The sequence below is a fragment of the Strongylocentrotus purpuratus genome, unplaced genomic scaffold (assembly GCF_000002235.5).
Source record: "Strongylocentrotus purpuratus isolate Spur 01 unplaced genomic scaffold, Spur_5.0 spur5_contig_816, whole genome shotgun sequence".
NCBI classification, from domain to species: Eukaryota; Metazoa; Echinodermata; class Echinoidea; order Camarodonta; family Strongylocentrotidae; genus Strongylocentrotus; species Strongylocentrotus purpuratus.
The window spans coordinates 2,413,229-2,535,000 of record NW_022145520.1 but is presented as its reverse complement, the minus strand read 5'-3'; the positions used below and the strand labels follow the sequence as shown (position 1 = coordinate 2,535,000).

General features: G+C 36.9%; 5 protein-coding genes and 1 long non-coding RNA gene across 10 annotated transcripts; 5 read left to right on the top strand and 1 right to left on the bottom strand.

Annotated features, from left to right (window-relative positions):
- The first annotated feature begins 5,767 nt into the window (after window positions 1-5,767).
- LOC115921561 lies at window positions 5,768-13,369 on the top strand. The gene is made up of 6 exons (XM_030979115.1): window positions 5,768-6,548; window positions 8,628-8,881; window positions 9,922-10,059; window positions 11,625-11,784; window positions 12,388-12,442; window positions 13,084-13,369. Exons 1-6 carry the CDS (start codon window positions 5,801-5,803, stop codon window positions 13,367-13,369), a joined length of 1,641 nt encoding a protein of 546 aa, XP_030834975.1. The 5' UTR covers window positions 5,768-5,800.
- Window positions 13,370-28,182: 14,813 nt separating this feature from the next.
- LOC115921560 (caspase-2-like) lies at window positions 28,183-29,452 on the top strand. Its single transcript, XM_030979105.1, has 2 exons — window positions 28,183-28,340; window positions 29,201-29,452. The coding sequence occupies exons 1-2, from the start codon at window positions 28,209-28,211 to the stop codon at window positions 29,450-29,452; spliced, it is 384 nt and encodes a 127-aa protein (XP_030834965.1). The 5' UTR covers window positions 28,183-28,208.
- A 3,013-nt stretch (window positions 29,453-32,465) lies between these two features.
- On the top strand, window positions 32,466-38,096 carry LOC115921557 (caspase-7-like). The gene is made up of 5 exons (XM_030979101.1): window positions 32,466-32,489; window positions 32,684-32,900; window positions 33,496-33,732; window positions 37,358-37,467; window positions 37,850-38,096. The coding sequence occupies exons 1-5, from the start codon at window positions 32,466-32,468 to the stop codon at window positions 37,967-37,969; spliced, it is 708 nt and encodes a 235-aa protein (XP_030834961.1). The 3' UTR covers window positions 37,970-38,096.
- Window positions 38,097-47,763: 9,667 nt separating this feature from the next.
- LOC586121 (caspase-7-like) lies at window positions 47,764-57,433 on the top strand. The gene is made up of 8 exons (XM_030979089.1): window positions 47,764-48,128; window positions 49,382-49,622; window positions 50,054-50,142; window positions 53,096-53,272; window positions 53,863-54,082; window positions 54,984-55,181; window positions 56,196-56,305; window positions 57,320-57,433. Exons 1-8 carry the CDS (start codon window positions 47,910-47,912, stop codon window positions 57,431-57,433), a joined length of 1,368 nt encoding a protein of 455 aa, XP_030834949.1. The 5' UTR covers window positions 47,764-47,909.
- Window positions 57,434-62,826: 5,393 nt separating this feature from the next.
- Window positions 62,827-109,189, bottom strand: LOC115917973 (guanine nucleotide-binding protein subunit beta). 5 transcript variants are annotated; one of them, XM_030979736.1, is made up of 11 exons: window positions 109,040-109,189; window positions 100,033-100,087; window positions 88,283-88,365; window positions 82,574-82,719; window positions 80,477-80,482; window positions 77,106-77,172; window positions 74,923-75,085; window positions 74,082-74,148; window positions 73,142-73,343; window positions 69,165-69,381; window positions 62,827-68,374 (listed from the first exon to the last, which is right to left on the bottom strand). In XM_030979736.1, the coding sequence occupies exons 3-11, from the start codon at window positions 88,340-88,342 to the stop codon at window positions 68,268-68,270; spliced, it is 1,035 nt and encodes a 344-aa protein (XP_030835596.1). In that variant the 5' UTR covers window positions 88,343-88,365; window positions 100,033-100,087; window positions 109,040-109,189; the 3' UTR covers window positions 62,827-68,267. The 5 variants fall into 5 exon arrangements, with proteins under 5 accessions (XP_030835596.1, XP_030835610.1, XP_030835605.1 ...); XM_030979750.1 differs by having other exon boundaries at window positions 77,106-77,169; window positions 109,040-109,188; XM_030979745.1 differs by lacking the exon at window positions 109,040-109,189 and adding an exon at window positions 108,742-108,844.
- An 8,604-nt stretch (window positions 109,190-117,793) lies between these two features.
- On the top strand, window positions 117,794-120,013 carry LOC115921502. Its single transcript, XR_004062915.1, has 2 exons — window positions 117,794-117,844; window positions 119,511-120,013. It is a non-coding gene; the product is annotated as an uncharacterized LOC115921502 (long non-coding RNA).
- The last annotated feature ends 1,759 nt before the right edge of the window (window positions 120,014-121,772 follow it).

Here is a 121,772-nt window from a genome sequence, read left to right as displayed (position 1 = left end):
ACTACTACTACTACTTCTATTACTACTACTACTACTACTACTACTATTACTACTTCTTCTATTACTACTACTTCTATTACTACTACTAATACTACTGATACTACTTCTCCTACTAATACAATTACTTCTTTTAATACTACTACTGCTACTACTACTACTGCTACTACTACTTCTACTACTAATACAACCATCAGTACTACCACTACTGCTACTACTATTCCAACTACTACTACTACTTCTACTACTAATGCAACATCTTATACTACTACTACAACCATCAACACTACCACTACTGCTACTACTACTACTACTACTACTACTACTACAACTACTACTACTACTTCTTCTACTACTAATGCAACTTCTTATACTTCTACTACTACTACATCTACAATTATTATAGTAATAGTACTACTACTACTACTACTACTACTACTCATACTACTTATACTAATAGTTCTACTACTACTACTTCTACTACTATGGAAGTAGTAGTAGTAGTAGTAGTAGTAGTAATTGTATTATTATAAGTAATATAATTAGTAGTAGTAGTAGTAGTAGTAGTAGTAGTAGTAGAAGTAGTAGTATCAATAATAGTAATAGTAGATGTAGGAGCATCAGTAGTAGTAGAAGTGGTTGTATTAGTAGTAGAAGTAGTAGTAAAGCTATTAGTAGAAGTAGTAGTATAAGTAGTAGTAGAAGTAGTAGTAGCAGTGAGGAGTTCTAGTAGTAGTATCAATTATAGTAATTAAAGTAGTAGTAGTAGAAGTATAAGTAGTTGCATTAGTAGTAGAGTTAGTAGTAGTATCAGTAGTAGTAGTTGTAGTAGTAGAAGTAGCAGTAGTGGTAGTACTGATGGTTGTAGTAGTAGTAGTAGTAGAAGTAGTAGTAGTAGTAGTAGTAGTAGTAGTAGTAGTAATAGTATTAAAAGAAGTATTTGTATTAGTAGGAGTAGTAGTATCAGTAGTATTAATAGTAGTAATAGAAGTAGTAGTAGTAGTAGTAGTAGTAGTAGTAGAAATAGTAGTAACTGTAGTATTATAAGTAATATAATTAGTAGTAGTAGTAGTAGTAGTAGTATCAATAATAGTAATAGTAGATGTAGGAGCATTAGTAGTAATATTAGAAGTTGTTGTTGAAAGAGGAGTAGGTGGAGTAGTAGTAGTAGTAGTAGAAGTTGTAGCAGTAGTAGAAGAAGTAGTAGTAGAAGTAGTAGTAGTAGTAGTAGCAGTGGAAGTAATTGTAGCAGTATAAGTAGTAGTAGTAGTAGTAGTAGTACTATTAGTAGTAGTTCTTTTAATACTACTACTACTACTACTACTACTACTACTTCTACTACTACTACCACAACCATCAGTACTACCACTACTGCTACTACTACTACTACAACTACTACTACTACTACTACTTCTTCTACTACTAATACCACAACCATCAGTACTACCACTACTGCTACTACTACTACTACCACTACTACTACTGATACTACTACTAACTCTACTACTAATGCAACTACTTATAATTGAAAACCCCATGGAATGATATTAAGGACGGCATTTGTTCCCTCTCGAAACGCCGAACATACCGCGGTGTGTGCAGCTGAAAATACACTGGCGTCTTATTTTGTTTACAAGCGACTGATTCCTTTATTTTTGTATCGCTGCATTTGTCATCAAAATAAAACCATGTGCGGGGTTTACAGTGAGGCAATAGATTATACATTTAGCCTGACGGTAGTGAAGTAAGAGAAAGAACTCAAGAGAAGATGAAAACACAGGCACTGAAAATGTGTGAGATGTCATGGGACATCGTCTGCTTGTACAAATTATGTCCATACTGTGATCTCACACATCTCAGCAGCGTTCGGAGAGCTCTTCAGGTGCTATGCCGGGGCTATATTTAAGCATTTGGTAATTTATAATAATCAGTACTGGCAGCCCCCACTGCGTACAGTCATGGTTCAGTGGCAAAGCAATGGCCTCTTAACTGTGAGGCCCCAGGATTAAAACCACGTGTCGATGTATGTGTAATATTAGTGTCCATTTGCGGGGCATTAATCCTCATTAATGTCATTTATGACGTTAGGGCGTAGGTCCCCTAGTTGATAAGCATAGTAGCATACACATTCTTTAGCAGTCACGCAAAACAAACACTGGCAAATTATTATTTAATAAAATCTGAGAATGTATACTACTATCTAGATCTATTAGGAATACATCATTGTCAAAATAATTCCATAAATTGGGGTAAACAAAAAATTCCAACTTTAAACTTCCAAAATTCCAACAGTGTACTACTACTGATACTAGTGATTCTACTACTGATACAACTACTTCTACTCCTACTACGAATGCAACTACTTATACTTCTACTACTGCATCTACAATTATTAATATTGATACTACTTCTACAATTACTACAACTACTACTACTACTTATACTACTACAATTACTCCTACTTCTACTACGACTACTACTACTATACTTCTACTACTATTATCACTACTGCTACTTCTACAAAAACTCCTACAAACACTCCTACTACTATTACTTCTGGTACGACTACTACTACTACTACTACTACTACTACTTATACTACTACAATTACTCCTACTTCTACTACGACTACTAGTAGTACTACTGCTACTACTACTGATACCACTACTACTACTACTACTTCTACTACCATAACTACTACAAACACTCCTACTAATACTACTTCTGCTAATGATACTACTACTAATACTACTACTGATACTACTACTACTACTGATAATACTACCACTTCTAGTACTGATACTTCTGCTTCTACTTATACTAGTTCTATTACTAATGCAACTACTTCTACTATATACTACAACTCCTACTACTACTTTAACTGATACAACTACTACTGATACTACTAGTACTACTTCTACTACTACCAACCGTCTTCTATTATTGATGATAGTAATAATGATAAAACTACTACAAGTATATTACTATAATAGTAGTAGTAGAGGTAGGAGAACTAGAAGTAATATATCGTAGTATTAGTAGTAGTAGTAGTAGTGGTAGTAGTATTAATCATGATGATAATAATAACATTCAATTTATGTAGCGTAATATGATCATGTTTACCATGTTTACCGTGCATTTTTAAAAAAATTTAATTCTCTGAGCTGACCGCGATAATACAATGTCCGAGGGGGGATGCAATGGGCTATCGAAATTGATTTCTCAAAAGTCTTTTAGATCTTGTTTAAAGACTAGTTATATTCAATTGATTATCTTTCATTTTTCTTAATTATTTGTGTTTAATGTGTGTTTGATTGTTGTCGTTTTTCTTTCTTTTTATGCTAGGTAAATGGCTTCGGTTTTACGGAAGAGTTAAGTGCTAATTTACTTGATGCAAAAGTATTGACTATCAACGTGAAAGCACCTGAATCACATGAAGGTAATACTGACAATACTAATTCACAATAATAATTTTGTTTATTTGGGAAGCCATATCAGCATTAAAGCTGTTCTCCTGAAGGCCCCGCAATCATTATTACGCCAGTAATTGCCATGTGCCTATTTACACCGAGAGTGGCAAATGTGGATTAATCTGTAATTGCTGAAGGACTTAAGAGCCGAGCTGGGATTCAAACCCTCCATCCTTGGACTAAGAGTCTAGTGAATGCAGTATACATAAACACTTTCACTTCGATGATCAGTTCATGGACTCTGCATAACATATAATGGATATCCACATTATCCAGTCATATTTGGATACGGGGGCGGGGAATTTCATGAACTCTCGCTCGCAAAAACAACTTTTCAGAAAAGTATAATTAATAAAAAAGAGCGAGTATTTTAATTTTGAATATATACTTTGCTTTGTGTGTGCGCGCGTGTATATGTTATACACACAAAGAGTAACACACATACACACACACACACGCCATTACAGAGCAGATCCTCGTATTTTAATCCGCGGGACCCGAGGTCCTTCCTGGAACCAGGAAGCTGTAATGAATGGAGACTCCGTCTCGAAAGAATTTCCCGAGGAAAAGATATTCAAGATTAACTTGGCTTAACAAAAAGAAATGTAACCCTCTCCAGCCATCAAATCCATCTACAGCTGTCCTTATCAATGCACAGTTCCCCTCTAGTTTATTCCAAATATTACGCAATGTTACGCAACGCCGTCTGTTTCCCGAAGTTCTCTATTCACTCGGTCGTAAAAATATGCAGGCATCGAGCTTTGAAGACATGCGTGGCTCCGAAAAATTAGGTCATGTTCAGCGAAGATGTATTTAGCTATAACATATAAAATACAGAATTACCGACATATGACCAATGAAACTTTATTTTGGTTATCAAATGCTGTTTTGGTGCTCGGTAGCTCTACTGAAGACGAAACCATTTCGAGCAGCAAAATCGACCAAGGAAATCGTGAGTTGGAGCGAATGTAAGGTTTTCATCATCATGATTTTCTCATCTAATTATTGACATTTTCCGAAAATTTCCGAAATTTGTATATAGCTAGGAGGTTAATCCAAAGGTTAATCTCCCTAAAGAACTAAATGAAATTGTGTTATATGTTTGCGCATTTGATGGACGATGGTTAGAAGTTGTCAATTCATCACCACTTTTCACCCCAAGTACCGGCCGGCAACGCATAAGCCGCCGTGTTCGCTGGCCTGGGCTGTGGGTGGAACGGGAGCTGTATGGTTTCGGAGAGGGATTAAGGGGATTACGGTAGAGGAAACAAAAGACGCGCGGTGCCACGGATGGCTTCAAAGGGGCCTCTTGGACTTCCTGCTGGAACATAACATCAGGATGAAGATAAAAACATTCATTACTTTTTTTTGACCGATACTGGTGTTGATGCATCACTGCCATCATATATATAAACGTTTTGTTTGAGAAACCAAAACTCTCATTTCCTCATTAGATATCTGATAATTGGTATGGTATGGTATTTATTTTTCTAAATCATGATATAAAAACAATATATTGGAAGTTAAAAAGTACATTTAAATCAAGAATATTGTGAAAAGCTGGATAGCCCACTCAGCTTCTTTAACAAGACAAAACTGTTCTTCCTTGGGGTCCAAATAAATAAAGGAAAAGTGAATATCGTAGTCGTAAAATTAAGAACATCTAGAAAACACATTAAAGGCAAATAAATTAAGAAACCATTGTCACAATTTATTTAGATCTTACAGCATTTCTCAAGGAACAGGAACTCCAGTACCATCCTGAACTAGCAGAGGAACCACGATACCAACCGCCAATAACATCATGGGCTTGGGATGCAGACCAAAATAGAACCATTCTTGATCTCCAACAATCGAACTTGCCCTTGGCAGAAGTTATGTATTTTGTAGCTCGATCCTGTCCAAAATTACGTACTCTAAGACTACATGCAAACGTACCAGTGTTCATTTCAGAGGAATCAGTCCTTGAGAGCGACTCCACAATGTCCGTCGATGAGAGTGATGAGGAGGATTCACCCGAAATAGAAATATACATTCGATGTCGTCAGACGACTGACCTCCCATTTAGAGCTCTGCTAACGATTGTTTCCTCCATCTTTCCCAAAATATCTGATCTGACGTTGAATGGAGATGACCAAACCAGGCTTAATATTTTGGGGTACATGCAACCGCTTCCCAATAGCTTCCTCCCAAAACTTCGTAGGTTGTGTTTAGAACAGTTTATGGGATCTCTTTGCCTGCTAACCTTTTTTAAATTTGTCGTCGAACAACTGCCCAATCTCCTGTTTCTTCGAATATCGCAGTGCAACGTAAATGTTGAAACGGAAAGTAAGATGGAATTCTCTAAATCTGCTCTGTCTCACCTGGAAATCATTCCAGTCAATGTAATACCTTTCGCATGTCTAAACGAACTGGTATTCAAAGCTTTCAAAAGCATAACAAATTTCATTGTCCAGAATATAGCAGCTGAACACCAAATCTACCAACTCCTAAACTGGACCAAGACAGGGCAAATGCCGACTGAAAAGCTTTATTTGAAGCAGTCAACACCCTTGAAAGCTTTCAAAGACCTCCTGACTATTGTGAATAAGTTCCCTAGGATAAGTAAACTTGAGACAGATGAGTGCGGTTCTTTAGAAAGAACAGAAATACTTGAAATAGTAAGGACATGTACACAACTTCAATACTTCTCTTCTGTTGCAAGTGGCGTAAGCTGTATTCTTGCCATTTCTGATCAGTTCATGCGGAAACCTACCTCTAAACCTATCAGCAAATCATTTGGCAAGCTAGGAGGGGAGCTAAGACTTGAGACACACGACATTACGCTTTGTGTGCCAGAAGGGGCCATACAGGGAGAAGGGGAAATCAAAATTGGTCTCCAGGCGTTAACCAATCCTCCATCCACACACTTCCAAGAGGATGAGATGGTTTGCAGCTTCGGATTCCAGTGCACTATTCCGAATTCACCAGGTTTCAGATTCGCAGTACCCGTCAGAGTGACCCTTCCACATTGTGCCATTCTTGATGACCCTTCGAAAGTCGCGACAGGGATCTACCATGGTGAGCTGTGGCATGATACAGGTAAGAAGATCTTCTTTCCATGTCATGTGCTTCCATTGTTATTATTATTATTATTATTATTATTACTTATACCGCGCTTTTCCCATAAGGCCCAAAACGCTTACAGTGAATGAAAATAAAAATTACATAAATACATATAATTAGAAAAAACAGTCTTACAACTACAAACTGCAAAAAAGATGTGTTTTTAAGGCCTTTCTGAAGGTAATAACTGATGGAGACTGCCTGATTCTAAGTGGCAGATCATTCCAACATTTTGAAGCAGATACAGTAAATGTCCTAGCACCGGCTAATGTGCGGGTAATTGAATATGTGAGACGGAGAGGATCACTGGCTGACCTCGATGCCCTGGCAGGTGTATATAAATTCAAACAGGTATCTAAATATTGTGGAGCTTGATTATTGAATATTTTGAATACAAACAAGAGTAATTTAAAAATTATTCTTTGTTTCAAAGGAAGCCAGTGATATCAAGAGTGGCTGAGATGGATGGTCCCTAGAAACCTGAAATATCAATTTGGCTGCCCATGGTTGTAGCCGTTGCACAAAAATCAATTTAGTCGAGGGAATGGTAGAGAGAAGCCCATTACAATAATCAATACGGGATAGAACTAAAGAACGCACAGCATTATGACAGGCAGACTGGTCAATAAACCTTCTGATTCTAGCAATATTCCTTAAATAAAACGTAGCCATACTACAGATGTGAGAAATATGGTGAGACATCTACATGCAAGAATCAAATACAACGCCAAGGTTTCTTATTGTTTTTTGAAGGGCTAATGAGTGTGCCACCAACATCCAACTGAACATCTGGAAGACAAACAAAATCAGGGCTTTGAATCATTTAATTTTAACTTATTTACTACCATCCATTGCCTAATATCTGAAATACAAGTTTGATAAGTGCGCTATCAAGAGCTCCTGGAGTCTTAGGATCAAAGAAAACATATAACTATATGTCATCAGCATAAATATGATAATTAATGCTATGATGCCGGACGATATCTCCAATAGGAAGAGTATAAATTGAGTATCCTATGGGTCCTACTATTGAACCCTGGGGGAGTCCAAATTCTATGGTTGTGAGGTTTGACAATTTGTCGGCTATGTCAACTTGGGAAGACCATCCGGAGAGGTATGACTGAAACCAGGACAAAACTGTTGACCTAACACCTGTTCTTTTGAATAAACGGGATATAAATATTTGATGATCGATCTATCCAATGCGGCTGATAGATCTAACAGTGCCATTTGAACTACCTGGTTTGTATCAAGAGCAAACATTATATCGTTTTTTACTTTAATTAGAGCTGACCCGGTACTCTGACATGACTAAGCAGATTGAAAATAATCAGAAAGATAGTTAAATTCAATGTGATGAACTAATTGTGTACATGCTGCTTTCTCAATGATTTTACCTAAATATGTTAAGTTTGACACTGGTCTATAATTTCTAAGGTCATCTTGGTTCAATCCTGGTTTCTTAAAAAGTGGTCTAATTATTGCTGAGTGTGCTCCGTTGGGGAAAGTACCTGTGGAAAGGGATTGATTGACTATGTTTGTAAGCATGCATGTAATACCCCTGTCACACCAACGAGACTGACAATGAACCAAAAATAGACCCAAAACAAAACAAAAACAAACAAAATTAACTTCTTTGAATGGTCAAGAATATTTGGTCAAGTTGAAGTCAGGTTGAAGTCAGTTTGAGGTAAGGTTATCGCCGCCTACTTATCATTATTCAGTATGCATATAAAACGACATTTCAGTTGCATATATAGATTTTGTCTTTTGTTTAACACAAAATGCAGGAGCCGTTTTTATAAGATTTTGTTTTCTACTACTACTACTACTACTACACTACTACTACTAATACAACTACTACTAGTACTACTTCTACTTCTAGTACAACTACTCCTTCCCACGTCTAGTAGGGGGAACTGAGCCCCCGAACCCCATAGAAATGCTCCTGCCAACATGAATGTTTGCCTTTCTGCCAATGATCAAGGATTTCATTTGGTTTATATCTTGATGATGATGTTTAAATGCTTGGCACTTCCATGTACTTATTCTTAGGAGATGTGGAGATCAGTACTATCACTTACATCCCGCCGTCAGAAAATAGACTTCCAAGGTGCGAAGTGGATGAAAAGGAGATAACCGTCTTCATTGACCACTTTTCATTTCTATGGCCAGTCCTGAAGATTCGCAATCCCTTTGTGAAAGGCAAGCGGTTGGGATGCTTGCCCTTCGTACCCAAACAGATGCCCCCTACGAAGAAACCAATCTTAAGGGTGTATCTCTTCGACATCGTTAAAGGCAATCCCGAGGTAGCTTGAATCATTTATTCCTTCAAATCATTGTTATCCCTTTCAAGACTAGAATCCTTTAAGGGCCAAATATTGATCACATCGTGTTCTTCAAATTGGCAACATTGGATATTTGCCTTTTATTGCTACATAATGTCCCTGAAATCAATAAACATGGGTAATTTTCAACAAAAAGTTGAAAAATGGCTAATATTGATCAAAACAATGATTTTAAACCTCTTGACGTTTTGACATTTTATGTATTTTAAAGCTTCGGCCTTTTTTCATTTTTAAAGTATTTGTTTCATTTCTTTTTTTCATTTGTTAACTTTGCCATCAAAATTAACTACCATGGCAACATTACTCAGCAGCCAATCAAATCAAGTTTTCCATTTCATTGTAATATTATCACTAATGGTGCTACCTTCTTAGCCCTCTTCGGTGCAATGATTATTATTGTCTAGCCAAATAGTTGAAGGGGAAGTCCACCCTGGTATGGATTTAAATTCTATAGAAGCAGAATAAAGAAAGAAACAGATAAGTGAAAGTTTTAGGAAAATCCGATCAATAAACAAAGAAATTATGGATTTAAGAGTTTTAATCAAACAAAACTTTGTAACGTATCAGGATGTATCATGCGAGGTGACTCTCCTTTGGTTTGTACTAAAATATATTTTTATTGATATATTTTTATTTTCTCTAAGCACCATTTTATAATTATTGTTATTATTATTATTATGATTCTACACAACCTATCTTTGGAAATAAAACAAATTCCTTCATCAACAACTAAGAAAATAGAAATTTCCTCTATGGCTACCGAGAGGACCTCGCAAGATTTATCACAAAGTTGCCAATTAGTATTTAATTGATAACAACTTCAACAAAAGCTTTCCTATTTTTATCGGATTTTGCTCAAACTTTCAGTGATATGTTTTTTTATTTGTTCTCCTGCTTTAAAACCAAACTAAATATAATTACTATATGCCCCCTAGAAACGTGTTATTGAGCACGATAATTCATGTTATCTTAGATGTTGATAATGTTCATGTATTTTAAAGGAGATTGAAAAGGATGAATCTAAATGTGACTTCCGCATGGCTCGTCCTAAGATTGAACTCAAGGCGAGAAACGACCTAGATGTCACTTACGGTATGGATGGAAGCAACGACCATGACAACACGCCCAAGCAGAGTCTGGTAGATGCCTACTTATAGCTCTTTACCCATATAATCATTTCAACCCATTGCAGTTCAAAGTTTTCATGAAGTCTATATAAATAAATAAAATCAATAAATTAGCTTCCCTGGTCAAATTTTCAACAAGTATCCCTATTTACATATTCATGATTTAAAAAAAAATGTATATCAAAAGTATCAATATTAAAGGGATCGTTTAACAATGTTAAATCTGAGATACACGGCCCTAAGTGTTACCAGTGTCTGTGATATGGTGTAATATTGAAGCCCTAAAAAAATTGCGCTTCAAAATGATCAAGAAGTGCCTCAAAAAAGTAAAAATCTTTGAGTGACCGGTTTTACCATACTCATTTTCCCCAATAGACTGTAGTGTTATGAAAACCGTCAGGCGAACGGTTTTCAAAATTTGTAATTCCAATCATAAATATCTTGATAATCAGACAGGCGATCGGCTTGTTAAATTCATGGGGCTCCTGACTGACCTAAAGGTTTATAATTATCATTGCATCATGAGCTAAATCCAGAATTTTGTTTCAGAATCAGAGACAAAGTTACCGGATCCCTTTAATACTTAAAAAGAAATCAACAGGAAATTACCAAATTGTACACAAACAGATATGGTCATTATAAATTTCACACCATGTTGCCAGTTTAGAGACTTGATCATTATTTACTATTAAATAGTTCTCATTCATGGACAGCGAAATATACTGCATTAAAATCAAATAAGGATCTTCTCTGATATTTGGTCTTTCTTCTCTATTATAATTTGTGATTCTGTATCAAAAGATACTACAAAAAATGTCTCTACTAATTGAAAAGGAGATAATGCTTACCAATTGTCTAAAATAATAGGCCCATACATTCTCATATAAAAACACGAAACTAAACAAAACAAAACGTTCCTCAGAGTTTTTTGTTTGTTTGATTGCCTGTTTGCTTGTCTGTTTATTTAGTTTTATTTACCGGTATTCATTTTCTTTGCTGATAAGGGTAAAACACAATTAAATTAGTTCTCCACCTTGAGCTACCATCAACAACAAGGCATTCCATATGTTTTAGACTTGTCTACATTTTATTTTGCAAGAAGAAGATATGAGTAGGCAATAACCCTTAGAATACATCAATCCTTTGATAATGTCCCTGCATCACACAAAAAAGGAAATATCCACAGTGAAGTGTAATGCAGTTAATGGTAATACATTGATAGCTTTGCTATGAACTTTTTAAGAATATGATTTTAGAGGTGTAGTAGTATACAGGTTCATTCACTTGACTCTTTACTCTTAATCCCAGTCTGGTGCTAACGTCGTTTGGCAAAACACTAATCCACATCTGCCACTCTCCACCCAGGTGTAAATGGGTAGCTAGCAATTGCTGGGGTAGTAATTGCAGGGCCCTCAATTTTAAAGAACGGCTTCCATGTGTAAACTATATTATGAATATTATGAACATATAATTATCACTATCATTATTATTATTATCATTAAAATTATTATTATTACCATTATCATTATAATCATCATTTCTTTTACAATAATGAAATAATTTTTACTTTTGAACAGCGGACAATTCTGTTCAGTGACATCAGGCAATTGATCCAAAATACTGTCGACTTCAGGCTGAACTTCTCTGAACACGTGGAACAGTTCGCTTCGGTTAACCTCTCTGTAACTGAGGGGACTAAAAAGAGGGGCAATCTTCTTTTCGACGTTGTCTTCTCAGGTGATTGATATTATAGAAGGAATATATAATAATAATAGATATTTGATTAGTTCTGGTAAATATGAAAAATATTTTGTGCATTTTCTCATTCTATTTATGTCACTTTGGCACATACATTGATGAAGAGGGTTGGTCTCCAAATGCCCTCATCATACTAATATTTAAAATATGAATAGAAATAGCAGAAAATTAAGAGTTTGGACGAAGCTTTCCTGCCTCAGTAGTCCTCAGCTCTTACCCATTTTTGTATTCAGCGATTTTGATTTCCAACGAATCTGCAGTGCTTAGTATGTTGAATAATAATTCAATGTGTTTAGAATTTCGACATTTTTCTACTCTTCAAAAAAGGAAATGATATCTCGATTAATCCCTATTTTATTACTCATGTTACAAGTATATATTTGTTAATTATATGTATCATGTTGTTGTCAATTGAATGTGTGTTGTCATTTCAGCTGGGTAGCCCCCCCCCCCCCCCCCCCCCCCCCCCCCCCCCCCCCCCACTGCCCCAAGGAAGAAGGTGGTATCACAGTTACCAATAGGGCCACCCTGATAAATTCAAACTTAATCAAATACAATCGAATCAAATCATTTCTACAATAGGTGGTGACACATCGGGTTCTTCTCCGGATGCCAGGGCAGATGAAGGATCGGCAAGGTTAGTGATGATGAATACAGGTTGGATGTTTTAACTCTTAACCCACGGCAGTTTAAAGTTGTTTAAACGTCTTAAAAGAAAATCATCTTTTCTTCCCCAAATTGGCACCAATGATTCCCCTTTTCTACTTCTATATGGCTAACAAAATAAGAATGCATATTAAATGAATCGATGGAATAAGAATTCTATGATCAAATCTAGTAAAAGTTGACCAATTTGTGGTATATATATTTTAATCCTTGTTCCCATTTTAGAGACTTGAACGACTATAATTTACAACTATACTGTTTTTATTCACAAACTCACACATTAGAAATGGGCTCAAAACTTTCTGTGATATTTGCTCTTTCTGCTCACATATAAAAAGTGTAATTTCTAGCATTCTGAACTATTATTAATATTACAAAATTCTGTAAACGAAAGTGGTAGATAAAGGTATACGACTCTTTTTTTTTTAATTCAAGATTGAAAAAAATCCCTAAATTTACAAATAAGACGACAACAATTTTATCTATGATCCTGTATAAGTTATGAATGGAAATGGTTGTAGTCAATGCATGAGGCTTTTTTAGATGACTTCTTGAATATTCTGAATGATTTCTGTTTTTCAATTTTCATTATGTATTTCTTTATATTTGCAGTGGAGTAAATGATGAATTTGACAAGATCTTGCAGAGAGTGGCCAGGTCTATGAGTAAGGATGAAGAAATCGACAGCCTTGCTTCGGAACTGAAACTCAGCGTGTCAGATGCTGAACGCTTCATCCGGAAAAACAATGGCGTCACTTGGAGAGGTACCCTCGACATGCTGAGAACATGGCGCAAAGGGGTTCATAAATTGCAGGAACGTGCTCTACTTAGTGCTGCTCTAGTTAGGGCTAATCAGATTAACCTTGTGAGCACCCTACTACCAGAAGAGGGGAATTAATAATTGAAGAGAAACATGAGTTCTGAGATAGGTGGGAAATATTTTTTGAGCCCTTTTTCCCCATTCCGACTTTTAACGTTAGTGTTAAAAAAATATCATAGTAAAAAAGTCCCCTGCAAAAAAGATGTATATCTGCAAAATGTAGGCAATTGTATGGTGGCCCAGAAGGGAGATCGCGAATCGTGAACTCTGTTGTGAAATTTGCGAACAAAATCGCAATGAAATATGCGAAAAGTCACATATTTTATCGCAAATTTTGTTGCGAATTTGTTCGTGAATTTCATTTTTGGTTGCTCGAGGGGTACCCGGAAACGCGCCTGAAGAAACGAGTTGCCGGTAGTTGTTACGGAGTAGCGGCGAGTGCTACATAAATTTATATATTGTGCGTTTTTTATGACATACAAATTATGAAGGGGGTTTAATACTGAATATCATATTGAAATGAGATTTTTGGAAAATATACTATTATTAATAAAAGAATACAGATGCGACAAATTTGTCAACAGAGCGAGGTTCCCCACGTGCGTCATATGAAAGTTAAAACATTGCTGTAAAATTTGAACAGTTGGATTGTGATCGAAGAAGGGTAGAAATCTAAAATAGCTGTATATACTAGGTTCTTATTAATATCATGAGAATTATATAGATGTATTTTTGGTCTGTACTATAGATAAACTTTACTTTTATACATCCCACACATAGTACAGCAGGAAGCATTATGTTTATCTATCTGTCTATACGTAATTAATCTTAGTACCATACTGACTAAGAAATGAATTTGGTATCTTGACGACACTTAGCATTCATATGTGTGATCATGTAAAGATTACTGGATTAAATATGGCCATTGATGTCAAAGATCAAGGTTGATTGTTCAATTTGTGAAAGAGTGACATTTTCCCCTTTAAAAAAATACACAATGGAATTCAATCAAATTTGGCAGGGATCACTCATAGGAGATGTTTCAATCCCCCAAATTGTCCTATATAGTGATTTATTTACTTTGACTGTACAATTTAAATTTTTTTTTTTCCCTTCCACAGGGATCCTTTATTAAATAATATCGTTCACATTATTATGTATACAAGAATTGGTTTTTACATGCAGAAATTCAAAATAATATTCCTGGCCATTCAAAATATGATAAGAAAATACATTTATAGATACCGGTATCAGTTACAAATTGAAGTTCACTATTTAAAATAAATATCACAGATTTAGTTGGCAAAATGATTTTAGACAGAAATAAACAATCAGAAACACTTTGCAAAAAGTAACCACTTTTTCACAAATTTCTGTTCTTTCAGATTTGTTTTACATATATACTTTTCCATGTTATAATAACACTTTATCGCTGATATTATGTTTTCAAAAACTGGCAAACACTGTTTACATTTGGCTGCAAAAATTTCTTTCCTGACTATAATCATAATACAGTTGAGGGCACTGTTATTATTACCGTGAAACCCAAACAACTTATTTTGATTTCTAAACTTAATAAGTACATTATTACGGGACAACCAATACTCGAGTTTAGACCATATTTCGGTTGTATGAATACAGTAACAAAATATATGTATAATCGTTTCTACACTGTTATTACAGAATGTACATAAGTTATCTGTAACTAATTTAAATCTTAAAGCATCTTTCATATAAAGAATTCTATTCAGTAACTTGAACTGAAACCACCTCATGTTAACATCGACAGTTGAATTAAAGGGAAGAAAATAATACGAACTCCATACAATATTGTCAAGGCCAAACTCCTGTTTCCACTTAGTAAGACTTTTACATTCCTTTATATTATGTTTCAATAAAGAACGGTATATATGTGCACAACCTTTTTCCACTTTTATTATTAATAACAATGCTTCCGGGATGATACATGTAGGTTCAATGACCTTTGGTATGACATTTTTATTAAAACCAAATCGAATAGCATTACAAAAGCCATAATATTGAAGAAAGTTTTCATGTACATTGTATTTATGTTGAAAATCAAAGTATGAGAGAAATGATCCATCTGTTTTTAAAACATCGTTAACAAAACGTACCCCCTTAGCGCACCAAGACTTATAATGAATTACGTTATCATTAACTTTTATTTTAGGGTTATTCCAAAGGGGTTGACATGCAATATCATTTACAGTGAATTGAGTAAGGTCTGAAAAGGCTGATAATACTTCTTCCCAAAATGGGTTTCGTATTGTAGTGGCTAATTCTTTGTAATATTCAGCCCCCATGAATAACTGAAGAGATGTATACGGTGGAGGTAAGAATGATTGGAACATATGAAGAGAGAAACTTTCAGAACAAATAAATCTTCTTATCCATGATATCTTAAGTGATTTACAATGCATACAAAGGTCAGTCACTTTAACTCCGCCTTCATTGTACAATTGACCCATTTGTTTCCTACTTATTTTATCACGTTTGCCATGCCATATAAATTCAAAAAAACGTCGATCGTTATCCTTCATAATTTCTAATTTTGGTTCAGGAAGAGATAAAAATAGGTAGTTCAATTTGGGTATAAATAAAGATTTTACAATGGTAACTCTTCCTAAGGGAGTCGATGTTCTTTTCAACCATATCGTCATCTGACGGTTTATCTCTTGAACCTTTTCTTGTACAATTTAATGCCAGCACCCAATAATATTTGACATTTGAGAGAGAGGGGATCTGATTTTTGTTGTATTGATTACATTGCCCCTCATGAGGGCTCAGGGGCAGTGCTCCCCTAAGGATCTTAATTGTGGAAAAGTATTACTTTAAAGTGACTTGGTAACATTGTTGAAGGTTGATGAAAAAATTGCTTAATTTTTGTATAAAATGTTACTTACTATATTCCTTCTTCTGTACTAACCCTCTGACACGCAAACAATCCTGAAAAAATTCTCAAACCACAAAGATATCTATGGTTTTCTTTGAAGGCGTCGATGTATGACACCCTCTAACATTGATTAACAGTAAATTCTCGCAACCATTTTTGAATTTTCCCAACCGTTTTTCCATGAAAAAAGACACAAAACAGGCTATAAAAAATCTGTCAACACTTAAATGTCTGGAATAGAATGTAGAGCCATTTTATTGCTTTGTTACGATTTCCATTCACCTAAAATGTAATTAAATTGTAATAATATAGTTGGGAGAATTAAGGAATCGATCAGATCAGTTTTCCTCAATTTTTACCATGAATAATGGTTCGTTTTCACTCAAATTTTCAGATTATCTTTAATTGTACATCTAGCATTGAATTCTCTACCTTAGCACTACTATATCTCATCTGGACGATGTTACCAAGTCCCTTTAAGGTCTCTTGTAGGCCTACGTAGTGGTGCCAGATGTTTATGTATCGGGATATTAACAAAATATTTATCTGGTACATTTCCCCTGTAGTCACCCAAGGGCACAAGTGATAACTGTACCCTATAATAATTACCGGGGCCACTAATTTCACAGGCTCTGTTAAACGCAAGATCCATTGGCCTCTTGTTATACAAGTATGTTGTAATGAAGGTATTGAAATGATATTGATACACAATTATGGATCAAAGGAAACGAATCGTATTTCAAAGTGTTTAAATATAGTGTTTGTACATGTACATTGTTTAGCATTTTTTAGCTCTCACATTGCTGAAGCAAATGTCTTACCAACTGTCATTTGATGCCATATAAGATATTCTTATGTTTTCAATTTTCAATAACCAAATAAGCATTACTGCCAATTATGTTATTAATATGTACTGTTTTGTCTTTTACATTGAATGCATGGGTGTCTTCAATGTTCTTGAAAGTCTATGACAACAGATGTATGTGTATCAACTGTTGTATTATTGTAAGTTTTATTATCAGGGAAACGGTGCGTTTACACAGAGTAATTTTACCATGTTCATACTTGTTTATACAGTTTATATTAAAATAACTTAACAAATGTTACCATAATTATGTTCGGTGTTGGTTATTACTTAATGTGTCAACAAACGCTACACGTGTTAAGTCAAATTAGTGTTTTGAGAGGTTACGAGAAATAACAAATTGATTTAACAATATGATTAGGCACAACAAATTGAAAGACCGTAATTCTTTATTATAAATGAGCAAAATTATCAGGTAATAAAATATAATGGAGCATGTTATAGTCAAGTTCGGTTGTAGGTATTCCAAACGTATAATGCGAAATAAATCGTTTCCTTAAAGCCCCTCTAAAGTGTTGGGTGCCCAAAATTTTATGGCGAAATTTCACTTAAATTGTACAGTGTATAATGATGTGAAAGAGGATGCCATTTCACACACATTTCTGGAAGGAGAGGCTTTAAAATTATAGAGGGGTCCAGATTTGGTTCAAAAGTCCCCTCTATATTGTTGGGAAACCGAAAAAAAAAAGAATTCATAGTTTGATTTCCTGCATAAAACAATAAAATTTGAGTAAATGTTTCCGACATCCTAAAGTTCCTCATTGATAATCAATGACAATTTAATCATGAAATATGTCAAGATCAGAGAAAGTACGGTTTCAGTACAGTTTAGTTTTCATCATGATTTACCGGGGTATTAACGTTCACATTGCCAAGTTAAAGCAAATATATAAAAAATAATACTAGTCTTAGGGTACGTTTACCCAAAATTATAAGAATAAAGTCAAACCATTGGGCAACACATTTTGTTTTAATTATGATGCAAGAATCAAGACTTGTCATAATTTTCTTTTTAACTACTTTAATATTTCGGGCTAAACTGAATTTCAAAATGACCAAGAACAAGATATATTATGTGTATTGCGAAATGGAATTTAAATATGAAAAGGAAAGTAAGAGAGTATTTTAGGATTCATTTACAATTGTTCATACTACATTTTTACCTGTTTTGATTATTCAGTTTTGAATTCCAAGAATTATCAAAATCAATCCAAATTGCCACAGAATTATGTTAAAAACACATCTAGTAATAGCCCCCCCCCCCCCCCACACTTTGAAAAACATTCCGCAGGGCATGTATGTTACATATAAGAGTGGTGGTGATGCGGATTTTTTTTTTCTTCTGCCCCCCCCCCCCCCAAAAAAAAAAAAAAAAAAAAACGATTGTGCTCATTACGCCACTGGTTCCTCGCATTTCGTCCTTCCGGTAATGAAAAGAAATCGCCGCCCCTGCGGAGAGTCTAGGATTCTGCTCCGTATGTGTCAATAAGGGCTTTGTAGATCCTGACTTTTAGTCTCCTATAAATATCTTGGTTTGACCAGATGGCACTTTTCAGCCTTACGAATGCCCAAGAAGCCAGTCTTGTTCGTCTAGCTTCACGTCATTTTCTATGGAAGGAACTGTGCTGCCGAGAAGAAAACAAATTATCCACTTTTTTCTCAATGCTGTTGTTGTTAAGTGAAATATCTTGTCGATCCTCTGTCATGACTTTGCATTTTGTACCATTGATTTTCATTCCCCATCCTCTACATGCTTTCTCCAGTTCATTTGTTGAGATTTGGAGGTTTTTAAATACGATTTCCATGAGGGTGGTGTCATCTGCATATCTGATGTTGCTAATACGCATGTCACCCATCTGTATTCCACTATTTAGTTGTTGGATGTTCTTCATCACAATTTCCAGGAATATAGGTTGAAGAGACTTGGAGTGAGGCGGCAACCTTGTCTTACCCCAGTTACGACATCAAACCATTCAGTTATCTTGACATATTGTTCTCTCTTATATGTGTGTCATGAGATGCAGCATTGTGAAGCGAATTGCGTTTTCCCATCTTATCTTAAACTACCGTGGAGGTTTCTTTAAATCGGCCTACAAGGAAAACCACAGTGTGGAGACGGCACTATTGAAAGTACAAAATGACATTTTAATAAATATGGATAAGGGGAAAGTTACTGCATTAGTTCTGTTAGATCTCAGCTGCGCCTTCGATACTGTTGACCACAATATCTTAATCGACAGACTAAAAAAGATTGGCATTGGTGGAACATGTCTTCATTGGTTTCGTTCCTACCTTTCAAATCGATCTCAAGCGGTTAACCTTCATGATACAACTTCATCGGTTGTTAATCTTCTGTTTTCTGTGCCCCAAGGATCTGTTTTAGGTCCCCATCTGTTTAATGTATATACCTTACCACTTCATGAGATAATCAGTAAACACAATATAAGCTATCATATGTATGCAGACGATCTACAATTATATTTTTCGTGTCTTCCTATTCAGGAACAGGTAGAAAAACGTGTTGAAGATCTTGAAAGTTGTATTCATGATGTACGAAAATGGATGAATGATTGCTATCTCAAACTAAATGACGATAAAACAGAATTTCTCTTGTTAGGCTCCAGACAACAACTTTCCAAGATTGTTATAACTCATATATGTGTTGGTTCTGTGCACATTGCTCCTTCAGATAAGGCAAGAAATCTTGGTGTCATTTTTGATACAAGCATGTCTCTTGATGCACATATTTCAAAATGTGTGAAAGCTGCCAATTATCATCTTCGTAATCTTCGCGCTATAAGGAAATTTTTAACCCCCCAAACCACTCAACAATTGATTCATGCTTTTGTAACATCTCATCTCGATAACTGTAACTCTCTCCTTTATGGACTTCCTAAATACCAAATTCACAGACTACAAAAGGTTCAAAACGCAGCTGCCCGCCTTGTCACTAAATCTAAACGTTCGACCCATACTACTCAAATACTCAAGAACCTTCACTGGCTTCCAATAGAACAGCGTATCAAATATAAAATTCTACTACTCACCTACCGTTCACTAAATGGATCAGTTCCTGAATATATTTCCTCTCTTCTTAATATTTCTTTAAGTTCTCGTGCAGGTCTTCGTTCCTCTAATTCAACAAATTTAACACAATTAAGAACAAAGAGGAGTTGGGGAGACAGAGCTTTTACAGCTGCTGCACCCCGGTTATGGAACTCCCTACCCCATTCAATCAAAATGTCAGCGAATCAAAATGTGTTCCAAAAACAATTGAAAACCTATTTAATGTCTGAATTCCTTATTTAAGACGTAGTGTATTTCACAATCTGATGTAATTAACGTTGTTGAATTATATTTAATTATGTCATATTATTTTCGTTCAATGTACTTACCTTGTTAGGCGCCTTGAGCATCTCTTGGGGTGGATATGTGCGCATTATAAATGTTGTTATTATTATTATTTATTATTATTAACAGCCTTGCGTCCGAATGAGCCCCTGAGAGGATGGCGTTCCGGCTTTGAAAGCCACATGGATCCTTTAGGTCTCTGGGCCCCGTTGCACAAATCTAACTATTAATGGTAACTTTGCCATCAATGGTTACTACCATGGAAACCTTGATTATGATTGGCTGTTGAGCCCTGTTACCATGGTAGTTGCCATTGATGGCAAAGTTACCATCAATGGTAAGTTTTACGCAACGAGCCCCAGGTCTTTGTTGAGAGGTTTGAAGGTAACGCCTTTTTGGCTCTAAACAGACTAAATGCTATCTTGTTCTAGAAGGTTATACAGGTATTTAGAAACATTAGGTCCCTATATACATGTACATGTAATGCTACATTTGTGATTCAGCTCATGAGCCCGATCACTGGGCAGAGACATTGCAAAAAAGGGTCCTGTTTCGTGAAACTTGTAATTAGATAACAAGTTACAATAACGGTTATAAGCTACTGAAATCGCTGCATTTGATTGGCTAAGAGCAAACTTGTCATAGAAATCAAGTATTTGTTATTGATTTGAAGTTTTATGAAACAGGGCCCAGATTTTATGAAGAAGTGTTGATAATAGGCATTTGATTAACAGAAATTATATGTTTTGCCTAATTAGATTTGACTTAGACTTGTGCCATGGTTGACTGTATATGTTGATTTTTTTACTTTTATGATATCAGAGAGAAAATGATAAAGTTTATAGAGGAATGTAATGCAGACTGCTAGAGAGATAGCACATGTACAGGTGAAACCAAATACCAAGGATCTTTTAAACATGGAGAAGTCCCACCTTGTGCACTTTAGAATAATCAGTGCCAAAGTGGTGAACGTGCTTCATGAATACCTTTTCTTTGCCCTCTTGAAAAGAATATCTCCACCTGTGTGTCAGAATCTACCGTCAGCGCTTAAATGAATAGCGATTACATTACCTTCATGAACACCCATCCAGCATTCCTCTCTTCCGGTTTTTACAGTTTGTACAAGTGACCTTTATCTGCCCAAGGGGGTGTTTCACAAAGATATTAAGTCGAACTTAACTCTAAGTTGGACTTCAAAAATTATGGAGAGCCATATGTAGCCTTAAAATAAAATATATTCAAAAGCAAAAACTCAAGTATTTTAGACTTTTCATAAATTCCACATCAAAAACATGAAATCTCCCATGATAATAGAAAATATGAATGATTTGAATTAACATTTTATGCCTTTTAAAATGACACTTTAAAAAAATATTTTCAAAGGTGCTAACGGCTTTCCATAATTGTTAGTCCAACTTAGAGATAAGTTCAACTTAGGATCTTTGTGAACACCCCCCATGTGCAGACTGTATCTCTGGAGTGGCTTATTAAAAGGGAAATTCACAATCCAGCATTAATTTGGCATGATATAGGACGAATGGATTCAATGACTTAGATATCTATTTAGAGCTAGAATGTTGTTGTATGATATAATTTTACACCGAGTTAACACCCTTCTGTCTCCAAACAGACAATTTGTTTTGCCCATCTTTCGCATCGTTCAGTTGGCTTCAAACAATATATAGCCTACCGGTATACATGTATAGCCAACCCCGTCTATTGAAGGCTACCCAACAAAGCACAAAATATGGCCACTGTAGACAGGTGACCTTTCTAGACAGGTTATTCAACACGCATTTCCCTTGAGAGGGAGCCAAAACGGGTGACCACTATAAACAGGTGGCCTTTGTAGCAAGGTGGCCACTAAACAGGTTTCGCTGCATTTATAATAGCATTTTGTGATTTGGTAATTTGTTTTCTCTGTACAATGAGTGTTCCTGAATACATCAGCTTCCCGCAAATTGTTGTATATTTAGAATGTTATTATGGAAATGAATTCTGCATATTGTTGTGTATTTCTCTTCTTTATTCTGGCAATACTTAATTTTGAAGCCTATTTTGTTTTGAAGATGAAATTCAATACCCTGTGACTATAAAGAAACATATAATGGCATGCCTTGTATTAAATACATGTAACTTTTCCCCCTTTATTTCTGCTGGTGTAGAAGACAAGCTATTTACTTGGGTTTCATGCTTAAGGAAGTTTAGTTAGGTGCATATTTGTTTGCTTGAGGCTTTGAGCTTTTTTAATGAACATGTTCCCGAATGTGAATCGGGTTATAGTGATGAAGGAATATCTAAGTGGCCATATATTTAATGAATACTAATCATATTTATATCTTTGTGCATTTTGTTTCTCACTCTGTAATTTGGAGCAGACTTATATGCTGCCTTGTATGAATATGAATCTTGTAATTACTTTTTTACATGAAGATAAAAATGGTATATAATGTGACAGTGATTAGACTTGTGGCATAAACAGAAAAGCCCCTACTATTGTACTTGCATATTGTGAAGACAATTTCCTGGTATCGATAGGTCTTGCTAAAAGTGCCAAGAGGCCGCCACGTTCAGGCGCGGATCCAGGATTTCTTAGGGGAGGGGGCCCAACTTTTTTTTTTTTTTGCTCCCCCGGGCCCCCCCCCCCCCCCCTGGATCCGCCACTGGCCACGTTACTCATCAATCCACTAAAAGCTGAAAAGAGGCCCATAGATTATCCCAACTTGGTTCTTGTCTTCCTTTTAAGGAAACTGAAGGGGAATACAAAGTGGCAGATGGGTGGCCTTTAGACAGGTTCTTCAATGCAGTAATGGATCCAGTGGGGGATCCCGGGGGCTCAGGCCCCCTCCCTTTGCAAAAAAAAAAATGGGTAAAAAAAATGCAACATTAATTTTACCTTAAAGAAAGAAGATACCCCCCTGAGAAAAAAAAAGTATTTTTGTTTTGTTTTTTGCTCGAAGGGGGGGGGGGTGTTGCATTAACAAAAAATAGAGCTCCATACCCCCCCCCCCCCCCAGTTGAACCAACAACAACAAATGGTACTCTTTACAAAGTTATCCTTATAAAGGCTGCTTTTTTGTATACCAACACATTTTCTCATTTTTAAATCCATTTATGGCTAGAAGATTAGATGCATGAAATGCTTTAAATCTTGTATTGTGTGATGAATTGTTGGAATATCTGTAAAATGTTAAAAAATTGCAAAATGATCTATGAAAAAAGTACTTCTGTTATTGAAAGTTTTTATTGTTGTGTGTGGTAAAGGCTTATAAAAAGCTATTTTTGTACGGTTGTTAGATTACATACATATCGTAGTACCAGTAGTTTAAATGTTTGAGATTCCAATTTTGTTCTTTAAAAAAGAGACATTTTCTTGTTTAAAAAAATGACAAGGTAATTTTTCAGTTGTATTTTAAATTGATTATAGCTAGTGAAGGTATAACTTATGCCTTTGACCATAGATATATATACATGTATATTGTGCACCGCCGAAGGTCATACCTGACATATTTTCTTTCAGAATTTGCCCTTCTGTAGGGCATACAACAATATGTTACATCATGTATTACACGTCATGTAATCGGCATCCACACTGTTTTTTTAAAGCTTAGTTTTGAACTGTAATATTTTACATTAAAAAGAATTATGAGAAGGAACTGTTGTTTTCCTGTGCATTATTATTTTTCTTTGCCCATATTCCTGTACTGTAGGCAGACTAGTTTAAGATACCAGTAAACAGTCCAATCTTTTCTGGAGCAGCTAGTGGCATCCTCCCTTGTGCCATCCAGTTTAAATCACCAATATTCTGTAACAAAATTATCTTAAAAATTAAAGGGGAAGTCTGCCCTGATATTAAGTTTGTTAAGCTAGAAGCAGAAAAATGAGAGAAACAAGTCAGTGAAATTTTGTTAAGGTGCCATTAATCAAACACAAATTGGCAACTCTGTGACGTATCTTTCGAGCTCCCCTCCCATTTGCCTTGTACTAAAAAAATCTATATCTTCCCTTCAGAAATGTTTTAATCGTACATATTCACCCTAAATATAGTTATTGCAAATATGTGTTTATACAACCCCTGTATGAAACAAATCTATTTTGTCATTAATAACTAAGAAATTGACAGTTCATAACAAATTCTGTACGGATCAAGTTGAAGACAAGCTCACAGGATACGTCACAATGTTGCCAATTTGCATTTCACTGATGACAAATTAAAAAATTCATAACTTTCCTATTTATAATCAGATTTTTCTCCACTTGTCACTGATTTGTTTCTCTCATGTTCTGCTTTTATTAAAAGCGACATGATATCAGGGTGGACTTCCCCTGTACGTAATCGACTCATGATCTTACTTAATCAAACGTAATCGTAACATGATTTCGTTAAATGTTCTCTGTAGGTTTAGAAGCTTTATAAAACTCTTTTCCTTGTGACCGAGTAGACAAAGCACTATGTAATCTAAGGAGGGTAATTTTCACAACTCATTTCCTGTTTGACATATATATTCATTGACCTAGCTCTTTCACAAAGTGCACACTACACCGTGTGGGTCAAAAAAAAAGTTTACACCTAGAAAACTGCTAACTGTTTTAAAAATCATCTATGAAAAGTAAATTTTTATACACCTTATATGAAAGAGTGTTATATCCCAAATCATTTGGTATCATTTTTGTGTGGTTTGTGTTCAAGCTGTACAAGCTTAAGTCTTGAGCTTGATAGTCAGTAAGGATCTTGGCAGGCAACCCATAATGGACAATGAAATTATCCCAGAGTGCCTTGGTCACTGTGATACTACGCTGGTCGTTAGTAGGTACAGCAATAGCGTACTTAAAGAGATCAGTCATTACCAACATATTATTCTCAATACCTTCATCCTTTTTTTTCGGAAATAAGTCAGTTTTATAAAAGTTTGAGGCGATTTAGTGCCAACGCCCTTCTGCTTAACGCTTCATTTTTCAGTGACCTGAAATTCGAGCTAACGCCCTTCTGCCAGCCAGGCGATTACAGTTTGTTTTTTTTGTCCAAAAATTATATTTTATCTTTCCTTCTTCTTTTGACCCCCTTCTTTTTTTAAATCTCTCTCAAACAGCCGCTTGATTCTTTGATCTCCTCACTTTTATTCTCAATCGTTTCATGCTATCACTGGACATCTTTAAATCAGTTCTATAAGAAGAAAAGAAAAAACACATTTTTTGTCATTTGTTGCTTTTTAATCTTTATAAATAATGAGACTAAAACATGTAAAAACATTTTTAAATCTTTTCAAAATACTATACACATATAGTAAGGAATAACAAGGATTTTCATATAATGAGGTATGCATTTGAGGATACGGCTTGAATGACACCTTAATGACACCTTAAGTAAAGAAAACGTATTGGTGTTTGGAAGAGGAAAACATGTGTACAAAGGTTGCAATAAAAGTATATGAATAAATGATATGAATGTTTATACAACGTCCTAATTAAGCGAAATATGCATGATCGACCTTCGGCAGCTGCAGATGACATGTAACTGCCGACCCGATTATATTCCACCCACGAAGGCGGTATTATTACTAAGAAGATAACTGTGACATCAATTTTGTAAGTAAAATCTACGTTATCCGTATCCTTTTGTTTATTATTTGTTTCATGGCAAGATTAATTTTACGAGGATCATCGTTGAACGTTTTTCTTTCCTCGTGTCTATACAAGATTCGAATAGGTTTCGGAGAATAGCCGAGCTACCTAATCCTATTGTATTTGGTAAATCACAGGCTGCCGTGTAAAAAAATAAATACGCGTACCGGCTGTACGTGTCCCGGGCATTTTTTTTTTAATTTACAAGCAAGCGAATGGAACTTCACCTTTAATTCTAATATAATGAAACCGCTTGCAAAGAGTCTTACGAGATATACATTTGGGACGTGTGCATGATGTGCATGTGGTAAATTAACATTGAGCAATTATAAGAGGTGATCGAGGTCTACTAATTGTAATATGCAATTGCCTTATACTCTCTCAGAAAATTGTATTTAAAAAAAAAACATAATTACAACTCATAGAGATGGCAAAATTGATATCAATAGCACATAATTTCTGCAATATTCAATGTTAATGTTACTAGACGTGTATAATGTATAAATACTCAGGGGCGTCGCTCGACCTTTTTCAGTTGGGGGGGGGGGTGTATAGAGGCCACCGATTACCGACAAAACTAGCCATCAATTACCGACAAACGTCCCAATGTCTACAAATGTTACCCAATAAACCTGGGGCCGAAGGCCAAATTATTTTTCCTATGAACTATCTATAGTAGTTGCGTATATATACACATGGTCATTTTCCTCGACGACATAATATATAAGATTTATTTCGTCAACTTTTAGGGGGCGGTAGTGAGCACGCAAAGCGTGCGAATTCATTAAAGTAGATATTCATTGATTTTAAAAACTAACTTTATTTTCATTATTGCAAAGTTGAAACTTTGATTCGACAAGGTTATCAAAATTCAATACTTGATAACATTCGAAGTAATGATTATTATAAATTACAAAATGCTTAAATACAGCCCCGGCATATATAGCACCTGAAGAGCTCTCCGAACGCTGCTTAGATGCTTGAGGTCAAAGGATGGACATGATTTTGCACATGCACAAGCAGACGATGTCCCATGACATCTTACACATTTTCAGTGCCTGTTTTTTCATCTTTTCTTGAGTTCTTTCTCTTACTTCACTACCGCCAGGCTATAAAATGTATAATCTTTTGCCTCACTCTAAACCCCGCGCATGGTTTTATTTTGATGACAAATGCAGCGATACAAAAATAAAGGAATCTGTCGCTTGTAAACAAAATAAGACGCCATGGTATATGGGGGTATATTCAGCTGCACACACCGCGATATGTTCGACGAGCTAAAGATAAATAAAAAAAACACCTCTGTTATATTGTGTATTATGATGAAATATTTCGAATAGACAAGATGTGCTTAGTTTGTAGTAGTGTGTGGTATTATAGGCAGACAACTCATAAACTAAGCATAATATTTAACTTTGACCCTCCACTTTTTCGCTCGTGTGTAAATAAAAAAAATCGCGTACGTTAGGCAAATGGAAATCATACTGCATGGGAGTATATAGTGACAGGCGACCAGCACCAGGCTTGTCCTCCACATCATAAAGCATGCTTTTTAAAATTATTATTTCATAAGTGATGAGTTTAAGGTGATTAGTTTAGCTAAGTAGAGTAGTCTATTATGCTGTAAGAGACCATTCAAAGACCGATTGATTGATTGTACAGTCACGATTATAATTCTGGACTTTTCGTTTTCCTGATTACATTTTTTTACAAAAAGGAGAAGAATAGAAGGAGGAGAGGAAGAAAATGTAGTAAAATACGAAGAGGAAGAGAATAAGGAGAAAAAGATGAGGAAGAGGGGATGGAGTGAGGGAAGGGGGAGGAGGATGGAGAAGAAGAGTACACATGACAGCATACAATACAATATACAAATAAATCTCATTATCAAAATAATTTTTTTTTTTGCCCCAATTTCCTGATGAAATAGATCTACTTTTCATTTTATTTAGAATACAGGAGCTCTTTTGGGAATAAACTAGTAGATCTACAGAGCAACAATTCATGTTGTTTTTTTAATCTTGTTAATTTTCACCAGAGCTATCTTTAAAAAGTCCACAGTATTTAATTAAACTTTCGCCAGGCATAATCACTCACCCTTCCCATATACCATTTTCATTGCTCCGATTTTCATAGAATTCAGACAAAGTACGAGGAATCGGCTGATAATGGAGCAGGCCGACAGAAAAACCATAAAGAGGAACATGGTAATCCTCTCAAAGGACATGGACTTTGTAGGCGTGACCCCGGCCCTTCTTGCCCGAGGCATCTTTGAAAATCATCACATAGATAAGTTTGACGTAAGTTGAATGGCATATGTCCACAACATTCATTTTACCAATCAAACATAAATTGGCAACGCCTGTATAAAACGTTCGTGAATCTTCATTCTCTGTCTAGAATATTTTCTATTTTGCCTCAAAGAAATAGTAACAGGAATGAATAGAAGCTAATTCCTCACCGATAGCCAAGAAAATGGAAATTTATGAAAATTCAATTCAGAGCAATATTGGTAGAGATGCTCAAAAGGTACAGCCAGCTCAGAGTTGCAAAATTGCCTTTGATCGATTAATACTTTAAAAATTCATATCTTGCAAAATCTTGTAACAGATTTTTCTCAAACCTTTACTTTTTTTAGACTCTCATTTTTCTGCTTTTATTCAAGCAAACGAAATATCGGTCTGTGGACTTCCCCTTTAATGGTTTTAAATTTTCAATGTTTTCTTCACACAAGACACGTTTCTATGGGTTTGCATAATAGCGGTGTTGATATTGCTATAGAGTTTAAGGTATTTGTTGTGCTTTTCATAATTCAATTTATACTTTAGAATAACGTTGAAAAATCACAGTTATTTGTTGTATGCCAACTCCACGTTTGATGATAATGAGATAATAAGTTCACTCAAAGATGTTTTAAAGTGGGTATATACCGATCAATTGTGCTTTTCGTTGTTGAATTTGTACCAACAAAACAACTTTAATAGTCCCAATTAATTTGGATGCTAACTTTCCGTTTGATGTTGAGATAAAGGTGAAAGGTAAAATTGAAGACATTCTGTTATTTTTTTGTGGACATAATTCATGTATAAATGTTTTTCCACTTTTTTGTAATAAAGAAATAATTTCAACAATTCTCTTTAACTAATATTGAATATCACAGTCAAAGCCCAGCAAGAAAGAGAAGAATATGGCGCTCTTAATGGACATAGAGACGAGGGGTCCCAGGGCCTTCACTAGCCTAATAGAGTCACTGATCGAGGCCAACCAAAAACATTTAGCACAGAAGCTAGGATACTCAGCGTCTGGACCTTCACAGGGCCGGATGGGCCAGGCACAGGCTAAGACAGCTCATGTGAACAGACCGGCTCCATTTGGTCAACCAACCCAGCAAGTGCCCGAGGGTAATTCATAGATTAAAACTTTAAAGTTCTGGATTGATTTATACATAAATTTGACAACAAGAATAAATGATTAGATAAGAACACTGTTAACAAGATTATTCAACCATTTTTCTTGTATTAGGCATATCAAAATCTCTTCTTTTTCTTCCTCTTCTTCTTCTACTACTATTTCTTCTACTTCTTTTTCTTCTCCTTCTTTTTCTCATACTTCATCTCCTTCTTCTTCTTCTCCCACATAATATTTGATATAGTGCGCTTTGGTCGGTTTTTAACTAGTAAACTGCATAATAAAAGAAAGTTTTTACTTATTTTTTCCTTGCGGTTCAAACAGGCTTCACATTTTTCTGTACCATGTAGGACATGGAACGCTTTAAACAACAATAAACACACCCATATGGGAGGACGAATAACCATACACAATGAACTTTGCCTATTATTGATCATGTTATTATTTTGATCTTTATTTAGTTTGGCCTGCCAGAGGTAGCAGTGGTGACTACAGCTCAACTCAAATGGATGCCTCAGGCTCGTATCCACAAACTATGGTGGATAGTGATCTTGTAAGTGGATGGAATTCTCCCTAATCATTGTCCTTACATATGTATCACAGAAACGTAAAGATATTTTACAACTAAGACAGTACAAAAAAAGAATATCTTACAAGTTATATAAGAAATGTTCTTCTCAGCAAACGACACACACAAAAGACAAAAGTCAAAAGTCACGGTAAACTTGAAGGCAAGATTCCAACAACGACAAAAGCCTAAGTAAAACTGTGAACTGTAAGATATTGCCAGTGCTAACAGCACGTTTACTTCGCTACAAAAATACCCCCAAAATACATAACATATTATATATATATTAAATCATATTATGCATCATTTATTATATATTCACAAAGACGTTTCATTAAATTATTAGAGAAAGAAGACGATTCGTTGTACCGTTCTTTACTCTTAAAGGGAAAGTCCACCCCCAAAATAAGTTTGTTTCGATAGAGGCAGAATAATAAGAAAATCAGGTGAGTGAAAGTTTGAGCAAATTCTGAATGAAAATAAGAAAGTTATGAATTATTGAAGTTGTACAAATTGGCAACTCTGTGACTTATTATACGAGCTCTCCTTCATTTGCTTTGTGCATAATATTCCATAAAATCATGTTTTCTTCGTTATTGATGACGGAATATATATTTGTTCCTTGCAGGGGGAGTATAGAAACATATTTGCAATTATTATATTTAGGGTGCATGTATGGTTGAAATTTTTCTTGAGGGAAAATGAAAATTTTAGATTTTTTTAGTACTGAGCAAATGGAAGTTGAGCTCGCATGATACGTCATAGAGTTGCCAATTTGTGTTTGATTGATCACAACTTCAAAAATCCTAACTTCCTTATTTTTAATCGGAATTTGCTCAAACTTTCACTGACTTGTTTCTCTCATTTTTCTACTCCTATTAAAACTAACTTAATTTCAGGGTGGACTTCCCCTTTAATCCTCGTCTGAATTTAGTTTCCTTCTCCCGCGGCGCAGAAGCTTTGACGTTTCATTTAATTATTACACAAAGAAGACGATTCGTTGTACTGTTTACGACTCTTAATCCTTGTCTGAATTCAGTTCCCCCCCCCCCTCCCGCGCGAAACTCTGAAGCTTTGACGTTTCATTAGATTACTAGAGAAAGAAGACGATTCGTTGTACCGTTCTCGACTCTTAACCCTTGTCTGAAAGAAGTTTCCCCCAACCGCGCGAAGCGCGGAAGCTTTGGCGTTTCATTAAAATATTAGAGAAAGAGAATGATTCATTGTACCGTTCTTGATTCTTAATCATTGTTTGAATTTAGTTTTACCCGAAAATGTTAAACCTCTGATTTCTTTAACTGATATTATAGGAAAGTGAAACTTCCAGAAAAAACAAGTATTATACTTGAAGTCTGTCTCGAAGTCGTCACAGCGGATAAAAAGTCACATTTCGTATGGAAAAAAAACTTGTCGGCCGACCGACATTATACATCTAATCGACTTCAAGCTTCTGTATTGATATAGTACACGAGGATCGAGCAAGAATACCGACACAGCTGACCCGACACAGCAACATATTTATGTATGTCTTCCTTGCTACCTGGACGAGACGACTCCACCCAACAAACCTCCTCTCTCTCTCTTACTCCCACCCTCCTCTCTCAGGCTCTTACCTCCCCTCTCTCTCCTCTCTTTCACCCACCATTGCTTTTGTTTCTTTCTATTTTTCCTTTTCTCCTTTTCTTTCTTTCTTTCTTTCTTTCTTTTCCTTTCCTCTCCTCCCTCTTTTTTTCTCTTTCTTCTCTTCTCTTCTCTTTCTTTTCTTCCTTTTCTTTTTTTCTTTTCTTTCCCTTTCCCTCTTTTTTCCCCTCCACCTTTTCTACCTGTTGTTGTAGTTCCACGTGCACATTAACATGTACAGTGCAAGTGACTTTAAGCAAGGATGAGTCAATTTCTTATCATTATGTTGATTCCAAAACCTCATGTACACATATTCTTTTTACACTATGCATCATCAACTTTTTTCATATCACTTCCAGGCAGTTTCTTTCATAATGCTATTGCATGACCAGAACTCTAATTATCTCTAAATAATAACATGCCAAATTGTCAACAAGATCTCAAATGTAATCAGTTCATTACATTTACCAGTGTATTGAACGTATTGAATGTTTTCTCCCATAGGTCTACAAAATGAAATCTAGACCTAGAGGTATAGCTCTCATTATCAACAACAAAAACTTCAACACCATGAAGGAGAGGACAGGAACGGACGTAGACTGTCGCAACTTAGAGAATGTCTTCAACCAGCTTGGCTTCAATGTAGTTGTACACAATGATCTCACAGGAAGGGTGAGCACGTGTGCGATTCTTAAGAGCATCATCAACATGGCCTTCTGTTGAAATCTATGTTGATACTATATTTTTCATAAGAACTTGTCAAAATATTTGATAATTCCACTGTGTCTTTTGACCTTGAGTGTTTGGTTAATGTAGAATGATATTGAACATGGATCACTTGTCAGCAGAGCATGTATGGTACAACCAGTAGGTCCTTGGTACAACAGTAGTTTGTAATGCAGATGTAAGGAATACCTCCCCTCCTACAGACCCCCCCCCCCCCCCCCCCCCTACCCTTGTTTTAGCATGTCAAAATTCATGTGTAGTTCCATTGTGGTTCAGGGACAAAAGGTGTAATTATTCTTAATATTTCATCAAAATTTGTAGAATATCCAGCAGAAGATTGACCAAGTAAGGAGACACAACCACTCCCAGTTCGACTGCTTCATTTTCGCCATACTCACCCATGGGGAAGAGGGCTCCATTTATGGCACGGACGAGCGTCTGGTGAAGATAGAGGACATAGTTGGTCCCTTTGGTTCTGATCGATGCCCGACTTTGAATGGAAAGCCCAAGCTCTTCTTCTTACAAGCATGTCGAGGGGGTAAGTCACACTTACATCACCATTGTCATCTTTTAGTGTCCGTTTGTTCCTATGTTGTTGGGTTGGACGTTTCATTTCCCATGTGGCCCTTCTCCACGCCTTCTGGTCTTCAGCATCTGCCTTTGCTAGGCTAGGTGCTGTCATATCTTCTTTTTTTTGGTCCCACCCAAAAATTTCGCAACGACTCAGCCAGCCGCTGAGGGGCTAAATTATAAAAATTAAAAAAATAAAATAAAAGGCAAAAAGGGGGGGGGGGGTTCCTGAAAATTATACACATAAAAAAACTCAAGGGGGGGGGGTAACCCCCCCCCCCCCCCCCCCCCCCCCCCTGCGTACGCGCCTGAATGTAATGCTTCCTGGGAGAAATTTCAATAGTTTAAACATATTTGTGGCTTACACCCAGTAAATAAGATCGATTGATCGATCTGTAAATTGCAAAACAAGTCAGAAAAAAATCTTGTATATTGTATGGCATATTTGGGACTCAATAAAGTCTCTTTTCAGGCTCATTGGGCGAAATCAACTTGTATCCCTAGCAGGTCGAGGCCACTTACGTAAGATACATTTTTGAACTCTTATTTTGTGCCAATGTCAGAGAGATTCGACGGTGGAGTAGAAGCAACAGACGGTACTGCTGTACCCCCAACTGATAAAGCCGCAGGTGAAGCTCGGGCCAAGGATCAGGAAAAGCCTCAGGTCGATGAACAGGATGACGATCAGCTGGTCAACAAGATGCTTAAAATGGATTTAGATTTCACCGATAGCTTTGCATCCTGTCGTAGTAAGGTGCCCAGTCAAAGCGACATGCTCCTTGCATATGCAACTGTGCCAGGTGAGATTTGGGGGATATTATAAAATTAATAATGAGTTCTATGAAAGCAGGATCTAAAATGAATGTAGGCAATGTAATTGGGCAAAATGACAACACATGACCGTACATAGTTCTTTCCTGTATACCACTGCATGCCTACCGTGCAAAAGAAATCCCCATAGAAAGCTGAAGCTGCTGAAGTTTAAGCGCGGAGTTAAAATTCGGGCATGTGCCTGCTCACTTTCACTCGCCGCCCAAAGTACGCTCGGTGCCCGGGCGGTCGCTATCCGGGCAATCTAGCGTTTGCCGTCGAGCGATTTAGGTCATAAATCGAAGCCGCTAGCCCAGGATCAAAATCCAATTGAAACCAGTTGAAATCTCCAACTGGTTTCAATTGGTTTCAACTGGTTTCAATTGGTTTCAATTGGTTTCAATTGGTTTCAATTGGAATAGAAAATTTCCAGTTGAAACCAATTGCCGAACTGGAAAATATTGTTATGGGTACTCATTTCCAGTTCAAACCAATAAGAAGTGCAACTGGAACCAGTAAGGTAATTTTTCCAGTTACTCAATTGGTTCCAGTTAGAAGTCATTTCCAGTTACCCAACTGGTTCCAGTTAGCATTCATGTCCAGTTAGAAGTCATTTCCAGTTACCCAACTGGTTCCAGTTAGAATTCATTTCCAATTACCCAATTGGTTCCAGTTAGAAGTCATTTCCAATTACCCAACTGGTTCCAGTTAGAAGTCATTTCCAGTTACCCAACTGGTTCCAGTTAGAAGTCATTTCCAGTTACCCAACTGGTCCCAGTTAGAATTTATTTCCAGTTACCCAACTGGTTCCAGTTAGAATTCATTTTCAGTTACCCAACTGGTTCCAGTTAGCATTCATTTCCAGTTAGAAGTCATTTCCAGTTACCCAACTGGTTCCAGTTAGAATTCATTTCCAGTTACCCAATTGGTTCCAGTTAGCATTCATTTCCAGTTGGAAGTAATTTCCAGTTACCCAACTGGTTCCAGTTAGAATTCATTTCCAGTTACCCAATTGGTTCCAATTGGAAATATTTCCAGTTACCCAACTGGATCCAATTGAAACCAGTTAATTTGCATATTATATGCTTGTGTGCAGATCAATGTTTTATGTAATTTATTTTGATTTACAATGTACTTATTAATTAATTTTCATTTGCAAGTAATGCATTTGTTTTAGATAAATATAAAGATTAATTAGCAATGATAAGCATGTTCATTAGTAACATATTTTTGTAATTACACAGATTAAAAGTTGATTAGTAAAACACAAACCATGTACAAAATACATCAAATACAAACATATATAATGGCAATGCCTTCCTAGGCGTTGTGGCGTGTGTGTGTGTGTATTTGGTTTTTACAGACGTGTATCAATCAGATATGATTATTTACGTCTGGGGACCGACCTTTAACGTCACCATCCGAAAGACGTGACTCAGTTTCGAACCTGCGTCCTCGGCTGAATCAGTTTGTAACTTCCACTGTTAGCTGGATTACAGGCGCACGCCACAACGCCTACAGCGTGCGCCTGTAATCCAGCTATAAAGTGGAAGTTACAAACTGATTCAGCCGAGGACGCAGGTTCGAAACTGAGTCACGTCTTTCGGATGGTGACGTTTAAAGGTCGGTCCCAGACGTAAATAATCATATCTGATTGATACACGTCTGTAAAAACCCAATACACACACACACTTGTTAAGTATATTATATGGTCTGCATATTATTATGCCCTTTACATTGTACTTAATGTAGACACATATAACAATGTTTCTGTGTTGACATGAGCGATAATTAGTGCAAGAGCTAATTAACTTATAACTAATTAAGTTTATGCCAACTGTAAGTTTCAATTGGATCCAATTGAAACCAATTGAAACCAGTTGAAACCAGTTGAAGCCAACTGGTTTCAATAGGGAAATTGGAACAACTGGTTCCAGTTGAAACCAATTAGGCAACTGGTTCCAGTTGGCAATTGGGCAACTGGTTCCAGTTGGCAATTGGTTTCAACTGGTTTCAACTGGTTTCAATTGGAACCAGTTGGCAATTGGTTTCAACTGGTTTCAATTGGAACCAGTTGTTCCAATTTCCCTATTGAAACCAGTTGGCAACTGGTTTTGCTCCGATTGGTTTCAACTGGGGGACCCCTCGCCGTTTTGAAAAAATATGTTGAAGAGAAATAGAAAGAAAGAAAGAAGGAATAGTGACCTGCCAGTGTAACAAATGAGGTACCAAAATATGCTCGTCTGACCGTAATTAAATACCTAAAACCCCTGAGCTTGCGGGGACCCCGACCCCTGGACCCCACCAGGGGCCCTAAGGCGGGCCCTTGGATGCTTGTCTGGCCGTAATTTAATGCCTAAAACCTCTGAGCTTTAGGGGGCTACGCTCTACCTGATTATTAATACTTTAGCCCCCCCCCCACACTTTGAAAAACATTCCGCAGGGCATGCATGTTACATAATTTATAAGAGTGGTGGTGATGCGGATTTTTTTCTTCTGCCCCCCCCCCCCCCAAAAAAAAAAAAACGATTTTGCTCATTACGCCACTGGTTCCTCACATTTCGTCCCCCCGGTAATGAAAAGAAATCGCCGCCCCTGCGGAGAGTCCAGGATTCTGCTCCGTATGTGGCAATAATATAAGGGCTATGCAGATCCTGAATTTTAGTCTCCTATAAATATCTTGATTGGACCAGATGGCACTTTTCAGCCTTCCGAATGCCCAAGAAGCCAGTCTTGTTCGTCTCTTCACGTCATCTTCTATGGAAGGAACTGTGCTGCCGAGAAAAAGAACAAATTTATCCACTTCTCAATGTTGGTGTTGTTAAGTAAAATATAGTGTTGATCCTCTGTCATGACTTTGCATTTTGTAGCATTAATTTTCATTCCCCACCCTCTACATGCCTTCTCCAGTTCATTTGTTGAGATTTGGAGGTGTTTAAAAACGATTTTCATAAGGGTGCGTGTCATCTGCATATTATATCTGATGTTGTTAATACGCATGTCACGCATCTGTATTCCACTATTTTTGTTAGATGTTCTTCATCACATATTGCAGGAATATAGGTTGAAGCAGGCGCGTACGCAGGATTTTTTCAAGGGGGGGGGGGTTAACATGTTTAAATCGGGCCGAAAATATCGCATCGACTCAGCCAGCCGCTGAATAAGCGGGGGGGGGGGGGGGGGGGGGGGGGGGGGGGGGGGGGGGGGGGGGGGGGGGGGGGGGGGTAAGAGGACACTTTTTTTTTTTTTTGGTCTCGAAATTTGAAAATTTGACATTTTGCGCCGTTGGGGGGGGGGGTAAGGTCACCTTTTTTAGGTCAGCCATGGGAATAATTTTTTTTTTTTTTTTTATTTATTTTTTTATATTTTTTATTATTATTAAAAAAAATTAAAAAAAGAGGAAAAAAAACCCAAAGGGGGGGGGGGGGGGGTTTGGTTTTTTAAGGGGAGTTTATACACATAAAAATATCAAAGGGGGGGTTAACCCCCCAAACACCCCCCTGCGTACGCGCCTGGGTTGAAGAGACTTGGAGAGAGACGGCAGCCTTGTCTCACCCCAGTTATGACATCAAACCATTCAGTTATATTGACATATTGACATGCTTTTTTAAACAGGATTCGTGTCGTGGAGGAACTCAGAGAGAGGGAGCTGGTTTATCCAAGCTTTGACAGAAACTATCATACAGCATGCGAGAGATGAAGATCTTCTTTCGATGATCACCATGGTAATTATTTGTTTTCCAATTTCAGTGTTAAGAGCAATAATCTTGATGAAAATGGATGCTCTTTGTCCCATTTCACAGACTTACTAATACCGCAAAGAAAACTTCTTTAACGAGTACAATATGAATTAGCACTACACTGTGTAAGCCCATCCCATACAAAAAATATAACTGAGAATCAATGGCCTATGTGATAAATGCCGACGCTTTCCTTCACGCCTTGGTGAGTGAGTGGATAAAGAAAATTTATGATTATTAGCTTTCCTTCTAGGGCGGTTCTCCTGGAAGATGGTGGAGTTATGTATCTTTTAGATTTACTTCCATGATACTTCGTATCAGATAGGTACATAGTAATTGTGCTTCAATTCTTCTTTCATCCATGCAGGTCAATGGCAAAGTAGCAAGAGCTTTCGAGTCTTCCTCGGCCGGCAGGCATAAGCAGATGCCAGCCCCCGTCACCATGCTTACAAAGAAGCTCTACTTCTTCCCAGGACATTATGATTAAATCCCTTTTCAAACGAGGCACGATAGGCCGCCTCAAAAACTGTCGTGGCGAAACATCCTGTTTATTAAATGAATGACAATTAAAGGGATAATTGAGTTCTGTTTTCAGACCACATGCCTTCAAAGTGCATGGTCATAGGCGCCGGAAGTGGGAGGTAGGCGGCACTTGCCCCCTCCCCCCCCCCCCCCCCCCCCAATCAAAAAAGTGGCGGGGGGGGGGCAAAGCAGTAAAGGAGTGAAGATGGTTTGTATTTTCAACCAAAATGAACATAACAATAATAAAAACCTGAATTTAATCACATATAAATTCCATTCAAAGAAAAGGAAAGTTAACAGGAATTAAATTTCCTAAACATCCCGCATGCCACCTATATTTATCAATGGAGGTTTTTAAAATAGCGATACGCGCATATCGTGGAAATATTTTGAGAGGATGGGAAAGCGTGTGTGTTTTTGTTATATAGGGGTGAGAAGACATCAGCCCCTGAACGCTGGCGTACTGATGGGGGGGGGGGGGTATTTCTCATTTGATACCAGTTATTTAAAGTTGCTGAAATGACATGATTTTCCGGTATTTTTTTCTCAAGTTTTTGGTAAGTCGTACCTTTTTATGCGTTTTGTTGGAAAATTATAAATTCCCAAATTTACAGTCGGGCGAAAAATATGCTTATTAAGAACCCTTCATGTCAGGGCCTGAAGAAACGGCTGGGGCTCTAGCCCCCCTCACTTTTGGAAAAACAGAGGAAAAGAAGGAAAGAGAAAGAGAAAAAATAGGTGACCTGCCAATGTCACAAATAAGGTATCAAAATATGCTCATCTGACCGTAGTTAAATACCTAAAACCCCCGTGCTTCCGGTGGCTCTGCCCCCCTAGACCCCACCAAGGGCTCCAATGCGGGCCACTGGATGCTCGTCTGACCGTAATCAAATACCTAAAACCCCTGAGCTTCCATGGGCTCTGCCCCCTGGACCCCCACCAAGGGCCCAAAGGCGGGCCCCTGGGTGCTCATCTGACCGTATATACCTAAAACCCCTGAGCTTCCGGGGGCTCTGTTCCGTGGACCACATCAATGGCCTTAAAGAGGACGTTTAACCGTAATTATATACATAAAACCCATGAGCTTCCGGGGGCTCTGCCCCCTGGACTCTCTGCCAATTAGTGACCTAACAGTGTTACAAATAAGATATCTAAATATGCTTATCTGACCGTAATTGAATTCCTAAAAACCCTGAGTTTCCGGGGGCTCAGCCCCTTGACTCCCCTGCCGGGGCTTCCGTACGTTTTTGCTCGTTACGCCACTGCCCCTGGAAGGTGAGCCCCCTGGAACGTTTGCCCCCCCCCCAAATCCCAAACTGCATGGTTATTGTTCTTATTCTTATCTATGACATTTCTAGTGCTCTTTTAGAACCCCGAATTGCTATGAAGGTAATTTTAGACCCCAAAATGTGTGAAATTTTGCTAATACGATCATACCAATTCAGCTCCACTTTCCAAAAAATACGGCCGGTGACCGTTTATTAATTATTTAATTAAAAATAACAATACATGGGCCGGCTAGTTGTGCGTAATAAAACCAACACGAAAATGCCAACAAAAAGCCAACATCGGCATTGGCTGAAATACGACGTAAAAGGCGCTATTTCGTTTTTTCAACGGCTTTTTCAAATTATCTAATATTTGTGGTGGTAGAAATCGTTATATTTATGGATATTTCAGTCGTCTCTGAACCCATTTTGATCAAACAAAGATGATTTTGTCATTGAAATCGAATGTTCTTTCAAATTTGACACTCAGTTTTGTATTATCTCACAAACAATTATTTTGTGTAGCGCCGCCTCTGCAACAGAACTCAACTATCCCTTTAAGAGGCAGTTCTGTGGGCGTAAACATTGCACAAGTCATGTACTCTCTTATCTGTGTGTCGATCATGAATGCAGCATTGTGAAGCGAATTACGTCTACCCATCTTATTTTATACTGTCGTGGAGGTTTCTTTCAAGCGGTTAACAACCTTGCGTCTTGAGTGAGCCCCTGATGAGAGGAACGGTGTTCTCTTTAATAGCCACATGGACTCAGGCCTCGGGTCTTTGTCAAGAGGTTTGACGTTAACGCCTTTCTGGCTCTAAACAGACTATATGTTATCTTGGTAAAGAAACTAATATTTAGAAATATTAGGACCCTATATACAGTCATGTAGGCCTACATGTACTGCTACATTTGTAATTCAGCTCATTTACAAGATGGCAGAGCCATCGTAGAAAAGGCCCCGTTTCGTGAAACTTGTAATTAAATAATTATAATCAGTTATAACAGTTATAATCGACTGAAATCGTTGCATTTGATTGGCTGAGAGCAAACTTGTCATGGAATTAAAGCATTTGTAATTGAGAACAAGTTTTATGATACAGGGCCCATATCTTTTGCAATGTTCAGTTGGCTTCAATCAATGTATACATGTTCAGTCAACCCCCTCTGTTAAGGCTACCAAACAAAGCACAAAATGTGGCCACTGTAGACAGGTGGCCTTTTTAGGTTCTTCAACATGCAATAAAGGCTTATAAAGAGTTATTTTGTGTTGCTTTGTAAGATTTCGTAAACATTGACGTACCAGTGGTTTAATGTTTGAGATTCCAATTTTGTTCTTTAAAAAAGAGACATTTTCTTGTAAAAAAGGTAATTTTTTCAGTTGCATTTTAGATTAATTACATTGAATGTATTAATTATGCCTTTGACTATAGATATATATTGTGCACCATCGAAGGTCATTCTTGATTTATTTCTTTCAGAATTTGCCTTTCAGTAGGGCATACAACAATATCATTTATTTTACATCATGTAATCTGCATCCACACTGTTTTTAAGCTTAATTTTGAACTGTAATATTTTACATCAAAAAGAATTATGAGGAAGAACTTGTTTTCCTGTGCTTTTTTTTCTTTCTTTCTCTTTGCCCGTATTCCTGAAAATTTCGCAACAACTCAGCCAGCCGCTGAATAATGGGGGGGGGGGGGGGGGGTAAGAGCACTTTTTTTTTTTTTTTTTTTGTGTGTCCCAAAATTTGGCTGAACAATATCAATATCAATGTCAGCTTTTTGGGGTCACCCATTACCACAATTTAAAAAAAAAAAATCATGTTTAAAAAAAAAAAAAAAAAAATTGAATGGTACCAGTACAAGGTCCACTCTTTTCTGGAGCAGCTAGTGGCATTCTCCTTGTTCCAAATAACTGTAATTATTTAAAAAAAATTATCCAAAGAAATTAAATCAAGTCATTGTCTTCAAAAATTTAAAATTAGATAACATGATTTTGAATAGATGTTCTCTGTTGGTTTCCATGAGGAGTATGAATCCACAAATTAAGGCTTTCAGTAACACCTTGTGTTTGATTGACTGAAAAGGTTGTTGATATATTCTTTCATCAAAAGAATCCACTTATGGGGCGCTTTAATTAGAGGAATTTAGGAAGAAGTATAAAGGAAAGGGAAAGAAAGGAAGAGATGACAATGGAATAAAGTTTGTTTTTTCCATTGAGCTAAAGAATCGTGATTATAACGGCAATGAGATGTTGACAATCATCAACTAGTTGACTAACTCAACGTCCTTGAGCGAGGCATTTTATCTTTTCATGTTGTATATACTTATGTTTTCGTACGTTATAGAAATTCTACAAATTCATCATTATTTTCCTCTTCTTCCTTCTCCTCTTTTTCTTCTTCTCCTTCTTCTTTTTCTTCTTGTACTTAATATCATTTCTATCATCAGTTTAATGTTGTTATTATTATCTTTAATAAGTAGTTCTTTTAATTTTCTTATCTGTCTGTAAATATTACTATTTTAATTTATTAATTGTATACATGTCTGTAAGGGACCCCACTGGAAATAAGCTCTCGAGCTTTCGTGGGTTATCCTGTTCAAGCTGACTTATTTTTGATCTGTTATTATTGTATATTGTTGTATATTGGAAGCTTGTCGAATAAAAATCAATCAATCAATCAATCAATCTACATTGCTCCTCTCCTCCAAGTAATTAGGAGCCTGGCAGGGGCGATCCCGGGGGAGGGGGGGGGGGGGAGGACACGTCCCCTCTCAATTTGTTTAGGGGGGGGTCGTCCCTACTGGTTTTTCAACTGGTTAGCATTGTTTCCAATATGGAAATTGGTATACTGGTATTCCAACTGGTACCATTACCAGTTGATTCCACTATATCAATTTCCATATTGAAACCAGTTCACTTAATTAACTGGAATCAACCGGTATACAGGGCCAGTACCATTTGTTTTCAACTAGTCCCTAACTAACTGGGCACTCATGATGAACTGCTAACGTTTAAATTTCACAGATAGGCGGGACATACATGTACGTGACATGTTCATAATTCCTGCAAAGTTCTACAGAATTTGATGTTGGCTGCAAAAGGGACAATATCTTTAATCTAAACGCAACTTTCTAAATTAGTGAAAAACTAATATAAACGCTGTTGTGTTTTTCATGTACATGTAGTGATTAACTTGAGAAGGGGGTACATTTATTTGTGTAGGTATTACCCCCGGGGTCTCAGTCAAATATAAATGATGTAAGCATGCGTGACCAAAAAAATGCGTATACCGGTAAAGGGGTGTTTTTGAGATTGGACGCGGTCCGCGCGGTGCATCATTAAGGGGTTCAAAAACGTCCATTGTGGGCCATTTTCAAGAAAAAGGGTACCTTTTTAAATGGTTCAAAATCCTGCTGTACGCGCCGGTATACGCGTTTACTGGGGTATTTTTTCTAGCCCTAATTAAGGTCCAGACCGGGTAAAAAGGGCTAATAATTGCCAGGGGCGGGCATCCCGGGAGGGACGGATTGTCCCCCCGGAAAATTTGAAAAAGTGCAAACAGAAAGTGTAGAGCAAAGACTGCAATAAACTTTTAGGCTCTGGAGGGTCCAAGAGTGCAGCGTTTGGACAAATAGAAATGGAATCATCTTCTTGCTCGGTAGCTACGTTCCCTCCCATAATATATCTTTCAAAGTGTTCAAGTAAATATTGTAGAAAAGTGAATTGTGACAAAATTATATTCCTTGTGTTTATACTATGGTTTTGCTAAGGAATGTAATTTTGTAATACAAGAACTTCAAAAACCAGTAAGGGGGTAGTCACTTCCATCGCTCCACTTGCTTCGGTCGCTTTGCTGTACCAGATCGAAAATACTTTAGCCCCCCGGCCGTGGCTCCCCCCCCCCCCCCAAAAAAAAAAATAATAAATAAATAAATAAAATTGAAAAACGTTTTGCGGGCCTGCATGTAACATATAAGAGGGCAGGGGGTGATGCGGATTGTTTTCTGCCCCCAAACGTTTTTTGCTCATTACGCCACTTCTCCCACGACCCTCGCATTTCGTTCCCCGGCCCGCCCCCCCCCCCCCCTCCCCCCCCCCCCCCCCCTCCCCCCCCCCCCCCCCCCCCCCCCCCCGAGTCATGAACAAGCGCGTAGCCAGGATTTCATTTTAGGGGGGCGGTAGTGCAGCACGCGAAGCGTGCGAATCACTTACAGAGCGCGCTCCCTAGGGGGGAGGGTGCAGGGAGGGGGGAGTTTCCCCCCTCCCGCGCGAAGCGCGAAAGCTTTGAGGTTTCATCAAATTATTAAAGAAAGAAGACGATTCGTTGTACCATATTCTCGACTCTTAATCCTTCAGTTTCTTTTGACGTTTCATTAGAGAAAGAAGACGATTCGCTGTACCGTCCGACTCGACTCTTAATCCTTTTTTTGTATCAAGTTCCCCTATTCCTCCGCGGAAGCTGTAGCGCGGAAGCTCTGAAGTTTTATTAGATTATTAAAGAAAGAAGAAGATGCGTTGTACCATTCTCGATCGACTCTTAATCCTTGTCTGAATTCAGTTCCCCCCCCCCCCTCCCCTCCCGCGGCCAGCTTGACGTTTCATAAATTATTAGAGAAAGAAGACGATTTGTTGTACCGTTCTCAACTCTTAATCCTTATCTGAATTCAGTTCCCCCCCCCCCCCCCCCTCCCCTTCGATCAGCGCGGAAGATTCGACGTTTCATTAAATTATTAGAGAAAGAAGACGATTCGTTGTACCGTTCTCGACTCTTAATCCTTTTTCTTCCTACGTCCTCTTCCTTTCTTCTTTTTTTCTCTCTTTTTTTTTTTGGACGGCGTTTAGGGGGGGGGCGACCGCCCCCACCGCCCCCCCCCCCCCCCCTGGCTACGCGCCTGGTCATGAAAAGAAATCGCCGCCCCTGGTAATTGTCCATTGGCGAGACTACTGGCCGCCGCGTGCCGCCTGGCTTAGATGACAGACGTGGAAGTGCATCTACAGGTAGACAGAAATACCGCCTGTATCATCATTTCTTTAATAATTGACATTTGTTGACTAATCGGAGGTCTAGTGGAGCCAGACGTAGTCTCAGTGGAACAACCGACGATTAGAGAGACTGAAGCTTTTGGTCTAATCTACAGGTTGAAGTAATTGTTTCTCTACTTGAACAAAAAAAAAATTCATCAGATTTATTTTACGAGATCGTGCATATTTTCCTATCCCATTTCAAAATGCTCGAGGGTTAGAATTTCGCAAATAATTCGGGAAAAAACCTCCAAAACCACCCACACTATGAACATGACGGACAAAGAAAGAGGACAAAATATACAGTTCCTCAGGTAAACAAGGGAACATCCCTTCACTGCTATTATGTAAAAATGTGTAGAACAGGTGTCACATGCATATTCACCTGTTTGACTCATTTTTACATAATAGCAGTGAAGGGATGTTCCTTTGTCCACCTGAGGAACTGTATATTTTGTCCTCTTTCTTTGTCCATCATGTTCATAGTGCCAATTTTAGCTTCAGCTGTGGTCACGCATGACTGCACGGGACCCCGGGGTATTCCCAATGGTTTGAGTTCGATGGGTATTCCCCTTTGAAAGAGTACCGGTATGATGGGATCGAGGCCGAGGCACCGCAAAAATGACGTTATACTAAGTAAAAATGTATGTAGCTATAACATATAAAATACAGAATCCACAACATATGGCAATATGGCGCAATGCAACTGTCCTGCTAGCTGTACTTTGCATGCTAATGTTAACCAGCGAAATTGAACAAGGAAATCGTGAGTTGGAGCGAACGTAAGTAGCTCGATCATCATCATGATTTTCTCATCTAATTATTGACATTTTCCGAAAATGTCAGAATTTTTACAGGAAGGCAGTCCAAGGCCAAGGTTTATTGAACTAAATGAAATTGTATTATATGTTTGTGCTTCTGTTGGATGAGGGTTAGAAATAGATCTAAAAGTACCGGTAGTCAATTAATTCATCACCACTTTTCACTCCGACTCGTACTGACGGGCGACGCAAAAGCTGCCTGGCGCTGGCTGGCTCATGGGCTTGCGTGCTGTAGTGTGGGTGTCCGTGGAAATTAGGACTAGTATGAAAGTTCGCGGATATTTTGACGATATTATGAAATGTGTTATTCGACCTATGATTTCTCATATTCTACACTAATTTATTTATTTTAATTATTACCGAATGGACGGCACAGTTTTTTTTATTACAAATTGGTTCAACTAGAAATGTTATCGTCGAAGGATTCCAATTCCAAGAGATAGATCTATTGCGATCTAAAAATTTGGCGCTAATTCAGAATCATATCCATACTTTGACATTCAGAATCATATCCATACTTTGACCCGTAACTCTACTTAACTAAAACATACCAAAAATCAACTAAATCTTCATCAGTTGTTCAGATAATGGTCATGATTTAAAAGTTGTTATATGTTTCTTACCTATTTTGTGTCAATTTTTTTTCAAGTATTTTCCCCCAAAACGAAGACATAATATTCACTTTCTCATACTAGGTTTTCAATGGTAAACCGCCGCACAATACACTCCAGCAAAGCATAGAGACGGTGGGGTGCGGGTGCAACTGAAGTTAGTGACTGTAATTTCAGATCCTCATTAAATTCATGTGAGTAATTCATCATTACGGTCGCTAATTTCATTCACATGCGCCGATCGGTTGTTAATACAGGTCAGCGACAGGAGACACGAACAAACCAAACAAACGAACAATTAAGCGGCAGGCTATCTGCGCATGTGAGATAGACAGCCACCCGTCAGGTATTGCGCAACTGCTTTAAAGTAGATGTCATCGCTATCAGGAGGAGGGAACCATGCAGTCATCTCTGGAAAAGGAGAAGAAAAAAGGGCTTTAAAATCATGTACCAAAATGGTATATGATTAAAGACATACCTGTATATTGTTTTACATGTATACAATGCTATATAGGTCAATATGCATTAGCGTTAATACTATACTATGCTTTGCTTGAGTGAATGTTGATGTGCAGGGCTGCAACTCATATTTTGTTATTCAAATAATATAATATTATAAAGATATTCATTGATTTTTTAATATTTGTTAAAAAAAAAATTCTCAGACCTGGTATTGCTATAAGCTATAAGTTCCACCCTAAAAAAATGCTCCAGATCTCATTTATCTTGTGACATCATCTGTCGATCCTTAATGAGCTAACAAGAGACAGTGCAGTACCGGTATGTAACTTCCCCCAGCTCAGCACATGTTCACAAAAGAATTTCATTCTTGCATACAATACCTCCACATTAGGCCTACCTTTCTTTTCCACTCCTATGTTGTATGGTCTGTTGTAAACAGGTGGTCAGCTCTGGTGAATAACAAAATATGAGTTGTTTGCAGCCCTGCGCATCAATAGGAATCGACTTATATTTACATGTTACACGACCTTTAACTGTAAGCTAGGGGGGAAGAGACATGCGGTGTTACCAGGGGCGTAAATCCCGGGGGGATGGGGGGGGGGCTGCATCCCCCCCCCCCCCTACTTCAAGTCAGGGGGGGGATGGCCTGTACAATCATCCCCCCCCCCCTGATATTACCCCCAAAAGAAGAGAGGAAAAAAAGGAAGAAGAAGAAGAAGAAAAAAATGTGATTGTTTCAATTGCAGCATAATGCATGAGAAATGAGTTATTTTGTTTATGTATAGCCTACACGTATACAGGAAGTCACGATCAGGAAACGTCAAGGCTTCCGCGCTTCGCGCGAGATGGGGAAACTGAATTCAGATAAATAGGGCTTATTAAGAGTCGAAAACGGTGCAACGAATCGTCTTCTTTCTATAATAATTAAATCAAACTTCTAAGCTTTTCGCGCGGGAAGGGGAAACTGAATTCAGACGAGAATTAAGAGTTTAGAACAGTACACCCAATCGTCTGATTTCTCTAATAATTTAAGGGAACGTCAAGGCTTCGCGCGAGAGGGGGAAACTGAATTCAGACAAAGATTTAGAGTCGAGCACGGTTTAACAAATCGTCTACTTTCTCTTATAATTTAATGAAACGCCAAAATTTCCGCGAGGGAGGGGGGGGGGCCGGGGGGGAAACTGAATTCAAACAAGGATTTACAGTTGAGAACGGTACGCTACAATAAATCGTCTTCTTTTACTAATAATTTAAGGAAACGTCTAAGCTTCCGCGCTTCGCGCGGTAGGCTTATCACCCACACACCCCTAATGAGCGAGCGTGTGTGTGTGTGTGTGTGTTTGTGTGTTGTGTCTTGGTGCGTGCGCGCTTGCGTATATTAGTGTGGGCGTGTGCTCCTGCTAGTATGTGATGGCTATCGCCGATCATCCCCCCCACTCCTCGGTACGGATTTACGCTCCTGGGTGTTACGGACAACTTCAAAGGGTCCTCTTGGACGGTATGTCCATTCTTTCCAACTCCCTGGTTGTATATATTCAACTACGGTATATGGTATTTCTCCATTGAGGGCATTATAATTATTCAAGGTTTGTACAATGTCATGTCGTCGTGCTTACTCCTAGAATAACTTTCTGGTGTCATTTTGTTTATTTGATTTCTCTCCAACTGGTCAAACACAACATTTTCCAGAGTTTTTTTATGGAGCTTTCCCCATGAATAATCACTCACTTACTCACTACCATGTCATTTTCATTTCTCAGATTTTCTTAGAAAGTAGCGGTACGAGAAAACAGCTGAGAATGAAGAAGGCGGACAGAAAAACCATAAAGAGGAACATCGTGACCCTCTCAAGGGACATTGACTTTTTGAGCGTGACCCAGGAACTTCTTGCCCAAGGCATCTTTGAAAATCATCACATAGAGAAGTTTAATGTAAGTTGAATGTCATGTCCATAAGATTCATTTGTACCAATCAAACACAAATTTAAGAATACCCTACCAATAGGGTTTATTTACATAAACGTCGAAGACCTAGGGGTTAGGGTTACGGTAGGTTTAGTGTTACTTAAAGTAGATATTCATTGATTTTAAAAACTAACTTTATTTTCATTATTAAAGTTGAAACTTTGATTTGGCAAGGTTATCAAAATTCAATGCTTGGAAACTTTTGAAGTACTGATTATTATAAATTACAAAACTCTTAAATACAGCTCCGGCATAGCACCTAAAGAGCTCTACGAATGCTGCTGAGATGTGTGAGATCACAGGATGGACATGATTTGCACAAGCAGACGATGTCCCATGACATCTCACACATTTTAAATGCCTGTTTTTTCATCTTCTCTTGAGTTCTTTCTCTTACTTTTACTCTTACGCCATTTTATATTCAGCTGCACACACCGCGGTATGTTTTGCGTTTCAAGAGGGAACAAATGCCGTCCTTAATATCATTCCGGGGGTTTTTCAATTTGAAAGTTTGGTTTCTTTGATTGTTACTTAAAGGTAATAAAAAGTTTTGGTATGGGGTTATGAATTTGGTTCAAATGAATATATTGGAAGCATATGCAATCCTACAATATTCAGTGATCGTTGTCGCGGTTGAAATCGAGTCTAAAGTGATGAAATTGCAAATGATAAACTCTTTATGTTGTATAGCTCCCTCTCAAGGTCAAGATCTTAATTGAGCTTTTAAACAATGTTTCTTGACTAAAATCAACCAATTGGCTATTCCCCTTTGAAAGTTATATATATCACAACTACATATTCTAAGATTTTCATGGTCGCAGCTACCATTGTATGGCCTAGACGCAATTCGAAATTTATCAAAATTTACCGGGAGCACCGATAAATTGTATGTTTAACTTTTCTCGAAAACAGAAGTTTTTTAGGGGCTAAATTTTCTAGTGCTGAAGAATATATGATTTATGGGTAAAAATGTGAATTTCAGTACCTTATTTGCATAAATTACCATAAATATGCAAATGAGTGGATTTTTCTAAAAAAAATTAAAATATAGTAATCTTTAAACTGCACTTGACATGCATGCAAATTTTCACGACGATCATGGGGGGGGGGGGGCCTTAAAGACATTCTGTTAATATAATTTTTGGACATATATGATATTCCATTTTTTTGTAATAAAGAAATAAATTCAGCGATTCTTCTCCTTATATTAATTATCAAAGTCGAAGCCCAGCAAGAGGGAGAAGAACATGGCGCTCTTAATGGACATAGAGACGAGGGGTCCCAGGGCCTTCACTAGCCTAGTAGATGCCCTGATGAAGGCCAACCAAAAACATTTAGCAAAGTTGCTAGGATACTCGGCGTCTGGACCTTCACAGGGCCAGATGGGCCAGGCCCAGGCTACGACACCTCATGACAATAGACCGGGTCCGTTTGGTCAACCTACCAAGCCAGTGCCACCGGGTTAGTAATTGGTAGATTGAAATATAAAAGTTCTGGTTACATAAATTAGAAAACGAGAATAAATGTTTTTCACCCAATTTTTGGGGTATTTGGCATATCAAAGTCTCTTTTTCTTTTTCTTCCTCTTCTTCTTCTTCTACTAATTCTCCTTCTACTTCCTGTTTTTCTTCTTCTTCTTCTTCTTCTCCCACATAATATTTGATATAGTGCCTTTTTAAAGCGCTTTGGTCGGTTTCAACTGGTAAAATGCTTAACAAAAGACAGTTTTATTAATTTTGTCCTTGCATTAAAAAAATGCTCCACATTTGTATCTACCATGTAGGACATGGACCACTTAAAACATCAATAAGCACACCCATATGGGAGGATGAACCATACACCATGAACTTTGCCTATCATTGATCATGTTGCTGTTTTCATCTTTATTCTAGTGCCTGCCAGTGATGGCTATGGTGACTGCAGCTCAACTCTGGTGGATGCCTTAGGCTCGTATCCACAAGCTATGATGGAAAGTGATCTTGTAAGTGGATGGAATCCTCCCAAATCATTGTCCTTATATACTGTAAATCTATGTGTATAAGACCATGGACCTATTACGGATGGAAATTCAACATGATTCTTTCTTTGATCCAATGATAGTCACCAACTTCTGATTATGTGCATCTTAACAAGAACATTCAGCTGTTTTAACAATAACGACTGCTCAAGCATTTTCGGTCATTAACAAAGGAGCAGTTTTGTTTGAATGGTGTGCTCTGTACGAGTGTGTCTTAAATAAAAACATCCCCAAGGGGGGGCAGCAAAGTTGAAAAGCACACGACTTTGGTGATATGAAATGTATTATTACTGATTTGCACACTTTCGCACACATGACCTTATAAAACGAGTAGAAGGCCATGATCTTTATAAGTCCTGTGCATTGTAACTCTGGAATATTATGAGGAAATAGGGGAAAACAGGATTTTAAATCACAACCAATCCAAATATAACCTCTATCTAGTATATCAACATGTTTTTCAAAATAAAATACAGTACACGGAACAACAATTTCCGATTATAAGCCAGAACTGCACATCGATTTTCCATGATTTAGGCGAGTAATTATCTTCTGCGCATGTAGATTAACATGTGTAAAATTACTATCTTGAACTGTCCCAGCTTTTGGTGGTGACCATGATGAGATCAAAGTGAAGAAACATGTACGCGATGTTATTGAAATGTCATTGACGGAGACAATCACAATGAATTCGTTAATAAAACGATGAATGTCCATCCCTAATAGGTCCATGATAAGACGCACCCCTATTTTTAAGACCAAATTATTCCAAAAAAAATATTTTAAACAAAAGTGCTCTTTAGGGGAAACCGTAGTACGTTAGAAAACCCAAGCAAATTTCATTTTGATTCGAGGTGAAGTTAATGGCATCGATTTGTGCTTGTGAGCTTGTCACAAATAATATTGACAATGTCGTTTTTAAAACTAAAGATGACAGACAAAGGAACAACTGCAGAATTAAGCCCAGACAAATTTTCCTCCGAATCCAAACAGGCTAGTTATTGAGTGGTGAGTCAATATCCCCCGTGTGAGTGAGCTGCAAGATATGGGTGTGTGAGCTGAAGACATGGGTAAGCTTCTGCCGGCAGAGTGCTATGTGAAGGGTCATAATTTATCGAGACTGAAAGAAAGAAACAAGAAAAAAAAACTCTCCCCTTCAAATTAGGAATGTAGGTTAACTTCAAATAGTAGATCCTATTCTTTATTAGCATTAAGTTATTTATTGTGAGACACAGAGATTTTCGAAAACCACTGAAAAGTAGCATTTTGAGGACTCAAAATATCCTGTACCTGTGTATAACTATAAGACGCACCCCCGACTTTTGAATTTTTCTGGTGAAAAAAAAAAGGTGCGTCTTATACACAGAGATTTACGGTATGTATCACATATATATGTCGCTCTCCTAATCCCAGCGCTTGTGGAAATTTATTGTGAGGACATGATACCACCGGGAAGGTAATTCTGATGTAATTTCCTATGCACACATCTAATATTGTTGTCGACAATATTTTAACAGATGCGTTCATCAAAGCAAAACATTTCTGTCTTTCGAATGTTGCACAGTTTTTCTTTGAATCTGGTCATGAGAATGACCCATGTTCAAACTCTGCTGAAGAATTACAAAAAACACCAGCAGGGCCCCATTGCATATACAGGGAGGTGATGTTTTGACCAGGTAAAACATGTATACTCCAAAGAAAATCAATGAAAAGAAGTTGAATTGATATTTGTGAAATTTATTTGTATACTAGTACTAGGAAGCTTTATTTCATCCTTTACATAGGATATTCAATATAAAACACTAGCTGTATGGCTTATTACTCTCCCCTCTCCTCTGGCACATGTAGAGGTAGGCGGGCACATCTACAGAGAGGTACATGTACGTGATGTTTTGACCACGTAAAAGATATATAATCCAAAGAAAATCAATGAAAAGAAGTTGGATTGATATTTGAGAAACCCAGTTGTATCTTAGAAAGCTATATTTCATCCTTTACATCTAGGATATTCCATATGTATACATACAATACTAGCTGTATGGCTTACACTGCCTCCATCCCGTCTTAATTCTGCCACTGATATCGCATTGCACCATTGATCTAAACTATTTTTAAGAGAACCAATTTTTATGGTTGCGAGAATCAGTAAAGTGTGACCACTTTATTGTTTAATTGTATTTGTTTTTTTGTAAACGGTGAGGTCTGACCAGGCCTTATTGCATTCAAGTTCATTGTAAATGCCTAGTGTAGCATTCTTCATTCACACATTCAAGCATCATATCTAAATCAGAAGAATGACCAAGTCAGAGAGCAATATTTAGGTGCAGGTTACTTTATTAAGGCCAGGCATCCATCTGACTATTCAGCCTGCACTTAGTTTATATCAGTATCAAACAATGGAATGATTGATATTCATGACTTACATCTACTAGCTAACAAGGTGGTCCTCTTATTCCTGGCCTGGCATACCTTATTTTAATCTTATGTGTGCCATTAGCTAACTTAATTGCTTTGGTTGGCAACCTAGTCTGGTTTGCTTGTCAAATTTGAATAGATTAAGACTAACCTAATATAATGGTATAATAATCATCAAAAGCAAGTTAGGCAAAATTGAGGGTGGATAGAAGTTTCATGGTCTAGATTGGAAAGACATTTCTGTGTACAGACATGAAAATGGGCCAGAATGAAATTGGCATTTCTCTTTACCAAAGTTACCTACCGTATTGAAGAAATAAATATTATGTCAAGTCATCATATGAAAAAGATAGACTGTTTTCTTCTTTGACTGCATGTAGGTTTAATTCCCCCTCCTACCCCCCCCCTTAAAAACAACAGCGCAACAACAACAACAACATCACAAGTGTAAACGTTGGTCAAAATCATTCTACATCAACATGTACTTTTTTGCTCTGATTAGGTCTACAAAATGACATCGGATCCCAGAGGAATAGCAGTTATCATAAACATCAAAAACTTCTACAATAACCCGGATTTGGAGGAGAGGACGGGAACAGACATAGACTGTCTCAACTTAAAATATATGTTTGAGGAGCTCAAGTTTGAGGTTTCCGTACATAAGAATTGTACAGCCGCAGTGAGTACATGTAGCCATAATACAATGGACTTTTATCATGTGTTATTTTCATGCATACTGTTGTAAACCGATCTCTCATATTTATATTTATTTTTTTATTGAAAAAGAAGACTACCCTTTCCTGTGTGGAGTTTGGGATTCTTTCTCTTCCAATTAAAGCCAAACTAGCAAATTATTCAACCACTTTCGATACACAATCCGATGCTGAGGGGTTTCAATTTGCAATAAATTCAGATGGATCAGAAGTGTTTATGTGAAGGGAAATGATGACCTATAAATCTTTATTCGCTTATGACCTAGCTAATTGTCTGTATTTTGTTTGTGGTAAATACCATTAACTTGCAGTTGTAATATTGAGTGTAAACTGCATTTGATTTGGTGACATTTTTTCTTTTGTTATACCTAGTACTCAAAGAAAAATGAAGTAATGTTTCATCCATTCATTGATATTTCTGTTATAGAATTTGTTCTTGATAAAAGTAAATTGGGTGAGCCTTTGTGATTTAATGATTTAAGTGACACTTTTTCTCATAATTTATATAAATTTCATATAACATGACACTTTCATTAATGTTGTAAATGTTTTGCAGGAAATTGAGGAAATCATTGAACAGCAGAGGAAAGACAACCACTCCAGGTATGACTGCTTCATTATAGCCATCCTTAGCCATGGGGAGAAGGGGGACGCTATTTATGGCACGGACAGCAATCTAGTGACCTTACAGTACATTATGGATCAGTTTGGTTCTGATCGATGCCCGACTTTGAGTGGAAAGCCCAAGCTCTTCTTCGTACAAGCATGTCGAGGAGGTAAGTTTAAATTGTAAGTCTTTAGGCACAAACCCATCTAGTTATTTATTATCTTGCATTATAAATATCTATAAATCTCTAACAAACTATTTCTAACAACATATCTCATCCATCAAAAATGTGTTTGTTTTAATGACTTGATACCTCGATTCATCTCTATATTATATTTTTAGTATCAAATATCAAATCCAATATATTTTTTGCTTTTTCTTGTACGAATGCCAAAGATCTAATTATCAACTAAACAAACTATTCATTGAAGCTACTGAAATTTTTGGATTTTGTTTTGCCTCCGCCTATTAAAGGTGGTGCCAGAGGCATACATTTTCGTGTTGTCCTTTGTTGCGTCTGTCCATCTCGCTTTCTCGTTATCGAGATTTCTCAAGAGCTCCTTAACCCTATTTTAACTGGGCTATTTCAGACTAGGTTTTTACTGAGGGTCAATTTGACCCCCCCCCCCCCCCAAGATCTCAGCCATTTCATAGCCGATTGCCGCAAAAATTTGCATGCATGTCAAGTGAAGTGTATAGAGTACTATGGTGATTTCAATTTTTTGAAAAATTGACTCATTTGCATATTTATGGTAATTTATGCAAATAAGGTCCTAACATTCACATTTTTATCCATAAATCATATATTATTCATATTTAAGCATTCTTTTTCACTAAATATATTTGTTAGACCATATGGAATCATAATACGATATAAAAATTGGAAGAGCCAGGTTATTCCTTATGTTATCTCTTGTTTTGATAATTTCTTATGTATTTCAATGTTTTGGATTTGGATAGCATGCTGTTAATGATCCTTGCAAACAAAATTTTTACCAGTTAAATTTGTGATAAATGATATTGCCTTGGGTTGATCTTTTAAAGGTGTTTTTTTCTTGTATTCATGCTAGAGAAACAAGATAAAGGAGTACCGGTCCTTGCAGCAAATGGGGCTGAAACATTCCAAGAAGCTGCTGGTGATAATTGTCCTCTGATGGATGATGAAAATCTAGCCCAGATGGAGGAAGATTCCGCTGATAATCCTGCATCCAACCGTAAAAAGATGCCCTGTCAGAGCGACATGCTTCTTTCATATTCAACTGTGCCAGGTGAGATCTTGTAAGCTCCATATGGTGAACCGCTCTTTTGTGTACAGGTCCACTAAAAATGAAAAGTTTGATTCGTTTAATTGAACTTTGAAGTTTGGAATACCTGTAAGAAAAAAAGATTCAGATTTGAATAGGGGTCCTTATCATAGGAGAAAAGGAGCACTTTTCCAAAGTAGCTGTATAGAGAAAGTCTTTGGAAACATGGTGTTTCATCCATTTTTCACGTTTTGCACAACCTTTCATCATATATCATCTGTTTAAAGATGAAGTTGAGTTCTGGCCATGTGATTGCATTGTGAAAGAAACGGTGTGGAATCGCCCAGAAAAGGTTGATCATCTAGCATATAAGAATTTGTGTGTATTGCAAGGTTCTGGAAACATCAAAATTATAAGAAATTTGGCCAAGTCTTGGTAAAGTTACAAACACTGTACACAGAAAGATGTATATGGGACTACACGAACACGTGGCATAAAAATCCTACCCCCGAGTTTTACGATGTTACATGAAATATTTAGAATATGAAGGCATTTGAAGAGCCATGCTTTTCGGGGAACATGTCTTATCTGATGTTCTTCCACATTTGCATAATAAGAATGATAACGCTCACAAATTATTTTTCACCTCTTCCCAGAACTCATCCTTCTCTTTAAAGAAAAGTGAGAGATAAATGAATGGTAGGCTATATGGGTGCCACTAAAAATCAATAATTTGAGACGCAACAAAAATTATATTTGCAACGTGGATCTCTATATAGTATTCTTTGTCTAGCCTTGTGTGTTTGAAGGCATCTCAAATGTTTACGCAAATTTACCTACCTTTTTTTCTTCTGTTTATCCCTTCTAGTGTTAATCTGGGGGTTAAAAGCTTTCTATTGATGTAATTATCTCAATATTTGGGATCGTATATATCTCGAAATATTTACACTTGTATTTCTGCTCTAAAATCTTCTGCGGGAATAATACTACAAGATGTTGTGTTATACAATTGATTTTGGTGGTGTTTATTTCTTATAGGATACAAATCATGGAGAAATAGAAAAAGAGGAAGCTGGTACATTCAAGCTTTGACAGAAATCATCAACCAAAACGGCAGAGAAGAGAATCTTCTCTCTATGCTGACTAAGGTATTACAATACCCAAAGCTCGTAATCTGACATTTACTCTGGCTTCAAGTGCTCTGGGCTTTATTTCATGGTCATATTGTGGTTGAGTGGTTTAATCACTTGACTGAAACTGAAAAGGCCAAGGGTTTGAGCCACATCACAGCACTTATGTCCTTGAGCAAGACATTTTATCTACATTTTACACCCAGATGTTAATTGGGTACCTGATATTGTGTATGGATTAGCATGTGGGCACCTAGTCGAAATGCTCCCCATGGAGTGGATAATGTGCTCTATATTTGCAGAATAGTAATTGGAATCCAGTCTAGTAAAAAGTCACTAAAGGCTCTTGCCATATTTCATATTAAGTTTTGAAATGGACTTAGCAGTCTCTATATACATTACCAATAGCATGATTTCTATTATGTTATTATACAGATATACACTGTCTTGAGAGGTTCTGGTTAAAACTATGCCCAAGAGGTGACTCCAATAGTACTATGTTACTTTTGGAGTCACCAAGGCCCATAGTTTTAACCAGTACCTCGAATAGAAGGCATGTTATATTTGTTTTATAACCTGCATCAAAATTTATATAAATTACCATTTTTGGGAAAAAATAACAAAAGAAAAAGTCAATTTTTATCTAAAAAGATATTAAATATTTTGTTTTCATTAAATTAAGATTTGTTTTAAATAATCACCTTTTTTTTCAACTCCCAAATAGTACTTTTTCAGAGCAACCTTAAAATAGTTGAAATATTTCTGGTCATGAGCTCTCAACCAAACAAAAACCAAGACATTTTTGATGCATGATATAATGATTTATATTGATCATGACATATAACTATGTAATCTAGGTGTGTACTTGATTTTACTGTGTTTCAATGGAAAATGAAGTAAATCAACAAACTGAGCTGGAAAAAAGTGGCCACCTGAACATGCTTCAATAATTTGTGTTTGCAAAGCAAAATTTCTTTAAGTTTTAACCTCATTGGTGTTGTGTGTTCCTTCTCTTTTCAATATCCCCTTCAGATCAACGACAGAGTAGCACAGGATTTTACGACTCGTTGCGTGAATCATTATAAGCAGATTCCAGCCTTCACCTCAGCACTTAGAAAGGAGTTCAAGTTCTTCCCAGAGCAATAAGAGTTATAGGGTGCCCCGATCAGACCTCACTGATAACGATAATGATATAGCATACCTGCCAACCATCCCGACTTAATCAGAATATTCAGATTTTCTCGATTTTTAGGACCTGAAAATAGGAATATTTTTTCACAATTCTAAATGACCAAATATACACTGTATATTTTTATAAAATACATTATATATTTTTTTCTTTTTCTCAAGCCAAATTTTGCTTGTTTTACTATGTGCCGCGATTTGAGACTTCGCATTTTGCGTGCGTTCAATGGCTGCATGATCGAGCAGCGAACTTGTATTCACTTTTTTGTACAGATTTATAACGCATTTTCAGTTACACTGCCGCTGCATACATGGCCATGATAAGGCTGTGCGATCGCCTGTTCAATACACACGTACATGTATGCCTGTACCCCTGCAGGGGCTCTGCCCCCTTGACCCGCTGGGGTCTACGCCCTGACCCTCTCTAAGGGTACACATTTCTTATTTTCACATGTTGGCTGGTATGATATAGTTGTTGTCTGTAGTTTTGCGAGTGAGTGTTTGAAATACAACCATATGACATAATGCCAATTATAATGTCTGGAATATGTATTACTCAAATATACATGTAACTAAATCTTGGCAAGTTTTATTTCTGAAATATAGTACTGAAAATGTTCAATTTTAAACAATAATACAAAGATAGAGGAATAGTGAAATTTAACTGATATAAGTAGATGATATATTTTGTGAAGGAGGCACTTTAGAAAGAAGTTCAGTTTGTTCAAGTTTAAATGACCTTTATATGCCCATGCCCACATCGTTTTTTTATGAGGTAGTTGATTCTCTTGCATGGACAATTTCAACTAGAGACCAAATATTTTTTATGAACTACAGTACCTGTATTTATTTTATTAGTATGTTATTGCCACATTCCTGAAAATTGATGTATTTGTTCATTTTAATCAAGTGATGGTTATGCCAAAAGAGTTTAATGTAATTGTACATTAGGTCTTTCTGTTTCTTATGTTTAAATTTTGTATCATGAATTTAAGATAAATATAAATTTGTATATTTATATGCCATTGAAACAAACATTTTATGAAATAGAACACAATACTCACTGAAAAATCAGTACTAGACCTACATGTTATTGAAAGACTTCATGTATGTATAATCTGCATATTGATGCATAATTATTTTCACTATTTATTGCATATTATATATGCAAATACTTTTTAAAAGGCAATAACTACTGGCATACAGCTGAACAAGGCTTGTGGTTTCTGAAAACATCTGAATACAGTACTAACAATTCTCTTCATCTAAATGCATATTTGTATTTGATATGCTATTGGAACTACGAGTAACAGGGTTTCATTTTTTATATGTATTGTATGTTTTCAACAAGAATAAATAACTATGCATTGTATTCATCTTAAATTCAATTTTGTATTGTATTTGTCTTGTTTTATATTTTATGGCTACCCCATCAAAGATCACAAGCCGTGCGCTTTCAGGAAATTTCATGTCCTTCCTCCTTAGATACATTTTATTTTTCGTTTGTTTGTTTGATTGTATAAATCTTTATAAATATTGAATTGTGATTTTGAGATCTTTGATATTAATGTTGTACGACATATACTGACATTTTCTGGCCTGTTGCCTTTATACATTGTACAAGCAAAACTTGTCTGTCAACGTTATAGTGACACTACTCGGAGGCTGTATTTTGTAAGTCCTGTGTCATATAGGACACAGAAAATGATATGTAGCTTATTTTTCATGTATTTCATCCAAAATAAAGAATTACTCCTCTTGAAGCGGGACTACACTACATGTACTTGTAGCTACTTGCGCCCTCTATACAGCCAACAATGTCTCGGCAGTACCCATTTATCCCCATGGTCCCCTTTTCTTATGTTAATTGAGAGATGATTTGATGAGATAACCACCTGTCAGTGACCACACAGAGAGGTCTAATCCCCCCTGGCCAAACTAGTACAGATAGGCTTTAATTAAGGCTCGTTCGGATATGACGTGGCAAAACCGCAATTAAAAAAAAAAATGTAGTATGATGTATAATGTAATACACTTCAGATTTCTGTAAGGCCTAAAATGAAAAACTTGTTGTATTGCCCTTTAGGTGCCAAAACATGGTTCGGTCGGTTGGAAAAGTTTTGTTTTTTTTTAACTTTTTTTTTTGTCACCCTCCTTAGGCCGATATTTTTCAGATTTGAATGTTTAAATTTGTTTCTTCTTTTTTTCCGCCCTCTTTTCGCTGATATTTCTCAGTTTTTAATGCTTTAATACATGTGTTACGTCTTCATTCCATTGATATCTTTTTCACCTCATACACATCCATAGTTTGCACGAGTGAGAATTTTGGAATAATTTGATTTTATGCATTTATATCCTATTTAAACAAACAAAATACAAATTTTTTTTATTCATAAATAAAAAAAAATCTAAAAAACGGTTCAATTTTTTTTTTTTTTTAAATGCCGACCGTAGATTTTCATATTTTTGGGTCGGTCACAAAGGGTAATACAACAAGTTTTTATTTTGGCCTAATTATAACACAGAGCTCAATGATTACGCCCAAGTCCTTTGTTGTGCGCAGTTGCCAATCATTTATGCTATTAAGAAAAAAATGCTGCAGCTTTTTTGCGGCGGTTTACTGTGCCATATCTAAACAAGACTTGATAGTACTCTACCATTACCCCTGGAACATACACTATGAATATGACAGACAATGAAAGCGGACAAAATATACAGTTCCTTAGGTAGACAAAGGAACATCCCTTCACTGCTATTATGTAAAAATGTGTAGAACAGGTGTCACATGCATATTCACCTGTTCTACACATTTTACATAATAGCAGTCAAGGGATGTTCCTTTGTCTACCTGAGGAACTGTATATTTTGTCCGCTTTCATTGTCTGTCATGTTCATAGTGATACATCCATGATCCATTAACCATTAAAGATGAAGTTGAGTTCTGGTCACGCGATTGCATTGTGAAAGAAACGGTGTGGAACCGACCAGAAAAGGTTGATCATCTAGCATATAAGAATTTGTGTGTATTGCAAGGTTCTGCAATCATCAAAATGATAAGAAATTTGGCCAAGTCTTGGTAAAGTTACAAACACTTGCACAGAAAAATGTATATGGGACTACACGAACACGTGGCGTAAAAAGCCGGCCCCCGATTTTTACGATGTTACATGCATATTTAGAATATGAAAGCATTTGAAGAGCCATGCTTTTCAGGGAACATGTCTTAACTGATGTTCTTCCACACTTGCATAATAAGAATAAGTAATGCTCACAAATTATTTTTCACCTCTTCCCAGAACTCAACCTTCTCTTTAACCTTTTGACTACTAAATTCTCCTATTGAGGACTACCGGTAGTTTATTTTTAGGCCGAAAACTATTCTCTAGATTCTCTAAATTCTTTGAATTTCCTATTTTTTTTAAAGCCCCACTGTCCTACTTGTAGCTACTTGCTCCCTCTAGATAGAAAACTTCCCCAATCGGTGCCTGTTGTTCCCCCATGATCCTCTTTTTGTTATGTTAGTCGAGAGCCGAGTTGATGAGATGGCCACCTGTCAGTGACCTGGCTGGATGGTCTAATCCCTTCTGGCCCAGTAGTATATCGACGGTCTTTAATATCTCCTCATAATTCTGTTAAGAATTCTTCCAAAATCATATTGCAGTCAGCTAGCTAGATTGTACAGACTGGCTTAGTTTTGATTTGGAGAATATGTGATTAACCCTGCTAGAAGCTGTATAAAACTCTTTTCTTTGTGACCGAGATGAGATCACTACAAAGCACTACCGGTATATAAACTGAGCAGGGTAATTTACACATTTCATTTCCTGTTTCACGTACACATACATTGACCTAGCTTTTCCACAAAGTGCACACTATATAAGGAAGTAGGATATGGCTTAAAAGTCGATACTAATGTATGCAACACAGCATACATGTATACAGTAAACACATGTTAGATACAAAGGTAGGCAGAAGTGCACTATTAAAGGCTTGTTCAGATATGGACGAGTAAACAGCCGCCACCACAAAAGCTACTACACTATGATTATTATGTATGAACTAAATATACAAACTAAATATCCAAAATTGTGACACATTATGTAAATGTTCATTGTAAAGGGCAATTTTCCCCAAAAATAAGTATCTGCTTTTCCTGTCGAGTGAGGGGTTTCCCTACAACTCATTTTCAGTAAAATGCACCCTCATCTCATTCGACTACATGTATTTATTCCAATTTATTTAATCGATTGGCATTTTATATGAAAGTATATGCTCCCAATATTTACATGGGTCACCAAAGTCAACACAAGGTCGATTGGGTATTGGAATAAATTGAGTTTGGTTTTTTTCAAGCCTACCAAGAATGAAATTTGTATTTTAGACAATCAAAAAGCACTCTCAAAATTTAATGTAAATCAACTGTAGTTAAAAATTACTTTTCTTTCTTATTAATTTAAATATTATGGAGAAAATGTCCCCACTGTAAAATATGCTGTAGTACATGTATGTTCAATTATAATTATAGCCTTGTTAACAGAGACTGTATTGAACCGCCTTTTAAAAAATAGGGCATTGGCCCATGGCCAATTATAACTTCATAACCACTGTGTACTTCCGAATGTTACCATAAATAGAAGTGAATATACACAAAGGGGCCTTTGTTGGGAGAATTTTTTCTTTTTCTTTCATTCCAACCCCGTGCCATTTATGTACATGTAATATTGTCACTTTTTTTCTTCTTTTAACGAGGCGATTTACAATGTCAAGGGGGAACAAGGATTATAGACTTGAACTCATATACTGTAGCTCAGTGGAGGAAAAGTTTGGACTTTGAAAAAGGACTATAAAAACTGAACTTGAAATAGTATTAGTGAAATATAATGCAAATAGCTATTTATGTCCCATTGTCTGTTTGGAGCCGAAAGGGTGTTAAGTTGTGAAAGGCACCAACGTATGAAGTTTAATTCACATCAGCTCAGTGGAGGAGAAGTTGTGGTTTAGCTCATGCACTAAATAATGTGAATGTGAAATAGCTATATGCATTATACATGTATTTCACTAATACTATTTACGACCTATTGTCTGTTATGAGCAAGAAGGGCATTATCTCAGGAAAGGCGTTAATTAGTATACTTTCAATATCTGAATTTTTGTATCAAGTTTTACAATGCACAGTTTATTGTTACCATTGCAATTCAGTCTTCAGACCACAAGAATGTAATATATTCAATAAAATTCTTCAATCGATCAATTTAATACAGAGTTGAGGCCAATCTGCCTCCAAACAGACAATATGTATATGATGAGTAACTGCACAACTTCACATAAAAAAAGAGACTTGTAAAGACATCTTGTATGATAAAGACAACAGGTTTATTCAATATGCTCAACCCACAATCTTACAGTTACAGAAATGAGGGGGTACAATATACAAGTATGACCAACAAACAGTTTTTTTTTAATACACAAAACACATTCACTACTTTCACACATCAGGCTGCAAACAAATAAGACGCTTGAATAGTAATCGTTATTCTACCTACTCAAATCATGTCCCCTCTCATCCTTAATCTCAATCAAGATTTTTTAGTTTACAGAGCTCAAATGCTGGTTTTATTTCGCTCACGTCACTACAAAAATGAGCAGGTTTCCTCCTTCCCTCTTTGCCGTCATGATTTCTTTTTTTTTTAAGGATAAGTTTCGACTCGACTTGAAAAACTTCTCTGATTGGCATCATTCCAACACATACACCAATGAATTTTTTTTTTCTGTGTAAAGAGAGCATTGTGAGCCACACCTTTTGACCGTTGCTTTGCAAGAGCAACAAGCGTCACTTATTTGACATAATTCAATAACTTTACAATAGGCTAATTATACAATAATAATATTAAAAAATGTCCCACGTTTCTCTACATATACGACTAGAAAGATCAAAATCTTGCCATGTATTTACGCTGTCATGGCGATTCCTACGTGCGGAGCCGGAGCTCCAGTGATTTATATTAAAAAGTGCCGCTTAAGAATCCACGTCGGAACCCGGGAAGCGTGCATTTTCGCAACCCCGCTCCTGCGTACAGATCAGTAAAGGCCTGATGTTTTTTACACCATACATTGTAAATTGCTACCAATACAAGAAAAAAAAATTGAAATTACATTTTCTCTTTTTTTGTTTGTCAAAATTCATCTTCTCCAGCTTATCTGTGCTCAAATATAACAACAAATCTAGCAAACTACAATGATTAGCTAAGTAGCCAACATTCTCTCTCATATTTTTTTTGTATTTTTTTTCTATAGTTTTTGTTGGCAAAAATGGTATACATTAGCAAGAAAAAACTGTACATTCCTAGCCGAGTATACAATGAAAAAGGAATGGAAAACCCCCAAGGTCGTATAGTACCTATATAGCAAACAACTGTACAAATATATTATACTTTTTTAATTCTCTTTTCTTCTTTTTGACAATTATCAATACACAAGGGTTAACTTCAAAGTAAAAACAAACAGAATCTTTATGAGGACGAAGGCAAATACAAAATAATAGTAATAATAAAGATAATAACAATAAATTTGTTTAAAATGGAACGAGTGCCATCAATATTAATTTTGTTAATGAAATGCCGACAGTGTTGGGTCAACAGCTACGATATCTTCATCCTGATAAGTAAAATATGCAAAGTAACAATCTGCAGTATTTTCAAATGTGTGCAGCTAATTGAGCTAATGTAAGCGGATAGTGAGTACATTATAAGCTCAGACAAACATTCATACAGGTGAAAGAAAAACTTCACATGATATTTGCAGTGTCTGCCACATCCGATCTTTCTCAAATTTGATCTATAAAAGGCATATTGGAATTCAATTGCGACTATCACGAGAACAGTCGGTCAGAATTCAAATTGAGTTATTTAAAGATTTTGTTTTTAAATCTCCCATGATCTGATCTGCATCATTTTCCAAATTGCGTTCTCTTTGCATGTAACACTAAAAACACATCAAAAGTACACCTACAAACAAAAATAAATAAATTAAGAATAATCAATCCTACTTTTGTACATAAAAAGATACCATTTCTTCTTTTGAACACAATAAATACAAATTTTGGTCAACTGGATTTCAACACTCATGAGATGGACATTACTTTACCATGTAAAAGGAGAGGGGCAGATATTCCCTTTTTTCAATTTTCAATAAATCAAACAAGATACAGTTTACTTTCTTATTCATCTTTTTAAAAAACCAGAATATATTCAATTCCTAAATTTTAAGGTGCAGAGGAGAAATTCAAGTAAAATATAATATTGACAGAAGCCATATTACATCTATTTCATTTATTTACCATTTACTCATACAAAATCTTGAATTCTACATAATATCAGAACACACTTCATTTATTCTGCCGAGTCAAACGTCCATATTTATACAAACAAGATGAAGAACATGATTCTCAGTTCTCAGTTTTAACAGACACGATTTCTATCTATCCCCGGTGAGAGCATCTGAATACTTCACACAAGAAAAAAATTCAACAATTTGCAAAAAAGATTGCTCTTCGGAAATTTGAGATCGACTTCATCAAACAAGTTGTAAAAAGTAATTCAAATGCAATGATCACATCAAATGTTTTTGTTTTCTTCTTCTGAATTAGTTACATAGTTTTACAGCCCAGCTAAAATGCATTGTAATGCCATCGGGAGGCAAGGGGGCACGGGACACATAAGAAAGGGAAAAAGAAGAATCTGAATGTATTCAATAAATTACTAAGCACGTCCAGAAAACCGTTTCGATATGACTTATGCTAATTCTATCTTTATTTTTTTTTTTAAATCAAGTAAACACACTTTTCTTCCACAGAATGTTAGATAAACACCACCCTCAAGAGAAGCAACAATCAATTATACATCCATTATTTAGCCAGCGGCAATTTCTTATTCCTTAAACCGAAAAAAGGTCATATTTGTGCATCAGCAAATCTACAAATTACAACAACACACAAAGAGATGCTTATACATGTATTTAAAAAATAAAAATAAAAATAAATGTTGAAAAAAAAGAAATTTTTGTTGTGTAATTGCTTGTGTAAATGAAAACATAAAAAAGAGAACATTACAAGTAGTGGATGACAAGAGAGACATGCAGCTGCCAATAGGAGTTAGTAGTACATCTCCAATACATTGTTACCATATGAAGACGCTTTTATAGGGTGGAGCACAACACGCTGGATCTGATTCAGTGCAACGTTCCTCGGCCCAGTTCACACTGCCCAACCTATCAGAGCAAATGACCTGCACATGCGTGACCACACACAGAAAGCTAGAAACGTCAAAGAACGTTAACACTGTTCATAGATTTCTAACTTGTGGCATCACAGTCATGTGCAGTTGACCGAAGCAGTATGAATAGATAAGATGCCTGCATGTTCATCATCAACACAATCTGTATTGTTTGGGTAGTTGGGCATTGTGAACAGGCTCGTATTGCATAAACGCCCCCAACACTTGCACACTCGCACATACCTTGTTAATGACTCCCAGATTCACTTGGGCATGTTAATCTCCACACTGTTCAACCGTACTTAACATGCTGGATCTGAGCATAGCTTTCGACTACAGTTTTTTACAAAAAACAAATATGGCAGAACAACTCCTCTGCCGATTTTTCAAATATCCTAATTTTAGGTACGCACAGGAATAACCTTCAGTACCTCCTGATAAACAAAGACATGTAATTCGGCATGAATTAACTTATCTCAGCCCTAGATCTTTAATGCTTTGGATCTTAGCATGTACAGGTAAAGAGAATCAAGAAAACCTCCCAACGCCTTACTCCCAAGCACCCAATGCCTATTACATCCATCATGCCATTGTGGTAGCCAATTCTTCCATTTCTAATACAAGTCTGCATATGTGCAAAGGACATGTGCTTTTGTTTTTAAAAAAAAACTAGTCAAGCAAAAGACACACGAGCTAATATATATATATACACAAGGAAAAAAATGGGTTGTAGTTTGTTTGCGAGGAAGAAGGTGCCAATTTGAGCACTTCCTCTTTCGACTTGTACATGTGTAACAACTTATTGAGTTCCAACTTAGTTTGGCATTTTTTTTCCCTTCGTACACTTCTGTTGTCGACGTTGGACCCCAAATCATTGCACTATTCCATACACAAATATAAAACTGAAACCAAAGAGAGAGAAAAAAAATATATATATGAGCACGAAACTTCTGTAGACAACGCCACCTAGAAGGTTGTATGAATTTGCATTTCAATTTAAACACGTTCCAAAAATGGAAAAGAAAGTTCACCGTTTCACATACAAAGACTATATCTAGGTGGTATTAGGTGGTCTATACAAACATGTTCACATAGCACTTTGGCTATGCAGTACAATTCATTGAAAAATGGTTGGTGTGCATGCTACATATGCTAGAGAAATTGAAAAAAAAAAAAAAGGAAAATTAAAACAAAACGAAAACGTGCTGAAACGATCTACGACGTTTTGTTTTTATAACGTTTGGAGGCAATATCAATAGCAAGAGACAAACATAGAAATGACTGCTACTCGGCTGAATGTATAACCAGCAGCTGACAAACATTCGATATTTTTTTTTTAACATTCAATTTATGAACTACTCTACTTTGCAGTACTGACATGTGCACGAATTAGGCACATACAGTTTTTTTTCTCCTCTTAATCATTGTAAGAATTTAAATATTCACTTGTAACAGGTCAGAATATACACTGTCTATACACAGGATGGACGAGGACTAGGCATCTCTTTAAAAAGATGTTACACGTTTAAGACAAAAGTCCATGCCTCAAAGAGTTTTTTTTTTGTATTTTTTTTGTATTTTTTTTTTCTTCAATAATTTTTTTAGATACAGCTGATAAGCTAACCAACAGTACATCATAAAGTTAGTGGGTTTTTCTTTATACAAAAAAAGAGGGTGAATGAAGACAACAGAACCGAGAGAAATTCAGTGGCAGGATGGGAAATGATAATATGAACAAGAGGCTTTTTTCCATCATTTATAACTCGCACTCATACTCACAATTGATATTACGCACGCGCACACACGCACACAAATAAGAAAGAGATATATTATCCACATCTACGTTTTTGCCATACAACACACCCACTTGTTTTTCATGTTTTTTAACGTTTTTATCCTTCCAGAGCATAATAAAACCCACCCCGTTCGTTCACATCTAATTAATCACAAAGAGAATTATAATCGGTTGGGGCCCCTGTTCGTAGCAAAAAGCTAGTCCACAGAAGAATCACACACCGCGTCAAAATCGACACGTGCTACCAACTAGCTGCCATGGTGAGAACACAGACATCCGTCACCGGTATAGTTTTTTTTCGTAAGCTGACGTCACATGTAACATGTCTCTACACTACTACATTATTTTGAAAACAAACTAACAAAAAGAAAGGAAAAAAAATGGTTTAAAATCTTGAAAAAACATGATGCAACTTTTGCAGAGAATGTCTAGTTTTTAAACCTCTCTCTCACATAAACACTCATCAAGAATATGAATAATTATTAAATCAAGATTACATGGTGAATTCTTTTCCATTTTCAGAGTCTCGTTTAACGCTACGTGTATAAGTAAGTGATTCAAACTTTTCTTAAAGATGCCTGCTGGAGATTAATTTTTTTGTTTTGTTGAAGGTGGTGGTGATACATAGCATTCCACATGTCTTTTAAAAAGTGTTTCTTTGTTTAATATTCTCACAAACTCTGCTAGGGTTTTCTAAAGTGATGGTGGCTCGCCCACCACTGATCCATCCTCAGTTCCAGACCTTGAGGAAACTGTCCCAAGATCCTGTCGCTACTGCCATACCGTCTTCTGTCACTCCCAAGCAACTCACTCTGTTGTCGTGGCCAGCCAGTACACCTGCACCATGGAAAATGAGAAAGAAATACCTTGTGAAGTGAAGGCTCTTGGTGGGAATATATTACATTTATGAATATGCATGAATATGTAAATGTTGTGGAGGCGGAGTCAGATTTGGTGAAGAGGAAATGGAATAAACTAGCCAAGTAGGGTACATGTGCAGCAAGGCAGGTATTATTTTTAATTTTGTATTACGTGAGATTTTGTGATTTTCATACAACAGATCCTGGGTTCAATCCATGCTCCATGCTTACAACCTTTAACAGTGTGTTTTTTATCAACTTTTAAAGTATTCAATGGGGACCTAGCAAAAGGGAAATCTGACCTTAATAGCAATCACAAAAAACAAAATCAGAGAAGCATTGTTATCACTAAAAGTAATTGGTAATGTCACTGTTATGGAGTGCCAGACAACTTTCTATTCGTTCCAACATACAAAATGACAAAAATTTCTTTTTTTTTCCTTCTCAAAATGTATGACTTGGGAGGACCTATAATAATATACTATCCATTATATATATTTTGAGTAGTGCCCCAAGGGAGCTTGAAGAAAAACTGTATCCACTGACAATATTGCCGATCTGAGATATGGATACCTATAGTGGTGTCACATTTCAAACATTCATAAATCTCTCATTATTGGAATAAAATATTTTAAACTTTCGCCATTCTGTTTTTCTGATTTTATACAAATGAACATATTACAAGGGTTGCATTGCCCTTTAACTGTCAGCCTGCATGCAAGATATCACCCCCAAAACAAAACAAAAATGGTGGAAAGAACACTTACCAGCTCGTTCGCCCTTCATGGAGTCCCACACATTGCAATTAAAGTCATCATATCCAGCTAGCAGCAGCCTGCCGCTCTTTGAGAATGCCACCGACGTAATTCCGCAGATGATGTTGTCATGTGAGTAGAGTATGAGTTCTTGGTCAGCGCGGATGTCAAATAGGCGGCAGGTCGCATCGTCTGACCCAGTGGCAAATGCATATCCATTAGGGAAAAACTGGACAAGGAAGGAAGGCAAGGTAGAAGCAAGGATTAGTAACATTCGTATGAATAAATACTAAATTCATCATCATCATCATCAAAACTAATATTAGATACCGTTAAACGAAGATAAGTTGATGTTATTCGCTCTTTTGCAATTGATTGCAATTTCGCAGTTGACCAGTATGTACAATCAACTGGTCATACGATTGATTGCAAAGCTCTGTGTTACAGGGGCCCAGAGTATAATGCATCACCCATTGTACAGCTCATAAGAAATTTCCTTCTTTCATACGATAGCTTAGTTAGAATTAAAGTTACAAGTGGATTACTGTTATTTTATAAGTGACTAGCACCCCTTCCACCCCCCCCCCCCCCCCTTATTACAACAGTTCTTCTTTGTATCACTATTGTTCCTTTCCACCCAGGTTCTAACTGGGTACTCTGTAGGAGCAAATGTCAGTATAATTGGAAAAGTATGTGCGTGCCTGGAAAAGCATGTGCGTGCATGTAAAAGGTGACTACACTGTAGCTGGAAGGCTCCCCAGGGAAAGAAGAATGTGCATGCACTGTAATGTGTGCATTAGTACTTGACTCCAGTGACTGGGATAATAATAATACTGTAAACCCTTTGATCTGCTGTAATTGATTAAGTCCTTACTAAGAAAAAGTTATTATCATAATTATTAATTAAACATTTGTTTATCCACTGATAGGTTTTGGTTTTGGTTTCATTGTGCAAAAACAGGAAAGGATACTCTCCCCTCTTGACTTTATCTTGAGAGAGAAAATGACCCATTAATTTTTTTATTTTTTTTTCCCCTTTCTTTTTGACAAATCAGGTTTAGCGTAAGTGGGGGAGGGGTTCTTACATGTATACTCCTTGAAGCACTGTACTTTTGATATTTAGTTGGTTATCATGAGTACAAGGAATTCTCAATTCAATTCCTTCTGAATAAATTTGCATACAAGAGGGTGAGTATAAATAAACTTTATATCTATAAGGGCAACTACTTAAGTCAAAGTAGTTATAGATCCATTTCCCTGATTTTATCTACTATGACATAATGACAAAATGAGTTTCATGTACAATTTCAGGGGAAATTTCTCTTGAGCCGTTTCTATCGTATCCACTGATTAACAAGAAGAATACATGTAACTCTCTAAAATGCATGTTCCAAGATACAAAATGATGTTCCTTCTCCCCCAATGGCCCCCCCCCCCCCTTCACCTGTGACTTTGCCAGGTCCCCAATGAGAAGGCAAACACATCTACCCCCTCCCCCAACGGCAGTGCATGTTCCAAGATAGAAAATGATGTTCCTTCACCCCCAATAGCCCCCCTTCACCTGTGACTCTGCCAGGTCCCCAAATGAGCAGGCAAACACATCTATTCCCCCCCCCCCCCCCCCCCATAAAGAGGACCCTCCGTGGTCTATCATGGCTTGAAATGGCTCACCATAGAGACATTGCACATTCACCCTATCTTTTCTCACAAAAACCTACACACTACTGCAGTTGATTGTGCAACTGTCGTTTTCCTAGGGTAACGTACTCCCATGAATTCAACAAAGGGAATACAGTGGGACAGTTTAGATTTGTAAGGTGGATCATAAATGCTCCTCACCATTTATGAAAATCAATTTCATTCTTCCTAAAAACAGGGTTTCACTCTCTTTATCATATGAAAAGTTATTTGTAAGCAAAAATCAATAAATTAATCTTTTCAATGTTAAAACAACATCTTCGAACCGCCTTTCAATATTCTTCTAACGAATTTTCCTAGTCTCGTGCATGTTCATCATACTAGCGTGTATAAAGCAGGTCAATGGGTTCTACTCTCATATATATGGCTCCATCATTTTGTGGGATAGAAAATCACTTTTCTTGTAGAGAAAACCTGAACGGCTGATAGGGTCAGAATAGGTGACAAATAAGTCCTTCCTCTCATCATGTCATAAAGACATTAAATGTTACTGAAGGCCTATGCAATCGGACCCTAAAATTGTATATCTGGACCACATTAAGAAAAAATAAATTTTGGAGCTATAAATTATTATTATTCATTCTTACAATGAATGAAGCTATTCTGCAATAATTTTGGCTTTAAAGTGTGTAGTTTATTTCCTACATTAATAAATACCTCTTAAACCTCAACCCTAGATCAAACGCAATACCTCATTTAAAGTTTTCTTTCTAAAAATAACATGAAAACTGACTTGTAATGCAATCCCTAAATGACAACATTAGGGAAGTGCAAGTTGCATGCTTCATACATGAGTTCATGTCAACAAACATAGGAGTTTTTCTGTTAGACAATGCTTTCAATAGAGTCAGATAGTTCTGCCTGTATGAATTGCATGTGAAAACCACACAATTCATAAAGAGTTCAACTTCCTTTTTCTTTTATTTGCTTCCTCATCGGATGAAACTGCAGAGTATTTTGAACCGTGTACTTCCTGTTAAGCCCTGCAACTACATGATCATCAATTCTTTCAATGACTAGTCAACGTGACTTTGAAACCGACTTTGACCAACATGAAAAATTACTATGCGGCTAAAACTTTCTATAAAGGTATGTAGTACAGGGTTTAGTGCTCACTGCCATGTTAGGAAGAGTGACATTTTATTTTTGAACACTTAGAGGTAATACTCTATCCCAATTTTGACTTAGACCACCATGGAAAATTGTTTATGGCTAAAACTTTCTAGTTCATGCTCCCGTTGATTTTCCAACCTTTCTAGAAATATATATAGTACAGGGTTTGGTGCACACTGCCATGTTAGGAAGAGTGACATTTTATTTTTGAAAACTAGAGGTAACACTATCCTAATTTTCAGTTGAAGAATGATTCTTTGGAATAGTAGATGCATTTCCCATGGCCTTCACGTTCAATGGGGTGAAATGTGGAGTCATTTTGCATGTGGAATTTTTTCCCTGGACTCTTGTAAAGGTTGAGCCGTGCGTAATAAACCATGGTCACTGTAAGAACCTTGTAGAGGTACATATTTTTAAGGGGGTGTTAATTCCTCTTTTTTTCTCACTCACAACTTGTAGGATTTCCACTCTTACAAAACACCTTAGATAAAACTTAATACTATGCCTAACCATGAATTTGGGGCAAAAAATATGACGGTGTCCATGTAACGTTGGTTTGAGATCTTCAACTATACAGGGAAGATGAAATTATATGTTGAAGATTTGTATGCAACGAATATATATATTGCTCTGCCAGAATCGTTCCTGTTTAAGTAGCTTATCTTTAAAATCTTTGCTTCATAGACATTTATCTTTTTACCACGGTTACATGGACACCATACTCAATCACCATGAAGCTTGAGTAATTCTGAAGATAGTTGGCTATGCTTTTTATGCAAAACTCAATTTGAGTAAAAATTGTTACAGTTGATATAAGACATAGTATCTCACTTCTTGTAAAAATGTCACAAAAATTGTCCCTACTTCGTGGCATGACCCATATCGTATGACTGGTCAACAGCAAGAGCTACATGTCGAGCTGGAGGTTAGGTACGAAACTTACTGTTACAGCGTCGATATCTGACTCGTGGCCTGTGAATGTTTGTTTGCACATGCCTTCTTAAATTCGTGATTCAGCCAGTTCAAAACATGCATGCTTATATTTGCCCCCGAGTTCTAAAATTTGTGCTACCCGATCTTAGCGCTTATCCGTAAAAAATTGATGTATCGCGAATATTTCCCCGTTTAAATTATTGTATGACTGGTCATAGTTACAGAGTTGGAGGTATGAAACTTACTGTTACAGCGTTGATATCTGACTCGTGGCCTGTGAATGTTTGTTTGCACATGCCTTCCCGGATGTCCCAGAGTTTGGCTGAGGCGTCGCAGGCTCCGGAGACGAAGGTCCGGTTGTCTGGCGAGAGGGAGAGGCTCATTACATCACCTGTGTGGCCCGTGAAGCCTGTGGTCTGTTGTCCGGTTTCTATGTCCCAAAGGCCACTGTGATAATAAGGATAATTGGATTTATATACAGTCAAACCTGCTTTAGCGACCCCCTGTCTACAAAGACCACATTCTTTGTTTCCCTTGAAAATGGTTTCTCATTGAAACATATACTACAGGAACCTGTCTACAAAGACCACTGATGGGGTTTCCCTTGGGTGGTCGCTACAGACAGGTTTGACTGTAGCACCTTCTTCAGACGATAAGTATTTGTAATGTTTATCGAATTAGGACTCATTCTTATTCATGCCTCAATTGATAGAAAAATATTTTTTCAGTTACATGGTTCCCTAAAATCTTTGCTTCCCGCTCCTCAAGATTTTCCACAAGAACCCATTCTGCTTTTGTTGAAGTTTCACATTCTTGTTTTTGATGGTTTGTTTCTTACCCCACTGCAAAGAAAGCATGTACATGCTTGGAAGAACTAGAGAACTGATGGCTTTAAGTCATCTCCGACAGACTGGGTAATAAGGATTAATGCCTTACAAAGGTTACAGGCGTCTTTGGTTTTGAACCCGAGACCTCCCTGAGCCATCGTGCCTGCTTGTTATGCAAATTCAAGAGCATTTCTAACAATCAAGACATTTTTTACAAATTTCAAAATAAACCCACCTTTTTTAATAACAAAAATATTACAAAGCTCACTCACCACCCCCTTCCCCCTTTCTCTCTCTAATGTCTCTCGCTTTCTTTTGTTAAAGTAGAAAGAGCTAAATGCTTGCAAACATTGCTTACCATGACATATCTCCTGAACTAGTTACTATTTGATTGTCATCGATAAATCGGCAGCATGATAGGTAACCTGCAAACAGAAAGATGAAGGCAAAAATTAAACATTTCCATGAAGTAACAATATCACATTATGCTTTGCGTGTATTTGGGTGTAATGTAATGTATAACAAATTACAGTCAACTCTACCTGCATTACTCAAAGTTGCACAAGTCAAGTTTTCTTAATACACTTCCTAAGTCATACAATGTTTTGCAGTTTTTGTACTTTGTTAGGGGGTCTTTTTTTAAACAGATATTTAAAACAAATCGTGTCTCCTCTTTTTCTTAGAGGGCAAATTTGGGGGCCATTTCTAATTTTTGACAGCTGTTTAACCTGAAACATGTTAGTTATCTTCAATCATGACACACATTCATGTTTATTCACATGCAGTTTTAAAAATAAACTTGAAACGGTCACATCTTTTCTCATTGCTATCCATGAAATAAAATATATCAAACTTGGGAATTTTCCGAACGAATGCTCTTTATTATATCATTCACTGATGACTAGAGCTGATTGATACAATTAACAGGATAAAAAGGAAACAACACAGCAATACAGCCTTCACAATAGTTTTCTGAGCCCTGCTTTAATGGCAAAATTGTGATCGATTCCAGCTGACACCAACTTGATATCAATCGCAATCTCAATATCTGTACTTTAGGGAGTTTGCGAGTTTGTGAGTTGCGATTGACTGGAGGACCTGTCGCAACTCCCCATAAAACTGGGCCCTGAAGTGACACTGGTCCAAATGACCACCAACTGGGGGCCCATCTTTGTTCCGGGGAGGGACCCTGGACTTACCGGTATGTCCTGGGAGTTCTCTGCTTACACGAACATTGCCTTCTCTGGTCTTGAGGCTATAGATTGAACATATGTTGTCGAGACCTCCACAGGCCACAAAACTACCGGTAGGAGCATAGGCACAGGTCATCACCCAGCTGGACCGCAATGGAATTGCATGCACCTAGAAGAGAGAGGAGCATTATAGAATAAAGCATAGGGTTACTAAGGAAATGGAAAACATTATTTCAGAGCTTAAGAATTTAAACTATTTTCTTGAAGCCCCACTGCACTTGCTTGTAGCTACTTGCTCCTTATATATATATATATATATATATATATGGGAAACAATGACTAGCGGCCCATGATCATCTTTTTCTTATGTTAATTGAGAGCTGAGTTGATGAGATAGCCACCTGTCAGTGACCTTGCTGGGTGATCTAATCCCTCATGGCAAAACTAGTGCAGACAGGCTTTAAAATAGAATTATATGAAATAAAACCCATACCAAAACACATGGAACCTTATGGAGGTCAAATTTTGTTTTTCAAAACAAAATTTAGGAAAAAATACTTCCGAGAGCCAATCCACATTCCACACTACATACGTTTAGATCTATCCTCCTGGCCTGATAACCTATTTCAACTATATTTCAATCCTTTATGTTCTACATTCTTCTAATAACAACCCCTCCATAAAAATAATGGCATTTGGCTTTGGTACATGTAGCTGATATCCTTGCAATTTAGCAAGGGACTGTCCCCTTCCCTTTTCAAATATACATTTTGCAGTGATAAACAGGCAAGATGCGATTAGATTGCTATAAATATACCATCAGAACTTTGTAACTGTCTTCATGACGGGACTCAATTTCATGCCATAACAATGTGCCTATGTGTGCATTTACAGTATGAGAAGTACATGTACTTTTCACTTGTGTAGAGGCACATATAGTAGTAAATACTTTTCTCTGTATCTGTATTCTGTGAATATGGAGCCATTTCAACAACTATGCTGGTAGTTGTGTTTTTTAATAAGGATAATACGGTTTATGCAGCTGAAACAAACAGCAATGGTGTCAACCGTCTTTCCAATTAACATGTCAATGTGGTTACACCATAGAAAAACTAGACGAGCCACCGATTATTTTTTGTTTGCCATTTATTGTTCCTCATTTGAAAGTACAGTCGTGTGAAACCAAAATTCCAGGAAGAGTATCAAGAATTATATTGTTCTGAATTCTGATACATATCAATGCAGCACGGTCACATTGATTTTCAGTGTAAATTGAGCTGAAACCTCTATTCTCTATAATTTTGTTATATGTTCCCCCTTAAGTGCTATACACAAATACACTTTGGGCGACCTTCCACGCAAGCCGCCGTAAGTGGCGCTACAGTTGGGGGGCAGCTGGGGGGCTTCTGGATAGCACCTGAATGGGAAAGTTGAATGAGCGAGAGCTCGTTCATACTTAGGCCCGCATCTACTGGCGGTGTGGTGAGAGTGCCTCCGTACCGTAAGATCGAACTCACAACTCTGCTCCAGCTAGCTAAAATTCCTTGAATTATTTATATTCTAACTCTAAATCATTCCGTCTCTCACTCTCTTCAATTCAATAAAATCATCTGCATGTTAACATACACGATAATGAATATGTGGGGCACCGTTACAACGGCGTCTCCCAAACTTCGATTGCCGAAAACGCACGCAAAACTCGCCAATGACGGACATCATCTACCCATTCATCCATCGTAAATGAAATAAATTTAGACAAAATGAAGTTGAAATGTCCGAGAGCGGCAAGGAATAATAAGTGGTTTGTCTGTGAGAAAGCAATGATCGTTGCATGCAAGATGAAAGCGCAAGCTGATAGAAGCCCCCCAGCGTGTAATGATAAACGTAGAGGGCTCACATCCATGAAAATTCGCCCGTATCGGTGTATAGGGGAGCTTGGCTAAAGCCAGGGTAAAAGTAGTACTATGTGGGCATCTTGAAAATCCCTTGGATGGATATGAGTGTAATATAAGTGTTTTTTTATTTGTACACAATTGTCAATATATGTTTCACTCAGATACTTCAGTATATAAAACATTTTCCTACATGACTTTCACACAAGAATCATCGTATGAAATATTGTGGTTTTCCTTGTATAAATTTTGGAGGGGAGGAGGAGGAGGGGCAAGATGTACTCAAATTTTACTCACCTTATTAGTTGTGTATGAATCCCAGACTATCAATTTGCCATCCTGTGACGCACTCACTAGGTTTCTGCTTAGAAAATAGAATAAAAACCAGATACGTTCTCATTAACTACATGTACATTCAATACAGTAATATATGTAATTGATCACATTGTGAAACTTCTACATCCTGTTTTGGCCCATGGCCCCATTATATGCTTACTGTAAAAATGATAGCTTAACCAAGCTTTCTATTTTCTAATGCCTCTTAATAACGTAATCACAACTGCCCTACCATTGTGCTTTCCATTTCCTCTCTCTAAACGATGAAAGCGTGAGGCGGAGCTTTTCAAAAGCAGACTAGATGTTAAACCTTGCCTTACTTAATCCATAGAATAGCTGGTTCATGTGCCAACATTGCCAAGAAGTTCCACAACATAGGGCGGCAGAAACTCAAGTCCACAGATTAGTGTTTAGCGTCCTTTTGAGAATATGAGACAATATTTCTAAAAACTATAGACAATGATAAATGAATTAAAATGTAGTGACCCATGAAAGGTTGATGAATGATTGAGGGATGAATGAGGGGTGCTACCAAAATGATATAATTTTTGTGATTGTCCAACTGTGCATTTGAGCTGACTGAAATAATAAAATAACTGCATGACTTTCAAAGCCCCCTATACTGTTTCCTTTCCTTTTCTGTGTGGGGGGGGGGGGGGGCTCAAAGTCAAATCGATTTCAGTTCTCTGTTGAATAAATATATTTCCAGAATTTCAAACATGGAAATCAACTCCCATTTTCTTTTTCTGTATTTAATTAAGTGATAGATGTGCAAAGATATCCTATTTAGATCATCTATCTTCTATATAATTAACAAATAAACATGGATAAAAACCCAGAGGTGGAAAGTACAAGGGATTTTTATATTCACAATTTGATATGTGGTTAAGTGTAGTTATAATAATTATACTAAACCCACATCATGCATACCAAATCAACATATTAAAAACACCAAACTTTAAAAAAGTTAAGCCCCAAAAGCCAATCAGTTGAACAAAATGTTAGTCATTACAAAGATAGATAATCCTATACAGGTAACTACCAGCAATATACAAAACTGCCATGTCTCCACAACCATTAGCCAAATAACAACATTTAAAATGTACATCAAGATTACAGGAATACAGTCTAGAAAAAGTGACTAAAAGGGACCCATCATAAAAAAAATATAAATATAAATAAATAAATAATGTTTGGTTGTGGTTCTTTGCTCACACCCTGCAGTGTGTACGTTCAAAATATCAGCTCTACACTTCTGCAAAGAAAAAGTGCAATTGTAATGAGAATACTACACTCGAAGGAATGGTAAAATAAACTTGGTAAAAGTAACCAAAGTAAAATAGTTGATGTATTCAACATATTCAATAGCATAAATTGTAGAATGCCCTACATGGGAGTTTACTTCCATGCATAGCCTTGATGTGATATCACTTGTTCATATAATACTCTTTATTTGTCAATAATTGGAATGACTCACTTTGGTTGGAGAAAGATTTTTGTTTAAGTAGCCCGAAAGGATTTTTTATGTTTCATTCATTCATTTAATCTTATTTCAACTAATCATTTGGTTTCATAATGATTTCTATTGGAGCTTTTGAGAATGGGGAGAGCTTTTCCTTCAAAATGTAGAAAGTTCAAAATATTGACTACACACATGACCACAGACATACCACTAATACTACAATGTACATGTACATCACTAAAAATATGGGGCACAATTTATCTGGATTAAAGGATTCAAAGGCAAGAATAATTAATAAAACCTCTTTGATAATCATTCCCTTTTTATTACCCCCCCCCCCCCCCCCCCCCCCTCCTTGTCACTTGTTTTGATTTGCTTTTACCTCAAGCATACATCTACACATTTGGTTAAAAGTATGGAAAATAGAAGGGGGGAAAAATCTGTTTGAAACAAAAAGCGATCAATTTTTGCAATATTTAGGATTATATACATTTGATATTATCAATGTATCATTTTATTAGGTAATTTCTCAAGATAAATAAAAATCTGTTTTTCATTACGCTGTAATATTTGTATCACAGTCAGGATGTATCATGTAACACCCAAAACACCATTCTATTTTGATCAGTATTTCAACGTCTCCTTTGCTAAATTCCTGTACACTATCTTGATTAAAAATGTTAATAAAATCATCCTAAAATACTGGTACATACAGTACGCATACGGTGCTACTTGATCCTGAAATAATAATAGATGAATACAAATTCACTAATTAGCATTGCTCTTTTGAACCGATCTAATTAATGTACGAAGAATCTTTTATAACTGAGTGCACACTAATGCCAAGAGCGCAAATATACAGGTACTCTAATCTATATAGTCAAAGTGGATCTCGTCTTTGTAGAAATTTTGTGAGCGAAGTATTACACTGCACACCTACACAAGAGTATGACCATAATTTCTTACATGTACATTTAGTAAAAAAAAATAAAGTCATAGGAAATATCTTATAATTTACATACATGTAAATTCAACATTTGAAAAGCTTGGTTAAGATTAATATAGCCTCCACACAAATTAGAAATGTTTCAGTAGAAAAAAATTCACATGATTTGCTAACCCCACATGCAAAACCTGCCACCTCATTCATACACTTTACATGTATCTCCACCATTTCATGACAATACAGCTACATGTACAGAGGTTTTAGTTGCTACATCTCTATGGAAAGGTTTGGTAAAGGTAAAGGTAAAGTTACAGGTAAGAAATACTCAAATTATAAAAGCAAGAAAATGTAGGGGGAAAATAAATGCGCTCTACTCTACAAGTAAATATATAATCAAATGGAAAATAATACAACATTTACACAGATTTTTACTACCAGAAAAGAAAGTATAACCACGGCCAAGCAAGAAAGATAGGATAAAGGTTTCTAAAAGTTAGGTGCTATACACAACAGTATCGCTTTCCCATAATTAGATTCCATTATCAAGTTTTAATTAATAGCACCTACATAGCAACTAGATAGAAAAATAGGCAATAATACATGTAAGCCACACTTGGGCATAGTAAACTGGAGGGCGTTTCACAGAACTTGTCATCAGTGACAAATGACAGTTTTTGTTATAAGCTACTGAAATCCTTGCTTCTGATTGGTCATCAGCAGATTTGTCACTGATTTTTGTCATTTGTCATTGAAAGAAGGCTTTGTGAAACGGGCCCCTGGACAGTTCAACAATCAGATTACATAGAATACATGTTAAAGAGGCCACTCAAAGCTACAGTAAGAACGAAAAACAAAGGAAACGAAAGCCACACTAAGATAGAAGTATGTAAAGTTGCGTTTTGTATCACGCTTTGCCCTCCTTACCTTGCACTATTATTTAGAAGATAATAATCCAATAGTTCCAGATACATACAAAGGGTGGAAGAGAAAGACAACAATCATGAATAACTTAGGCTTGGATTGTGCGACAGCCTTAGTGGGGGGCATGTGTTATATAAATGTCTTTTGGAAGTATCTTTAAAATGTTGCTGCATCTACTACACATTTGTACCTGTTCTTTTATTTCTAATTATGCAAAAACATATTTGGAATGATGTACGTAAAAGACAGTTTATGATTTAGTGGAAAAACAAGAAAAACGGGGAGAGAAAACAGAGTGAAAATTTAGAATTAAGATGCATCTCACACCTACTTAATGTAAATGTGTACAATCATGTACAAGCACAACTTTACTTGATTTTAAAATGCTGTAAAAGGTAATGTTTTTCTTCCAAATGACAATAGCAAAGTTTGAATTTTCCCCTAAAGGTTGATGTTTAAAAAAGAGAGGTATACATAATAATGACACCATCTGTGAAGTCCAGGGAATCTGCTGCATGTGGGCAATGTCAATTATTATCATATACATGTATATCAAATTTTATTAAAAGTGGAATTGGAAAACAATTACTGTACATGAACACTGTAGATCTCTTTATTTCCAAGTGGTCACACCATATCAAACAAATGTTATACTGGTAATTAAATTATTTTTTTCCTTCCATCTCTTTTTTTTGTTGGTATCTATATTCCTTTCTTACAGAAACTGTAGGATTCACACAATGCCAATGAATAGGGACATGTTATGATATGGATGATAAAATGGACTGAAGCTAGCAGGCATATTTGCATTGATATTTCCTGTACCAATCAAGTACATGACACAGAAAGTAAAGGCTACCTTTAGCAAATACGCACTGTACCTGCTTACAATGTGTTTAATTATCCAAATTCAAAGATATGAATGTACAGGGACATGAAACTCGGAATAACTCCTTTATAGCATGCATACATCTAACTGACATGTAAGTCTGCATTCCAAACTGTAGCTGCCCCCCCCCCCCCTCCAATTAAAAAAAAGAAGCTATTTATAGAACTGCAATTAGCATATTGAGCATAATATGCTTCTACATTGCATGAGAGAGAAGAAAAAAAATTGAAAAAAAATTAAAAATCATTTGGCTTAGTGTTGGCAATGGTTTAGCATGAGCCACGTGTACACATATGTACCAATGTAGTGGTAAAAATAGACATTTATAAAAACATTCTCTTTGCACGCAAAGAAATTTTTCTGTAGTAAGTGCAATTTGGAATTTGATTTGACTAGAACTTCCTTCTTGCTATTAATGTTCAACAGTGAATATACACCAGTTTCACAGATTTTGTTTCAAAGCAATTAAGCTGACATTATGGTTTCCCATAGATATTTGCCTGTCATTCACATTGACAACCTGAAAACAGAATGGGAGCAATGAATTTTAGCACATTTTAGTTAATACTTTTGCATTAATTTTTTTTTGTATGGATGTAAAGATTTCCTCTTTTTAAAGTATGATAAGGAGTAGCTTCTATTGCACAGGCAAAATTTATATTTTCTTCATACCATTCTCCTTTATAACAGTAACTAATTTGGGGGGGATAAAAATCCAGTGGTTTCATACAAAAGCATGCTTTAAGGTTGTTTCCTATTTTTAGATTAGAGTAAAATACTGTATCTTTCCTCGATAGAAACTCTCCCAAATATATCAACTTAATAACTTGTTCGTGGCAGAATTATGGAAATCCCTCGGAAAATGAATTTTGTTCATCTCCCTTTCTCTTTTCTCACCCTGAAAAACTAATTTCTCCAAACTTTATGGGGGGATCCACATTTTCTCATTTCAAAGAATATCTGGGCAAAAGACTTGAGCTTGCAGTAAATATGGCCAAATACCTCCACCTCATTTTGCATAAAAGCTTCCTTGTCTATAAATGTACTGGTACATATGCAATTTAGCATATTTTATCCGAGGTTGAATGGTTAGTAAATAAAAAATGGCTTTTGCAGCTTTGAAAGAATGCCATGCATGGCGATTCTTGTTGACTAAAACTGAAATAAGTTTGGTTAGATATCATGGGGCTGGCGCCTTGTATATATCATACCTTGAATCTGTACCCCAATGCATGGCGTATATTTTTGCCAAATGACCCCGAAGTGTGCGACGAGTTCTCATTTGAATTCTTCCAACTGGATCCATATTCTGTGTGACTTGCATCAATGTGGTATCTTGTACAGCCTTCCTGGCATCCTGTACAGAGAGAGAAAACAATTTGCGAAAGAAAGGAAGAAAAAATTCATGAGTTTTGTTTACATATATTTCAAAACCAGAAATACATACAAAAGTCATTTGAAAACACTTGATCGGGAAGGGAAATATTCCGAGAAAATATAGATACAACAACAACAAGAAAAATCTGAAAAATCTTTAGTACACAGCTGGGGGGGGGGGGGGATTCAAAATAAAAGTTGTATTTCAAACAAGGTAGCACACCGACCTTTAGATGTACCTACATTTCGTACAGGTTCGTTGGTAGGTACATGTATGCACTTGTATACCATGACATTTTTCATTAAATATAAATGAAATATTTAAAGAACACACATCCAAAATAAGTGGTCAGTGAGAATATAATAATCGTGATCGTTTCTTGACATTTTTTTCTATTGGCAAGTTAAGAGTGATTGAGCTTATAAATAGCGATAAACAAATTGATATTTTCAAAAAAGGGAGGACATCCCATTGTGTATGTTTGTTTATTTGTTTGTTCTGAAGCACATGTGGGTTTGAAACGTGTGCATGATAATTAAAGGCAAAACAGCTGGCCGTAACTACAGCATCACTTTCATAAAATAACATGTGAGAGTGATCTAAATTTATGTATGAGCCTTGTCCCATGTTGATTTCCAGCAGTGTATTGCTATATTCAACACACATGTTCATGTACATGTACATCCCTTTTCTTCTCAAGTGTTTATTTCATCCCATGCCAGTCGCTATATTCAAGTCATTCTTATAGATTATTAAAGACTTGTTATAACCAAGGCAGCATTATTTACAAAATATGTTGTGACAGTGACAAATTATATTGAAAGAAATACTAATTAATAGCTTTCTCCTTTCAGCAAGCAAGTCGGCCAACAATTGGCATTCATCTTGCAAGGCTGTTGCTTGCTGTACACCGTTACACCAAGTCTAACTGATATTGCCTTTGTCTACAAAGGGAAGGTTGGATGATGATGGGAGGAGGTATACTACTTAGCTACCATGGTGACGCACATCATCCAAGTCCGTTTCTATGTGGTACTGAAATGATGGCAACCAAACAACGCAAATCCACATTGTAATCAGGCATTGTATCGGAAATGTGAAGCATTATGAAATGAAATAGAAGCAGAAGAATAATTGTATTACATCCACATTTAGGAATGCGAATCTAATAATGGATGTTTTGTAAGAGCATTTATTTGACTAATATGCTTTACAGGAGGGATGTATAACTGTATGCCTTTTTTGTTGTTTATATAATCAAATGGAAATTGGACGCAACTTGCTAAGGTTGTATAATATAAGAGGACTGCATATATAACATCTTCATGCCTATGAAAAGCAATATATTTCCTTCCCATCAGCCAGCATCACCATGGCTCAACGCATGTGAGAATGGTGTTACTAGGCAACAAAGGCAAAAGAGGATACTCTACGCATGCCGAGATGACTAACCGCACTGTGCACGGTATAATGCAGCTAATTATGTATGCAGAGAACACCTCCCTGTTAAGCTCACACAGCAGCAGCCCTGCTGTAGCTTATGCGGCGGCCGCTGTGCATTGCTCAGCGCACACTACCACCACATCACTACTATACCCTGCACTTTGCTTGCCAGTGTAATGTACATGTAGATGTTCACATGGGCGTAATACACACACGTGAAAAAGCCTTGGCTACTGTACAGGCAGCTAGCTATGGGCTGGCTTTTGCCTACATTGACATCATGTACAGTACGAACTACGTGAATGTATGCCCTTCATGAGATTATTCCAAGGCATTTTTATGTTATCTCCCATTAAAATCTGAGAAAAAGCAAATTGCGGTATAATTGGCATCTAATGAAAGCACAACAATATCCCATTCAAGGCCTTAATAATGACTTGCATAATTGGTATTTTGGTCACCTCCCATGCCATAGCATACTGTGTTAGCTCCATATATTTTGGAGGGTCTTGAAAAAAATGAGCAAATCATTCTATTTTTATTTCTGTATAGATGCTCAGCAAGTGCATTTCTGGATCAAATTTACGTGATATTTTTTTTCTTTGGACATTTTCACACAGGATGAACATGGTCTCTAATATGGCTAATAGAAAAAAGTAGCTCCATTTTTTAAATAGTAAATCTCGACTTCCATCAAGTTGTTAACCCTATATCATTTTTTCTACTTGCTTCAAAGCAACATGCAGTCTGCTCAATCTCCTTTTATCAGTGTGTAAATGTCATTAAAATGTGTAGCATCATTTTGCTTTTCAAGGTAATATAGAATCTATTGAGTTGGTCCCATAATTCCTTGTTTAAGTGTCTTGATTCATTGATATCAGTAAAATTATATGGTAGTTGGTTCATAAGTCCATGTTCTTGGAGACCCTTTGAATGCCAATCAATACTTGTTTTGATCTACTGATTTAAACATAGGAAAACTAGTTTAAAGGTAATGCAAAGTTTTGGGAAATTTTGAAAATTGGATGGATAGTAATTCTTTAATTTTTTTGAATAACTAGGAAATTTAGCCCCTAAAACATTTCTGCTTTCGAGAAATTGAAAGTTAGAAAATTTACCGGTGCTCCCGGTAAATTTCAAATAGTGCCTAAGGTTATTCCATGGTAGGTGCGACCATGAAAATCTCAGAATATGTAGTTCCGATATATAATTTCCAAATGGGGGAATAGCAAATCGGTCAATTGTAGTCAAGAAACATCAGTGTTTTAAAGCTAAAGTAATATCAGTCTTGAGAGGGAGCTATGCAACAAAGAGTTTATTATGTACAATTTCATCACTTTAGACTCGATTTCAACCGCGAGAACGATCATCGAGTATTGTAAAGTTGCATGCTTCCACTATGTTCATTTGAACCAAATTCATGACCCCATACCAAACCTTTGTATTACCTTGAAGGATATTAATTTCATATAGTATAATTATGGCAGGCATTTGCATTGGGACTTGCATGTCGTCGTCATAACCCTACTGTAATGTAAATAAATTACTCAAAGAAATAAGCCAAACTACAGTCTGTATGCAATGATCCTATGCATTACAGACTTATTAACTCATGATTTCTATCAGGGCCACGCCTTATAAAGAGCTGCTATTAATTGGAACTTATTTATGATTGATACAATACCAATCGCAACTAGGTACATGTACATACATGTACATGTACGAGATAGGAGACTGCAAACTTGCGATTGATTGGAAGACTTGCACTCGATTTGTATCAATTGCAAATCTTTATCAGACAGGGCCCTGCTCTGACAAGTTCGTCGACGGAGACAGGGAATCTCTCTCAATCCTATCTTCTTTTTCCCCCTTTTTCTGTTGCAACTCCGAAGGAGATTTTGTTGGGGAAAGGGTACATACATGTACACGGAACACACAAGCAAAAACAGTCCACTTTTAGGTTTACAGTATCAAAATGAGCCAGACAATACATGAAACAGAAAGAGGAACAAAGTCTGTGCAACAACACACGTTACACAATGAACAAGTACATGTACATACTACATGTACATGCACAAATATATACAATGAACAAGGAAATATGCACTTTGAATTCACGATTCCTATTGATCATCAGGACTTGTAGGACATGTCCTTGTCAGCTTGTATTTCAGGAAATGCGCAAGAGTTAATGGAAAATTCAGGGTAGTTTGGGGTCTGTCAGAAGCTTCTTGTACATGTACATGTATATATGCAGGTATGATATAAAACCCGCATGTATATACATGTACATTATAAATCTTAACATAAACGATCATTCATGCATAATGCGAATGTGCCATAAGCTGAAGAGGGGAATGTAGTTTTATACATGTCATGAACATGTATGTAACTTTATTACTGGTATTGACTCTCAATAATTTGGGTTTCGGGTGTGTAATCTTCTATTAGTGACTTTGATTTGCATAATCATTTCACTGCATGTATTGCTGTATTTAGATCTGGCCAAACCAGGATATGAATGTGCCCAAAGCCTAAGAGGGAAATGCTGTTTTATATACCCATTATGATCAAGTCTTAATTGTTTGTGTTTCAGTTGTGTGTTTTCTTGTAGTGTAACTTTGATTTGCATAATCATATCACCACATGTATTGCTGTATATGTGTTTTACTTGATTTTCTTGTTCTTCGTTTTTCAATCCTCGGACAGTATACATGTAGCTCTAGTCAAACTAGGATTATTTTCAACAAAAAAAGATGATTTAATATATATTTTCTCGATATTTTCTATTGCAGTTCAGTCAGGCAAAAGTATCTTTGGGCTCAAAAAATAAACTGCATTGATATCTTGCCATGCATGCTTAATGTGGCTTTTCATTTCTTCTTTTGCTGCCGTTTTTTGCACGTAGTTTGTGGTTGAAATCATTGCTATTTGATTCATTGAATTCAAGCAATGCAACCAGGCAGCAAAATCTATTCTTATTCACATATTTTTCTGCCACTGAAACATACCACTCACGAGAGAACGGTATATGAATGACGTCACATAAACGTGAGGAAGAAGAAGAAGACAAAGCACTATGATGACAAATACTAAGCAACAGCACATGCAGGATGAATGGAGTGATAGAGTAATTGATGTGCGTCTGCTTGGCTGGCTGGCTGGCCACCCCTTCGGCTGAGGCCTCCCAGTGCATGGGTACATACATTCATAATCAGCATCCAGGTTTTTCAAGCCGGCTGCACGATGATGATGATGATGATGCCTGAAATAGCTACCGTCTGTGCCTGACTGAAGGCGAGTTTATGTTTCCAAGCTATTTCTGGAGACATGGCAATCTCTGCATTTAACGGCCGTCTTGGACCTTGGCATCACACTACACACAAGTAATATACTGAGCTCGTACCGAATTCATTTTCATTGCTCAAGCGGGTTATCTTGCTTTATTACCACAAGCATTGCCACGCCCACTCCATAAAGACCATTCTACATCCCTGTCACTTCTAAAATGTATTTTTCAGATCGTTTTCCCTTTTTACCTTTTGGACCCTTTCCAATCACTTCCAATTTCTCAGACAAGTCATCTTCTTATGTACAGTTTGTCATAAGTAGAAGATCATTCTTCCCTAATTTTCCCAAAACAATGAATATCTAGGCTGTTACACAATGTTGATTTGGACAAAATTCACATCAAATTGACAAGAAATATATCACAAAAAGAGGACAGATTGAAAAGTTTCCTTGTGAATTCTGCCTACAATCAAGCATACTCTTCCAAGCAAAGAGTTTCATATTGTTTTGTAGAATAAAAAGCCCTTCTTTTTTACTTTGCAAATCCATCAGTCTCAGATTGGTAAACGTTTGGTTTTCACCAACTAATATCATTTTCAGCGACAATTTTTTTGTCACTGACCTTTTTCTAGGTCTCTGATTGGTCAAATTTAGTCAGTGCTGATGGTTGTCTGCGGGCAAATGTTGATGAACCCCCCACCCCCCCCCCCCTAGAACACACAAGTCCACTAACATGCAACAGTACAGTAACATTAAAGCACTATGAACACCAAAGGTCTTGGATTACATGTAAAGTAGCCATACTCACCCTGATTTGGTTTTTTAAGGTCTCCCCTTCATGCCGTAGATGTTCTAATTCAGTCGCCATTGTTACCTAAATAAAATATGAACCTGCAATGAAATGAAGATAAAAAGATAATGTTACATTATTTTTCTTCAATGTACATTTGAATGTCTTTAAACACACTTCCATTCACAACCTTCACACAAAATCAAACATACCATCATCAAACAGAGCAACAAAAATATTTGCCCAATTTCAGAATGCCCTGATGAACAAGAAAACAACCCTTGCAATTTGTAGGTCACATTGAGAAATGCATGGCAATCTCCACACATGTACAATTTACACATGAAGAATGAGTTGGTTTATTTCAGAACAAAGAGAAGCTTGGTATCATAGTGCATGTGTACAAGCAGTACACAAGTTGTGTCCATTAAGAATAATAAGTCTCGTTCCAAGAGATCCTGTAATTGAAGAAAGTGCTCCACAATTACAGGTAACCGGAATTCTTTTGCTTTGTGTAGTATCTTTATTCAGAGATCACAGTCACTGTAACAAAGTAAGCCTGAAATAGACATATAGACAAGAACAAGGGAAACGCTCTCGGCGGTCTCGCCTGCATAACGCAATTCAATATGATAAACCAGAACGTCAATGACGTAGCGCTCATCCGCATCTCGCAACAACAAATATCGTAAATTCTATGTGGTACACTTTTGAACTGGTCAAAAAATAAAAATTTGATGCCCTGGAAGGGACATACTGTAATTTCATTTCATTTGCATAAAGTACCATAAATAATCAATAGAGCAAAATCTCACAATTCTGTGCAGAAGTTTAGTGTTCCAAATTTAGCTCTACCAGATAAGGCAAACCAAATCAAAATCGGTCGAGAAATGAAGGAGAAGAAGCCTTTTTTGTGATTTCGAATAAATTTGCATAAATTAGCATAATTAATTAATGGAAAACAATTTCAAAATTCTGTGTAGAAGTTTAGTGTACCAAAGTTGCTCTACGATATAAAGCAAACCAAATCAAAATCAGTCAAGAAATGAAGGAGAAGAAGCCTTTTTTATGATTTCGAATAAATTTGCATAAATTAGCATAGATAATGAATTTCACGATTCTGTGTAGAAATTTTAAATCCCCCTCCTAGCCCTATCATATGAAACAATCAGAATCAAAATCGGTTGAAAAATAACGAAAAAGAAGCATTTTGAACATCTTTATGTGGTGCCACAACAAAGTCAAAGTTCGTTGACCTTAAATGACCTTTGACCTTAATGTAGTGACCTGAAATTCTACTCACATGATTGGGGAGACTTGATAACCCTATAGTCTAATTTTCATTGACTAAGAACTTATACTTTCAAAATTATATCAAAAATTCAAAAACTTAACCTTAGGTTAAGTTTTCGATGATGATGCTACAACATAGTCCAAGTCTGTTGACCTGAAATGACATTTGACCTTGACTTTGTGATCTGAAATTCTACTCACATGATTGGGGGTACTTGATTACCCTATAGTCAAAGTTTCATTGACTAAGAACTTATACTTTATAAATTATATCAAAAATTCAAAAACTTAACCTTAGGTTAAGTTTTTGATGTTGACGCCGACGCCGTCGCCGTCGCCGTCGCCGTCGCCGTCGCCGCCGCCGTCACCGGAAAAGCGGCACCTATGTCTCGCTTTTTGCTACGCAGGCGAGACAAAAATGTAGTATTTGATATTAAGTCTAGAAAAAAATATTAAGTGGGGTATTGGTGCCTGAAATCAGCAATAACCTACAAACTAACAGCCCGGCTTTTTATCTGTATTTGCATTATGATAAGTAGTGAATTTATAATTTTAGAATTAAAATGCATTGAGCAGAGTGCAATCAATGACCTTTAACCTACATTCAGACTACTAGAATTCATTGTGTAGCTATAGGAGAATTGTGTGGGTATACATGTACAACAAGTGCAGTTTTTCTTAGTCTGAATATTGTATAAAGAAACGTTATATACATGTACCTTGCAATGTAACACATGCTTGAGCATCGTTTTGACCGAAACCCCCAAAAGAATACGGCTGCCGTTTTAGACTAGACGTCATATTGAACGAAAATCGTATTAACTGGGCGGGGCTAATTGTGAGCACACACAGATGACTTCAAAATTCATTTCTCTGTATGACATATCTTTATACCATGTTGTTTTCTAGTCTGTGCGATACCATTTTTGGCACAACTTTTATGCAGTTTGAAAAGGCTATTGGTCTCTCCAGTAGGTTGGACAGATTGTTGTTAGAGTAATGCAAGCTTCTCCTGACAAAATAAAATGACCTTTTGTGCAAAAATTTCTACACCATCAATCTTGCAAAACAGAACAAAAGTATACAGAATCTGAAAGCAACATACATGTAAACCCGAAAAGCTTCAGAGAGCTCTGTTAGTCTAAAAAATATCTTTGAGAGAAAAAGAAAAGTCCAGACAAAGAAATCTTTCCTTTACAATAGAAAAGCCAAATTTAATCTTGCAGATGATATCGATGAATTGCTTTATTGCACATTTGCAATAGACTTTTTTTACATTTAATATTGAAAACATACATAAACATACCGGATTACCGGTACATGTACACTGTACATGTACATATACATGTAGGTAAGGAAATACATATATTGGTATTGAATTTTCTTGTACACATGCACATATTCAAAATGGCACACACAAAAGTCACAAATCTGTGATAAAGTGCTAACTACACAATGTATTACCTTTTGATACGATTGAGAACTTTGGCAGAAGTCTAATACAATAAATTTGAGCAAGAATGTCCATAAATCGGCACCACACCTAAATCATATGTGTAGGCATATGATAAATACAATGCAAGTAGAAAAAGCCAGTTCAAACACACACTGCAAATGCTTACGGTAGTAGCATGAGATGCATCCGGGCATGCATGATCTGTGTGTGCTCTGATGCAAGCTCTTCAGCATAGAATGCCCGTGCTCAGTTTAATGCATGAATAGCAAGCAACTGAGCATGTGCAGTACTGTAAACTGTATTCATAGAAGTTAAGTTCTAGTCAGGTAGTTGTATGATGTTGCGTGTTACTTTCAAAATTTAAAATTAATGTCATTCCATGTCTTAAAACACAAGCCAATCGAATCGGCTGAAAAGTGACATGGGGTAGTTTTGCTGGATTTTTTTAAATTTAAATGATTTTTTTTTTTTAAACCCTGAAGTTTTAGTCCAACATGCCAACAGGTTTTAATGTCATAGCAAGTTCTTCTCATGATTTTGGTCAAAACATGGACAGATGTTTTAACTTTTATATTACCAAGGCTGCATGTATGTAACCACATGTATTAATTGTGTAAAGCCTTATAATTTTGTCAGATGTAGCTAGGCAACTACCCATAAACACAACTAAAACCAAAGACCCACCTCTGGAGTGGTTAAACATTACCCAATTTAAAGGGCAATCCTACCCTTGTAATAACTTTTTTTGGTACGGTAGCAGAACAATAAGAAAATCAGGAATAGTTTGAAATATGAGATCACTGACTAAATCCATGCACATCTCATATTGGCAATTTGGTCAGTGGATTGTGACATACATTTAGCCATGGGACAACTCTCCCGTTTTTCATGTACAAAAATATCCTTAATTTCTCTCTTCTCTTAAGTGCCTTCTCACTTGGGGGACTACTCAAAATATATTACGGATAGCAAATGATTGTAGGTCCTTTTTTGAACCCGAAGGCCGTTTTTCCGGCCTCGCCAAGCATGTTTTTACTATTTTTTATCATACATGTAGCAATACTCATTGCATAGTGCACCCATCATTCCAAAAAATCCTTTTGCTGTCTAGCATTGTTAATTACTCAGGTGACGTTGCCTGGATAACATCTAGAGGAAGATGTCATGTGCATTGGTTATTACACAGTTCTAAGAAAATTACTGATACTATTTTTTAGACTTCATTAACTATAAAAGTGAAAAATCAACTTCTTCCTACCTTTAAAGAGAAAGCGTGAAAGCAAATTTTTGTTTTCAATCCACTTTAAAAAAAAGATGTAGCTACAATTTAATAGTAAATATGCATACCGTATTTTCCGGCGTAAAGGCCGCAGTATTTTCGGGTGAGAAAAAATCAAAAAGTCGGGGTGCGGCGTATACGCAACAACAACAAAATTCAGCGGTCAAAACATCACGTCCATTTGCACGTATGGGACTACCGTATTTTCCGGCGTAAAGGCCGCAGTATTTTCGGGTGAGAAAAAATCAAAAAGTCGGGGTGCGGCGTATACGCAACAACAACAAAATTCAGCGGTCAAAACATCACGTCCATTTGCACGTATGGGACTATAGGAACGGTAGCATGACTAGACAACGGTACAGGACAATTTTAGAATAACTCCACACAACTTACCGACAAGTTTATGTTGCATAGTTGACATGAAGACAAAAAAACTTATTTTTCTAATAAAATCTGCCGATAGATCTAGATCTAAGTCCATACCATTGCATCGCCAAAAAGTAAACAAAGGGACAGGCCGTTACTTACAGAGCTAGCTGCCGCGCAACGCAACTGCGCAGGTCGAAAAATGCTATTTCGGATTACACCGCACATCGAGGAAGGGGTATTGTAGGATACCAAATCTGCGTACGATACAGTACTAGCTTAAAAGTCGATGAAGATCTGCTAAATTATGATTATTTTTGAGGTTAACTTCTTGTTGATTTATAAGAATATTGATGAATTTGGTATAGTTTGTAAAAAAAAAAAGAGTGTTCTACAAGAAAATTACGATCATTTTGTTTGGTCCGTTTTTTTTTTTTCTCTCTCTTTTTTTTTTTTGTTTTTTTGTTTTTTTGTTGTAGTTTTTTTTTTTTCCTCTACGAAATGTCAAAGTTGGGGGTGCGGCCTATACGGCGGTGCAGCCTTTACGCCGGCAAATACGGTATAGGAACGGTAGCATGACTAGACAACGGTACAGGACAATTTTAGAATAACTCCACACAACTTACCGACAAGTTTATGTTGCATAGTTGACATGAAGACAAAAAAACTTATTTTTCTAATAAAATCTGCCGATAGATCTAGATCTAAGTCCATACCATTGCATCGCCAAAAAGTAAACAAAGGGACAGGCCGTTACTTACGGAGCTAGCTGCCGCGCAACGCAACTGCGCAGGTCGAAAAATGCTATTTCGGATTACACCGCACATCGAGGAAGGGGTATTGTAGGATACCAAATCTGCGTACGATACAGTACTAGCTTAAAAGTCGATGAAGATCTGCTAAATTATGATTATTTTTGAGGTTAACTTCTTGTTGATTTATAAGAATATTGATGAATTTGGTATAGTTTGTAAAAAAAAAAAGAGTGTTCTACAAGAAAATTACGATCATTTTGTTTGGTCCGTTTTTTTTTTCTCTCTCTTTTTTTTTTTGTTTTTTTGTTTTTTGTTTTTTGTAGTTTTTTTTTTTTCCTCTACGAAATGTCAAAGTTGGGGGTGCGGCCTATACGGCGGTGCGGCCTTTACGCCGGCAAATACGGTATTGCATTTCCAGATTCTATGATTCAAGGTTCAGGCAACGGTCAAGTGGTCATTGAACTTTATATTGTTTTGAGTGGACCTGGAATATAATGGCAGATTAAGATTGCTTGTGTACTTGTCTTTCTCAATATGTCAATAATCAATATCAACAGCTTTTACACAATAGTTACAGAGAAACAGTTGGCAACATGCCTGTGGAATGCAAGACAAAGCGTGAAAACATTAGGTCGATAGGGCAAAAAGATTTCAGAGCCTTTAAAAAAAAAGCCTGAATTATCCTACGAACTTGTTTGGCCAGTTCGAAGGGGTTAGTTTTTTACATGTAAATTGGATGATCTAATGATATAATTCTCTGCTTAGATCATGGATGTTTATTCAAAATTACGACAATTTTTTTTTCTTATACTGACTTGAGCATATCTTTTTTTTGCTGTGCACGGTAATCAGAATCGTACTGGCAGGCTTTTCTACGATAGCACTAAAGGTGAAAAGTTCATGGCGCATTGATTTTCACACATTTTGCATGTTTGGCATGCAACAACAACAAATCAACTCAACTACATGTACATGTAGAAATGTATTCAATTGATAAGCATTTTTCTGCTGGTGATGTAAACTAAAAATTCTAGGAAAGCTGGAAATATTCTTCAATCAAGGAAACAATACAATTACTCTCTATTGTATAACTCTCTATTGTATAACTTTGGGATATACTGTATGTACAACAAAGTATATATTATACTATGATAACTAGTTCTTGCGGACCAAAATGTAACACAAGAAAGTGCACATACAGTGCAAGATAATGGTATAATAAGATAAAAGTGAGCACTTTTAGTGCCCCAAAATACAACAAAAAATCTTGACTGCCCAAGTGTGAACATAAATTTGGTTGGTTACTATTTGGACATTCTAAAGTACATTGTACATGCAGCCCCATTTTGAAAGTCCATTTCAGTATCCACATAGCCATCAATTTTTTCAGACGAATATAATGATTTTGCCAATACAGTTAGCAGACCGGCCCTATGGCCACTTTTCTAAACTGGAATACTGGTATACAATCATGATACATGTACATGTAGAGTGTACATGTACCTGTGCAATGACCCACACAAATTTCTGATTTAATAATTAATTTCAAACTAATGATAGAGCATGTACAGGTACCTACATTGTACATGTTCATTTAAAATTCAATCAGCTTCCAATGCCATGCAAATTATAAACCCCTACTGATTTTTATCAATAATGAATACAAAATGGAGGTCATTTAAATTTAAAGCAAAAATAGATCTTCCCTTGCTTCCAATCTCTTTGTAGGATTCCTTTCATATTTTGGTTGTTTGCCACTCGCTAGAAGGTAGCGCTCATATCATTGGCTTCATTGCATAGGCTTTGGTGTGACGGTGTTTACTTTATTTCAAGCAAAAATGTACCTTTCATCTAACGAGCAATAACAGACATTTATATTTTTCTAATAATTAGACATTTTGTGATTTGTTCCCACGTTTCGACTATGTTTTTATGTATCCGGTGGAAATTTTCAAACCCATGTAACAACAGACCTATTGGAAATGTCCACAGGTACATGTACACATGTATTTGAAAGGCCTAAAATTATTTGATTTCAATCAAACATGAGTCATTCTATTTTCTTCACCTCCATTTACATGTACAGGTAGTTATTATAAAAGCTCCCAAATGCTGAGTAATGATGATGTGCTATTTATAATCATATTCTATGAGCCACTTCTGAGGCATTATCTGTGCATGAGCAGGTAAAGGTCATTTGTACAAAGCTGTAAAAAGTCATAAAGATGACTAATGGATACGTGTTGATAAAGTTATGTAATTATCATTCATTTATGTACAAGCAGTACATTCTATGATAAACAGGTGGAAATATTCTCTTCAAGGGGGAGGGGGAAGGGTATTCAAAATCACCTCCGCTGCTTTAGGAGCGATTATTCCAAAATGAACAAAGTGGGACGTCTATTTGGGAATCATTTCAAGTGTATCTTTTAACTGTCTTGTTGCAATGCTTCCAATAGACCGGTGCAAAAGTATACCCAGATTCTATGCAACAATGGTGAGAAGGGACAACTCAAAAGCTTGGTAGGGACCTGTCCAACACAGCAATAATTAAGGTACATGTATGCAAATTGCATTCAGACTATTGAAATACAAAGAATTGATGACAAATTAGCACAATCCTCTATCATTAGGTTATTGTGCAAACAGGCCCCCCCCAAAAAAAAAAAAAAACTCCGGGGTCAAAGGTACTGCATGCGTGTTCCCAAAATCTCTGGTATAGGGGTACTTTTTCATGCGACAACGTCTGGCCCGCCATTGACTTTCACACCGGAGAACGGGGGAGGGGTGCTTTCAAAATAAAGGAACATGCATACGCGTACCCTAAATAACACTGAGTGGGGTCAGGTGGGAGGTGGGGGGTGGGGTGCTGGGTTGGGCAAGAACTTAAGAAGTGCTCATTAATTTGAATGTATTTGTTAAAGGTCTATTCATCTACATGTATTAACCCAATTCAATATTTTCATCATTTGCAATTTCATTGCACACAATAATTAATTAATGTATTCATATCGTCACTTTCAGTTCTAATATAACACATCATGGATGAATTATAAATAAATAAATACTGGTTTCCTCAAGTGCCTCAAGATAAAACCACAGCCTTCATCAATCATTAATAAGTCAGTTCTTAGTTGCAGTCTGAGCATGAGCAGATAAAGGTCATTGCAGACCAAAATTGTGAAGTTATGTAATCATTATTCATGTATGCACAAACAGTGCACTTCATGATACAAAGTATCAAAGTACAAAGTATTCTTTGAAAAGGGCAAACAAAGGCTATTTATGTACATGTACAATACATGTAGCACCTCCATCACTGTGTCATTTGGGACATGTGCTAACCGTGAACTGGTCTATTATTGCAGTCAGAATGAGAGGTGAAGCCAATGCACACTCTTATGCCCCGTAGACACTTGCCCGTATTTTGGTTTGCGCATAGACACATACTCTTGCGTGCCAATGCGGGAGAATACAGGCGGATGCGGGTCGTGCTTGAAATGCGTGACAGAATTTTCAAAATGTTCAAAATTTTGGCAACGTAAGTAAACACTTTGTGAACTAAAGTCACCCTATGCGCTACCTAATCGTGCTAGTGCGCGCTGATGCGTGTCCGTTGGCCTAGTGGCATTGGCTGCACATACTTCCCGCGCAGTTTTGGCATGCCATGCGCATAGTCTACGAATGCGTGTCCTGGTGGTTACACATTGCGTGAACTATTTGTAAATTTGACGTGACCCTGCGTGCCACTAATTGGCACCTATGGCACGCCATATAGCGGGGCAGTGCGAGACCAAGTGTCAACGAGGCATAAGACTCGGTCACAAATAGGAGATGCATGGAGGATGCACGGCCTGTGCATTAAAAATTTTCAATTTTTGCCAGTGCGTTGTCATGCGTTATTATTCCTTGCCGGCGATAAGGCAGCAGCGCCGCATCCCCAACTTTGACATTTCATAGAGAGAACTTGTAGAACACTCTTTTTTTTACAAACTGATACCAAATTCATTAATATTCTTATAAATTTACAAGAAGTTTACCTAACCAAGGGAAACGCTCTCGGTAGTCTAGCCTGCATTACGCAATTCGATATGATGAAAAATTGAGGTTGGAACATTATTTATTGGCAGGGTGGCTCATTAGCCGGCCCCCAAAAATGAAATCCTCTGAATATAATCAGCATTTTGAAGTGATTATTGACCAAGAATCACCAGAAGAATTGTACCGGGATCGATAACTTGAATGAAATATGAACAAATTAATTTTTTTTTTAAATCTTTTATTAATTCTCATATTAAGTTATGAAAACATAATTCAAGTCTACTGACCAAAAATGACCTTTGACCTTGTGACCTGGAATTGTGTCATATGATTTGTGATACTTGATAACCCTTGGGTACAAGTTTCATGGAATTTGAACAAACAATTTTGAAAATATGCTAAAAATTCAAAATCTTGATGTTGATGCCACAACAAAGTCTAAGTTTGTTGACCTTAAATGACCTTTGACCTTAACTTAGTGACCTGAAATTCTCCTCACATGATTGGGGATACTTGATAATCCTATAGTCCAAGTTTCATTGACTAAGAACTTATACTTTAAAAATGATATCAAAAATTCAAAAACTTAACCTTAGGTTAAGTTTTTGATGTTGACGCCGCCGGCACTGGAAAAGCGGTGCCTATGTCTCGCTTTTTGCCACGCAGGCGAGACAAAAATGATCGTAATTTAGCAGATCTTCATCGATTTTTAAGCTAGTACTGTATCGCACACAGATTTGGTATCCTACAATACCCCTACCATGATGTGCGGTGTAATACTTTTTTGGCGATGCAATGGTACGGACTTAGATCTAGATCTATCGGCAGATTTTTATTAGAAAAATAAGTTAAGCTTCTTTTTTCGTCTTCATGTCAACTATGCATCATGAAATTCACTATGAATATGATAGACAAAGAAAGCGGACAAAATATACAGTTCCTCAGGTAGACAAAGAAACATCCCTTCACTGCTATTATGTAAAAATGTGTAGAACAGGTGAATATGCATGTGACACCTGTTCTACACATTTTTACATAATAGCAGTGAAGGGATGTTCCTTTGTCTACCGGAGGACCTGAATATTTTGTCCGCTTTCTTTGTCCGTCATATTCATAGTGATTGTTGGTAAGTTGTGTGGAGTTATTCTAGAATTGTCCTGTACCATTGTCTAGTCATCCTAGTCCCATATGTTCAAATGTACGTGCTATTTTGACCGCTGAATTTTGTTGTTGTTGTAGTGTAAAGGCCGCACCCCGGCTTTTTGATATTCTTTCTTCCAAAAACACTGTGGCTTTATCTCCAGCAAATACGGTACTCGTTTGTAGAGAGCACTGGACTAACGCTATACATTCGACGTCATTCGCTGTGTGCGTCAGGATTTTTTGTGCATGCTCATAAGTGTGCGCGGAGCTCGACGCATGAATGTTAATGCCAAAAGGACGCCAGACCCAGACTTACGCCAAACATACGTTGGGCACACGCCCTGTATACGCGCAATGAGCTAGCAACACACTACACATTCGGTGTCAGCTCGCTAGCTTCTTCCAAATCCTGACAAAAGTCGGGCGCACGACCTTTTCTGATTTTCAATGCGGGGGCCGAGCGTCGTCTATGTGTGACCGGGCCTTAACGAAAAGAAACTGCGTCATGATTACATGAAGATGAAAATTGTGAAATGTTAATTCTTCCTGATTAATAATCCAAAGTGATCACATGAATAGTACTACTAAAATTCCTGGTTACATGATGTATGTTTAGCCTGTTAGGCTACGTGTACAGTACATGTGAATGGGCAGCCATGCCACTAGAAAGACACTGCTATGACTTATTGAAGCTTTGGCCTTTTATCCAAATGGAAGGCTTACAAAATCCAGCAGGTTTAATGGCTCTATGCACATGACCACTTGGAACTCCATGAGAAAGAATTGACATTTTCCTTATGTTATCCAATTGAAATTCCCTTTACAGATCTCAGTTGTAACCTGGTCAAAAGGCAAGTACATGTACATGTAGATGCCTTTCCACCAATCACTTACTGCTACACTGGGTGACCCTCTGACAAGCTTAAAAGTTGCAAAGAGCAAGTATTATAGTACACATAAAATTTGACAAGAGCCATGAATATGTGACCTGGGGAGTGTTTCGCAAAGACTAAGATCGACTTAAGTTGGACTCGACTTTAAGTTGGACTCAACTATGGCAGGCCGTTCATGCCACTGTTTTTTCTCACCATTTACTGGCATTGGACTCTCATGGAAAATTCAAATTATGGTCCCAAATCTACAGAATTTACATTTTCAGATAGTTGATTATTGAAGAAAAAAATATTCGAAGATCATAACGGTGTGAGAGCGACCAGTGGCATGAAGGGCCTGCCATAGCTACATGTTAGTCCAACTTAAAGTTGATCTTAGTCTTTGTGAAACGACCCCCTGGTCTACCTGCTGAATTCCAAACTCTTTCATGACATATATGCACAATGACATGCAGAGTGTAAATGTGCATGTACTGTACATGTGGTAGTGTAACAGCACAATTACAAACCACTTCCTTGTTCAGACACACTCACTAACTCACCTAATAAAAAAAGAAATGATCAACAGGATGGCCTTGGGATAAAACCAACCTGGACCTGTATGAAATAAAAACAAAAGAGAAAAACAAAAAAGGGAATTATTAGATCATAAAAGGAAAAAACAAAATTAACAGGATGTACATGTACAATATGTAAATGCACATGTGGCAAAAGTACATGTAGTGGACTATCATGCAATTTTTTTCTGATTTTGCATACAGTGCATTGTACTACTGTACATGTACATGTAAATTTCAACAAAAATGTGTACAATGTACATTATTCAAGGAGAAGGGATCACAGCAAAAAATGATACATGGGAGCAGTGAGTGATTTAGCTCTGATACATTACAGTGTAAGCTCTCAAACTTCTCAAAGAGTTCTAATACATTGTAAATGAACAATAAAACATGAATATCATACATAGGGAGTAAAAATCACTTAAATTTATACATCAAATCCTAAAAGAGCTTCAATGAACAGTATAAAGTGTTTTTCACAGTGTATAGCATAATACTAGTGTGTATGTGTGGGAAGTTGATAATCTGGCTGGTTTTTAATTTAACAAACTTCCTTTAATTTCATGATCTCTTTCCCCTACCCGCCCACAAGCCGTAATATAGATGATGTGATCCATGAGTCCATACGCCTAGTCTGAAAGGCGGGCGTACAAGTAAAGATTTAGAATCAAGGCATTATGCCACCCCAGACTTGCAGTAAGTACAGAGAGAACGTGGAGGTAGAGATTGTTAGAATTAAACGGGCCAGATTCTGGAATAGATAGAATACACATGCAGTAGTTGTACAGGTGTCTATTCATCAACAATTCTCTGGCTTTCCTCACAAAAACAAACCACATAACCCCTTTACATACATTTTTTACAACATAAAATATGTCAAGAAAACATTCTTTAATATTCAAGTTTTTAGCCATTATCAACATTTACATGTATTTGGTCAGTTACATGTATTACATCAGAAGTCAACTTTAGTGGATGAAGGCCTTGGCTTGAAGGGGGAAATAAATTACAGTACTTATTCCACTTCCATATAATTTTTACCATAAAAAACATTAATGGACAAAAGAATTTGAAGTTAAGGAAATAAAGTGACAGTTTAAAAAGTAATCACAGACTGACACCTCTAGCCAGTCTACATGCATGTATGCATGTAAATTACATTTGGCCTACAGTATGTGTACATGTATTTAAACAAAAAATTTACATGTACCTTCAATATACTCCAAAACATACACACATACTGCACTGTACCAGTGTCACAATCGCATGGGCCGCTGGGCAGCCATTACGGTAGTACAGCATATTGTACACACATTCCTGTGTTGTATTTTCTACCAAAATATCATCCACACAATATTTTTTAAACAATAAAAAAAATCATGAGAATTTACACTGTATACAGTAATCTACACTATAATCTGTCCAAAGAAGACAAGGGGTAATCTGGGCGTGATGTCGATGGTAATTTTCAACCTAAAAATTACCCACATAAAGAAATATGGACAGAGGTCATAACACAATCGCCTTTTATGTGCAAAGTTTACACAAACCAGCACAATTTCACCATGAACAGTGTAGCTTATTACAGTACTTCAGCATAAAAGTTACAGACATCATGGTACAGGTCAACAGATTATGTCTACAGACTCTACACAATGTACTGAAGTGCTGTAAACTGAGCCAAAATCAGCCGGTATTCGTGGCGGTTTCAGACTTTGACAGGGTACCAGGAGGGTTCAGAGAGCATTTCAATCGGACTGCATCTTTGTATTTCAACCATTTTTTGAACACACATTCGATTGTAAATGCACTGTAGTACATGTAGTCTTGATCTTATTTATTCTATTGTTAACCTCGTAAATGCTCATTATGATGTTGGGATTTAACTAAAACCCTTAGGAGTTGAAAAAACAGTGTTGCTCATTGTGGGGCTGCTCGCTGGACGGGCAGGTGAAATCGGATTATAAATACTGATTGCAGATCATTGATAAATGATCGAAAAATGACCAGAAGAAAAGTTTTTTTTTCTTTTTTTTTCTTCAAGTTTTGAGCTATCAAATTCTTTAAAAAACATGCATACGTGAAGCTGGGATTATTTTGTCATTTGGAGTTGTTGTAGACCATGTTTGTTGTAAGGCTGTGCACAACTATGTAATGAGGTACCCGAGTACACTTCCAGGCTTACAAGCGAATAGTCGAATATTCGGACGCCGTGAATTTTGTAATTTTTTGCCACCACCATACTACTGCAGCAGTATCCCAGGTTCGTTTCCGAAAACTCACGCAATTTTAGTTTGAGTTGCCGTTGAAGGCGCCGATTTAATAATAATAATAACAGTAAACAATGCTGTTTTAAAAACCAAAGAGGGCAGAATAATCCATTTTCTGCCGAGTCCAAACAGAAATCCGGACATTTGGTCCCAGTTTCTGAGTGGTGAGTTTAACAGTGATTGAGTTGGGAAACATTTTTACCAACGGTACCATGCCGGCGGGCGGCGCTCTCCCTGGCACGGGTAACCGTCGGCCTGGACAGTGCCAGGTGACGAGGATTTTTTTTCTTCTTTTTTCCGGCCGAATATTTGATTACTTGTCGCAGCCCTAGTTTGTTGAAATTAAGGGGGGTGTAGGATGACGAGACTACGTGTCTTTCCCGTGACCTGACTCAAGGCCCATCAGATCACTCACCCATATCATGCAGCTCACTCACGCGAGAATATTGAATCACCACTCAAAACTAGCATATCCAAATTTCTGTTTGGACTCAAATTTCTCTGTAATCTTTAGTTTTAAAAACAACATTGTTACTTTTATTTGTGACAAGTTCACAAGCACTTCAACTGCGCCTCTTAATAAATTAAAGTCCTTCCCTGCATGGCTTGGATTTCCGAACGTACCATACAGAATGCTGACATAACACGCTATCTGATCTAGCTTGCTGGCTTGCTGCCTTCGGTGTCGGCAAAAAAGCAAAACATAAACAATTTTTTTTGGGGGGGGGGGTTGCTTTTTGGTCTTGGTCCTAAAAATAGGGTGCGTCTTATACACGCAGATTTACGGTACGCAAAACGGAAGCGTGAGGAGAACTTTGGTTTTTTTCGCGAACACTAGCGCACCCTGACCGTTAATCAAGTCCATTCATTTACGTGCTGTTGTCCTAAAGAAGTCGTAATTGGCGTTAACCACTATTTAACATGCTACATCCCCTTTAAGTAAGCCGGAGTCAAAACATTAACCGATGATTAAATGACCGCATTCATCAAAACTGTTTAGCATTTCTCGCTCCATTTGACCATTATTTTAGTGCAGTTTGTTAAATGCATGTTCTTTTTGTCCTTAATATTTTGTTTTATTTTGATTATATTTTAATCCGTCTCATCGGCACCGAAAAGCGCATTGACGCCGATTCATTTCCTTGTTTCCATTGTTTGTTAGTGTTGCATGAGTCTTTTGTTAGTGTTGCACGAGTGACGAGTCTTATTTTAGTTTGTCCTTAGCAATTTTAAATATTGTGATAGGCACGAGATGATGCCAATCAGTTTATTATTGCGAATTTATTTTCACGTTTCGTTTAACAGTTTATTGCATTTTGTTATTGTCACATAAATCCTGTTTAGAATCTAATTATTATTTTCGGATCTCTGTATCAGTAATGATGTCTCTCACTACTAAATTTTCTCGGATCTCTGCATCGGCTATGACGTCTCGCCAATAATTATTATTTTTGTATCTCCGAATCGGCTACAATGTCTCGCTACTAATATTATTTTCAGATTTCCGTATTGGCATAAGTCCTGCCACTAATTATTATTTTTGGATAAATTTCTGTATTGGCTACAATGTCTCGCCTCTAATTATTAATTTAAAAGTTTTGTGGCGGCAATGATTTCTCGCCACTAACTATTATTCTCGGATCTCTGTATTGGCAACAAATTCTCGCCACCATATATTATTTTCAGGTCCCTGTATCGGCTATGATGTCTCGCAAATAATTATTGTTTTCAGATCTCTGTATCGGTAAAGAAATTTCGCCACTAATTATTATTTTCCGGTCCCCGTATCGGCTCAATGTCTCATCAATAGTTATTGTTTTCAGATATCCGTATCGGCAAACAAATTTCGCCATTAATTAATATTTTCGGGACTTCGTATCGGCTATGATGTCTCGCCAATAATTTTTTTTTTAAAGATCTCCGTAACGGCAACAAAGTCTCACCACTAATTATGTTTGCGATCGTGCGTGCTGGAATTGATTTCTAGAGGTGACACCAACTTCTAAAAAACTACTGTAATCAGATACATAACTTGGACAAAAAATTAGATAGTCGTCGAAGAAATTTGAGGAGTTTGACTGGGTACATTTTTATCGAAAGAGGACTGCTGCACTAAGCACAATGCTTGAATCCATTGTTATACTGCTTTTTACTGCAGAGGGCAGTAGTGTGGATTCTAGCCTTGTGATCAACATAAACAGTACAAGTGAACATACCTTGCAGCAGGCCCATTCCAATAAAAAATGTACATGTACTTGTACCTAGAAGCTCCTCAAATATCACTATTTCTGTGGCTTTTCTTGGACAACTATTGTATTCTTCATCCAATTTATGTATCGGCTTGCGGTAATTTTTAGTAGTTGTATTTCTAATTGTGCTCTCGTAGTAATGAATTCTTGGTACGATCACGTATATTCGTTTGGGTTTGTTTTGGCACACAATCACATAACAGCTAATGAAGTGTATAGCACATTCCTTTGTGACTAGTCCGAACTTGCCTTGCAACAGCTATCAGTATCATAACTTGTTGTGATTACTAAGTAATTATCAGCTTTTAAAAGAAGTATGCAGTGTTTAGAATGAGAGAAAAATAGTTATTTTGTTTTAAAAAAAATGTCATCAAGAATGTTATAAAAAGCCGTTATATTATTTTAACATTAATGTCTTTTTAACCTGATTTATTCATCCAATAGAGACCCGGCCAGTACATGTAGCTACATGAACATACTTGCCAACATTTGAAATTCGGAAAACGGAACGCACATCACAAATCATGTACTGTACGCTGCGACTGCACTGTTGTGCACTGCACGTGAAATACGCATCTCGCATACACGGCCGGAGTCATGCAGTGATCATGAGCGATTTGGCTAGCGTGACGCGTGCACGCTGTGCGATGCCTATGACTGAGGGATTGTGCATGGCACTCTATGGATACTCTAGGCACACGCTTGCTCATTATTACACGCAGCAAATAGACATCAGCATGGCGCGCAACAAGAATGCTCCACGCTTCTTGCGCAATAAAATCCTTCCCGCACTCATCGGATCGAAACTATGGAAAGCAACCTGGTATTTATACTACATGCATAATTCCCCCCAAATGGGAACGTTCCGTTTTTCATGGCTGCAAAAACATAAAAAACGTAACAGTTCCGTTACAAACAGAATGGTTGGCAAGTGTTCATGTAGCTTGCTTGCTGCGCTGGCAACAACAACCCCATGCCGCGAACAGCAAACATTTGGAACTGCTTTGCAACCCATATTTATATCGGCAGTTCGGATTGATTCAGGATGAGCTAGAATATGAATTACAAATTGGTAAAAATAGTTTTAAGATGGATGAATTTTTGTGGTGTGCAAGACTGCAGTTCCTTTTTTATATTTTAATTGGAGCGTCGGTTTCCCCAAAATCAAAACCGGGACCTGATAGCGACGGTCGGGATTCAATGTGTCCGACCGTACCAACTCAGGCATTAGGAAAAGCTGTTATAAAATGGACTTCATTGCATCTATCTACATGTACATGTACATGCATGCAAAAACACACAACCATTGGAACAGGATTTCCCCCATATGATATCAAAAGTTTACTGCTGTGGAAGCAGGGAACGGGAAGCAACCGATGAGTAAACATTCCAGAAAAATCAAACAAGGAAGCTTTAATTTTTGAAGGTCAATATCACTGGTATTGAGAATCTCAAATTTAGTTGTCAAAAGAAAGTTTTGTTCAAATTTTTGTTCGAAAAGTAAATTTTATTTGTCATTTATAGTTAACTGGGCAACATGAACATGTATTTGTATTCTTAACATAGCCACATTCATTTAGCACAGAGCTGCCAACCCCATTTTCCCCAAAAAGTCTAATTTTTAAAATAAAAATCCTGTTTTTTGATCGACAAGTACTTTTTCTTTTAGACTGTGTTCGTTGACATTGAAGATTTAAGCACGAGTTCATTTTACAAGCATTTTGTTGAATATGCAAGAGTTTGTCATGAATTCTCGTTTAAGGAACCAATGTATTTTTATGGACCATTGGTTGAATATATGCTTGATTTCGTCATGACTGGTGTGTTCAATGAACATCCACAAATTGCCTATGTGAGATGCTTGTAGGATACATTACAGGAAAAAATGGGGAATTTTGGCCATTGAAAATGGCACACACACAAAAATACACAAGCAAATTTCAAAATTTTGGAAAATATTTTTTTTGTTTTTTGTGTATTGAAAAATCATATTTTTAAGAGGAAGTATAATTGTACGAAATATGATAAAATCGTACTAGTCGGCAGCTCTGTATGCATCACACCTGCCATTCCAAAAATGCCCTTTTGATCCAGTGTCATACAAAAGACCTTGCTCAATGAGAAGTTGTGGAATGGTACAGTGTAGATGTCATGCACAATGGGCATTGTCATGTAAATTCTGGAGTTGATCAAACCAAAACTTAAAAACTGTTTTGCCAAATTTACACAAATATATTTCAAATCTTTTACCGTACATCTTTGAGGTATACATTTAAAAAAAATTCTCAATTTCATCTCAAATCCCTATGAAGTGAATTTCCAGGTCAAATCAAAGGCCATGGGGTCACTAAACTTTTTTAGTTTGGCATGGAAAATAATGGCAAGATTTTTCATGTGTGTATGGGTGAATACATTTTCTTTTCCTTTAGTTACAACTTCAAACTTATCTTGACAGTAGTATTAGGTATTTGAAGCTCATTGTCAAAACATTTCAGAGCAAAATATTTGGATGCTTGTCCCCCCTTTAAGCTTTGTTAAGAACTGCTCTCCTACATGTTTTAATGAGGTACAAAGAGCATTGTTAATTTGAGGGTTTGTCACCATTGCATGATGACATCCTAATTCCTAAACAAAGATGCACCCCCTCCCCTACACACTGTAGCCTACATGAATGCAATTAGCATTTGGCAGAGTGCGAGTAGTAGGCCTAATTAGTGTTTTTCGTAATCTTTTTATAACTTGGATATGTGCAGTTGACAGATTTGACAGGTCTTGGAATTCTGTTTTATCATTTTTGCTCGTTTCTTTTCATTGGTAGGTCTCTGTTGAACAAAGTGAACCACCCTGACATGTTCCATATTTGTCAGAGTAAAAAAAAATCCAATTCTTTTATTTTTTGTACAGAGCTCTTTGTCTCATTTGCAATCCAAAATGTTTTGTCTTCCTTTGTTTCAAATTTAGTTTTCAGAAATAAGTCTGACTTTGGCTGCTGAATTTACTCAGCATTTCTATTCAGAAAGGGAGGGTGTATGTTTTAGTTTGGATTTTACAAAATCATGTACTGTATTGTATTGAGATTCTGCACCCTAACTTAAGTGTTACATGTATCTCAATGACTGCCCCTTTTAAAATGTCTTCCGTCTTAGAAACCTTAAACAAGTGTCACAATGTTCTCACTCACACTCACACATCCAAATAAAAAACAAACAACAAAAGTAAACAAGAGAAGCTCATCAATATGCAATTTATTCATCTACTTACAAATAAGAAAAAAAGATTTACATTTATCAAAATATTAGAACAGGGTTTTTAAAGTATGCAAATGGATGAGAGTGGGAATGCATATCATAATGATGATGAAATATCATGTATAAATGTAAAATCCTGTAGTAGCATAATTTTGAAATTAAGTAGTAAAATCAAATGGGTAACAAAATCAAATTATTCAGATTTGCTTACACAAGAAGCAGATTAAAATATTCCAGGGCGATGTGCGTACTATTTTGTTTTTAGTGTGATTGCAAAGAAAAAGGTTCACAAGCACAATAAATATCAAACAGGATCTCTTTTCAAAATTCTAAATTTTAACACATTTTGTTGTCACTGCTGTTTATGTGACAGGTCACAGGACTGCAAACATTCATGCACTGACTGTCTGTACAATATCTACTAACCTCCTAAACAAGCATTAAGTTTCATGATACATTTTGATACATTTAATAAATTGAATATGGACTTTAGTAAATAGAGCTCAAATGAATTTGTCAGACATATTTAATACAGAATCTGTATTCTACACATTAACATGAAAACTGTTCATGACACTTGGCAGCCATTTTGAAATAGTTCACCGGTGGATACACAATTTTGTGTAAGCTAATAAAAATAAATGAGAGGTCTTGTCAAGCTAAAGAAAAGGATCTCACATTTGATGGAACACAAAATGAAATAAATTTGCAAATATAACCACAATGCACGTAAACATGATACAGTTTGCAAGGTTACTACCGCCTCTGGTCCAGTCATACACAATTGCACACACACCACTCATGCACACAGATCACATTCAGAGTCATTACATCCCACAATACTGCCTAAATACAGACAAATTTTAGCTGAGATACCCCTGCACATGAATTTATTTGATACAAGCATCAAACTATGTCTCATACCGAATAGCTGCAGATGTGTATAATCCAAATAGCACTGATGATAAACCGATGCCTCCCAAAACACGGAACTTCCACAGGCCTGCTACATTGACATGTATGTCCTCCCTTGTCTACGGTTAGCTGGCGGGCTATGGGGCCAGTGTACATCGCACTGCATAGTGACAGTACACCTTCACATACTCAATATACACTTCCCACAGGATAATGTATGTATCAATTGACAATGTCTACCGTTCAAAATAACCCTTAAAATTATGGTTCCGTACAATTTTATGAAAATTTAAAAGATGGCACTTACCTGTATATAGTTTTTATATACACCGTAGCTTCCCTAGTAATATACCGGCCAAATTCATGCGAATAATCGAAGATTTCTCCACGAAAATGTATTCCAAAATTCAGTGATAAGGCCGAAACATAGGGAGTGGTACATCTATGCCCTGCCTTCTATCGCGGGAAACCCGTCTGGATCTGTACCCTCGAATGTAACACAGTGTGCGCATGCGTGAACCGATGTGAAAAGTACTGCGGTACATTGGCGTACGGTAATGTTATGGGATGATCTCCGTGAATAGAAAGAGATGAAACATAATTATATGTACTCAAAGAGTTGAAATCAATGAAGATTTACAAGAAATAAATGAAATGTAGACATCTTTCGTATTTCTTCATAAAAGGAGGGCAAAGCAATGAATTGCAGTGATAAGTCACAAACAGTAAGTTGTTTCAAACGGCCAACGTCCTATCCTATCTACTCCTGTATCTTACGAACTTATTTGGTTTCTTAAATTAGAAATACTCAAGAAAAGTTTTTTGTATCCATTGGTTATTGTTGTTTTTATCACAAGTGTTTACCTATTTTATATATAACTACTTGGATATCAAGTTGCATTCTCATCACCCTTTCTCTGCTGATGTATGAATTCCCCCATTATATAATGTAAATTTATTTATTTACCACATATTTACCACAGGATATATATTATAGGCAATTCTTATTTCTTGGACTCGTGTATTGTAAGTCATTATTTAGAAATCATTCTTGATTTTGTAGTTCTTTGCCTTTAATAAAAAGTGAACATATTATAACAATATAATCGATGTTTTTGTTTTTATCACCTGCGTATAAACAGAGGGTACACGCCCACCCTTACAAGAAGAGAGAGAGAGAGAGGGAGAGAGAGAGAGAGAGAGAGCGAGAAAGAGATGAAGAAGAAGGACATGGTGAATGAAGAAAATAGAAGGAGCAGAGATTGGAAATATTATACGAATGAATCCCTGCACGAATCCCATAGTACGCTCCCGAGCTCGTTCGCTTTACGCTCTCTTTGATATTTGTGATGTTTTGTTTTGTTTTGAATATCGATGGTGATTGGTGATCCCTTTTATATAAAAAAAAAAAAAAAATGAAGCCCCCATCTGTGCCTTATACTCATCATATGTGCAAAGTTCTGTAAGAAAATGTGAACTTCGCGATAGAAGTATAAATCACAATATGATTGAGATGAGCTGGACCTGGACGCTATATATATTATATAATAATGTCGATTTGTCACCAACAAAGGATAAGGCCCATTTTCTCCAGCCATTTTCTAGATAAGGAGGCAAAAGAAAATGTCGGCTGTAAAACATTTTTACAATGACAACTGTGAAAGTCGCAACACTCCTAATGCCCTGACGACGAACCTGCAGCCGGTCAAATTAGTGCGGTAGTGGCGTAGCGATGGCATATCCATAAAAGAGGGATGGGGGAGGAGAAGCGACCCTATACTATTAAAGTACATAACACACGAGAGAATCGGGATCTAGCCGTCTCTCGAGCTCTCCTCCTCCTCCTCCTCCTCCTCCTCCTCCTCTTCCCCTCTCCTTCTCCCTCTCCCTCCCCCCTCTCTCTCTCTCTCTCTCTCTCTCTCTCTCTCTATCTCTTCCCCCCTCTCACTCTCTCTCTCTTCCTACCCCCTCTCTCACTCTCTCTCTCTCTCTCTCTCTCTCTCTCTATATATATATATATATATCTTTCTCTCTGTGTCTCTCCCTGCCCCCTCACCCCCACCCCCTCTCTCTCTCTCTCTCTCTCTCTCTCTCTCTCTCTCTCTCTCTCTCTCTCTCTTTATCTATCTATCTCTCTCTTTATTTTTCGCCATTATATTTTGGGCACATTTTGATGGCACATGCGCCCCACAGTCAAAACATTCTGCTTACAGGTGTATCTCCTCTCTTTCTCCAGGATTAGCTAGTTTTATCAAAGAGAAACTTTGGTTTTATCCCATGAACTTGAAAACCCTGAAAGACAAATTTATACATCTGCCAAGACTTTCTCGAAAATAGAAGAGAAATTATACAACAACAATTAAACAAAAACAATAAACACGCGCCCTAAACTGTTGATTCCTTTTGGGAAATGGGAATACTAATCTGTATTCAGTGTTACACATCCATCGGAGCTTTATTGATATTATGTTTTCATCATCTAAATCTCTAGGTTTATTCCGAAGATGAACAGAAAGTGTAAACATTATTACAACATGACGATTTAGAAATGATTTAAATCCTGCGTTATCAGACTAAACTTTTCTCTAGATAAGCTCACGGCCAAGCTCAGTCATCCACGTACACGTGAACGACAGGAGTCCACCGCAGAGTTGTAACAATAATAGTCTGCAAGTTCATACTCGGTTTGCCATTTTTTCCTTACTAATAATGTGAATGGAACGGACGAGATTTATGGTCAAGCCATCGTCGTACATAATTTGATAAGAATTATTGACGTGTTGATTATTGTCGGTCGATTTGTATGATACAAATATTGGTTTTTGAGAAAAATTGCTACAATCTTCTACTTTATACCGACTACGGATTGCAGTTGCGTTGAGCTTTAGTCTACAACGCAGAATAAACAAATTATTTTTAAAAATTTGTGACAAGATGATACATATATGTGTTCCAGGTTCTTACCAGGGCACAACAAAGCTGAGTATTTAAAATGTGTTCAAATAGTTTTAGACCTGTACCTGTTTGCGAAGGTACTTTCCAGACGGTGATACACCATGCATCATTTGATGAATTTAATATATCTTGTTTTAATGCGTTTAAAATCGAATATAGTTTATAAACATCAACACACTAATAGCTCTTTAAAATCTTATGCTCTTATTTCTTCTTACAAATATTTTTTCACCATCCAAATGTCTCTGGGCCATCTATCTTTGAAGAAATGGCGGAGATAGAGGAGCGAGGGGAGAGAGAGCAATATCACAAGGAGAGAGAGAGAGAGAGAGAGGTGAGAGAGAGAGAGAGAGAGAGAGAGAGAGAGAGAGAGAGAGGGGGAGAGAGAGAGAGAGAGAGAGAGAGAGAGAGAAAGAGAGAAAGAGAGAGAGACAGAGACAGACAGAGAGAGAGAGAGAGAGAGAGAGAGAGAAGAGGGGAGGGGTTGGAACTACTCCCTATAGCTAGCCTGCAAGCACAAATCCTGGTCGGTCGTAAAAGTGAGTCTGCACTATAAGACTACCATAGGCCATGTACTGTAGCTGCTCCTGACACAACCAGTAGGTAGCTGGGCTAGGCTTCTCAAGGCACAATGATTTTTTGATAAAGTGTCAAATTAGGGTCTTTGCTTGCAGACTACCATATAGCTATATACTAGTAGTCTTTGGAATCCCTGGTTGTGGTAACGCCCCAATAACGTCTACAAAGGTATTGAGCTGTAGACTAGGCTCATCAAGGTGTACCAGTTTGTATGACAAACAAGATGACATGGCGTCATCCTCACAAAATGCAAACTAATAAGCCAGAATTGACCTCGACATCTTTCCTTTTTCTATATTAAAGTAATATCATGTCCATGATTCTATAACAGTTATAGCAAGCCTTGGTCCTTGGTTATTAGTTGATTATTCAAGCTATAAATTAGAAGGAAAATATGCTTTGTATGCTGTCTTTTTGAAAAAGACAAGTTAAATGGTAAGTATCCTCCAATAGGGAAGTTGACTAAGCATTGAATTGTATGTCATTGGCTTAGGTCATCAATTTCTTTGATAAAAGTCGGATCAAGGGTTGTTTTTCTCTCTTTCTAAAAAGGGAATAAAAAACCCTGGGCCAAATTGACAAATAGTAGCAAGGGTAGCCATTTGTACATAGTTTCCATTTTTAGGGGGCAAAGTCCTGTTTATTTTCCTGTCAAAGGGATAGAGAGAGGGGGAGAAGGGAGAGGGAGACAGAGAGAGAGAAAGAGAGAGATTTAATATTCGTCGTCTACATGACGATATAGGAATTTACACAATATACAGCTTCCTACGTTTCATATTGTCATCAGCTAATATCATATTTAAATAGTAAAAGAAGCTACATGGAATAAATCTTAGTTTAAAGAAATGTGTCGATGTATTACACCAGGGTTTGTGTAAAAGAAGCTAATTTGTCACACTCAAGTGATTTAAATAGGATCTCTAGAGGAATATAATTTGATAACAGTTAATGATGCATTTATTGTAAATTTTCTGCCACATGAATAGAACTATTATTACATATTTCGATTAGCTTGTGTAAACAGTTTTAATGTACACAGTGTGTATAATGTTTGAGTTTTATAATTGTATCCTGTTTACTCAAGCATTCATGCTTATGATAGTTGGCCTCTGCATTTATTTTGATTCTTTGATTTACCTCCGTACTTTCAAGTTTTCAATTATAATTTAGGCCTATAGTATTTTTTTTTTTGTGTATTTCAATTGTCACATGTTATTTTTCAATAAATGCAGAACCATCTGTTAAAATAAAATCTTTGAAAAATGGAATATTCAATGGTTAATCTTATTGATTTATTTATCGTCATAAATGGTGTACTGAACGGGGTAAACTTTAACTAGCTCTTGCCTATAGACGTTGGCTAGCCAAATGTATACTTATTGTTATGCTGAATTATAATGTAACCTTTTTGGTAAACAAATTTATTATAGATAAATATTCATAAATAAGTTAATGTATAAATAAATAAATTACTAAATAATTGGATAAATTAACAAACAAATGAATAAACCAATTAATAAATGCTGTAGTTGTTATGTTCTTTGTTAACTGTTAACGACAGTTCAAAGACGAATACCAACTGATTAAAGAACGGAAAATTCAAATCTGATTTGAATTTTGAGACTCGATTCCAACAAACACGAGAGGATTTCTGCATACGTATTATTTATTCCAAGACCTAGTCTAGGCCTAGCCCTACTCCGTGGGCTTAGAAATGGGTCAAGGTCGAAGACACCACGACCTCTCTCTATTTACATCATCACACTGCGCGCATCGCGCAGAGTGTACTATTTATAGGTCAGTGCGCGTACCTGTCTAGACGGTATTGTGACGTAATAAAACATAGCGTACGTAAAAAGTTTGTTGACATTAAGTTCACGTAAAGTTTGTTGACATTACAGATCGACTTCATATTGACGATATCGACAAGTAATCGATTGCATGAACTACGCTGTAGGCTGCAACATCGGCCACTAAAGCCGGGAGCCAGAGAGAGATGGGGGGGGGGGTGGTGTCTGGCTAATCTAATTTGTCAAAGTGCGCCTCGGCAGAATGCAAAGGTTGATCTTCCCCTCTTTATGTTCCCTTTAATGTTGCGTTCCCCGGGTCTTGCATCCCCCAACAAACCACCTTGAATGTTTTTTTCTTCCTGAACCGAGCCTCCGGGCCGAGCTTGCTCAGCCCCCGCACTTTTAGACACGCTCCGCGTCCCTGCTTTATTCCATTAAAAATATTTATTCATATGAACTGTCATTTAACATGCTAAAGACCGGCGGTGTTTCATCAACTTAACTCGATTTTCGATCTCAATATTGGATTTTAAGATTGATTTTAAGCTTTGATGATCCCAACCCTTCCCCCGGAGAAAAGGTATGAAATGTGTTGTATATGTAGAAATACTATGGGTGATTATAACTATTAAGTGAGTTTAGAGTCCAGGAATACATGAAAATAAAGCTTATTACTACTATTACTTTCTAATTAGTAATTTGCTTTTACACTCTTGTATTTGAAATTTCATTTAAGAGCCACCGTGTATTTTATCAGTACACTTAGAGTATGGAACCAACTTGAAAGTTCTGTCAAAATGTCACCTACTTTGAACTGTTTTAAACATGCTCTAAAAGTCCTGTTACCTGTAGATGACGTGTAAGTGAACTTGGGGGGGGGGGGGGTCGAAGGCAGCTAACCTATTTTTCCTATTTGCAAAATTATTAAATTTGGTTTACATGGTCGTTATATCATGTATTCATACATGTAATGAATCCATTTTTTGTACACAACCTAAGTGTATTAATTAAAGAGCAATTGAATGTAAATATGTATATAACAATTTTGGTATCCCGTGTGTTAAGCCAATATCGGATTATAAAATGAACACTTTCAATCATTTTTTTCTTCTTTCTTTAAAATACGTGGTTATCATCTATTCTTTAGTTGTTTTTGTTTTTTAAGTATTTCCTATTTAATTTGAAAATTCCATTCACCTATTTCTTGTAAATGATCAAGGATAATTCGTGAATGATCAATGTTTCATGGGGATACCAATTAATTTGTGTTTTACCTGTTTATACGCTTGTGTATTTATCTATTTTGTTTTTGATGCTGTTATTTTTTTAATTCTTACCAAACAGGGCCTAGTGGAAGACCATCAAATTATGTGCCACCCTGTATAAATATCAGAAATAAATAAAAACTACGTAGATTTTTATTTTTCATTCAAACGCGATCGCAATGCGAAAAATTGACCTAAGGTAACTTCGATAGCGTATTCCATCCAAACATTACAATGATGTATTACGTAGTCAAAATTTCATATATTTTGTTTTACTTCTTTCATTTCATGTATTTATTTTCAAATATCATTGATATGGGAATAATGATATACAACATAGTATCAAAAGTGGAAGGGTATTGATTTCTTGAATGTTTATGAGATCGTTTTTACAGATAAGATCCAATTAATCCTTTCCTGGGACATAGTGACAAGTTATTCTATTGAATAAACCTCTGTATTTGAAATCCAGTCTGCATACATTAATTGCAGCTATGTCGGGGAAGGCTCGGACAAGCTTTAAGGTTGCCAAGACCTTCCTTCGTTCAAATAGTATGCATACCATTTGATGTAAGTAAACCGGTGCAAGGGGTGCACATTTGGCAAATCCTCTGATGGTGCATGTGATGAAGATTAATATTTGTATTTTTGTCGTATAGGCCTACCCGTCTATTTGGGGTTGTACAATGGTGTAAGCGAGGATTCAGCCGTGGTGAGGCATTTGTGTCACCGGTCTATATGTAAAGGAAACGCGATGGCACAGTGGTAGAGCAGTGGTCTTGTAACCGGGAGGTCCCGGGTTCGAAACCGAGTCAATGCGCTAGTGCCCTTTGGTAAGGCATTAATCCTCATTACCAAGTTCATTGGAAATGACTTAAAGCCGTATGTACCCTGGTTGCTTACTGACAAGCATGTTCTTAGTAGTCAGTTAAAACAAATAATCAAACTAAACTAAATGAAATGTAAACGAACAAAGCCTTCGGTTGGGGTGATCGTGTGTGGAAGAGGGTGCGTGAACTTCTCTTTGTCTCCAGCCTTTCCTCTCTTTTATCCTCTTCTTTATTTTCCTTTTGTTCGCCATTCACTTGGGGCACACATAATCCTCTATCCACATAAAGCAATACGACTAATCCACTTCATGTTTATTTCATGCATGCCTCGCCTCCACCGCCTGATAACCCCATACATTACTTGTTGCTATGTCGGTCAAACTCGACACACTTTCATGTTTTGAAGAACAACCTTTGTTAAACAAAAAAGTAATGCATTACATTTGAATATGTTAGTTTAGCTGCCTATTTGGATTTTAGGTTATGTTTAGGGTTTGGTTTGGGTTAGGGTTAGTACAACGTTGAAGTTAGGCATTAGCCTGCAAGCACCGACTCTAATTTGACATTTCAATATGCAATTTTTCTGCAGCAAACTTACATTACTTTGTGACCAAACGTTTTGAATAATTTTTTTTTATTGCATCCACAAACCTTTCCTTATTATTATGAATATTATTATTATAATCAAAGATTCCTACAATCTGCAAATACTCTGCATATCCGCAGTAAGACAGAACTGCAAACTTACTTTTCTTAATTTACTTACTTAGATCATGTTATATTTTGTGATATTTTGCTGCAACAGCCTGGTAAAAAGACCCCAAAAATTTCATTGCAGTCTGATATATGTATTCAAACACAGCCTAGACTATCTCTCTCTCATTTTCTGGCTGCACATCTACAGTCCATTGTAGTCTCATTTTGCAGACACTATTACGGACGACGACTGACAAGGCGTTGTGCCTGCAAACTACTAGTCAGTGATATAAGCTGGCTTACTCATGTACTGGGTAGCGTTTCACGAAGCCGTCATAAGTAGTTCTTCGACAACCCATTGAAACGCATCCATCAGTTTTAAGCACAGAACTTAACAGATGACTATTTTATTTTGTGGACTTAACACGCGTTTCAAAGGGATGTCGGTGAACTTGTATTTATGACAGTTCGTGAAACTAGATGTATGCCCAGGTCCCTAGTCCAGCCCCGAAACAGGAGGGGGGGTGTCCTTCTTACCTTCCATGATGTGCTAACCATGTTGCTAAAATAAGAACACGCGATCAAGCAAAGAAAATGATGCTGCCCCACTCATCATCGGAAAGCCTGGAGCAGAGCCTAGCTCTGTCCGTGTCTGGCAAAAAATAGTCATGACTCCCAAATAAAACCTTACAAAGAAGAAGGGTGTGTTCGTAGCCTATGCAGAGTGCGCTCAGCCTAGTCTCACAGTGCAGACACTGTTACGCACAGCGACTGACATGGTTATCTGCATGTAAACTAGGTGCGCCTTGATCAATACGTGCCTTCACGGTTGTTTCATCGCAAAGCATGCCGGGACATAATTCTAGTCCATTTTCACCTTCGCCGTGATCAGCTGTCCTGTTGCAAACAACGGGATTCGTATCGAATCAACATCATAATCTTGTACATAGTCCGCTATTCTGCAGTGATTTTCTTCCAATCCAGTATCATTTGTACGGTAAGAAAACCAAAGTTTGTGGTTATTCATTTTTATGACTAATAAAGCTGATAATACGACGTAATGAGAGTGGGCCGAGATCCAACTTTAGTAAATCATAGGCCTAGATCTAGTCCCGTATGTTCAAATGTGTGTGCATTTTAAGTAGACTGATTGTCTTTTAACCCTATTTAGCCCGGGGGGGGCTTGAGAAGCCCCCCCCTCGACATTTTTCGCGATAATTTTTTAACGCAAGAAAATCTTGCACTGAAATTTTGTGACTTTTTTCTTTCGAGTCTTGCGCAACTTTTGAAAGAAATTTTTCGAAAATCGGACCTACCATTACAAAGTCACGTGTCCTTTTGTCTTCGCATGTCAGCCCGAAAATCGCTCATTTTTGTGATTTGTGTACAAAACATATGGAAATCTCATTTTTCAAATAAAGAGGTAAAACATTGGTTATTTGGTCTTGTTTAGATTTTAGGTGTTTATTTTGGGGTCAAAATAGTTGAATTATAGTTGGAAATGAAATAAAACAACAAAAACAATAAAATACATAAGTTAAAAAAACAAAGAAATACATAAGAAATTATCAAAACAATAGATAACATAAGGAATAACCCTGGTTTTTCAAATTTTTGTGTTGTATTATTATTCCAAATGGTCTAACAAATATATGTAGTGAGAAAGAATGCTTAAATATGAATAATGTCTGATTTATGGGCAAAAATGTGAATTTAATGACCTTATTTGCATAAATTACCATAAATATGCAAATGAGTGAATTTTTCAAAAAAATTGAAATTACCATAGTATTCTATACACTTCACTTGACATGTATGCAAATTTTCGCGGCGATCGGGCATTTCACGGCCGAGATCACAGGGGGGGGCCTGAGAAGCCCCCCCCTGGGCTATGCAGTTTCAAAATAGCCCGGGCTAAATAGGGTTAAGCTGCTTAAGTACACTCGTCTCGTGTTTTAGGTAGAAATGTACAGTAATATGAGATTTATGTCTCATGAAATATTAATAGACTTTCTAGATCCTATAATTGATAATGGAATAGGGTCTACAAGAATGGCCGACAGTTAGGCCTAGAAAGTGATTGCAATTAGAAATTATAAATGTAAGAAAGTAAAAGAGGCCATGAAAACGATAGATTTTTTCGATCTGGATCTGAATATAATAGTCTGATATCAATGAGCTCTACTTGAGGATCTACATGACGGGGGCGTACGGAGGATTTTTTCGAGGGGGGGGGGGGGGGCCGGGGGGTAAAATTTGAAAATCACGCAGTCAATTTCACAACGACTCGGCCAGCCGGTGAATAAGCCGGGGGTGGTAAGAGCACCTTTTTTTTCCTTCTTTTTTTCCCCGAAAATATGAAATTTGGGAGACCGATATTTCGTTCAGTTGGTGGGGGGTAAGGTCACCTTTTTTGGGTCACCCTTTAGCACAAAAAATGTTTAATTTATTTTTGTTATTAAAAAAGTGAGGGGGGGGGGTTTCCTCAAAAACACACACACACATAGTCTAAACAAAATTGGAGGAGGGGGGGGGGGGGTTCAACCCCCGAAACTCCCTCCCCCCTGCATACACGTCTGCTACATGATCTAGTGTTGAAGAAGTGATGAGGGTTCTTTGGTCACAAACTTAAATTTGATTTTCTTTTCCCTTTTATTTATCAGTTGCAGCATCATCGAACACTATGACCCATGAATCAGAAGATAACGTAGATGCTACGAGAGAGCTCATTTCACAATGGACAACAGAAGTGTTACGTGACTTTCTACAAGGAGGGGACTCAAGCTTGGAAATCGAGTACCGGTAGTCATTATTTTATGGGTGCTCTCTGCCTTGACTCTGGGGGTACTGTTCAGCCATCCGAGGTAGAGATAAACTGGACGATGGATGGAGAGGGGGCGGGGGGGGGGGGGGGAGAAAGGCATGCAGACTGCAGAGCTGGTCGTCTACTATGTATAGAGACATTTGTGTGTACCTAGTAGATAAGGACACTCCATCACTAGAGGGAAGAATGAGAGACTACAAAGAGGGAAAGGCATTTAGTTATTTTGCCAGTTTCTGGTTAGGGAGATATTTTTTTCATCTCGTGGGAGAAAGCTGTCTGTAATTCAAAATCATTTGATACTTGAATAAATTTAGTCCATTTTCTAGACTGTTTCATGTCAAACCGTTGATTCTACTTTCTTGTGAGTATAGTCAGAGAGAAAGAGAAGTAACACGAGTAAAGAATGAAAAAGAAGCTAATATTTGAACGAGGAGGAGAAAATGGAGATTACGTTGTTGCCCATAGAGTTGGAATAATTGTTCTTACTACTTTTTATTAAATGATTGTGACCATTTGGTTTATTGTTTGTACATAAAGGTCATATGTTATAAGAACTGTATTGATCAATCTAAAGAGTCTTATAGATTGATTAATACAGTTTTGAGATGATGATGATGATTGTGATGATGAACGAGAAGGAGAAGAGGAGGAACATATCATGAGTTGATGGAGAAAAGATTGATAGAGGGGTTATCATTACAGAGAGAGAGAAAGAGAGATGGACTAACATGAGGAAGGGAGAGCAAGAATGGAGGCTATGACATAGGGGAAGAGATAGAAATCAAAATTATATTTATACTAACATTTACTAAATTAGAATAGTAAATTAGAAGATAAAGCTAAAGGAAAGAATGCAAACTAAAATTAAGCAAAGACCACAATATCGTTTACATTATAATATAAATTAAGAAAAGGTACATGGAAACGTGTACATTTGTAAAATTTAATCTCTTGTTCTCTTAGATCTTCCTCTTCACACCTAATTCTTGCTCTCCCTCTCTATCTCTCCCTCCCCTCTCTGTCTCTTTCTCTCTCCTCTCTCCTTATTATCACTCTTTCTCTTTCATTAAGCGTCGACATCTCTCTCGATGCCTCTCTCTGTTTCTATGATTTTTCTCTCGTTAAATATTTAAAACATCAGGTCTGTCTGACCTTCCTCTCTTGAATAAATCATGAATAACTTCAACTCGGCGTCCTACATACAGTAATGATTGCTTAGTACTCATCTACAACCTTCTCTGTGTTGTTTTATTTTATTGATAAAATAAATATAACCATGAGATGAATACAAGTTAGATCAATATCAACAGGTTTAATGCAATGCATATAAGTTGACATCTTATGAAGAAGTAGTACCACCCCCGCCCCCCCCCCCTCCAGGAACGGGAACGGAGGTACCGCATGCGTGTTCCCAAAATCTCTGGCTCGTAACAAAGAAAAAGATCTGCCCGTATTGACTTTACACACTGGACTTTTGCTGAGAAGGGGGGGGGGGGGGTACCACCTTTAATGCAAACACATTTAAAGGGATCGGGTAACTTACTCTCAGATTCTGAAACAAAATCCTGGATTTAGCTCATGCTGCAATGATAAATTTAGGTCAGTCAGGAACTCAATGACTTTTACAATCCGATCGCCTGTCTGATTATCAAGATATTTACGATTGGAAATCGAAACCAAATTTTGTGTTTGCCAAACGGTTTTCATAACACTACAGTTTATTGGGGAAAACGAGTATGGTAAAAGGGGTCAAACAAAGATTTTTACTTTTTAGAGGCACTTCTTGATCATTTTGAAGCACAATTTTGTTAGGGCTTCAGTATTAATACACCATATCACAGACACTGGTAGCACGTAGGGCCATACGTCCATCTCGGTTTAAACATTGTTATACATTGTTAAACAATGCATTTTACAATACCTTTACAACATACACCATACACCATTTGCTGTCACATGGTTTGGAAATCACATTACAGATAATAATTCTACAACTGTGAGGTTTCACCTGTCGTCATTTGATACCCGAAGGAACACTTTTTTTAGGGGCTAAATCTAATTTTTTCACAAGGCAAAATAACTATATGCCTTCCCCTCTTTG

Bases quoted from the DNA above. Each gene is read 5' to 3' on its own strand.
- LOC115921561 (XM_030979115.1), top strand. From the start codon at position 5,801: ATGGAATTCTCTAAATCTGCTCTGTCTCACCTGGAAATCATTCCAGTC. The intron at 6,549-8,627 runs GTAAGAAGATCT...ACTTATTCTTAG, and splicing joins TGAGCTGTGGCATGATACAG to GAGATGTGGAGATCAGTACT. The intron at 11,785-12,387 runs GTGATTGATATT...TTTCTACAATAG, and splicing joins TTTCGACGTTGTCTTCTCAG to GTGGTGACACATCGGGTTCT.
- LOC115921560 (XM_030979105.1), top strand. From the start codon at position 28,209: ATGGAGCAGGCCGACAGAAAAACCATAAAGAGGAACATGGTAATCCTC. The intron at 28,341-29,200 runs GTAAGTTGAATG...TGAATATCACAG, and splicing joins ATCACATAGATAAGTTTGAC to TCAAAGCCCAGCAAGAAAGA.
- LOC115921557 (XM_030979101.1), top strand. From the start codon at position 32,466: ATGGATCACTTGTCAGCAGAGCAT. The intron at 32,490-32,683 runs GTATGGTACAAC...CAAAATTTGTAG, and splicing joins ATCACTTGTCAGCAGAGCAT to AATATCCAGCAGAAGATTGA. The intron at 37,468-37,849 runs GTAATTATTTGT...TCATCCATGCAG, and splicing joins TTCTTTCGATGATCACCATG to GTCAATGGCAAAGTAGCAAG.
- LOC586121 (XM_030979089.1), top strand. From the start codon at position 47,910: ATGAATAATCACTCACTTACTCACTACCATGTCATTTTCATTTCTCAG. The intron at 48,129-49,381 runs GTAAGTTGAATG...TAATTATCAAAG, and splicing joins ATCACATAGAGAAGTTTAAT to TCGAAGCCCAGCAAGAGGGA. The intron at 54,083-54,983 runs GTAAGTTTAAAT...TATTCATGCTAG, and splicing joins CGTACAAGCATGTCGAGGAG to AGAAACAAGATAAAGGAGTA.
- LOC115917973 (XM_030979736.1), bottom strand. From the start codon at position 88,342: ATGGCGACTGAATTAGAACATCTACGGCATGAAGGGGAGACCTTAAAA. The intron at 69,382-73,141 runs GTAAGTTTCATA...TTCCTTGTCCAG, and splicing joins CAGATATCAACGCTGTAACA to TTTTTCCCTAATGGATATGC. The intron at 68,375-69,164 runs GTAAGTGTTCTT...TCCATGGTGCAG, and splicing joins CATGAAGGGCGAACGAGCTG to GTGTACTGGCTGGCCACGAC.